General features: G+C 43.5%; 1 long non-coding RNA gene across 2 annotated transcripts; it reads right to left on the reverse strand.

Moving 5' to 3' along the window:
* Positions 1–52,775: 52,775 nt before the first annotated feature.
* LOC120932217 lies at positions 52,776–117,583 on the reverse strand. Of its 2 annotated transcripts, none has more exons than XR_005747939.1 (5): positions 117,479–117,583; positions 69,481–69,568; positions 60,190–60,261; positions 59,920–59,976; positions 52,776–53,235 (listed from the first exon to the last, which is right to left on the reverse strand). It is a non-coding gene; the product is annotated as an uncharacterized LOC120932217 (long non-coding RNA). The 2 variants fall into 2 exon arrangements; XR_005747940.1 differs by lacking the exon at positions 117,479–117,583 and adding an exon at positions 110,083–110,253.
* Between the last annotated feature and the right edge of the window lie 4,313 nt (positions 117,584–121,896).

Below are 121,896 nucleotides of genomic sequence, written 5' to 3' on the forward strand. Positions count from 1 at the left end.
TGAGTTGTAGAAAGGGTTATTTTCCTCCAAAAACGAATCATTGTATATTAATCTAATAGGTTACAGATATATTTCTTCAAAACACCTCAAACATGTAACCTTACACTGTACACAAGATTAACAAGATTAACACTGTACACAAGATTAATGCCTTTGGAGGCCTTAAAATTCATAGTTAGGACTGCAGTTACATAGAGTGCCGTGACGTGGCCTGCAGCTTCCCAGACATTTGCAAATGACTGCAACTAAACCTCTGTTTTAATTACATACAGTTAGACAGATGAATTTGGTTTTGTGCTTCTTTGGTTTGGTATTTTTGAGCCTGACTATTATGGTAAGAATTTTTGTATTTTCCATATGTATATTTAATCGCATTATGCTAATCGCATCTCATTTAAAGTCCCAACCTTCCATTTTTTAAACCCTTTTAGGGATGGAGGCCTGTGGTGGTGCAAACCACATGCCTCATTTAAAGTCCCAACCCCACTTTTTTCTATAACAATGTCACAATATATGCAGCATACAAAGAATCAGGTTGTATAAAACGTCAAATGTTGATTCTTTCTATGTAACATAGATTTTAATGGGTAATGTGACGTTGTGGGAAATTTAGCTAACTGGTAGTAGCAATTTTATTGAGTCATGTAAATTTAAACTGTGGTTCTAAGGCTTGCCAGATCACTTTTATTATACAAAAGTCTTTCACTTTAGGATTTCCCACACAGGGATTTCAATTCTCAGTACATGACAGAATAGAGTTGTAATGCCAGGTGACAGCCTGGTTTGTGCAAACATGCACTTTCTGCTCCCTTTAGCACTGGCCCTTGCCCTGGCCTCTAGACAGGGATACCGTCTCTTGTGGATGGACCTCAGTGGAGAACACCTTTCCCCTGGATAGAGCTCTGAGCTATGCCCAAGTACTTCATTATAAAGGCCTGTACACACAATACGAAAATCGGAAGTAAAGTTATGTCTGATTTTCAGATCGTTACTATGGTGATTTTGACAGCCGCTCTCTGCATGCATCAAAACCCTATTAGCCAGATTCAGGTAGGGGCGCGTATCTTTAAGGTGGCGTAGCGTATCGTGTTTACGCTACGCCGCCTTAAGTCAGAGAGGCAAGTACTGTATTCACAAAGCACTTGCCTCCTAATTTACGGCGGCGTAGCGTAAATGAAGTGATTCGACGCATGCGTGGAAGTATTTACCTTCCAGGGTCGCGCACGTCGCCGCGTCATCGTCGCCGCGACGGCGCGGCCACGTCACCGCGTATGTTTTCTGCGGGGATTTTGATCTGATGGTGTGTACAGCCATCAGATCAAAATCGGGAGCAGAAATGTCCGCTGGAAACGGTCCGGCGGACCGTTTCCAACGGATATCGTCTCGTGTGTACAGGGCCTTAGGGGACAATACTAGCCAGGAGCTGCTCATTTTCATCGTCACATAACACCAAGGCGCGAGTATCTCACATTACATTGTTACATTGGTCTGGAATAATGTAACTTTGTATAACATGCCTGGAATTCTTCATTAGGCCCCTTTAACACATGCTGTCCGATCATGTGTTAAAGGGGCCTAATGAAGGAGTAGGCCTGTAGAAGGAGCTTGTCTCAGAGCGCGTAGCCTGTTGTTTCTAGTCTCACCTTTCTTCCGGTGCTCTCCCTGGTCCCACTTTCTGGTAACGTCATCATCTGCTCCTCCACGCTGAACCTGGCTGTTTCCTGGTGGCCACAGGATGGATTTCTCTCCCTGTCTGCAGATTCGTGGATCTAGATGGACCTGAGACCAGACCACACCGCGCATCATGAGACCCTGATGAGCCTGTTTTGTAATTGTGTATTATAAGTGCATTTCTTTTGAGATTAAACATAGTATCTGACATATTGCACCTATGTTGCGCTTCCCTTTTTTGTTTCCTTGTCTTCCCCTAAAAAAGTTGGCTTTTCTCTGAGGACAGCTGCCGCCCACCATCTTCCCATCTCCTTCCTTTTAAGGATTGGTCATTTTGTACCACTATATGGACTATAAAACTGTGACTGTTTTCTAGACATATACATTGCCCGCTTTTTTAGTGTTCTGTAGTACCAGTGTTTGCGCTAACAGTTTTTTCCAAATTTCTGTCCAATCATGTCCGCCTGTCCGTTTCTCAGGCGGACCTGATTGGATGCTCCATTCGCCTCTATGGATCGATGAATTTCAGCTGTTACATATCCGCTGACATCTGCCGCTATCCGATATACGATTTGGTCCACCAAATCTAGATGTATTGAAACCCTATTTTCCATCCGTCTGGCGGATCGGATGAAAATGGACAGGTGGATCCGTTTTCATCCAATCTCCCATAGAGGACAGGAGGGCTCTAACCAAGCACAGTGAGCTGAGGTGGATCCGTCATCCGCCCGCTCAGCGGATCGATCCCCGCTGAGCATGCGTATTCCGTCAAAATGGACGTGCCCTGTGTGAAAGGTGCCTTACTTTGGTTTCTCATGTTTTATTAAGGGTGTAGTGCACTGTAAATGGTTGCTGGCAGTTGCGAATAGTCCTTTAACTTATGCTGGGTACACACTTTCCTTCCTTTTTTTTTTTTAACCAGCGGGTCAAATGAAAAAAAAAAAAAAAACTGACAGATCGCTGCTTTAACACAAGCAATGTTGATGCAGCGATCTCTCACACTGAGACATTGTATTCTGACAGAGGTGACCACGCCAGAATACACTGATCAGCACCTGCAGATCGCACTCGTTCAGATCGGCGTCTGCAGAACAGACAGTTGTACACATGGACAGAAAGTTTTCTGGTTCCTGCTGATCTTGCCAATTTTAGGCCATTGTGTACCGGGCTTATCCTGGAACTGATCTTTTGCAAACCAAGGGCCCCTCCTCAGCTTCTTTACCTATGTAAGATATATAAAAAATAAGATTTAAAGCAATAGTAAACAAAAATAATCAAAGGCACAGAAAAAGAAAAAAAAAACTGGATAAAAGTAAACTAATTTATATACACACCAACAAATCTGCCTTTTTTCTAGTGATTTTCAGTGAGGAAAATTGAGAGTTTCATGCCTCTGCCAGATTTTGCCAGCCGGAAAGTCTAATTTCATTGCAAAATCAATTTTCGACAAAATTACTGCACTCATTCCTACTGATAACTATAAATGCTGGATGAATAAATAAGGGAATTTATGCATTGAAGTGAAATAGAAAAAAAGAAAGTAAAAATGTAAAATGCAATTTCCTTCCCACATACAATACACAGTATTTTATAAAGTGGAACTAAACTGTATCTAAACACAACAAACTGAATACACTATTTAATTCATTTTTAATATTTAAAGCAAACTTGCCCATCCATCCATGTCTCCATGCTTTATTTTGTGAGAAATGTCTTTGCAAAACACCCCCTAGCATTTCTAGCTGCAGCCTTTAGTAAGGGCAAACGATTCATGTAGCATTTATTTCCTGGAATTAAAGGGGTTGTAAAGGTTTGTTATTTATTTTCTAAATAGGTTCCTTTAAGCTAGTGCATTGTTGGTTCACTTACCTTTTCCTTCAATTTTTCCGTCTAAATGTTTTTTTTCTTTGTCTGAATTTCTCACTTCCTGTTCCTCCTCAGTAAGCTTGCCCCCATCATCCATGGGGGTTAGTCAGCCAGAACAGCTTACTGAGGAGGAACAGGAAGTGAGAAATTCAAAGAAAAAAAATCATTTAGAAGGGAAATCGAAGGAAAAGGAAAAGGTTAGTGAACCAACAATGCACTAGCTTAAAGAAACCTATTTAGAAGATAAAAAACAAACCTTTACAACCCCTTTAATCTGCTCCTAGCTCAGGCATGCAGACAGCAGGGTGTGCTGAGCTGAGAAAGCCCTTCTTCCCCATCCCCACCTCCCACCTTGAAATTAAAAAAAAAAATGTCCACGATGACTCCTGGAATGTAGGCCAGAAACAAGATAGCAACTGAAGAATTGTAAAAAAAAAAGGATAAAACAAGTAAAAGTATTATACCTTTCTATCTATTTACTAACGATGGCAGCATAAGGAATAAATATAGTTAATGTTGACTGAGGAAGTTTAGTTTCACTTTAACCACTTAAGGACCGCCTCCTGTAAATATACGTCAGCAGAAAGGCACGGCTGGGCAGATGTACGTACCGGTACGTCTTGTACATCTACCCAACCGTGGGTCGCGGGCGCGCCCGCGACCTGGCCTGAAAATCCGTGACCGTGGCCGCGGGACTCGCAGACCCGATCGCCGCTGGGGTCCCACGATCGGTCCCCGGAGCTGAAGAACGGGGAGAGCAGCGTGTAAACACGGCTTCCCCGTGCTTCACTGTGGCGAGTGCATCGATCGTGTCATCCCCTTTATAGGGAGACACAATCGATGACGTCACTCCTACAGCCACACCCCCCTACAGTTGTAAACACACACTAGGTGAAACATAACTCCTTCAGCACCCCCTGTGGTTAACTCTCAAACTGCAACTGTCATTTCCACAATAAACAATGCATTTTAAATGCATTTTTTGCTGTGAAAATTACAATGGTCCCAAAAATGTGTCAAAATTGTCCGGAGTGTCCGCCATAATGTCGCAGTCACGAAAAAAATCGCTGATCGCCGCCATTAGTAGTAAAAAAAAAAAATTAATAAAAATGCAATAAAACTATCCCCTATTTTGTAAACGCTATAAATTTTGCGCAAACCAACCGATAAACGCTTATTGCGATTTTTTTTATCAAAAATAGATAGACGAATACGTATCGGCCTAAACTAAGGAAAAAAACTATTTTTTTTATATATTTTTGGGGGATATTTATTATAGCAAAAAGTAAAAAATATTGCATTTTTTTCAAAATTGTCGTTCTATTTTTGTTTATAGCGCAAAAAATAAAAACTGCAGAGGTGATCAAATACCACCAAAAGAAAGCTCTATTTGTGGGAAAAAAAGAACGCCAATTTTGTTTGGGAGCCACGTCGCACGACGGCGCAATTGTCAGTTAAAGCGACGCAGTGCCGAATCGCAAAAAGGGGCCTGGTCCTTTACCTGCATTTTGGTCCGGGGCTTAAGTGGTTAAGTAATCATCAGATCTCAGGTCTGTTGAACATAGTTTAATTTTAGCACTAAAATCTCTTCATCGGCACCTCATTTTTACGTCAGAGGCAAAGTTTTTCTTTGCATTGTTTTCACAAATGCCACCAAATTGATAGCAGCTAATAATTTTAATGACGCACACAGACATTGACTTGATTAGTAGATGTGTTTGTGATATTACAGTGGGAATGATAGAATTGATGATTTCATCTTTGTTTGGCCACCTTATGTTGCAAAGGTCATTATATCATCTATTGTTATATGACTTACAATACTTGTCATCACATCATTTATGTCATCCATTGCAATGTCACCAAGTGGGATGTAATGATGTCACCTTATCAATTATTGAAACTGCAGAATTGTTAGCCTATGCAGTATATGCATGTTAAAGTAGATATACACCGTAACTAAGTGATGCTGTCATAAATAGTTTTCATGTTATTTTTTCTTTTAGAATATACTGTTCACTTATTTTATTATACTCATTGCATTTCAGTGACGCTGATCATCTGCAGTCTCACTGCAACCACTTCTTATCTACATGCATGCGCTCTAGCAGTGACTGCACAACTTTTTTCTGGAGGACCTTCTTCATGAAGGTCATCCACTGGAGAGCTGAGCTGTGGTTTATTTAAAAAAATCAATGTTTTTTTTCCCTGAAACTTCCCTCTTAAATTGAAGGTGCGTGTTATATGCCGATAAATACGGTAGCTGTTTGTGTTCTGGACTGTTTGACAAGAACATGACAAGACAAGACATGAGACAAGAAGAAAAATGGTGGCAGTTCCAGCAAAAAAAAAATCCAAGTTTTTTTTAAATGCAATGATTTAGCACAGTAGTGTGAAACGCGTTTGTGGTTTTGCTGTCTTCTTGTCTCATGGAACTTTGGATTGCGGACCAGGCATGCACCCAGCAATGACAGCAGTACTGGACCTTATATGGGCCAAGATCTGTCCACATGCTTGGACGGGCACCCAATTCAGCCTCTCGGTGAGCAGCTGAGAGCCTGATCCGGCCGATCCAGGCCCCTTCATAGCCCCGCTCTTCAGTGAGCATGGGGGGGGGGGGGCAGAGCAGAGAGCTGGTGACTGTCAGTCACCAGCTCTCTACTCATGCAGCTGTGAGAACCAAGCGATCGGCAGTGTTTGATCACTCGGTTCTCAGTGTAGGAGCTGACGAGGGACAGATGCAGCTGTCCATGTAAAAGACCCCTGAATATCTCTGATTGCCCCATGTTTGCCACGGTGTTACATTTGCTAAACTAGGAAACATTACCATCTTTTGCCATGTTTTCACCTTATGTTGCTGATATTAAAAACTTTTCAATAGAAAAGATGGGGGCAATACAGAAATGTGTATTAATGAGCACCCAGTGCACTGACACAGGTTTATGGGTGTCATTTTATAACATGTCTCTATAAAAGGATTGTTACCCTCAGACATTAATTGCTAGTCTTCCAGCAGAAGAGAAAACTTTGGAAAGTGACACGTTATCACATATTCGTTTTTGATGTATTCATGACTTTCTTTCATTAAATGACTCTTGCGAGATATGGGATCTCTGACGTTTCATCGGAATGCTCTATATTTTCTATCTTAGAACACAGAACAGATTGTCAGAGTTCTCACTCCCCTCCACTGCAATACCAGGTTATAATTGAATTCTTAATAATGACTTAGAATATTGCATTGTGATACAATAGCATAGGAGCAAGGAAACAGAGAGATGTGCAGAGGTATAACAGAGGACAGCTAAACAGAAAATAAGGAACAGAATGGAGAAACGATAAAATACCATTAAAGGAGAAGTTTGGGATATAAAAAACAAAACAAAAAAAAAACATACATACTCACCTCCATGCTGCAGCAATTGTCTGATGTTGCAGCTGCCCTCTGCCAGCTCTAAGTCTGCAAACTGAGCAATCACATGACTACTGATCACTCAGTTCTCAGTCAGCCAAGAGTGGAGAGCAGTAACAGCCACTCATCGCTCTCTGTTTGCCCCCCCCCCCCCCAGCACTCACTGAAGTACCGGGCAAAGCTCTCAGACACGCACAGAGACAGCTGTCAATCAGTCAGCTGGGTGGATCCTGACAATATGGTTGGGATCCTTTTAGAGCCTGGACCGACTCTGTGATGTCAATAAACAGCGGAATTTAGTTTGCTGTCAGCTGACTCTAGGTCACAAGAGTGCAAAAGTAAGTGCACTCTTGTGACCCTGAAGAGAAGTATAACAAAAAAGTCTTTGGCCATACTTTTCTTTTAAGTGTAAAATACTGCATGCACAATCTGACCATATGCACACATTTGTTGTTTTTTGCTCCAAGTTCAGTAAAAGATTTGCCGTTTGTGTCCCCATTAGAGAGATTTACCCCTCTATTTATCCTGGTGACTGTTTTAATGGAAAGTGACAGAAAACACCAAACTTTGAGTGATCACCAGAACAGGAATAAGTGAGAGGGATTTCCTCTCCTGTTAAGACTCTAATGCCGTGTACACGCGATCAGAAATTCCGTGGATTTTTTTCAGTCAAGAACGCGGTGACGCACAACACTACAACGAGCCGAGAAAAATTAAGTTCAATGATTCCTAGCATGTGTCAAATTGATCCGAGCATGCGTGTTTTTTTGCGTGTCGGAATTGCATACAGAAGATCAGAATTTCCGACAAGAACTTTTCCCGTCTGAAAATTTGAGAACCAGCTCTCAAATTTTTGCCGTCGGAAATTCCGACAGAAAAAGTCTGATGGGGCCTACACACGGTCTGAATTTCCGACCAAAACTCACATTCACATTGAACTTTTCTTGTCGAAAATTCAGACCGTGTGTACTCAGCATAAGACAGGAAGTGAATGGAATTCTCTCATTCAATGGGGAACAAATGGCAAATAAAATCTGAAAGGGGCTAATGCCCCATACACACAAGCAGAATTTCTGCCAGCAAAAGTCTGATGTGAGCTTTTCATCTGAAATTCCGGCCGTATGTATGCTCCATCAGACTTTTGCTGTTGAAATTTCCGCCAGCAAAAGTTTGACAATAGGTTCTCAATTTTTCTGATGGAAAAAATTCCTATCGGAAAATCTGTTCATCTGTATGCAATTCCGACGGGAAGAAAGCATGCATGCTCGGAAACAATTTAACGCATGCTCGGAATCATTGAACTTCCTTTTCTCCCCTCGTTGTAGTGTTGTACGTCACCGCGTTTTTAACACTCGAAAGTTCCCAGAACTTTTGTGTGACCGTGTATATGCAAGCCAAGCTTGAGCGGAATTCCGTCAGAAAAACCATCCAACTTTTTCCAACGGAAATTCCGCTTGTGTGTACGGGGCATAAGGCTTTCTCTATCCTGGTTTTCTTTTTTGTTTTTTTTAAGAAATAACTGACTTCTCTTGCACTAGCTGATTTCAGATGTTGCCTTCATAATAGCAAAGCAGGAAGTATGTGCTTCTTTGAACACATTTGACATGTGACGCCACCGAAAGTGGAGTGATCATATTTGTCAGCAAGTACAAATGAGCAAAATGTTATATTAGAAAAGTAATATTTGTGCACCTAAATGATAAGAAACATATTTCAGCATTTGACTCACCACTTTTAGAAAAGCTTATGCAAGGATTCAGTGGAAAAGATAGTAGTAGGCAAGGTTACTGTCATTCAACTTTGTTTACAAGAATGACCTCCTGTTTAGCTGAGTTTTCAGCAGTGATAATGATGATGATGCATGGTTTTCCTTTTCCTACTAAACTAAATCAGCTTCAGAATCAGACAGGCTTAAATGCAAGGCAATCTATATAATTTTGTAGGGACTCAGCCCTAAGCAGGAGTGTCCTTATTCTTAATTTAATATGTCAGCTAGACTGTAGTCAGCCTGAGCATGGATTGTTGTAGTCTACTTTTGTTTTGCCTCTCTGAGGCCGCGTACACACGGTCGGTCCATCCAATGAGAACGATACGAAGGACCATTTTCATCGGTTAACCGATGAAGCAGACTGATGGTCTGATGTGCCTACACACCATCAGTTAATTTTTGGACCGAAGGATAACTGACCGATGGGGCCCACACATGGTCGGTTTGGACCGATGAAACTGAACTTCAGTCCGTTTTCATCTTGGAGAAGGATATAAATATGCAGGGTGATCTTTCAGAGCCTTTCTTACCTCTCAGCTGTTGCCAGGAGAAGAGGCTATGTTTGGAGGTTGGTGCCTCTCAGGTCTGCTTAGATCTAGGATTTTTGGGTCCTTTTTTTTTTTGGATCCTGTGCCTTAACCTCCTTTCTTTAAAGTGGTTGTAAACCTAGTTACACCACTTGTACCTACAGGTAAGCCTATAATAAGGCTTACCTGTAGGTACTGTAAATATCTCCTAAACCTAAACGGTTTAGGAGATATTTACCATATACGCTTGTGCCAACGTCATTGGCGCATGCGCCGTGATGAATCGGCCCGCCATGACTGACGGCTCCCGCATGCTTCCTGAGTTTAGCAACAATTTCATTAAATTGTAGAGGTGCAATTTTGGTGTTGAAACCAAAAATGCAGGATGCACTTGCCCGAAAGCCGAAAAATATATATATTTTTATATATAATTGTATTATGTTAGACTTTTTATTTAATATACATTTTAATGAATATGAAATTCAGTCAATCGGCAAACGGCAATGGCGCTAGACCCCAGTATTAGCACTGGAATATCACATCCCCCAAGAATCAGGGCCCAAACATATCTCTTAGACTCACTTTTGCCTTATCCTTTTATAGCTGCCTTCCAACTTGGGATCAGCAAGTATTCCCCCTTTTACAGCACAGCCAGGTGTGCAGGCCAATACCAAACATTTTTCAGAAATGTAATTTTTTATTTATTTTTGGCTGGCAGTTTACTTCAGTTTATTGTGGACCAGACCAATCTTTTTTGCCCAACAATATTTTTTTAACAACCCCAGTTCATCCTATGCCCATTCGTAGTAAACACTAAACATCTTACATTGGAGGAGTTCAAGTTGTCCTGGACCGTCCTGATTTTTTCTTGAATCCCCCGCCCCCCCCTCCTTTTTTTTTTTTTCTTCCTCAATATTCTATAGAGAACTATCTACCCATTTGAACTTAGGGGTTCCTTTACGGGACAATTGGAGATTGGGGGGAGGGGGGTATTTGCCCCATTAATGTGGCTGTTTTTGATCTGTTTCTGTTTATATTGCTTTTTCTTCTTCTTTAATGTTTTCACCTAATGCAGGTTTAGTTGTTATGCCTATGCGTGTCCCGGGACCGGGGGTCACTCCATATGCATACTACATTTCCCCCCTTAGGTCCAACAGTGCTTAAGCGAGCACTGTATTTGTTTTTTTTCTATATTTATATATATATATTTTTTTTTTTACTATAATCTACTTTGTAGATTACCAATGTTTTATTTTTTAGCTCATGCCTTAACACCACCACCTGATGGCCGATTATATATCTTCTCACTTCTGTCTTACCTAATGACCTTTGTCCTCTATGACACCAATGCTCCGTCCCCTCTCTTTTTGGGTTTGGTGCTCACCTTTCTCTTTTGCTCTTGCTCTTCTTTTTTCCCCCTACACTCTGCCCTCCTCCCTCTTCCCTCTCTCTTTTGCTTCCACATGGACCGAGCGGACCTTGACGTCACAATAGACTTGCTTTAGGGCCCTCCCCTATTTATGGTATAAAGATGCCTCTTGAACATATCACCTTATCTTCCTATAACTGCAGAGGTTTCAATACTCCTGAGAAACGCAACCAGGTCCTTTACCATTTCCACAAGATGAAAACCAAGATTTTATTACTTCAGGAGACTCATTTCCAAAGCTCGGCTATCCCGACCTTTGTTAACCCTTATTATTACCAATGGTATCATAGTTCGAATCCACAGTCTAGATCCAGAGGGGTGTCCATAGCCTTTCACAAATCCTTTCACCCCCAGGTTTTAGATTCTCTTATTGACCCTTTAGGCCGATATTTGTTCCTTAAATTGAAATCTAACTCTTCTGTTTTTACAGTGGCTAATATATATGGACCGAACCTAGACCAGGGGTCTTTCCTGTCGGGGATAATAGAAAAATGTATCTCTTTTGGGGGTCCTTGTTTCATCCTTGGTGGCGACCTTAATGTGGCCCTTTCTCCATCCGTGGACACTTCCTCAGGTAAATCCTCCCTATCTCACACTACGCTTAGACACATAAAATCACTTCTACACTCTGCACAATTGGTGGATGTCTGGAGAGTACAACATCCTTCTGAGAGAGATTACAGCTGCTATTCTGTGTCCCATAATTCCTATAGTCGCATCGATTACTTCTTAATTTCCCAATCGTTACTTGACACTCCACTTAAGACCTCTATAGGCAACATACTATGGTCCGACCATGCCCCCATCTACCTCAGCCTAGCCCACCCCCCAACCTTGAAAAAAACTTTTTCATGGCGTATGAACGACAACCACTTAACTGACTCCGCATGCTTCACAGACATTAAGCTGACGATTCAAAATTGTATTCAAGACCACCGTTCGGATGACACTAACCCTCTCACTAAATGGGAGGCCCTTAAGTGCGTAATTCGGGGGTCCCTAATACAACATGGTTCCCGACTTAAGAGGGCCCGGAATGCAGATATTTCCAAGCTATTATCTGATATACATACACTTGAATCAACACACAAACGCGACATGGATCCGGCCTCGTATGTTGATCTTTCCAACGCTCGTAGGGAGCTTCTCCGTCTCCTTGACACCAATTCCCTAATAGCCAGAGACCGGGGGCGTAATAGACATTATCTCCTTGCCAACAAATGTGACCAACATTTGGCGAAAATCCTTCACCCCCGCCCCATACGTCGTCCCATACAACATATCTGTACTAGTGACCAACAAAAAATTTACAACACAATGGGTATTCTTAAAGCCTTCCAACGTTATTATTCCGATCTCTATAACCTACCCTCACAGACCCCACTTACCCTTAACGGGGACTCTAGTCTATCCGACTTGAAGGCGTATATTTCAGAAACAGCACTACCTCGGATAACTACCGAACAGGCTAAGGCTTTGGATAACCCCCTAACGGTCGAAGAATTCCTTTCCGCTATTAAAGGATTAAAATCTGGCAAATGCCCAGGCCCAGATGGATTTTCTCCTAGGTTCTACAAATCACTAGCCGAGTCCTTAACCCCCTTGATGTCCACTGCATTTAACTCTATTGACGACGATCATCTACCCTCCAGCAATCTCCTAGCTGCTAACATTTCACTGATACCCAAACCTGGCAAGGATCCATCACAATGTAATAGCTACCGACCGATATCACTTCTTAACATAGATGTTAAGCTCTACGCCAAGGTTTTAGCCAACCGCCTCTCCCCCCTATTGCCCTCAATCATCCATAAAGACCAAGTGAGCTATGTCCCCGGTCGTGAGGCCAGGGACAACACAACTAAAACCGTTCACCTGATTTTTTACATTCAACGCCGTAACTTAAAAGCCTGTTTGTTGTCCTTTGATGCGGAAAAGGCCTTTGACCGGGTTAGTTGGCAGTTTTTAAGTTTTTCATTACTACAGCTAGGCTTAGGCCCGGCTTTTATATCCAAGACTATGGGCCTATACTCTCGCCCCTCCGCTTCTGTCTTGGTCAATGGTTCCTCTTCCGCATCCTTCCAGATAGCAAACGATACACGTCAAGGCTGCCCCCTATCGCCTCTACTTTTTGTTCTAGTAATTGAACACTTGGCCAAAGCCATCAGAGAGAATTTATCCATATGGGGGATTCAGACACCATCTGCTGAGCACAAACTTTCCCTATATGCAGATGACCTACTAGTCTATATTCAACAACCACATATATCTCTGCCCTCATTATTACATGAATTTCGTAGATTCGGTAATTTTAGTAATTTTAAATTAAATATGTCCAAGACTACAGCTCTGAACATATCCCTTCCTCATACAACTCTCACTAGATTACAGACAAATTTTTCCTTCCAATGGAGTACTAAAGGCATGCCCTATTTAGGTATAACGATCCCCTCGAATCTATCCCAACTTTATACCCTCAATTATCTTCCTCTTCTGGCCCAGATACAGAAAGAATTAGAAACCTGGAATTATTCCATGATAACTTGGTTTGGTCGTATTAATACATTAAAAATAGATACACTTCCTAAATTACTTTATTTATTCCAAACCTTACCCATTTCTGTCCCCAAAAGTTTTTTCTCCTCCCTACGCTCTTTATCAATCCGTTTTATTTGGCACCACAACAAATCTCGCATCAGTCACACTCTACTTACATACCCCAAGAATCGGGGAGGGGCGGGTTTGCCCGACTTTGAATTATACAATAAGGCTACATTGATATCCAGAGTACTGGAATGGTTCCCTCGTCCCTTCCTTAAGGCATCCACCATGGTGGAACAAGACTTATCCATTTTTGATTTACGAGCTTTACTTTGGGGTTATAAACATGACCTACGATTACTTTCTCATGTTTCTCCATTGACAACAGCTGCCCTGCAACTATGGTACAAGAAGGGACTGCTTTCCTTGCTGTCCAGTGTTCCATCACCGCTCACATCCCTCTTTGACCACCCCGGACTGCCTCAGGGACTGGGTTCATACACAGTGGGCCCATATTCCCGCCCTGCCTGGCCCGTAGCAAGCTCATTTATACATCCCGATTCTGGCTCCCCTATATTTCCTAAGGACCATCATAATTAGCTCACGACCCTACACTTATCCTCCTTTTGTTCTGAACTATTCTCCTCATCCCAGACTCATAGACCCCTAACGGATTTCGAACGACTGAGCTCTCTCTCAGAAACACCAAAACACTTGATCTCCTCCATATACACCATGCTACACGCTCTGATACATGATCAACCTCCCCCATACACAAGGAAGTGGTCCACGGATCTAGGAAAGGAATTCCATACAACAGATTGGCAGAAATCATACTACTTCACGCATAAATCCTCTATCTCCTGTTACTCTCAAGAGAAGAACTTTAAGCTCCTCTCTCGGTGGCACAGGGACCCTCTCTCTTTGCATAAAATGTTTCCATCTATGCCCCCGATATGTTGGAGATGTGGCTCTTTAGATGGCAGCTACCTCCATATTTGGTGGGCATGTCCGGTCGTTCAGCCCCTTTGGTCTCAGGTCTTTGCCATATATAGTAAACTCTATAATCGGCCCCTGGCGCCACCACCAGAAATTGGCTTACTGTCCATGTTGCCGGGTTCTATAGCATCACAGAAAGATAGTCTGCTACGTTTCTTTTTATCGGCCACACGGCAACTTATCCCCCTATTCTGGAAATCTACCTCCACCCCTCCATTATCCCTGTGGGTCTCTTTAGTCAATGATATCATGCGAATGGAGGAGATGCTGGCCCTAGATTCTGTCACCTACGATAAATTCAAGACCTTATGGCTCTTATGGATTGATTACTCTTCCTCTGATTCCTTAAAGACATTGCTGACACCTCCAGTTCAGCCCTAATACTAGTTCCTTATGCTTTTTATGCAACTGTGACGTCATGGCTCGCTCGGTTCTCGGTCCTTCCCTCCCTCCTCACCCACCCATCTTTTTCCTCCTCTTCCTCTCTTCTTCCTCACTTTCTTTCCTTCTCTCTTTTATAATGACCAACAGTAGTACTACTAATTTTTGTTCTCTATGTTCTCCTTGTTTCTCCATGTCTAACATTATTATCCATCCGACATGGGAGACAAGCTCATTAGACTCTTATAGAATATTCATTTTACTAAGTTTGAAATGATATATATTAATATGTTCTATCCTATACTATAGACACCTAATGTTTATATGTATTATATTATACTGAAAATAATAAAAACATATTTAACCCAAGTTATTTATGGGCCTCACCATTAACATGGGCCTTATAAAAAAAATGAAGGACATGCTTATTGATCCACTCACATTCCCATTCATTCTGCTCTAATGTCCAGGTCACGCTATCAGATGATCATGCGCTTCCTTTATTTCAGTGACAATACCCAATACCCTCCCCAAAATCATCCCAACTATGACAAATTATACAAAAATTGCCCACTTCTTATTTTCTTTTTTCATAGAGGTTTTCTGAACTTTATGCCCCTGACCAAAAGTGGATGAGTCCACTTCACTGACCAGCTGGGAATCAAGCAATACATTCTCACCAAAAGGGCCAGATATAGAGCAAAGATCTACAAGCTTTGTGAAAGAGCCATGGCATATTTGTATGCGCTCCACGTGTATGAAGGCAAAGATTTCCAGCACCAGTCCCCTGATTGCCCAACCTACATCGGCACAAGTGGAAATCCCCAGAAGACATGGTCCCATCCAAAAGTCTGTGCATCCAAAATTATAATCTCTACATAGGACATGGGGGGAGTAGATTTCAATGATCAGATGCTACTGTTTTCAATATCTATCCTGATCATTTGCCTGCTGCCTCAACCAACCATGCCACTACCTACCACCTAAACTGACCCTGTCCAGTTTATCGACTCTGCCTGACATCTGAATTATCAACCATATTTGTCAGGTCACCTGTGGCCAGGTGACAGATGCACCCCGTTGGAGACAGGAGTGCACCACAAAGTAGTGAACCTAAAAGCCGACTGCTGCAGATGGACAGGAAACGTGAACCCAGGATTACCCAGGGTGCGGAGTCTAAGGTCCAACAGGTGTTCACCAGAGCCTCTAGTGGTGAGGATGGCCTTCGCTGCAGCTGAACCCAGGTCACGACCCCTGGGGTCCCCCAGGTCACGCTCCGTAGGGAGAGAGGGGAAGCAGCCACTGAGAACACAAGGGATAGTGATGGGTAAGCCGAGGTCGGAGCAACAGGCAGACAAGGGTAACCAGGGGACAGGCCAAAAGGTCAGGGTCACAGGCAAACAAGAGTAGTCAGGGACGAGCCAAAATCGGTACGCAGAAAGGTTAACGTATCACACGGCAGACAGGAACAGCTAACAAACAAAGTTGAACAGCAAAGCAGACCTTCAGTGCAACAGTTAATATAGACTTCCTGGGATGGTCTGGGGTGGGGCCATACAGGAAGGAGAGATGATAAATGGGCAGCCAGAAGAGAGTCAGGCCTCTAATGGACACATGAGGAGAAGGTAAAATGCCAGAAATTATTGCATATCCATGACAATATTTCTGCCTTTCACCTGAACTGACTCTGGCCTGATTATCCGCTATGCTTCTGCCTGCCATCTGAATTTTTTTATCAATCACATTTCTGCCTTCTACCTGCACTAACCTCAGCCTGTTAATCGACCATGCTTTTTGCCTGCCGCTTTGAGTGATCTTTTGCGCTGCTACTGTAGAAGTGGGATTCAAGGTAACACAGGCATCTCACATATGTGAGGGACTTCAGAATAGTGTTGGGAAGAAGCCTCTACCCCTGTGCCCATTCACCCCCTAAGCTTGATGTTCCTGCCTAGACCAATACTTTGCTGTGCTGACCATATCTCTGCCTGCTGCCTGTAGTGACCCAGGACTTTTTATGGACCATGTTCCTGCCTGCTGCCTGGACAAATACTTTGGCTGTGCTGACCATATCGCTGTCTGCACTGACCCAGGACTTGTTATGGACTATGCTTCTGCTTGCTGCTTGGTCCAATACTTTGGCTGTGCTGACCATATCTCTGCCAACTGCCTGTGCTGACTATGTACAGTATTCCTGCCTGCTGCCGGGATGATTATTTTGCTTTCGCTGACCACATCCCTGCCTGCTGCCTGGACCAATGCCTGGACCAATGCTCTCCTTTGTGGACCACTGCACTACTAAAATCACAGGTAATGTTTACCCTTTGCTCAGTAGAATGTATTTTAAGGTGTAATTCTTGGTATGTACATGCTATGTGTTAGAACTGTGAAGGGTCTTTAAAAACATGATGCAAACAGACAAGAGTGCAGCGCTCCGAACAAGGGGATGTCCTGAATGTCAGCATGGAGTCCACAACAGGGTGCTCTGGCTGTGATGTCCTCTCGACAATGAACAAACAGCAGAATCCAGTAAAGAAGCCGGCACTCCAAATCCTTATGAAAATGATTTATTGGTACAAGTTAAAAGAGTACAAGGGGCTAAATTTTTTCGCCCATCCGCCTTGGTCACAGCTCCAAAAAAGTGATAGGCTGTCAGGAAATTAGATGTGTAATCCATGTCCCTAGAACACCTAATGGTGCTCCTTGAATGTTGGGGCTCTGTTGAGGCCAGACTGTGAAAAAGTCTCACACATGTGGTATCGCCAACCTCAGGAGGAGTAGCAGAATGTATTTTGGATGTAATTCTAGCTATGTCCATGCTTTGTGTTAGAAATATCTTATAAATTGACAACTTTGTGTAAATAAAATAAAACATTTTTTATTTTCTTTACGCATTTTCCATAAAACTTGTGGAAAAATATGATATGTCAAAAAAAAAATAAAAGATCATAGCATAAACGTTGGGGTGTTTGCTTTCCAAAATGGGGCAGTTTTGTGGATAATTCCACTGTCTTGGAGCTCTTCTGCCCTCAAAATTGTGATAGGTAGTAAGGAAATTAGATGTGTAATTTGTGTCCCTAGAATGCCAGAGGTGTTACTTGGATGTTGGGCCTCTGTATGTGGCTATGTGTGAGAAATAACTTGTTAATATGACAATATTGTGTAAAAAATTACTTCTTAATTTTCCTAGAATTGTGGGGGGAAAAATGTACAACTTCAAAAAGCTCACCATGCCTCTTACTAATTACCTTGGTATGTCTATTTTCCAAAAAGGGGTCATTTGGAGGGCATTTGTACTGTCTTAACATTTCAGGGCCTCAAGAAATGATAGGCAGTCAGTACATTAGGACTGATACATCTTCAATGATATGTAGCATAGCTTGTAGACTCTATGGCCCGGATTCACAGACATTGGCGCATATTTATGCTGCTGTAGCGTATCTTTTGTACGCTACGCCGATGCAGCGCAGAGAGGCAAGCACCGAATTCACAAAGCACTTGCTCTCAAATCTGCGCTGGGTTTCTAAGACGTAAGCCGGCGTCGGTGGAAGTGGGCGTGAGACATGCAAATGAGGCGTGACCCCATGCAAATGATGGGCCGAGTGCCAGACAGATACATCTAACGAATGGCGCATGCGCCGTCCCGTGGACACATCCCAGTGCGCATGCTCACAATCACGTCGGAACAACTGCCTAAGATACGCCAGATTACTGCCTACGGCGTGAACGTAACCTACGCCCAGCCATATTCACGTCCAACGTAAAATACGACAGCTTATGTTCCCTGGTCCATACCTTTGCATGGGTTGCGCCTCATATATGGGGAATAACTTTACGCCGGACGTACGACTTACGCAATCCACGTATATTATGCGCCGGGCACAAGTACGTTTGTGAATCGGCGTATCTCCCTCATTTGCATATGTGAATAGAAAATCTATGGGTGTACCAAATACGTCCAGCGTAAATATGCGCCCACTCTACGCCGGCGTAGGCAAGTGACTTTGGCCGGATGAAGCCTATTTTCTGGCGTATGTTAGTTTGTGGGCACGGCGCACAGATACGACGGCGCATATTTGCACTTAAGCAGCATATCTCGAGATACGTCAGCGCAAGTGCTTTGTGAATCCGGGCCTAAAACTTTCACACAGACTAAATATAATACACTAATGTGGGTTGCTTTTACTAAATATATGTAGCAGTATACATTTTGGCCTAAATGTATGAAGAAAAATTACCATATTTATCGGCGTATAACACACACAGGCGTATAACACGCATCCTAACTTTAAGGCCCCGTACTCACGACCAAACATGTCTGCTGAAACTGGTCCGCGGACATGTTCGGTCGTGTGTAGGCAGTAACGGACAGGATTCCAGCAAACATTTGTCTGACAGACCGTTTCCCAACGAACAACTGTTTCCTGGTCTTGCTTTAAAACAGTCCGCTGGAATCGTGTCCGCTCGGACATGTTCGGTCGTCTGTACACAAAAGCAGCGTACAAAAATCCCGCGCATGCTCAGTCAAAATGAGGAGACGGGAGCGCTCGTTCAGGTAAAACTCGCGTTTGTTTGGGATATGGCACATTCGTCATTTGAAAGCTTTTATTCTAGCAAGAGAACAATGTCTTAAAACGACGCACTAAACAACAGTTTATTGCCTCGTTTTATTAATTGTTCTCTTGCTAGAATAACCCCGTTCTCTTGCTGATGCAATTTCAACTGAGTTGTCCCATACTGAAATGTGACATTTCTTGCTTGTGATGTAATCATTTAAAAATGTTTTCTAGGCCAGACGTGTGTTTTTGTTGGTGGTCCTCCATTTTTTTAACTTTTATTTTTGTAAAGGAATGTTCATCTTATTATTTTTTTGGGTGTGTTTCTAGTTATGTCACCATTTTGTTCATTTTGTTATTACATGTTATATTTATTTTTTAGGGCATTTTTTTTTTTTTTTAATTTTTGAATATTTAACCATGTTGGCACACCAAATGTCCCCCCCCCCCCAAGGAGTTTGTGTCCTTTGTAAATGACCCATTGTATTTTTTTGTAATGTTTGCTGCCTAATAATCCCCACAGTATAACAAACAATAGACAGGTTTTCAAATGAAAGCAAAAAGACATTTATTTTGGCAAATGTCATCACAAAAAATAAACAGAATGGCAGCACTAGAACAGATATCAAACTATATGCAAACTCGCATTTCCAACATGGTGAAGGATAAACTACCAAACCTCAGGAGGCAAACTAAAAAATCTGAAACAGCAGCACAGAACCAAAGGAACCCAAACTGTGGTAGTCCAAACAATATGTCCTTTGTGTGGAAGGAAATGGAAGGCAGGGAATCACCGTTTCCTCCTCTTTCCAGCCTTCCCTCCAGGCTGCCTTCCAGCGGATCTTACACGGGCTCTTGCAGGTGGGGTCGATGTGGCAGCAGGAGGATGGTGTTCAGCAAGCCGGGCCGGGTCACATAGCCCAGTGTCTGGGGTCAGCAGGTCCTTCTGCATCCACCAAAGGACCTGGTTCATCAGGGCCTTTGCCAGTCTTCTCTGCTCCTCCCCCCTTCATTTAAATCATGTGCCAAAGAGGCACTGAAGGCCTCTGTGGGGTTGAGGGGGGCCCTCATGATGGCGCTTGCCTCCTGGATCATGCGGAGGCTTGCCTCGTCCACAGGCCTCAACTGCCTCCTTCGGCCTGATGGCCTCACCTGGGGGGAGAAGACTGGCTGGTGGTGGTTGTCCTGGGCGGGGGGACCTGCTGCAGGCCACTGGGCCCGGCCTCCTCCTGGCTGCCACTGACCCCGGCCTCCTCCTGGCTGACAGAGACGTGAGGATCTGCCACCTCCTGGCTGATCTCTTCTTCCTGTGTCAAAAAAAGGGACATGTTTTACTATTTTGCCAAATTAAAACACACACATTTTCATGTGTTTCTTTTATTATTTTTGGTTCATTATAACTTGAATAGACTCTCCTTCTGACCCCTGCAGTTGTCATCCCTGACACCTATTTGTCTGGCGACCTTTTTTTTTGGTTTTCCCAGCTTGGCTTTTCTTTTACAATATCAACTCATTAATCCACCAATAATTATTTACGCCAGAAATATAGAGGAAACTACTATACCTCCTCATCGAAGGGTGGCAGATCTGCATCTCTGTCAGCCAGGCCCTCTTCTTCCGACTCTGCAGGGCTGTGGTCATCTTGGGAAGGTCCGCTGGAATGTAGCGTGGAGGGAAGGTTGGAAGCAAGACTAGACATCGATTTCCTGCCCTCCATTTCCTTACGCAAAAAAGACATCTGTTTGTAATACCACAGTTTGGGTTCCTTTGCTTGTCTTGCTGCTGCTCCAGACTTTTTAGATTTATTAGCTTTGTATGCTCTTCCATATGTGCTTCTCAGGTTGGCAAGTTTATCCTTCACCATGTTGGCAGTGCATCCTGGCACCCATGTTTGCATATAGTTTGCTAGCTCCTCTAGTGCTGCCGCTCGTAAATCTTTATTGCAATAGTACGTGTTTTTTGAATCCCACAGGATGGGCGTGTCCTCACATTTTTTCAGTAAGGCCTCTATTGCTTCCTTCGTTTGAAGGAGGTCCATTTCCCGGCCTTATTTTCTGATGTGATTTTGGAGTCTAGATTAGCAAAACATAAACCAAATAAAACTAGATATTAAAAAGGCTCAGCGTTGTGTCTCTAAATTTATGACCTATATATAATTACAAACACAGTCTCTCTTGTTGTAAAAATGATGGCCAGCTCTGCCGCATTGGTTGTACCAAACATTGATTTGCTACATGCAGACCCTTTGGTAACATTGCAGTAACTAATTTTAATATAGAAACATAAACAATGCTTAAAAATGAGAGCATTTATCTAGACACTCTTTCATGTGTAGATCTCCTGCCCCTGAGCATGGATGACATAAAAGACACTTCCTAATGACCTCTGTACAACCAACACTGAACAATACTTTGCCTGATCTGAATACACCATTCAAAAAGATTTAAATGAGGTACAGCATTGTTCACATCTCTATTTTGTGAGGTGTCCAAAAGCATTTGGATACCAAAATAACATTGTGGTACTCAAGAGACAGAATAGCTTAAAAAGGGTGCAACCAACAGACCAAACCCCATCCCATGGCTCTCCATTTTCTAGGCCTCTGCTGATCCCATTTTGAATTTCCTTACCTTCCTGTCTCTCGCTCCTCGTTTCTCACGCTCGCCTAATTACCGCGTAACCTGCGTAATCACGGCGTGCGCCTTTTATACACTCCGCGTATGTATGAAACGCCGCCCTCGTCAGCTTTGCCATGCCCCTAATTAATGTGTTTCGGAAATATGGCGTTAACTGTGTATGTTCTGGAATCGCTCGAATATTCTCTGCGTAACCTACGTAAACACGTTGTTTGCATTCTCTACACTCCGCGTATGTATGAAACGCCGCCCTCGTCTCCGCCCATGGCGGAACATTTCCTCTTTTCCCCGCCCATAATCTCTGTGGGAAGGAAAGATGGCGATGTCACACGAGCGGGCACGATGCTCTCAGGCTGCAAGTGAAGGGACAGAGGCAGGGACGTCCCGATCCAGGCAAAGAAGATACAAAGCCACTAATATGCGGTTCGAGGAAATGGTGGAGTTAGTTTCCATCATGCGGAGGAAGGACTATGATGGTGAATTAGGGCCATACAAGACCCCTAACCGCCGAAAGGCACACATTATGGACAAGGTGGCGAGGAGAATGCAGAGGATGTTTGGGATCACCAGGTCCAAAGAACAGCTCCGAAAACGCTGGTCCGACTTAAAATTGAGGGAGCCACATCAGATGAAGAAGATCCTTAAAATTCTGCGTAAAAGTAAGTTAATTTTTTTGGGGTTGGGGGGGGGGGGTGTCTGCAAGAATGTGTTGACATGTATATTTCGACATCTGCCTCCTTGGCCTGCTTGTACTTTTGAAGACATGTTGAAAGTTTTTGTTTTTTACGTAAATACCTACCTTTTGAAAATAGTGTTCTTAGTAAACCGCGTAACATCACATCGTTTAGCAGAAATGCAAGGTTATTCCAGGAACAACACACCTGGACATGGCTCACTGGCCAAAAACTTGGTTTGCAAACATTGTGTAAAAGCTAGTTTAGAAAAATCTAATTAAGAGAATGTGAAAGGCAAACAGGATTCATTCTAAAAACACTGATAATAAAGCAGATGTTTTCCCATCTGCAATGCAGAGCACCCGTGTCTCCAAAAAAAATGTCAAGTTTTTGGTAGGGTCTCCCAGAAATAAAGTTTAGGGGGGACAACCCATGTGTGTCACTTTGCTAAAAAGGGGCAGGATCAGAGCTTGGCATAGAAGTCTGTCAAAAATGTAGGTTTGGTGAAAGAAAAAACTAAATAAATGAAAGCCTCTTCTAAGCAATGTATGCGATTTCTGCTCTCCAATATCTGTGTGCTGATGAGTATACCTTTTGTTTTGTGTTATTTAGGGGAAAGAAGACGCCAGCATTTGGAGGAGGCAGAGAGGGCCAGACAAGTCCAAAATCTTCCATCTCGCCATGTGGAGGAGGAGGAGGATGTGGAAGGAGAAGAGGATGTGGAGGAGAAGAGGATGTGGAAGGAGAGGAGGATGTGGAAGGAGAAGAGGATGTGGAAGGAGAAGAGGATGTGGAAGGAGAAGAGGATGTGGAAGGAGAGGAGGATGTGGAAGGAGAAGAGGATGTGGAAGGAGAAGAGGATGTGGAAGGAGAAGAGGATGTGGAAGGAGAGGAGGAAGGAAGAAAGGAGGAAGGACGAGAGGAGGAAGAAGTAATTTTGGATTTAGAATTTATAGCAGATGAAGGGCAAGTTGCGGAAGAAGAATTTGGCGAATTGAAAGAAGGTGGATTGATGGATGAAGGAGGAGTTGATGATGATGGGGAAGTGATTGAAGAAGGAGGAGTCGTGGAAGATGATGGGGAAGTGGTGGAAGAAGGAGGAGTCGTGGAAGATGATGGGGAAGTGGTGGAAGAAGGAGGAGTGATCGAAGATGGCGAAGTTGTGGAGGTGGAAAGGAGAAGACCATCAGGTCAGTGTCACCCCAGATTGATTTGGCAAAACATATGTAGATAGGCCTCATCAAATATTTTTGTTTTGATTGCCCATTTTAATTATTTTTTAGGGGATGAAGATGGTGTTGCAAATTTTTCGCGTGCAAGTGCTGCTCTAATTATTCAGCAGGTAATGGAGTGCAGCACTGAAATGCACAATATGCGTGAAAGGATGGTTGTCATGGAACAGAATGTAACAAATGTCCTTTTGGAGTGCAGCACGGAAATGGACAATATGCGGCAAAGAATGATGGTCATCGAAGCAAATTTTAAAAATATTATTGACATGATGGGCCGTGTCAAAGACTGAAACACCCCCCGCCCATCCCCCGCCCCCACAACCATTTTTAAGTTTTGAATAATGAATACGCCAAAATTTGAAGATGCACACACAGTGTGCCAACATGTGCTATCTGCCATCACAGGATATCGATTGTCTGTGCTTTGTGGGTACAACCCCCTCCTCGCTCCTCAAGTAGTTGAGAGGAAGGGTTTGCTCCGCCAAAACACAGACATTGATCACCCATGATGTCAGATAGCACATGTGGCCATTTGTCTGTTTAACCAATGACATTTGGCGAATTCACACTGAATGTGTGCATCTTTAAATTTTGGCGTGTTCCAGTGTGAAAGCACACCATGACTGTCTGCTGTTGTGAATTGTTTACATTTTTGAATGTTTAAGTTCTATTGGTTTGCCATTTTGACCTTTTGACCTAAGAAAAATTTGAGAAAAGCAACAACCCAAAACAAAACAAAAAAGAAAAATTTGGGATATATCTATATATTTCTAATTATATATCTTCAAAAAATAAGACTAAAAATGATGAAGTCTATATTTAGATGAAAAAAAAGGAAAAAGAAAGCTTTATTTTTCAAAAAAAAAAAAAAAAATCACTTTGAAGGAAATAATGAAAAATATTACAAATTTAAAAATATTATATTTTTTACGTCAAAAAACTTGAAAATATGAAAATGTTTTTGAAAACCCCCAAAAAAAGGAAATATTTTTATATTTTGCGAAAAAGCAGCCAAATCAATATTTGATGACCTAGATCTTTTTTTTCTTAATTTTTTGTGGGAAACAATTATATTGTGTATATATATATATATATATATATATATATATATATATATATATATATATATAAAAAAAAAAAATTTCCGTTAAAAAAAATGTCCAAATTTTAACAAATGTATATTGTAACAAAAATTTTGGTCAAAAATAAAATGGTCACAAAAAATTTAAATAAAATAAATAAAAAATATGACTCCAAATTTTAAACACATGTTTGGCGAAAAAAAAGCCTACTTTTTGGTGTGGTCATGAAGCTGAAAATAAAAAGCTTGACCTAAAAATTTAAAATATGAGTGGCTTCTTATTTCTAGACTCAATACCCTGTTTGTAGATGAGTGAATAATGTGCAAATGTGGTTATTTACTAAAAGTGGAGAACTAAATTTCGCACTATAAGTGCAGTAGTTAGTTTGAGAACCAGGAAGACAGATAAAAAGAGAAAAAGCATTAATGACAAACAACTGTATAAAGTCCAATGGTCTAATTATTTATTAGTTCTGTGAATATTTCTTTCTTTTGGGGGCCGAATTAGAAAGAAATATGATCTGGCATAGCAATGGCCCCCCGACCCATGAAGTACTCAACATATTTGTCGCGTACCTCATGAGCTGATTGGGTGGCCAAGCCAGCGCGACCAGTGTCCAGCCCAGGAAGGGGATCTGAGGGTAGTCTTGCCTCAGAAACGCTGTCGGGTAGGTACGTCTGGGAGTGCCTGCGTAAAAAGTTGTGCAAAATGCAGCAGGCAAATACAACGGTGTTCAATTTATATTCCGCCAAGTGTATCGCTGTCCTGAACAGGCGGAACCGGTTGGAGAGGATCCCAAAGGCATTCTCGACTACCCTCCGAGCCCTGGCCAACCGATAATTAAACGCCCTCCTCTCTGAGGTGAGGGTCCTCTGGGGAAAAGGCCGCATGAGGTGAGGACCAAGCCCGAAAGCCTCGTCCGCTAGGAACACAAACGGAAGTCCTTCCACATTATCTTCATCTGGTGGCAGTGCCAGACCACCAGCTTGGAGACGATCATAGAAATCAGTCCGTGCGAACACTCCCCCATCAGACAGCCGGCCGTTCTTCCCCACGTCCACATATAGAAACTCATACTGTGCCGACACCACCGCCATCAACACAATACTATGATAACCCTTGTAGTTATAATAGTAGGACCCCTAGTGGGGTGGGGGCACTATGCGGACGTGTTTCCCATCTATTGCTCCACCGCAGTTCGGGAAATCCCACCGCTGGGCAAATTGGGAAGCCACAGACTGCCATTCCTGTGGTGTGGAGGGTAGCTGTGGGGACAAACAAATAAAGAGATTTAGTACTTTGGCACATAAACATTGAAAACATAATCCTACAAGCATCCTTGTGCTACTTCACAGTATTAAAATTGCATTTCGAAAATGTGCAGGGATAATTTGGGTAATGAAATATATAGGGACACTTAATTAAGAGACTTCACAGCCCTCTGATGGGGACTAAACAAGTTTTAAGGGGGGGGGGGGGGGGGGTTGGAACAGAAAAACCAAAAAGTCCTGTTTTAAAAAATGGCAAGGTGGGTTTGTCCCTAGGATAGCATGCTGGACAGGTTAATATTGGGTAAGGGACAAATATGCAGGTAGGCCAAGAATAAAACATGGACAGCTTATATCAACATGCATAGGGAGAAAAGGGAACGTTAGTTAAACACACAGCATATCTGGGAAATAAAATAAATAGTTAGTTGCCCACATTATTAAAGACAGATTGTGAGGTTAAAATGAGGAAACTTACCTTAATATACTCCTCCTGCAGAACTTTGATGATGGCAGCACACGTGTCCGGTATGATGACCCCAAGCGCCTGCGGAGAGATGCCTGTCGAGAACTTGAGGTCCTGCAGGCTCCTCCCAGTCGCCAGGTACCGCAACGTGGCAATAAGCCTCTGCTCGACCGTGATGGCTTGGCGCATCACAGTGTCCTGCCTCGTGATATAGGGGGACAGAAGATCCAGCAGACGGTTGAATACGGGTTCCGTCATGCGGAGAAAGTTCCTATAGTCATTAGGATTATTCTCCTGGAGTTCCCTAAGCAGAGGCATATGTGAGAACTGGTCACGCTGGCGCAACCAATTCTTGGTCCAGAAACGCCTCCGCCCCCTGTTTCTGGCCAAAGTACTGGAATGATGAACATATCCAGCAGCCATCCCATAAACAGCACCAACTCGCGAAAATTGACACTGCTGCTCCGTCATGGCTTCAAACCGGCCGGCTGTTCAGTCAAGAACACACTCCAACAGAAAGCACTCGCAAATCCAGCACTACCTGCGAAGAACGCGTGACAAACAGATATGAGTGTACAGGACGCAACTGCAAAAGCAGAAACAACCTGCAAGCCTATAGCCGAATGACAACTATGATCCCGCAAGCACACGCACTGAACCCGTGAATACAAGCTGTAAAAGCGTGGAGACCGAAAAGCGTGAATCAGCTCTAACCAAACCTTCACTAACACGAGCAAACCCGTAACTAGCAAAAGAGGAACAGAGGGCGGCGCCATTAACTTTGGTCTTCCCCTTTATAGTGACGTCGTACGTGGTTTACGTGCACGCGTTCCGGTACGACGGGAATTTGGTCCGCTGGTGTGTACAAGCCAGCGGACCAAAAGAAAAATCAGCCTTGTTCGCCGGAAACTGTCCGTCAGACAGTTTACAGCGGACAGATCCGGTCGTGAGTACAAGGCCTAAGAGGGAAGTTTCAGGAAAAAAACTTTCCACAGCCCCCTGCATACAACACGCAGGCACAGTTTACCCTCTATTTTCAGGGTAAAAAGTGAGTGTTATACGCCAAAAAATACAGTATTTATTTGTAAAACTTTGTAATACAAACTATAAAATATATTTTTGCTCTTTTTTTGCTTATATCGCAAAAAATAAACAGCCCAGTGGTGATTAAACACCACCAAAACCTATTTGTGTGATAAAAATTATAAACATTTTGTTTGGGTACAGTGTAGCATGAGTCATTCAAAGTGGGAGAGCACTGAAAGATGAAAATTGGTTTGGGCAGGAAGGAGGTAAAAGTGGCTAGTATTGAAGTGGTTAACTACTAGGATTTTTTTCCCCTGCTGTAGCAAATTGGATCATGCTTTGCTGGTTTTTTTCCTTCCTCTGGATCAACTGTGGGTATAGAATTAGGTATATGGGATTGTATGATATTATTATTATTATTATTATTATTATTATTTTTTTAATGGTTGAACTGAATGGACTTGTGTCTTTTTTCAACCTGACTAACTATGCAACTGTAATGTTACTAGGTGTTAAGAATAGTGACTGAGCAATGTAATTATATGCTTTCTTCAGTTGTTAATTATTTTTCTACACTATTCACCATTATGTAGGAATAATTTATATCCCTTTTAAGAGTTTTTTTTTTTTTAGGTTATTTAAAATTTCCAGAGCATTGAATGAAGACAACCCACTATGGAGGGACCTATGAAAAAAACATGAATGTTCAGAAATATAGCTTATTTTTTAGTGATATCCTATTAAATTATGTCTCTATTGGTCTTTCTCTGTAAGTGGAATATAGTGACCTGTTGCCCAATGCACAATATATTCCATGACACACTTAGAGATGATAAGTGGGTTCTTAAGATACATAATGGAGGCTATATACAATGTATGACACCTACTATTTTTAGAAATGTCAAGTGTGACTATTTGTTTTACAGACATGCCACTGTTTTACTCAGCCTGAACACCAGGAAAATATGTTACTCACTTTATTAGAGCCTATTAACACAAAAAATGATTTTATGAATGTGATTCTTGCAGATAACACACCACGCTGTATATAATAATGCTATAAAACAATGCCCTGTGTATTAAACACAGAAGGCAGCATGACTGGAGCCTGTTTCTTCGGGATGAGGATTTAATAACTGGTTAAGGGTTTAGAAGAATAATTCGTGTGGCATAGGAAAACTGCACCTGGATTTTGGTTGGGAAAAAAAGTGAGGGATTTAAGCCCTGTTGTTACAGAGGACTTGGTGTACTATGCTCCAGTCTACACGTTTTCAGCAAGAGAAAAAGTCCCCACCGTCCTGCCCTTGGTTCAAGAATTTTATGTTCCTATGCTGGGTTTTAGGAAAAAGTTTTGGCCATAATAAATTCCTAAATAGACATGTCATTGTAATTTGCATATTATCATACAGGATTTATATAGCGTCAACAGTTTGCGCTGTGCTTTACAATATAAAGGGAGACAATACAGCAACAATACAATTCAATACAAGAGGGTTAGGAGGGCCCTGCTCCTGTGAGATTAGAATCTAAGAGATATGTTTGTATGGCATGTTTTTCCATATCTTGCTAATATGCTAAAACAGTAGAAGGGGTCTTTTCATATCACTGACTTTTATAGTTCTAAAGCCTCATACACACGCTCGGTATTCTCGGCAAGAACCAGCAAGAAAACTGCTGGCAGAGCTTTCTTGCCGAGGAAACTGAGCGTGTGTACGAGGCTTTCAGGTTTCTCATCTGGAACTTTGCCCAGAATCTCGACGAGAAAAATAGAGATCCTGCTCTCTATTTTCTTGTCGAGATTCTTGTCGGCCTGTTTCCCAACGAGAAACCCGAGCGTCTGTATACTTACCTGTCGCCGTTGAAACCCGCGCATGCTCGAAATGACTTTGACGCATGCGCGGTAGCTTCCACGCATAGGTAGGGGGAAGCAAGATGGCGGCGATGGCATCAAATGTGACGAGCGCATGCTCGTCGTATGCGATGACGTCACCGCGTTCTTGCCTTTCAAAAGAACCGTGGTTCCTTTGAAAGGAGTGTGTGTACACGTGGGCGGCAAGAGATTCTTGTCAAGAATCTCGTCAGGAAAAATAAAGTTTTTTTCCTGACGAGATTCTGGCCCGTGTGTACGAAGAAGAAGACTGCACACAGCAACAAAACAAATGCAACAAGAGTCTGCAGTACTACTCAAGAGCCAATAAGTGTAATGCCTAGTACACACGATCAGCTAATCAGATGACAAAAAAACGCTTTTCGAAATGATCCTACGATAATCTTTTCATTAGTGCACAGCTTTTGAGAGCTGATCACGACATTTCATCCAACAATATCGGAAGGGACAAACATGAAAACTTTTCTTAGATGAAAGAGCAAACGTGTCTGCATAAGGTGTAATCGCCTCAGCCTAGTCAAAGTCACTGTCTGGAGACAAGGACACCTTTATTTTTAATTATATTGTACTGTATATTATATTTATTTACACAAACTTGTCAAATTACTGAAAGGTCCATTTTAAGGGTCCTTTCAAATGAATGGTTCATTCAACTCCAACTGTCAGTTTTTCAGGGGAATCTGATCAGACGCTTAAAGTCAGTCTATGGGCAAGTGATAGTAACTTGAAGTGTGTCCATTTACATCTGATTACCTTTGAATAAAAGGTCCTTTTCTGTTATTTCAGATCTAAACGTGATGATTTGGAGGCAAAAGATCTCACACAATTTTTTCCCCTGATTTTTTAATGCTGGTAAATATTTTCTTCACATTCAGCTGTCAGAGGGGGAACCACATTGACAGCTGATGACTCATCGGTTGTTAAGTACGTGGCAGCCTCCCACTCATTAAAGCGGAGTTCCAGCCTTTTTTGATGTTTATTAAAAGTCAGCAGCTACAAAAAGCATAGCTGCTGGCTTTTAATAAACATACTGTACACTTACCCGCTCCACTGTACAGCGATGCGCCGCACGGAGCTCCGCTTCTCTCCCACCTTCTCCGCCGGTGCCTCCATCCTAACTGTGGGCACCCGGCCGTGACAGCATTTGGCTTCACGGCCGGGCAGTCAATGAGCATGCGCGAACGGCGCTACCTGATTGGACAGGCGATCGCTTGGGACCTGTCACGTGTCCCAGGCGATCGCCTACAGGGAGGGGCCGCCAAAAGGTGATATGACTTATCGCCTTAGCGGTCCCTGGGCGGAAGGAGGAAGTGGGACAGGAAGTCCCACTCCTCCTGAAGCCCCCACTCCCCCCCCCAAAAAAATGACATGGCTTCACTGCCGGGCGCGCACTGCACATGAGTGAGCCGCGATGCGAGCTGTAAATGGCCTGGCACCTGTTTGGGCTCGACTTCCATGCCAGCTACATGGGAATACCCCGGTAAGTACCAACTGGGACTTTGATTGCTTACAGTCCCCAGAATGTCAGATGCCCTGAACCAGCCTAATTTGTGCTTTTATCTTTACATGAGCAACTTAAAGTTGCGAAACGCGTAGAGCTAACAACGTCATGCTCCAACTATATGTTACTACAATACCCCATATTGCATTCTGTGTCTTTATATCCCGATTTTTGTTCTGAACTGCTTTAAGCTTTCCATAAAAGTTTATGTATTTTAACCTTATCTTTGTCTTTTTGTTGACATGAATTTGAATCTATCTATATAAGTATTTAATACTGTATAATTATGATCTTCTACAATAATGTAATATAGTTATGTACGATACATTATATGAAAGTATTAAATGATCATAATCTACTTCAATCATCGTTTACCATTTCAAGCTTTTCCCGCACACATCATTTAAAGTCCCGCTCTCCTTAGCTCTTCCTTTATACAAATAACCGGGATGGAGGTAATTGACTGCGTCATTTCCTCATATAAAGTCCCACTAAACTCTGCGCTTTTAAATTATAGAAAAGCAGTGTTGTATTAGTAAAGGCACGTTCCTCAGCAGCTAGCCAGCAAAACTAACCTGTAACTAAAAGGTTAAATTGATCTATTATGGTATATACATTAAATGGATGAGCCAGCCACTAGCAAAATATCCTGTGACATATTTATTAATGTGCACCTCATATGTAACGCTGTGTTTCTGGTATTATTTTTCTGTATCCACAGAGTGCTGTCTATTGTTCCACATGGATAGGTAACAAATCAACAAGGGCATCTTTGTATACAGCTGTTAAATGGTACATAAGAAATGTCTACTTACTTACAAGAAAGGCAGCTTAAGTAATTGCAGACAGAAAAAAGCAGCAATGTATTGGACAGATTTATAATATAGCTCGAATGAATAGCATAGCAAGTGTTAGGAAACAGGTGATGAGAGACACCATATGGGAGATGATGGAAGTGCAGAGACACTGACATGCCATGCTCAGTACCATCACTGAGGATTCTAACAACGTACACTGTATACAAATCTACTTGCATTCTCCTTATTAAAAATTAAAGATGAGCAGTGGGCAGAACAAAGAAAAGAAAACACATGTTATATCCTCTTACCCGCTTTGGAATTTTCATACCTAGTAATGCTATTGATAGTGTCCATGTTAATATGGAAACCTATAAACAGAAAATATGGCACCTATAAACTTGTAATGTCACTGCTTGCATCACACTGTTCATTTTATTGTTATTATTTTTATTTATTTTTTTCAGATTTAACCATATAATATTACTTATATATGTTTTTTACTGGTAATCAAAAAATCCTCTTTGGGTCAGATCTATACATTTACAAATATGATGACTTGACTGAAATCAAAAGAATAGAAGTGGGGCTTAAGGGACCCCAAAACCCAAAAGACAAAAAGCAAAAGCTGGGGAAAGTAGGACTATTGCGGTACAAGGTGAGTAGGTAAACTCAAAGAGAGCAATTATAATAAAAATTATTAATTTATTAACATAGTATCAAAAATAAAAGACATCAAAACAACATGGACGATAAAGTACAATACAAACAGCGTGACAAGCCGTACGTGTCACCAAAATTTGACGATCCCTTGGGGGAAGATCACAGTGGAAGTAGTGGTCACATGGGGGGTGTCTCAACTAGTTTTGCGACAGTGTCGCTTCATCAGGAGTAAGCATGAAGTGAGTGGGTTTTATTTTAATGGATCTTCAATGATCGTTCATAGTGTCCAGAGCCATAATGTCCCACTCTGCCCTTGTAAACTGCAAAGGGCTGGCTGAGTGAACACTTGTGCAAAGGAGATCAGCTGCAATGATTGGTCAGCTTAACAAGCAAAGCCGCTACTGGTCACAAGACCTGGACCATGTCTTCAGGTTAGAAATTGAAACAGCTACAGATTATTCTTGTAACTAAAATGAAATTTGGTAATAAATTATGTTTTTATTATTTATATGCCAAAATCATTGAAGTTATATTCTTTTTGTACAGAACGCTAGGGTAAAGTAAAGCCTCTTATATACTAGGTCAGCCTTTCTCAACTAGGGTTCCTTCAGAGGTTGCCAGGGGTTCCTTGACCAATGGGCAACTTCTACTTCTCATACGAGTAAACTCTGACACCAATGATCTTTTAAATAAAGTTGGGATTCTTCCCAGTGACCACAAATGGAATTTACTTATCAGTGTTCATCACACTAATGTACCATGAGAGTAAATATAGTAACTTTTGGCAGAGGTTCCATAAGCTTAGAAGGTTCTTTAAGGGTCCCTCTTGGTTGAAAAGGTTGAGATAGGCTCAGGGCCGGTGCAAGGATTTTTGCCAACTCAGGCGAAGGTGCATTTTGACCCCCCCCCCCCGGCACGCATGCACGCGCACACACTCACCATACAGCAGTGGTGATGAGGGGGGTGGCAGCGGTGGTGTTGAGGGGGTGGCAGCGGTGGTGTTGAGGGGGTGGCAGCGGTGGTATTAAGGGAGTGGCAGCGGTGGTGTTTAAGGGGGGTGGCGGCGGTGGTATTAAGGGGGGTGGCAGCGGTGGTGTTGAGGGGGGTGGCAGCGGTGGTGTTGAGGGGGGTGGCAGCGGTGGTGTTGAGGGGGGGTGGCAGCGGTGGTGTTGAGGGGGGGTGGCAGTGGTGGTGTTGAGGAGGGGTGGCAGCGGTGGTGTTGAGGGGGTGGCAGCGGTGATATTAAGGGGGGTGGCAGCGGTGGTGTTGGGGGGTGGCAGCGGTGGTGTTGAGGGGGGTGGCAGCGGTGGTGTTGAGGGGGGGTGGCAGCGGTGGTGTTGAGGGGGGTGGCAGCAGTGGTATTAAGGGGGTGGCAGCGGTGGTGTTGGGGGTGGCAGCGGTGGTGTTGAGGGAGGAGGCAGCGGTGGTGTTGAGGGGGGCAGCAGTGGTATTGAAGAGGGGTGGCAGCAGTGGTGGGTGGATGGGATGATCAGTAAGAGGCAGAGGTGGTGAAGGTTGGAATCGATTGCACTAGCAATTTGTCACTTACTTAGTTCAGGCAATCGATTCCTCCTCAGAACTCTAGGGATGCCTTTTCCTCATGGATTGCCAGGAGAGAGCTCCTCCCCCTTCATGTGATTGGTGTCAGCTGGTCAGCTGACTTTCTTTTTCAGTGACCGCCCTCGCCTCCCTACATTCTCTCTGGATAGGGGGGTCCACATTAGAGCTGCACGATTCTGGCCAAAATGAGAATCAAGATTTTTTTGCTTAGAATGAAGATCACGATTCTCTCACGATTCTCACGGCGTAAAATCTTTTACATCTATACAAAAAAAAATGTTCTAACTTAACTGGCTATTTTTTTTTTTAATTCATTAAAGTAATTTTTTCCCAAAAAATTGCATTTAAAAAGACTGCTGCGCAAATACAGGGCAACATAAAATATTGCAGCAACCGCCATTTTATTCTCTATCTACTAAAAAATGATATAATATTTGGGGGTTCTAAGTAATTTTCTAGCAAAAAAATAATGATTTTAACTTGAAAAGAGCTGTCAGAAAAAGGTTTGGTGTTTAAGTGGTGTGAACTTTGGGGGTTCTTTAGCTCAGCGAGACAAGTGCTTAAACCATAATAGTGAATAAAAAGGGGTTTTTATTTGAAAACCAAACCAAACAAAACAACGCTTTCTTCAGCATAGGGAAAATTCATCAAAACAAAAGTCCTGCTTGTCTTCAGCACAAATGAAAAAGTCTGTTTTACCTTCAGCACAGCAAACAAAACAAAACACAGGCACATACGGTTTGGTAAGTATTCCAGTCCTTCTCAGCAGCATACAACTTCTGCAGACACCTTCACTTCCACACTCCTCCCCCCTCTGTCAGCACTTCCTCTCCTTTTAGCTGACTTCCTGGGAGTTGTTAACCCCCTGTGTGCCTGAAAGCCCGGGGTCAGAAGGGACTAGACTCCGAAAATTGGCGCTATGTAGCGTCCATCCAGGACCCAACCCTGGCGTCCTGTACATATCCCCCCCCTCTGCCTCAACGCGGAGGTTTTGGAGGCACCACTCGCCATCATACAGTGGAGAGGGCATCGGCATTCTGATGCTGTCTCCCGGGTCTGTGCTCTATCATAAAGTTGAACTCCTGCAGAGACAGAAACCACCTTGTTACCCTGGCATTGGTGTGTTTGTTCTGTCTCATCCACGTAAGAGGAGCATGGTCCGATATAAGGCGAAACCTCCTACCTAGGAGAAAATAACGTAGGGAGTCCAAAGCCCACTTGATGGCAAGACATTCGCGTTCCACCACCGCATAGTTTTTCTCAGCTGGCGTCAGTTTCCTACTAAGAAAAACTATTGGGTGCTCCTCTCCGTTGATTTCTTGAGACAGAACTGCTCCTAGCCCTTCACTTGAGGCATCTGTCTGCACTATAAAATCCTTAGAAAAATCTGGCGCCACAAGCACCGGATCCTGGCAGAGTGCTGTCTTAAGCATTTGAAAAGCTTTTTCAGCCTCGGCATTCCATTTGATCATGACCGACTTTCGGCCTTTGGTGAGGTCAGTTAGCGGTGCCGCAATGGTGGCGAAGTTGGGGACAAACCTCCTATAGTACCCAACTAGGCCTAAAAACGCTCTGACCTGTTTCTTTGTTAGGGGGCGGGGCCAGCCCTGTATGGCCTCTACCTTGCTCATTTGGGGCTTCACTAACCCTCTACCTACAATGTATCCTAGGTACTTGGCTTCCTCCACCCCAACCGCACACTTCTCCGGATTGATGGTGAACCCTGCTCTTCTCAAGGAGTCTACCACTGCCTGTACCCGGGGAAGATGGGAATCCCAGTCCTTGCTGAAAATGACTATGTCATCCAGGTAAACGGAGGCATACCGTTGGTGTGGACGTAAAGTTTTGTCCATGGCCCTTTGGAATGTGGCGGGGGCGGAGTGAAGACCAAACGGCATTCTTTTATACTGGAAGTGACCTTCCGGGGTAGAGAAAGCTGTTTTCTCCCTGGCCTCCTTGGTCAGGGGAATCTGCCAGTAACCTTTTGTGAGGTCCAGCGTGGTGATGTACCTGGCAGGACCCAATCTCTCAATCAGCTCATCTACCCGTGGCATGGGGTATGCATCGAACTTGGAGACCTCGTTGAGTTTTCTAAAATCGTTGCAGAAGCGGAGAGTACCATTGGGTTTGGGCACCAACACGATCGGACTGGACCACTTGCTCTGCGACTCTTCGATGACCCCAAGTTCGAGCATCCTTTTAACCTCTCCAGTCACTGACACTCTATGAGCTTCTGGGATACGGTAGGGTTTAAGCCGGATTTTCACCTTGGGCTCGGTCACGATGTCATGCTCAATGACGTTGGTGAGCCCTGGCAACCCTGAAAACATGTCCCTATTTCTTTGCAGAAATTCTTTTACTTGCTGGGTTTGGGGCCTAGTTAGGGTAGCCGCAACTTGCACCAGGTCGATCCCTACATGGTCCCCTGACTGTACCGCCACCACTGCGGACACCGGTTCTCTGTCTCTCCAGAGCTTCAACAAATTTATGCCATAAATCTGGTAGGGTTTTCTTTTTCCTGGTTGGTGTACCTTATAGTTTACTTCACCCACTTTCTCTACTACTTCGAATGGACCTTGCCACTTGGCCAAGAACTTGCTCTCCACTGTGGGTATTAGGACAGCTACCCTGTCTCCTACTTGTAACTGTCTCACTTTAGCCGACCGGTTATATACCCTTCTTTGGGCATCCTGAGCCTTCTGCATGTGCTCTCTCACCATCGGCATCACTTTAGCCACCCTTTCTCGCATTTGAGAAATATGCTCTACCACGGTTTTGTGCGGGGAGGACTCACTTTCCCACGTTTCCTTTACCAGATCAAGCAACCCCCGGGGCCTTCGTCCGTACACTAGCTCAAATGGCGAGAAACCCGTGGATGCCTGTGGTACCTCCCGGATAGCGAACAACAGGGCAGGGAGTAACATGTCCCAATCTTTCCCGTCTTTCTGGACCACTCTTTTTAACATGGACTTTAGAGTTTTGTTAAACCTCTCAACTAGGCCATCGGTCTGCGGGTGATAGACGGACGTCCGCAACTGCTTAATCTGAAACAGCCTGCACAAGTCCGCCATCACCTTTGACATAAAAGGGGTGCCCTGATCCGTTAGTATTTCCTTGGGGAACCCAGTACGTGAGAACATTTGAAATAACTCCCGGGCAATGGCCTTAGAGGACGTTTTTCTCAATGGGACTGCTTCTGGGTATCTAGTGGCGTAGTCTAGGATGACCAATATGTATTGGTACCCCCTTGCCGACTTTACCAGGGGTCCCACAAGATCCATAGCGATCCGCTCAAATGGGACCTCAATAATTGGCAAGGGTACTAGGGGGTTTCTATAGCGGGGCACTGGGGCAGTTATCTGGCAAACAGGACAAGACTCACAATATCTTTTAACCTCAGCCTTCACCCCTGGCCAGTAAAACCGGTCGGTTATCCTGGCCTCCGTTTTCTCCGCCCCCAGGTGTCCTCCCAGTGCGTCGTTGTGGGCTAGATCAAGGAGCATCCGCCTATACGGTTGAGGGACCAGCAACTGCTCTATGGGCTCCCCTCGGCTCTCAGCCACACGATAGACTAGGTCCCCCTTCAACGCAAAATGAGGAAACCTCTGATCTGCACCTGGTATTTGTGAAACCCCATCAATGACAGAAACCTGCTCTCGAGCGTTCACTAAGATAGGATCCTGTAACTGGGCGGTGCCAAACGCACCCCTGGGTACATCCAGGTCTGGATGCACTGCCCTTGGGGACGTTTCCCCCTCACCCTCAACCGGGGAGAGCTCCTCGTCATCCTCCCCCAGAATGACTTGTAATGGGGAGACTTCCCCCCCCCTCAGAGTTCAACTCGGTTTTGAGACCTGACACAGGACCACTATTATTAGAACTAAGATTCTCTGCAACGTCATTATCACCAACAGGTATTTCCACATTAGAGGGGTGTGTTGTGGAGGTTTCAGGCCCGGATCCCCCAGACTCTGTCCCTTCCAAGCTCAGTGTCCCCAGTTCTCCTGGCAGACCCGTCTGTACCTGATCCCATAGTTCCAAAAATAGTGGACAGTCCCGCCCCACTATGATGTCATGTATCAAGCTTTTTACCACCCCAACCTCCTGGGTAACCGAGGTATGGCCATAGGACACAGTTACCGGGACCAAGGGGTACTCCTTGGTGTCCCCATGGATACATACTACCCGTAGAGTCTTAGTTACTGGGCCTATCCTCCCAAGCACCCTGGCATGTACGAGTGTGACCATGCTGCCGTAGTCCAGTAGAGCCCTGGCAGGAAGGTGGTTCACCCACACTTCGCACTCATATCGTCCGGAAGCTAGGTCAAGATGCGTGGCACACGCTCTTTGCACATAAAAAGAGCTTCTTCGGGCAATCTCGCACTCCATAGGCTCCTCCTGAAGCGGGCACTGTGCCCGGGTATGCCCCCAGGACCGACATCGCCAACACTGTAGGTCCCCCATCTTTGGCACAAGAACCGACCTCCGTGGTTCTATGGCAGACGGTGTAAACCTGCGGACGCCAACGTCTGGCAAGGCTTCTCTCCTTGGGGTGGTGGCTGGTCAGGGTGTCCTTGGCGTGGGTTCCCGACGCTTGGCAGGCCCAAGCAGATCCTCCACCACGGTGTACCGTTCGACCAGCTCGACCAGCTGGTCAGCATTTGTAGGGTTTCCATGGCTTACCCATCGCTGTAGGTCATCTTTTAGGGACCGTAGGTACCGGTCCATCACCACTCGTTCCACCATTTGTGGACCTGACAACTTTTCTGGCTGCAGCCATTTTTTAACTAACTGAATTAGTTCATGCATTTGGGACCTGGGTGGTTGGTCAGGTTTGTACCGCCAGCGATGCACCCTTTGAGCCCGGACGGCTGTGGTCACTCCCAGGCGGGCCAGGATCTCGGGTTTTAGACGCTCATAGTCCCTGATGTGCTCAGCTGGGAGGTCAAAATAGGCTTTTTGCGGGTCACCAGTGAGAAAAGGGGAGATAATGCCTGCCCATTGGTCCCGGGGCCACCCCTCTCTCTCTGCTATCCTTTCAAAGGTGGTGAGAAAGGCTTCCACGTCATCGCTGGGCGTTAGTTTTTGCAAAAAATGGCTGGCCCTCACAGACACTGGGTTGCTAGTGGCAACGACCGCTTGCGCTTGTCCCTGAACCAGCTGCTGTATGGCCTCCTGCAAGGCAGCCACCTGTGCTTGAGTGGACTCCTGCTGGGCCGTAAACTGGGCGGATAGCAGCCGTGTATTTTCCTGCTGCGCAGCTATAGCCTGTGCCAGGGCCTGCTGCTGCTGAGCCATTGCTTCCTCATGGCGACGGTTTGACTCTGCTGACGCTTGCTGCTGGGTCACAGTGGCTTGTGCCAAAGCCTTAACGACCTCCTCCATGCCTTTGTCTGCTGTTTGTAACGCCTGGGCTGACTTCACCCAAGACATGCCATAAGTATACTGTCTCTTTAAATGTCAGTTTTAAATGGTTTTTGCGCCTGCAAATGCACTTTGCCCGCATTCGACACCAGTTGTGAACTTTGGGGGTTCTTTAGCTCAGCGAGACAAGTGATTAAACCATAATAGTGAATAAAAAGGGGTTTTTATTTGAAAACCAAACCAAACAAAACAACGCTTTCTTCAGCATAGGGAAAATTCATCAAAACAAAAGTCCTGCTTGTCTTCAGCACAAATGAAAAAGTCTGTTTTACCTTCAGCACAGCAAACAAAACAAAACACAGGCACATACGGTTTGGTAAGTATTCCAGTCCTTCTCAGCAGCATACAACTTCTGCAGACACCTTCACTTCCACACTCCTCCCCCCTCTGTCAGCACTTCCTCTCCTTTTAGCTGACTTCCTGGGAGTTGTTAACCCCCTGTGTGCCTGAAAGCCCGGGGTCAGAAGGGACTAGACTCCGAAAATTGGCGCTATGTAGCGTCCATCCAGGACCCAACCCTGGCGTCCTGTACAGTGGTTAAACGTTCCTAATTTACATACAGAAGTGTATTCCTTTGATGTACAAGTCAATGTGATGTTTAGACTGTACTTTCCACTGATAAAGAATGTTTTCAAAACTTGTCAGGCTGTCCAGACTTGGCAGATTGCCCAGACTTTGACTTTTGGCTGAGAGCAGAGAGGAAATTCTTTGCATACCAAAGTGCAGCGACTGTCCCGGTCAATTTTCCGCCCTGTTCCCTGACGGCGCTGGCGCTGTAAGGCAAGTGCCCATGTTGCCTTGCCTCTGCCCAGATGAAAGGGGACGAATTCCCTTCTGTTTTTCAGATTGGAGGTAGGCAGGGTTAACAGACATCTGTCACTCTATAGAGGTGAATTGAAGGTCCCATTTGGTCGGGCTGGTTGTGTGAAAAGGGCCTAAGACTGCTTTCACACTGATGTGCTGCGGTTTACCCACACCGCGGGTGCAGCGTAGTGCACCTGTGTCTGTCCTGCGGGTTAGCTGAACTTTGCCATAGACTCAGCCTGTGGCAAAAGCCGACGCTGTAGAGGAAGCATCAGTTTATGGGGCTCTGCTCCGCAGTCGCTTTCTTCCTCTACCACTAGCTTCATTCACAACACTGGTGCTGTGGTATGGCGGGTCGCAACCTGCGATCTGGGCTTGCCAACCCACCATTCCAGAGCAGGAGGTCGCAGGCCACATCAGAGGGCTCCGCGGGGCACATGTGGCCCCCAGGCCAGAGGTTGGCCACCCCTGCCTTAAATGGTGGCTCTTCACATATGTGTCTAACAGCAAGCAAGACTCTGCAGGAACAAGTTTCCTGGTATAACTGGTAAACAAAGGCCGGGCCATCATTCCTGCAGCAACATCACAGATCAACATCACCGTCACTGAGCAAATACCAACCGAACCTCCGGGAACATCTGCTCCCCTGATCACCATCTTCAGCATCGCTGGATGAACAGGATCACTGCACCATCACATCACCATCAAATTATCTCCCACCATGCTCATTATCAAGTACGCAGCAGACACCCCTCGCAGCCTAAGGAATTTGGCCTCAACGCTACCAACCTCCACGCAAAGAACACTACAGAAAGAACAACTACTAAGAATCAACCGCCAACCAAACCTAAAAAACAAGAAGCCACCGCCTCAATTACAACACAGAATGCGCCCTGATCAACACAAGATCGGCAGTCAAAGTTGGCTAACACCCGACTGTAATCCCATCCTAGCGGAGTTAGTGCCTGAGAACTATCACATCCTAACCGAGCACAGAACAGGACAAAGAGGAGGAGGCCTAGCAGTGATATTCAAATCCCACCTCCCTCTCACCAAACCAACTCTACAGAACTCACTGCCTTTTATGGAAACACTCACCCTGCAACTTCAAACAACACCCGAGGAAACCGTCCACATACTACTATGCTACAGACCACCCGGACCAAAGACGCATCTCCTCGCACCCTTCACCGAATTCTTCTCGACGTACACCCTGAAAACCAAAAACCTGCTGTTACTCGGGGATTTCAACCTCTGGGCTAACTCGATCCAGGATCCCATCGCTACCGCCTGCATCGACCAACTCGAAGAACTTGGTCTGCAGCAACTGATAAAGACGTCAACACATGTGTCAGGTCACATTTTGGACCTCCTCTTCAAACAAAACATGAATATCAACACTCTGGACAACAGACCTTTACCTTGGACGGACCACCACGCCATCAAATTTATATTAACCATCGACACCATCCTTCAAAAACCCAGGCTCCCAACAACAATACACTGGACAAGATCGCAGAAGAAACTACACTCTGAGCTCTTCAAAACCACACTAGCGACCAAAATAGAAGTACCAAATCTGAACCACTCGACGGATCAAACACTCAATGCCTTAAACAAAGCATTACTGCAAACAGCCGACACAGTCGCTCCAAAACGCAGAGCTCTCAGCCGGGAAAACAACTCGGGCTGGTTTAACGACACTCTCACTCTACTGAAACAGGATCGCAGAAGAGCTGAAGGAGCCTGGAGGAGGAACCCATCAATAGAAACCCACACAAGGTACAAAACCCTCACCAAGATTTACCACAAAGCGATCTTTAAAGCCAAAAACGAACACTTCGCAAACACCATCTCAAAAGCCCTAAACCGTCCACGGGAACTTTTTAAACTAGTCGCTAAGACTATGAACCCCTCCTGCTTGGAGCCCCCTGCAAGTGAGACACAAGAATTCTGTAATGAATTATCTGACTTTTTTATCGACAAAATCTAAAAGATTTGGACTACAGTACAACAGAAAAAAAACATTAACCCCACTCAGACACAGCAAGAAGAAGCAATCAACATAAATAGTCCACGATCGACGAATTTCGAGCTGGTCCCAATTACCATCGATACCACAAAAAACATCATCGGAAGCCTTTGAGACAACACATCACCAAACGACATCATCCCTACAAAACTCTTGAAAGAATGCACGGACATCCTGGCACCCATCATAACGCACATCATAAACCAATCGTTCAGGGAAGGGAGCGTTCCGAGCACCCTCAAGCAAGGCATAATAAAACCCCTCCTAAAGAAACCCAACCTCGATCCCAAAGACCCAAACCATCGCAGACCGGTAACAAGCCTGAACACCATCTCCAAGATCATGGAGAAAGCAGCAGTACAACAGCTTCAGTCCCATCTGGACGACCACAAACTCCTAGATCCCCTACAATCAGGTTTTCGCCCAGGCCACGGCACAGAAACGGCTCTCCTCAAGACATGGGACGATGCTCTCGAAGCAGCAGATGACGGAGAATTCTGTCTCCTAGTGCTGCTGGACCTTAGTGCAGCCTTCGACACGGTAGACCACAACATATTGCTCACGCGACTCAAAGAAGTAGCAGGAGTCTCTGACTCGGCCCTACCGTGGTTCGCATCTTTCCTAGAAAATCGCACTCAGACCGTGAAACTTGGAGGTTTTACATCAGAAACACGGACCATTACATGCGGAGTTCCTCAAGGATCACCCCTCTCACCTGTACTCTTCAACATCTACATCCGCCCGCTCCTCAAAATCATCAGCAAACAGGACCTGCACTACCACTCCTATGCGGATGACATGCAGCTGTACCTTCGAATCACCAACAAAAAAGACCAATTTCATGAACTAGGAAAGTGCCTTACACTGATCAACAATTGGATGACTGAAAGCTCCCTCAAACTCAACGGATCCAAAACAGAGCTACTCACCCTTCACGCAAATAGGAAATCCATTTCCAGGACCACATGGACACCACCCACCATCCTCGGACAAACCATCGCGCCAAGCAATAAAATCAAAAGTCTCTGAGTCATCTTTGACGCAGACATGACGATGGATGCACAAATAGGATCAGTCGTCAGCGGTTCTCATCATCTGCTCTGCATGCTATGTAGACTCATCCCCTTCATCCCGGAAGAGGACACAGCAGTAGTGGTTGGAACAATCATCAACTCACGACTCGACTACGCAAATTCCCTCTACTTAGGACTACCGAAATACCAGATTACACGTCTACAAGTCGTCCAGAACACGGCAGCCAGACTGGTAACTGGTAAAAAGCCGTGGGAACCAATCTCCCCGGCCTTGAGGTCCCTCCACTGGCTGCCCGTACAGGACCGGGTGACATTCAAGACTCTCTGCCTCACCCACAAATGTATACAGGGTAAAGCTCCTCAATACTTATGCGAGAAAATAAAACCCTACGTCACCCAGCGCGTGCTCCGATCAACCAACCAAAACCTTCTCCAAATCCCCAAATCTCGCTACAAATCTAAGGGAGAACGTAGATTCTCGGTCCAAGGACCACGGCTCTGGAATGCTCTACCCACGACTATCCGCTTGGAAGAAAACCATCGGGTTTTTAGGAAAAAACTGAAGACCCACCTCTTCTGAAGACCTGTACAACTCTGGATGCCAGTGCCTTGAGGCGATTAAGTTTGCATTTGTTTGCGCTATATAAGTTTCTCACTCACTCACTCACTCACTCACTCACAAGGACTGAGTCTCAGGAACAGACCCAACAATATAGGGGATGCATGAAATCAACAGCACTGAGATTGAGGAGGCGGACCTTTCATAAATTAAAGGCAATCTGTGAATGGAGGACAAATGGATGCCTGTCCTCCATTCATAGATTGCCGTTCATTCATGTAATCTATTGTACATGTAATGCTACCCCATAGGAGCCGTTGGATAAGATGGGTCCTCTTTTGTTTGCCTTGACCTTCTCAAGAACCTCAGTACCTCTGATACACCAGGTTGAGTTTACAAACATACAATATCACATGGAATCACTGAAAGTAATATGTAGTACCCAACAGTAGTGCTATATCAAATAAAACATGCACAAAACCAGGTAGTAAGGCCAAACAATATATTGTCACTCAATTTGGTAGGTAACTAGGCAAGTATAAAATGGATTAACTGTGGTTCTAATGCAATCATACAAAGTCATTAGCCAGTAGGCACTAGTCATAAGCAAGGCCACCCCAAGTGCAGCAGTGAGTGGTAAAGCGCTGCAACTATATTGTGACAGTGTATGCTAGTCCTACATCGAATGGGTATGCACTTTCCAAAAAGGAAAGGAGGATGATAGCAGAGGGGCAAGAGAGAAAAAGGGGCTTGCACAATAATTATTAAGGAAGGGGCAGGTCCTTGGTTTTGAGTTTTGTTCTTCTTCCGTCTACCATTGGGGTCCTTTAAGAGCGCTTGGTATAATGAATTATAGGGTTGGTATAGCGACAGTCTGGATTTGGAATAAGTGCAGTACAGAGTGCAGAATGGGTGCCGTATGGATTGGGTAAACATGGTGTCCTGCTCTCAGTGGCTCAGTCTCTGATAGCAATAATAATGATGGGCAAATAACCCTCTCACCAGTCCCCAGGATGCTGCAGCAACCTCTCACTATAGAATGGGGGGGCTCAGTTTTTCCCCGAAAGCCTCTGGTGATCAGCAGTGGGAAGCAGAGGGTGAGTGGACACTCCAGTCTCCCTACAGCAGCGATGCAGATGCTGTGATGAGGCGGTGCTGCACTACCCCAGGGTGTCCTCACTCCCAGTCTCAGGCTCAGATTTCTGCTGGTATGGTTTCCTGCTAGCAGATGGATATCCAGACAAAGTTGCTCTGTCTCTAACGTCCTCAGTGCCGAGAGGAAGAACTTCCCTGGGTAGTTTAATAAACATCATCTCTCCAATCCTCCTACTGTGTAGCCATTATATGGTTTCTGGCTCAAACTACAACTCCCAGGATTCTCAGCAGTCTTCATAGAAGTCTGTGGGCTTGCTTGGCTGCATGCCAGCATAACATTATTATCATAGTACAGGGAGAGAGGCAAAAAAAGAGCAATGTCTCCTTCTCCATGTTCTTGTAGCCCAGCAACTATCTATATCCAGCTTCTATGATTGGAGCAGGAGGACAGACAGGGCTAGCATAGTGACTAGTGCTAGTTTTACACAGCACCAGAAGATTAAAGCTTGGGGGTTATGGGGACGGGGCAGGGGCAGAGGACTTCAAATTTCTAGGGCAGCCGGCACCAACACAAAGGGCACTTCACATTAAATGTAAGTACTGTCCCCTTCCCCGAACTTATATACAAGTATAACTATAACTATAAAAGAGCACAACAAAAAAAGTATGAAATAAATAAGTTGGGTTTACCATATTGTGATCCCTTCTATAAATACTGCTCCCCAATATATTTTACAATGTGCAGAATTTAGATAACCGATACATCCTGAATTAAATCTAGCAAATAGCTAGTATTATAGCTATCCATGTCCCACTGACAATAGTTGACGTTTTTGGACAAAAAAAAAATCTTTGCTTGTTTGTGCAATGGAAAACACTCAAATAAACTAAGGTCTATGTAATATAATAATGTGAAACATCTTTGGGATTAACCCTCTGACAGGGAACACAATCTCTGGCAGAACATTAGACTATAGCAGTCAATTCCTTATGGAGCTGTAAAGTTATAAAATAAAATGTTTATCCATAGGGATGCCAAACACTGATTTGGAAAACATAATAACCAAGCTATGATTCAAAGTTTGCTAAAAATAAAAACTGATTAGAAACATAATTTCATTAGTATTTCAAAAAGGCAAACTATATTAAGGTATTTCAAAAGATTACTTTTATGGACCGGCACCAAGGAAAACATAAAATGAGAGCTGGAAGGAAGAGTACTGAGAGTTTAATCAAGAAAGTGGTATGATAAGATTTTAATTGTAGGGTTTGCTTGAATTACAAGAAAAAAAGAGGTCATCTTGTCCGGTAACTCTGTTGCACAGGCAGGTCCTATCCAGTGGCGTCTCCAGCTTTCATATTTAGGGGGGGGACATGGGGGGACAGGGACAAAAGTAGGGGGGCCAACTATAAAATGCAATTATATATGTATATATATATATATATATATATATATATATATATATATATATATATATATCCTGGGGCCCTTTACTACGATCCCACTATGGGCCCTTTCACAGAAAACAAGAGATATATGTCACCAGCACACCAAGAAAATATAAGGGTCCAAAGCAGTGGGAGAACTATCATTGTTGCAAAGGTTGTCTTGCCACCGAGCCCTGGTGTTCTGCCACAGTGGGGATCCCCAGCTGTCATGTCCCTGCTATTTACAGCGCTGGTCTGGCATCTGTCTCCTTGGCAGCGGCGGCAGTCTATTAGGACCTAGTGCTGGTGACATTATGGGTGCATGCAGGGGAAGGCTGGCACTATTGGTTATAGAGAGCCGAGCCCCCAGCTGGTCACCTAGCAGCAGTAATGCTGTATAACCTTCTCTGTTGACATGCTGATCGGGATGTGATCCAGGTGATGCTCCCAGTCAGATCTAATAAACACAGTATTTATTAGCATCAAGAGTACAACCACATAAATATAATCAATCGTATGATCAGCAGCCATGTGGGCTCTATGCCTGTAAAGTGTGGGCTTTGATCAATAAAATCACTGATATTTATGACTAGGATTTGACTAAGAGCATCACCTGGATTGCATCCCGATCAGCATGTCAGAGAAGGGTCCACTGCTGCTAAGCAACCTGCAGGGAGCTCAACCAACCAATAGTCTACAACCAATAGAGATGGGCTCGGGTGTGTTTGAAATCCCACATGCCCGATCACGCCAGGAAGCCGACACTCCACAGTGCTAATCAATGTATGGGCTGCCTAAGAGCTAAGACCAGCCATAAACAGTTTAAATCTCAGCTGGTTCAGCAGAAACTGGCTGAGATTTGAACCATTAATGAGCAGATTCTCTTATAATTATCACTAGTGGTTGCTGTATAGTCACTAGTGATAATCACTGTTTGTCGGGAGAATATAATTGCCGGGCAGGAGGGATATTCCCCTGTCACCACTGTCTGTTGATGAGAGAATCATGCAAGTTTCTTTCCTGCAATCTGTGGATGCAGGAAAGAAATTTGCACCGTATATTATCTGCCTAACTGAAAGTGAAAGTAAATTGTGAATGTTTTGAAAGAACAGGAGGGGGGAGGGAGACAGATGGGGGGGGGGAGAGAAGGGATGGAGATAATGTAGTTCAGTGATTACAGTCATGGCCGCCATCAGGAATTATGGGGCACCTTACACAGCTTCAGGCATGGGCCCTCCTGGAGCAGAGAACCGGGGGGGGGGGTGCTGCCGCCTGAAATTGAGAAGCGGGGGGGCCCTTTACTAAAAAAAAAGAAATAAAGAAAAATATATATAAAAAAGGGGGGCCCTGGGGACCTTTGGGCCCTTTAATAAAAATAAATAAAATATATATATATATTTTAAAAGGGGGGTTGCAATCGGGGGCCCTTTAATAAAAAAAAGAAACCTCTGGGCCCTTTAATAATTTTTATAAAAAATAAATAAAAAAAATGGGGGGTTGCCATCCGGGGCCCTGGGGGCCCCTGGGGACCCCCGGACCTCTAAAAAATAAAAAAATAAATTGTTCATTTTAATAAAAAATAAAATAGAAATATATTAAAAAATATATATTTTTTTTATATATAAAAAAAAAAATGGGTGGTTGCCATCTGGGGCCCCTTACAGGTGTAATGCCTGTACCCCCCCTGATGGCGGCCCTGATTACAGTGTACTGCAGTCTGCAGTGCACACACTTAAACACGGTCCAGGCTAGAATATCTGGTTGTGTGAGCGCTCGCATTATGCAGTGTCGGCGAGCAGAGGGAGGGGGAGGAATCCCCCGCAGAGCTGACTGGGGATGCTCTCCCTCTCGGGGAGCAAAATACAAAAAAAAAATGGGGGGGGGGCACATGGTGGGGCACAGCATGATGTTGGAGGGGTCAGGGCCCCCTCTGGCCCCCCCCTAGGGACGACCTTTGGTCCTATCTGCAAACAGTTCCAGATTTCCAGTGCTAGTTGCTGCAGACACATCTCCAAAAGTAGTTGTCAGGGCTCCCAGAGAATGTTTTGTGGGAACCTTTCGGGTTTAGGTTCCAAAAAGAACAACTCATTAACAGTCCCCGTTTTTAAGTGTTGACCTTTACTATGTATTAATCTCACGCTAAGTACCAGCACAGCAGGGTCTAGGAGCCTCTGCGTAATTTTTTAAGTGTTTAAGCACAATTTAGCAGAGTACAATGATACATTTTTTTGATATGCCTGTACACAAATTAGCATAGGAATTACACGATTATTTGAGTGCAAGAACTGAACTTAGGTTGTCAAAAGAAAAAAAATCTTGGCTGAAAAGCCTGCCTTGGTTGCAGGGAGTAGAAGTGATCCCTGGTTCTAGAATCAAAGACTCAGCAGAAGACCAAACCCCACTCCACTTTAACCAAACATGCAAAAATTCATTTATGTGGTGCGTGAATGTTTATCCACAATACTTAAGCTGTGATTATCTGTTTCACTAATCTTTATTGGAGGGCATTATACAGTCAAGATGCAGTATTTTGTAAAGAACAAACAGCTTGTTGTCAATGTGGATCGAGAGTGTACAAAATCGTAAAAGAAGAGAGTTATTAGGCATAAATAACAGGTTGGGAAACACCAATTTCTCCATCTGCATTAAAAAGAGGGGTTAATAAAAAATGGTCAACATGGTCAGCGTATGTCTGCTCTAGAGCAGTGCCGATCCTGACCTCCCTGGGGCCCTAAGAAAAATGTCACATTAAAGTTGAGAAGCGGGGGGGGGGGGGCGCTGCTGACAGTGACATGTCACATTAAAGAAGTGGGGCGTTGACTTCTTACCTCTTCTTCCATGCAGCCAGCGAGTTGAGAAGCGGGGTGAGGGGCCGAAAATTACTTCTCACCAGACAGGGCCTCTAGTAATTTGGGGGGCCCTCTGCAGCTTTGCGGGCCCCTAAGCGGCTTGCATAGTGAGCCTATAGGGCGGATCGGCCCTGCTCTAGAGAATATGGCTGTGCGCTGGCGGAGGCGGAATAGAGGAATATTTCTTTTTTCTTCTTTTTTTTTTGTTGGTTTGTTTTTGTTCTGTTTTTGTTTTTTGTTGTGCCGGTTTGATAAATAGGAAGGACGATGAAGATTATCTATAACGTCAGTATATCTAGAAAAGGAAAACATTTGGAACTGAAATGCTCTGTAAATTCCTTCTATTGCAGAATCAATTTGAGATATGTTATATATGTGATACGTATGCAATTGAAGTGTGTTTGTTTGTATAAAATCGATTAAAAAACAATAAAATATAGAATAAAAAAAAAAAGGGGTGTAAGCCTACTTGTAGCATCCACTGCTAGACCTTAGATCTGTGTTAAGCAATCTTATTTATTTCAGGTACTTATATCGCACTGTAGCGCCTGTGTACTTTTTGGTACCGTGCTAGTCAAATTTAAGGGTAAGATCAGAGTGTAGTTAGACTCCAGATTGTTAAGTGTAATACAGAGTCTCTGCATCAGCTTGGCTGTGCTGCAGGCTTATTCTGTTGTACTGGGGTGTTCTTCCAGCCCCGGTGCTGCAGGTGGCAGTAGTGGAGTCAAGGTTTAGGTGCCCTTTCCCAGCAGCCAATCAGGAGGGTTTGACCTTCTTCGTCCAGTGTTGTACCCACCTTTTGGGTGGCCACATCACGGCGCCCCGGCGTTATGGCCTAACTGGCCGGGGCGTGCTCGCCACGCAGTGTTCCTGGTTCCGGAGCCATGCTGGCCCGGATCATCTGAACAGCAACGGGGACCCAGTGAGTGACTGGGTTCCCACCTTTGAGGATCCCAAGCTGTACTGCTGTTCGGTGGGGAGTCAGTCTGAGGAGCGCCATTGAGAGGCTGACGGTCCAAAAGGGCCTGGACAAACCACCAGGGATCGAGGAAGCCCGACACTGGGGGATTGATCAACCATCAGTCGGTACCTGGGCGACAAGTTGAAGGAGATCCAGGCGTAACTCATCGAAGGAGGGATATCTCCAAGAATTCAATCCAGAGAGGGCCTGTGGCAGAGGTATCTTTCTGAGGCTCACCGAGGAGGGTCTGTGGCAGAGACTTTTCCTCAAGTTCAAGTTCACCAAGGAGGATCTGTGGCAGAGACTTTATCCTACAATTGTCCGAGTGATACTCCGGCTGCCAGGTCAATGAGAGAGGCCTGTCCGGATAGGCTAAACCCACTCCGGTAGGAGTGGCGCATAGAAGTGTTACGCTTGGGAGCAGAACTGTTTCCTATCCTCACGCCCGAATCTGCTATTCTCCCTTCTTCTTCAACTTTACTTTCCTCACCATAAGTTTACTGTTTTTACCCGGCTGGGTAAATAAAGAGCACCTGTCGTGGACATTCCTTTACTTCTACTATATGCAATACACATCATTCACCCCTAGGAATTCGGAGGAGTCATGAGGTAATGTGCCGCCCAAAAAATCCAGCAGCCCCTCCGGGGGTAGTGCTACAGCACCATCAATTAACACAATGCTTTACATACTGTATGTTATAAATTCACATCAGTCCCTGCCCTCAAGGAGCTTACGACCTAAGGCCCTAACTCACATTCATACATACGCATGCTAGGTCCAATTTAGACAGGAGCCAATTAACTTAACAGCATGTCTTTAGAGTATGGGAGGAAGCCCACACAGGCACAGGGAGAACATGCAAACCCCAGGCAGGTAGCGCAGTAAATGGGATTTAAACTGCTAGCCCTAGTGCTGCTAGGCGGAAGTGCTAACCAATCAGCCACTGTGCTGCCTACAGCTCTTTTACACGTGCAACTAGGGCAGTAAAGCCAGATGATTGAGCCTCAGTTTTACCACCCCCTGATCACCAACCTGAACACAGACACACAGCTACTCAGGCTGCCGCAGCAAAAATAAACAGCATGTCCCAAGTTAATAGGGCCATACCACAACCATTCCGGACTGCATGCAATACACATCATTGCGGCATGATGCGTCATTTACAGGGTTAAATCAGATGATTAGAGATCAACATATTAGAGGTCTGAATTTGATAAATCTAAGTGGAAAAGACAAAAAAAAATTGGGAAAGTAAGGGTAGAAAGAGATTAGGAAGAGTAATAGATTGGGAAATTGGGGAAAGAACCATTTTGTGAACCACCCCATAGGACCATAGTGTATTCAGAAATAGAAAATTGGATTTGGGGGTGTGGTTAGAGTCTTGGGGGCAGATCCTCAAAGAAATTTCAAATTTTGCGCGTCGTATCTTTGTTTTGGTATCCACAAAACAAGATACAACGGCATCTGTGTTAGATCCGACAGGCGTACGTCTTCGTACGCCATCAGATCTTAGATGCAATTTTTCGGCGTCCGCTAGGTGGCGTTCCTGTCCTAATCCATGTAGAGTATGCAAATTAGCTATTTTCGGCAATCCACAAACGTATGACCGGCCGTCGCATTTTTTTACGTCGTTTCCGTTCGGCTTTTTCCGGCGTAAAGTTAAAGCTGCTATATGGTGGCGTACTCAATGTTAAGTATGGCCGTCGTTCCCACGTCTAATTTTGAAAATTTTATGTAGTTTGCGTAAGTCGTCCGTGAATGGGGCTGGACGCCATTTATGTTCACGTTGAAAACAATGACGTCCTTTACGGACGGCGCATGCGCAGTTCGTTTGGCGCGGGGACGCGCTTCATTTAAATGAAACACGCCCCCTACCCGCCCAATTTGAATTACGCCGCGAGAGATACACTACGCCGCCGTAACTTACGGCGCAAATTCTTTGAGGATTCAAACCAAAGCCAAGTAAGTTACAGCGGCGTAGCGTATCTTACATCTGCGCCGGGCGCAGTGTATGTATGTGGATCTGCCCCTTGGTCTTGTTTTTCCAAATTCATTTGGCTAATAGCAGATTTATCCATGGTACTGTATTCAGGTTTTTAACATTTGCTCACTGACTTACCCAAGATAGCTGCTATTTTCTTGCTAACCAAGTACCAAGTCAATGCATGTTTAACTTGGAAAATTGTTGGTTGACTAGACAACAGGTCTTATCTAAAGTTTGTTTGGCACTGGCAGCCTTAAAATGGTCAGACTGTGATTTGTTTTACCCAACAGTAGAGTAAATGTACCTTAATAACTAGTATTACATGGTGACAGAAAACAAATGCAAAGATCAATTTTATCATTTCCAAAGTAGTACCAGTGACTTGGCATCAAGTGCAGAGGAGGAAGCAACAACCGCAAGCTCCAGTGGCAAGTACTAATCCTTATTTAGGAGTACCTCTCTCTTTCATTGCACCAAGCAAATATTTCTCACACTTTCATGTGCTACATCGCATCAATATGTGTCCGGACGAAGTCACAAAAAGGATAACATTAGGTCTTGGTTCCTATATTGTTTTCAACCTCAGAGTAGTTTAAATTCACAGCTGAGCAATGTTATAAGTATATATAGCGACTATCAAAGGTCTACAAAGTGAAAAAAAAAAAATATTTTCAGGTATCTTTAATGTAGTTATACAATTAACATCTTCAATATAAAAGTACCAATGCTAAATAACAGTACATAAAAAATTACACTGTTTACAGTTAAAATGGTCCCAATTAGTTCATATGGACAGATTTTAGTTTTTAAGGTAATGACAAACATCAAGACATCTAATAATCAAACACCCAGCAGAAGCCTTTTGGTCATCATCAGAAGAATAGAAATAATATGATAGGTACATACATTTAACATATACATACATTACATGTGCCCATGTCTACAAGAGGCACACACACACACATACTGTACACTAAGTTACAGCAAGGAACAAACAGACTGAGTGATAACAGGCTGGAAAGCCTCATTGCTGATTTTCTCACACGCACTCCCTCATATCAGATCTGCGTTTGACCTTCACTTGTTCTCGTCTTTGGAGAATTTTCATCTGTAGCAGCAGAATCCTACAGGAACAGAACACACAGAACAACGATGAAGGTGTCACATCAGATGCTATAACATTACAGTTTAGGATGATACCAATTCCTTTACAATCACAGTACCATTTAGATCTATGTGTGTGTGTAATGCACAGGAATCATCTTATACTATCATCTTTAACTTATGTTATCATATTTCAAAATAATATATACGGTAAATATATATATAATCTATCTATCTATCTATCTATATATATATATATATATATATATATATATATATACACAGTCATGGCTGAAATTGTTGGCACCCCAGAATTTTTTCGAAAAAATCAAGTATTTCTCACAGAAAATTATTGCAGTAACACACGTTTTGCTATACACATGTTTATTCCCTTTGTGTGTATTGGAACAAAACAAAAAAAGGGAGGAAAAAAAGCAAATTGGGCATAAGATCACACAAAACTCCAAAAATGGTCTGGTTTGAAATTCTTGGCACTCTTAACTTAATATTTGGTTGCACACCCTTTGGAAAAAAATAACTGAAATCAGTCGCTTCCTACAGTATAACCATCAATAAGCTTCTTACACCTCTCACCGGGAATTTTGGACCACTCTTCCTTTTCAAACTGCTCCAGGTCTCTCTTATTTTCCCAACAGCAATTTTAAGATCTCTCCACAGGTGTTCAATGGGATTTAGATCTGGACTCATTGCTGGCCACTTTAGAACTCTCCAGGGCTTTGTTGCCATCAATTTCTGGGTGCTTTTTGACGTATGTTTGGGGTCATTGTCCTGTTGGAAGACCCAAGATCTCGGACACAAACCCAGCTTTCTGACACTGGGCTCTACAGTGCCACCCAAAATCCTTTGGTAATCCTCAGATTTCATGATGACTGGCACACATTCAAGGCACCCAGTGCCAGAGGCAGCAAAACAAACCCAAAACATCATTGAACCGCCACCATATTTCACTGTAGGTACTGTGTTCTTTTCTTTGTAAGCCTCATTCTGTTTTCAGTAGAATGATGTGCTTTACCATAAAGCTCTATCTTGATCTCATTTGTCCACAAGACATTTTTCCAGAAGGATTTTGGCTTACTCAAGTACATTTTGGCAAACTGTAGTCTTGCTTTTTATGTCTCTGTGTCAGCAGTGGGGTCCTCCTGGGTCTCCTGCCATATCGCGTTTCATTTCATTTAAATGTCGACGGAAAGTTGGCGCTGACACTGATGCTCCCTGAGCCTGCAGGACAGCTTTAATTTCTTTGGAACTTATCCACCATACGGACTATCCTACATTGCAACCTTTCATCAATTTTTCTCTTCCGTCCACGCCCAGAGAGATTAGCTACAGTGCCATGGGTTGCAAACTTCTTGATAATGTTGCGCACTGTGGACAAAGGCAAATCTAGATCCCTGGAGATGGACTTGAAACCTTGAGATTGTTGATATTTTTCCACAATTTTGGTTCTCAAGTCCTCAGACAGTTCTCTTCTCCTCTTTCTGTTGTCCATGCTTAGTGTGGCACACACAGACACACAATGCAAAGACTTTGGGCCCTTTCAAACCGTATGTCCGCTTTTTCATCCATCTGTGTATGGATGAAAAAGGGACATACATTGGTCCTTATGAGATTGCGGGTGTCAGCGGATAAACATCCGCTGACACCCAATCTCGCCCGGTTCCAAATTCCTCCAATTCTGCAGACGGAGGAAACCCCTATTTTTCCATCTGTCTGCGGATCGGATTGGGTGAACATGGACAGATGGTCCGTGTTCATCTGATCCCCCCACAGATGAGAGCGGAGAAAAGACAGGGCGGTCCCTGTATATTGTGCGGGGACCGCCCTGTCATCCGCCGGCTCAGCGGGGATCAACCGAGCGATCCCCGCTGAGCAAGCCGAGGTTCACAGGGCGGATCCTCACTTATCCGCCCTGTGTGAAAGGGCCCTAAGTGAACTTCTCTCCTTTTTATCTGCTTTCAGGTGTGATTTTTATATTGCTCACACCTGTTACTTGCCCGAGGTGAGTTTAAAGGAGCATCACATGCTTGAAACAATCTTATTTATCCACAATTTTGACCAGACCATTTTTGGAGTTTTGTTTGACATTATGTCCAATTTGCTTTTTTTCCTCCATTTTTTGTTTTGTTCCAATACACACAAAGGGAATAAACATGTGTATAGCAAAACATGTGTTACTGCAACAATTTTGGCCACGACTGTGTGTGTGTATATATATATATATATATATATATATATATATATATATATATATATATATATATATATATATATATATATAGTAGAGAGGCGAGCCCATACTTGCAAACAGTCCTGATTTTCCTGGCATAATCCTGATTTTTGGACCCTCGTCCCGGTCAGAGTCTGTCCGATGAAAATCCTGGGATTTTGTTTTTGTTTCGGGAAGCGGAACTTTTTTTGGCAAAGACCGCAGCGGGCTACAAAAAGATGACGGTGACGTAAGCCCGTCGCTCCTCCCTACACATTTCGATACAGATGACGTGGACCATGACAAAATGCGTAGGGAGGAGCGACGTGCTGATGTCACAGCGTTTGCGCAAGTCCTGGAAGGACGGGCTGCCATATCGAGTAGGCCGGCTTTTCTTTTTATGTGTATTTTAACATTCTTTGATGTAAATGCCACCAATTTTTTTACTAATTAAACGCCTAAGATTTTACACTATTGAAGCCTTATCTTTTCTTGGGGTTCCTACAGTATGTGATCAGGCCCTTCTTGGGCGGCGGAGGCTTGACAGCGTGATTCCCTTGGATGATCAAAGGCGCTGGCTGGGTATATAGCCACAAGCGGGAAGGACCTCCCGTAACAGGAGGTCATAATGAGCAGGTAAGCAGCCATTCTCATGAGGTGGAGGCTTTTCTCTGACATTCACATACCATTCTGGTGAAAGTTTAAAGCACTGAGGGATTCATATGATGTATGGTTTGCTTTGCTGCAACCCTGCCATCCTAGGCCAAATAAAGTTAACGAGTTTATGTACAGCACCCAATCATGAGTGAAACTTAAAAAAAACACACATTTATGCCAGCATATGATTGGGTATTCAAGGTGAACCATGCTTTACATAATTCACTAGCATTCATTTTACAAAATGAACATACATTTTGTAAAGGGAGCAGCCACTACTATAAATCAACCCCTATGCATGTTTCTTATCTATTGCACCCTCAAATGTATTGTCCAGTATGTTGTACACAGCTGAATCCTTCTCCTGCAAGTTGAGAGGAATATATCATTCATGGCCTTATGTATCAATGTGTTCTTGCAAAGAATTTTCCCACAGCTAAACGGTGACACATGTCCAGCCAAAACTATTTATCTTTAGTTTTGAACACAATTTGGGAGGTTTAAAACTTATGTTAACACTGTACTGCTATCAGTGTCCCCACTTGCGCTTGCCTGCTGCCTATCTGACAGTTGTCAGGTGTGAGGAAAAATCTCCCTGCATTCTGTCTATTTGTTGAGTGTAATACAAGACAGGAAGCAAAGAGAGATCTCCTCAAGAGGGCCAAAGATGGCAAGCAAGTTTTACATTTACAGTAACTGCTTGCCGACTGCCTAATGCCGATATACGTCGGCAGAATGGCACGGCTGCGCAAAGCAACGTACCTGTACATTGCTTTGAAATTGCCGCCCTGCCGGCAGGCCGCGGTCTTGTCACAGAGCTGCAGAACAAGGGAGATGCCTATGTAAACAAGGCATTTCCCTGTTCTGCCTAGTGACAGGATAGTGATCTACTGCTACCTGTCGTGTCACTTGTAGCCCAGCCCCCCCACAGTTACAAATCACTCCCTAGGACACACTTAACCCCTTCATCGCCAGTGTCATTTACACAGTAATCAGTGCATTTTTATAGTACTGATCGCTGTATAAACGACAATGGGCCCAAATTAGTATCAAAAGTTTTCGACGTGTCTGTCATAATGTCGCAGTCATGATAAAAATCACAGATCGCCGCCATTACTAATGAAAAAAAATAATAATAATAATAATAATAAATGCCATAAATCTATCCCCTATTTTGTAGAAACTATAACTCTTGAGCAAGTCAATCAATATACGTTTATTGTGATTTTTTTTACCAAAAATATGTAGAAGAATACATATCAGCCTAAACTGAGAAATCATTTTTTTTTATATATATTTTTTGGGGATATTTATTATAGCAAGAAGTAAAAAAATATTGCTGGAAGCTGATTGGTTTCTATGCCGAACTGCACCAGATGTTGCACGCTCTAGTTTTAGTAAATCAACCCCAGTGTGTTTCTATCATCAGTAGTGTTGCTCACGAATATTCGTATTGCGAATATTCGGCTCGAATATGGCATATTCGAGTATTCGCGATATATTTCGAATTTCGCGGTGAATATTCGCAATTCCGAATATTCGCATTTTTTCAATTTTATTTTTAAAACAGATCACATCCTATCGACGTCTAAAAGCATTGCTGGTATGATTAGAGACCCTGGGCCGAGTAGCTAAGCTGAGGCGATCCTTTTATATTGCCGAATATAAAAAAAAAAATTGCGAATTTTCGCTAATGCAAATGCGAAAATGATTGCGAATTTTCGATAACTGTGGTAGGAGAACTCTGATTGTCTCTGATGCAAAAGGGGGGGGGGCTTTGTGTATGTTTCTGTTATGAATATTTGTATGTTTGATAATATTTTTTTTTGTAAGAAGGAAAAAATTGCGCATTCCTTAAAAAAAGGGGAGAATACAGCAGCAACTCAAAAATGTTATACAACATAAATTAATACAAGACAGAAAATGGAGTCGCTCTACAAGAATAAAAAATATGTCTAGTGACAAGACATGTGGGCAAATTATAAAATAAGCAAGCGCAAATAACTTGTGAAATACACAGTGAAACAAATATATAAAGAAATATAGTCCCAATAATAGAAAAATAATCTTTCATAAAAATGTCTTTGATATGTGAAGTGAAAAAAAGTCCAAAGCATGCAGCATGAACGTGTTCAATCTTCAAGGTGTTTGATTGACAAACGGCTGTGACAGATGGATAGAGTAAAGAATCACCACCAATGCAAAACACTTTTTATTTTCTATTGTAAAATATCAAGAATATTCTGAGCCAATCAGAGTGCTCCTTCCGCATTTGCCGAATATTCGCAATTATTTTGTATTGTAAAATATCAAGAATATTCTGAGCCAATCAGAGTGCTCCTTCCGCATTTGCCGAATATTCGCAATTATTTTGTATTGTAAAATATCACGAATATTCTGAGCCAATCAGAGTGCTCCTAGCGCTGTTGTCGAAATTTCGCCATCAATATCGCATTCGCATTTTGCGAAATTTCGATAAAATATCACGAATATTCTGAGCCAATCAGAGTGCTCCTAGCGCTGTTGTCGAAATTTCGCCATCAATATCGCATTCGCATTTTGCGAAATTTCGATAAAATATCACAAATATTCTGAACCAATCAGAGTGCTCCTAGCGCTGTTGTCGAAATTTCGCCATCAATATCGCATTCGCATTTTGCGAAATTTCGATAAAATATCACGAATATTCTGAGCCAATCAGAGTGCTCCTAGCGCTGTTGTCGAAATTTCGCCATCAATATCGCATTCGCATTTTGCGAAATTTCGATAAAATATCACGCATATTCTGAGCCAATCAGAGCGCTCCTACCGCAGTTATCGAAAATTCGCAATTATTTTCGCATTCGCAATAGCGAAAATTCGCAATCATTTCATTAAAATATCACGAATATTCGAATTTAGCGAATATATCTCGAATATTCGACTATATATTTGAGATATATCGCGAAATCGAATATGGCGTATTCTGCTCAACACTAATCATCAGACAACCCTTACCTGCATAGGAAGTTTTTTGATAAACTAACCCTTTAAAAAGGATCTTTTGATGGTATAACAAATGTGCATCGATTGCATTTGACTAGCTATAAATGAAAATATAAATTCACTTAGGTTTACTGAAGGTAACAACTTTAGTAGATCACCCTACATCAGGGGTGCCCAACCTTTTGAAGAGCGAGGGCCATTTAAGCAACTTGGTAACCAGTCGAGGGCCACAATGAGCGTAGGCCCTCCGATCCACCCAGATGAAAGGGGAAAAATTCCCTTCTGTTTTTCAGATTGGAGGTAGGCAGGCATAGACAGTCACTCTATAGAGGTGAATTGAGGATCCCATTTGGTTGGGCTGACCGTGTGAAAAGGGCCTAAAATTGCTTTCACATTGATGTGCTGCAGTTTACCCACACCGCAGGTGCAGCGTAGTGCACCTGTGTCTATCCTGTGGGTTAGCTGAACTTTGCCATAGACTCCACCTGTGGCAAAAGCCGACGCTGTAGAGGAAGCAAGGCTTTATGGGGCTCTGCTCCGCAGCCGCTTTCTTCCTCTACCACCGTCCACCAGCTTTATTCACAACACTGATGCTGTGGTATGGCGGGTCGCAACCTGCGATCTGGGCTTGACAACCCACCATTTCGGAGCAGGAGGTCCCGGGCCACATCAAAGGGCTCCACGGGCCACTGGTTGGCCACCCCTACCCTACATCAATACTTTATCATTACAGTAAAAAAAAAAGGGAAAATTTCTCTCCTTGGTAGAATGCACCATTAGCTTCTTTTCAAGTATGTGCTATTTTAGATAGTAATGTAGCAATATATCATTTTACCTGCACATTGCTTTCCTCTCTGGTACTCGGCAGAGATTTCTGAGGTGTATGGAAAGCCTATAAAGAAAAGAAAATAAAACGTGTTTGCATACAATTTTAGTAAAGCAAAGAGCAATGTATAAAGTACAGTAACCTATCACAAACCAAATATGTTTGATTTGTCAAACTACAGTAGATAAAAATCTGGCAAGGTGGTATGGTTACTGAACTGTGCACATGGCTACTAATTTCTGCACTTCTTTGATAAATGGCTTATGATGATATCATCACCTTTTTTGCCTGCTGTATCTCTTCTGTGGATTTTGAACGTCCTTTGACGCCCTGCTTATGCGGAGATGAAGCCTGGGGAGAGAATTATACACAATTAGGACTCCATCAAGGAACATGCCGATAGCGGTACATTTGTAAAATTCACTGCTAATAGTGTTCATGATTTCTTACACATAGGTCCCGTATGATGCAAATACTAAGTATTCTAGTGCGCTTGCTGAATACACTTCACAGCCTGGGTGATGTTTATGCCAAATGATCTAAGGTCCCTTCCAGCAGTCAGTCAGCATTCACCCAGAAAGGAAAACCTGCCAAGTCTCCCTGGATGTCTGTATTTCATGTCTTTGGACTTGGAGTCCTCGATGTTTCCAGTAACGTCCTACATAATAATGGAGTCTTGCTGTTACAACGTTCTTTCCCATTAAAATGACATTTTCTATCTAGCTTTCCCAATTTCAAACTGGCAGATACATTACTCTTTTTAATCTATTCTGAGACATTACTGATAAATTAATCTGTGTTTGTTTACAAATAGAGTAAATTCCCAGCGCAAGAGTTTATTATAATGACAAAAATAAATGATTTAAATATTATTAGTTGGCTGGGTAAAAGAGTGGTTAAAGCATTGGTGTAAGTACTTCAAGCTGCCAATGATGCTGAGCAGGGCCAGGACAAGGGGTGGGCAGGAGGGGAAGGAGGGGCGGCTGCCCTGGGCGCAGTTGTATACTACAGGAATGGGGACGCTGCCATTGTGACTATATGTCTGACAGGAGTAGTGACAGCGGCATCACTAGTCCTGTCAGCCAAGTGCTGGGAGCAGCGAGGAGAGCAGTAGAGAGCCAGGAGGCTGTGCTATTTATCTCCTCTCTTCCACAGGGGTCTCACATCACGCACAGCCTCAGTTCTTGCGATGACTCCACTCCACTCAATAAAAATCCTCCCATTGAGCCGATAACTGCTGGAGGTAGGATCCTCTAAGCTTGCATATAATAGGGGGGGGGGGCGCAGTTTGGTATCTTTGTCTTGGGTGCAGGATGACCTTGTCCTGGCACTGACGCTGAGCATGGACTTCCACACCCAAGCAATAAATATGGTGGGCTAAATGTTTTATTGTGCTTATGGATGCTTAACTTTTTATTACTGTTTATTTGCTTTTTTTACTGTTTGTTCTGTGCATCCCTGAACGGGTAAACATGGCCCTCCATGGGCGTACACTTTAGTATTCCACATGTGAACGATTCTTTAGTACTAATTTAGCAGGAATTTTAGAAGTTACAATGGGCCAGATTCACAGACATTTGCCCTGGCGCAGCGTATCAGAGATACGCTACGCCGCCGTATCTTACCTGGCGGAATTTTGAATCCAGGAAGATTTCGCGCCATAAGTTACGGCGGCGTAATGTATTTCTCGGCGCGTATTTCAAATTGGGCGGGTAGGGGGCGTGATTCATTTAAATGAAGCGCGTCCCAGCGCCGATTGAAATGCGCATGCTCCATTTCGAAATTTCCCGTCGTGCTTTGCGCGAAATGACATCGCACCAACGTCATTTTTTGAATGTAGACGTGAGTTACGTCCTTTCCTATTCACGGACGACTTACGCAAAAAAAAAAAAAAAAATTCTAAATTCGACGTGGGAACAACGGCCATACTTTAACATGGCAAGTCTAACTATACGCCACGAAATAGCAGCTGTAACTATACGCCGGGAAAAGCCGACTAGCGACGACGTAAGAGAATGCGACGGCCACGCATACCTTCGTGGATCGCCGGAAAAAGCTAATTAGCATACCCAACGCGGAAAACGACGCGAACTCCACCCAGCGGGCGCCGAAGTATTGCACCTACAATCCGAAGGCGTACGAAGCCGTACGCCTGTCGGATCGAAGCCAAAAGCCGTTGTATCTTGGTTTGAGGATTCAAATTAAAGATACGACGCGGCAAATTTGAAAGTACGCCGGTGTATCAGTAGATACGCCGGCGTACTTCTTCTGTGAATCTGGCCCATTGTGTTTATGTGCAATATGAATGACTTTAGTGTATTTTTAGTGAAAATAGCGATATGATGAACATTTGCGCAATAATTGCAGGGGCCCAAAAAATCTGTAGCACTTTTTTTTTATTCTACAGGTCATGTGCTTTTGAAAAATTTCTAGTTTGAGGGGTCTTTTCAAACTCTGAAATCTGTAAGTGAAAAATTAAAACCTCCTTATTTTCAGAGACATTTTTGGGTACAATCGATTTTCACCATTTTGCAAAAAGGCGCAATTTTAAATTTACAAATATTTGTTAGTTATTAAATCCATACAGGTTAAGCTTCTATATTTAGTAGGGATTTAGCAGGAATTTTGTAAACTTAGCTGTGTTTTTATCTGCTAATAATGGTTTTAGTGTATTTTTTGCCAATATATTGGTTCGATAAACATTTGCGCAAATACCATGGGGTCTATCTAAAAAATCAGTAGCACCTTCTTTTTATTCTGGAGGTCATATGCTTTCAGAAAATATATGTTTTTGGGGGGTCTTTCACAAATTCTGAAAGCTGTAAGGGAAAAATTAAAACCTTCCTTAATTTCAGAGCGATTTGGACATTTACACTTTTGCGTCTGTTCAATTTTCACCATTTCGCAAAAAGGCGCAATATAAAAGTTAGACATATTTGTTATTTATTAACTCAATACAGGTTAGGCTTTTATATTTAGTAGGGATTTAGTGGGAATTTTGTAAAATTTGCTGTATTTACTAATAATGTATTTTTTGCAAATATATTGGTTTGATAAACATTTGCGCAAATACCGCTGGGTCTAAAAAAAATCAGTAGCACCTTCTTTTTATTCTACTGATCACGTGCTTTCAGAAAATATATGTTTGGGGGGTCTTTCACAAATTCTAAAAATCTATAAAATCTATAAATGAAAAATAAAAAAGCAAAGGAAAAATTGCAAAAATGGTCTGGCCACCTGAGTGTACAAAATGGAGCACAGGGCCTGGCAGAGAACGGGTTAAACAAATCATGTAAGAAATTCTTAAGTTTCCTTGAGGAGGCTGAAAACATGACTTTCTTCCTTGTAAGGTCATGTTTGTGTCACTGCTGTTCTATGAAACCATACAATAGTTTCAAGATAATAGAGTTTGTACAAATATGGTCAAAAGTTGATGTACAGGGCTTGTCGATTTATGTTGTGTTCTTGTCAGTGTAATTCAAATTTCGTATTATTTCAGGATATTTTTTAAAGAAATTATGGTACATGTTATAGATTTCCATGTTGCTAACTTTGGCTCTTTATACATGATATAAATGTAAATGAGGAAGCCTGACATACATTAATCAGCAACCGAAATTAAAATAGAAATACCAAAAAAATCATCATTAAAATGTCAGCCAGGACAGGAAGACAGAGTACAGATGTATGGCTTTATGACTAGGAAATTCCTTGGCATGTAAGTAGCAGTTTAAGTAAATAATGAATGTCATTATATGAACATGCAAAGATACAAGGACATTTAAATAAATCAGGTAAAAGCATCTTGATTTAACTCGATAAGTTGGCTGCTACTCAAAAAAAGAGAAAAAAAAAAAAAGAAATGAAAAAAAAAAAAAATGATTAAAATGCTCATGCTTTGCTTATGTGGCGTTGGAAAATTCTGTTTATTATCTTCTTTTTTTTTCTGTGAACAATGCCGTGTTATTGTTGGACTGTCCCCAACTGTGAAGTGTCCCTGATTTAGTCCCTGCTTTTAATATGGCACCTCCAGCCCAGGAAAGTGAGGAGCCCAGGAGGAGTTTTTGCCTTGCTTGCTTGTGTGTCAGTAATTAAACAGGTCCGGGACGAGAATTAAGAAACAAAATGCATTGGTTTTTATCGCTCTCACTCTCTTATATTGGTCACTGGAAGTTCAACATGGCACCTCATGGCAAAGAACTCTCTGAGGATCTGTTAAAGAGAATTGTTGCTCTACATAAAGATGGCCTAGGCTATAAGAAGATTGCCAAGACCCTGAAACTGAGCTACAGCATGGTGGCCAAGACAATAGCGGTTTAACAGGTCTCGCCATTGTCGACCAAAGAAGTTGAGTGCACGTGCTCAGAGTCATATCCAGAGGTTGTCTTTGGGATATAGACGTTTGAGTGCTGCCAGCATTGCTGCAGAGATTGGAGGGGTGGGGGTTAGCCTGTCAGCGCTCAGCCGCACACTGCATCAAAGTGGTCAGCATGGCTGTTGTCCCTCTCATAAAGATGATGCACAAGAAAGCCCGCAAACAGTTTGCTGAAGACAAGCAGACTAAGGACATGGAGTACTGGAACCATGTCCTGTGGTCTGATGAAACCAAAATAAACGTTTTTGGTTCAGATGGTGTCAAGCGTGTGTGGTGGAAACCAGGTGAGGAGTACAAAGGCAAGTGTGTCTTGCCTACAGTCAAGCATTGTGAAGAGAGTGTCATGGTCTGGGGCTGCATGACTGCTTCCGGCACTGGGGAGCTGCAGTTAATTGAGGGAACCATGAATGCCAACATGTACTTAGATATACTGAAGCAAAACATAATCCCCTCCCTTCTGAGGCTGGGCCGCAGGCAGGGGTGGATCCAGGGGGGAGAAATTAGTGGTAGTTGCAGAACTTGCAACACCTAAAAGTCTGAGCGGGCGGCAGTTGCGGAACTTGTGGCGCCTGAGAATCTGAACGGGCGGTAGTTGCAGAACTTGCAGCGCCTGAGAGTCTGAGCGGGCGGCTCTGCGGCGAGTGAGAGTCAGAGAGTGGGCGGTCAGCTGGTCGGCTCTGTGGGTGAGCGGGCGGGTTGCCAATCAAAAAGCCGGTGGCCGGGGGAGCAGAGAGATGACATCATCTCTCACCGCCCCGCACCCGCCCTTCATATCTGCAGTAACTTCCGCCCTCTCTGCTGCCTGACTCTGAGAAGCAAAACACCACCTTAGCAAGTGACAATCCACAAGGTGCGGCAGGTGAGGTGGCAAGTGACAATCTGCATCTGGTGGCAGGCAAGTGACATTCCGCAACATGTGGCAAGTGACAATCCGCAACTTGTGGCAGCTGACGTGGCAAGTAACAATCTTCAATGCGTGGCAGGTGACAATCCGCAACGTGTGGCATGTGATGTGGCAAGTGACAATCTTCAACGTGTGGCAGGTGACAATCCGAAATGTGTGACAGGCGACGTGGCAAGTGACAATCCACAACATGTGGCAGGTGACGTGGCAAGTGACAATCTGCATCTGGTAGCAGGCAAGTGACATTCCGCAACATGTGGCAAGTGACAATCTTCAACATGTGGCAAGTGACATGGCAAGTAACAATCCGCAACGTGTGACAAGTGACAATCCGCAACATGTGGCAGGTGATGTGGCAAGTGACAATCCGCAACGTGTGGCAAGTGACAATCCGTAACGTGTGACAAGTGACAATCCGCAACATGTGACAAGTGACAATCCGCAACATGTGACAAGTGACAATCCGCAACATGTGGCAGGTGATGTGGCAAGTGACAATCCGCAATGTGTGGCAAGTGACAATCCGCAACGTGTGACAAGTGACAATCCGCAACATGTGGCAGGTGATGTGGCAAGTGACAATCCGCAACGTGTGGCAAGTGACAATCCGTAACGTGTGGCAGGCGACGTGGCAAGTGACAATCCGCAACGTGTGGCAGATGACGTGGCAAGTGACAAGCTGCATCTGGTGGCAGGTGACACACTCGGGCATCCACTGATTCTGCATTATTGTGAGTTGAACCATTTCATTATATATTACAATGTAATAATATAAATAATGTGCTTCAACAACCATGGTGCCGTGATGATTGAAGCGCTAATACCAGTCATTTCCCTAATAAATTAAAAAAATATATTTTCTGACAGTGCCCCTCCCGAGACTAGACTCAGGATCCACCCCTGGCCGCAGGGCAGTATTCCAACATGATAATGACCCAAAACACACCTTCAAGACGACCACTGCCTTGCTAAAGAAGCTGAGGGTAAAGTTGATGGCCTGACCAAGCATGTCTCAGCATCTGTGGGGCATTCTCAAACGGAAGGTGGAGGAGGTCAAGGTCTCTAACATCCACCAGCTCCATGATGTCATGATGGAGGAGTGGAAGAGGACTCCAGTGGCAACCTGTAAAGCTCTGGTGAACTCCATGCCCAAGAGGGTTGAGGCAGTGCTGGAAAATAATGGTGGCCGCACAAAATATTGACACTTTGGGCACAATTTTAACATTTTCATTTAGGGGTGTACTCACTTTTGTTGCCAGTGGATATTAATGGCTGTGTGTTGAGTAATTTTAAGGAAGCAGCAAATTTACACTGTTATACTAGCTGTACACTCAATGCTTTACATTGTAGCAAAGTGTAATTTCTTCAGTGTTGTCACATGAAAAGCTATAATAAAATATCTACAAAAATGTGAGGCCAGTATGCTGACACCTGAACTTTTCATTACATACTACTGACTTCTGAACCCTGCCTTCATCCTTACTGACCTCTGCCCTCATTACCTCTCATCTCCTGCCTTCTGTGTTACTACTGATGTCTGCACGCCGCCCTACTTTCTTATCTACGCCCTCTGCACTATATAATGTACTACTGACCTCTGCATTCTGCATTAAAGTGGTTCTAAAGGCAGAAGGTGTTTTACCTTACTGTATTATATGCAGTAAGGTAAAAAATAACTTCCGCATGCAGCACCCCCCACAGCCCCCCTAAATACACACCTGTGCCTGGTCTCGATCCAGCAATGTGCACAAGAGCCAAGACTCTCTCAGGTCTCTCGCTCATCATTGGCTCAAATGCAACAGCGGAAGCGGTTGGCTCCCGCTGCTGTCAATGACACAGACTATGCTCAGGAAGGACAGATTAGGGAAAGAGGAAAGAAAATCAGAAGGGGTGACAGGATAAACTCTGCTGCCAGGCAGAAAAAGGAGGGTTAGGCTTACAAGGATAACATCTTATAATATTGTCCTGATATTCTCTAGTTTCTCCCTCACAGAAGCAGCCTGTGAACTTCAGCAATGTAAAGCTTCTGTCAGCCTTCCTCCCTGGCTGAACCAAGACATACAATCAAGGCTGAAAATGCACACATTTTAATTACAGAAAGTGACATATCGTTTTTGAGACCAAGGAGAGGGGGAGAGTTTGAGAAGAAGAAAGTGACTGCTCTGGGCATCAACAAAATGTCGACCTCCAGCAAGAAGAGGCAGGTGCAATGCTGTAGGCAATTTACAGCACACACTCATTTTAGTGGTATAATTAGTATGGTGGAATGTATGTTCTTTTGTTAAGGAACACTAAATTCTTATCAAACTGTTATGGGTCAAGTTCCTCTTTGAGTCAAAACTTTTTAGAGAAAATAAGGCTTAATTTAAATACTGCGATTAGCACACACTGCAAATACCATCTGCAAGAATCTGCAAATTCTCGTGGCTGGAACGACAGGTTTATGTGAAGAGCTGTGGACACTGAGTCCATACAATTCCATAATAGACTGATGTTGGGATGAATAAAATCTCTGTCAAGTTTTTATTGCTGTTTATGCCCCAGCTGTTTAGGTGCACACTTTCTATGTATCCTAATGACTACTGTGACCAGGACAAAAAGTGACTTGAAATCCAAAACTTTACAGTTGTCACCAGATCAGGGTGTAGACGTCAACATCAACGTCAACATTTTCCACATACAGCAGCAGAGTGTTTCCAACATTAATAAACAAGCGGCAACACTGACAGCAGTATGGGGGACTTGCATGGATGTACAGGGGCTGCCAACACCTGGCTGGAAGGCAGGAAGGCAGATCCAGGAAGCACAAGTAGTGGAGAGGTTTCCCAAGGAGCTCTGGTGACGGTCCCTATGCTGTCCCTCCTCCTCTGGAACCTTTCCTTACGCTAGGCACTTTCCCCCTAACAGACGGGCTCCACCCAAAAAGGGAAGCTCCGCTTGTTTGCCTCCTCGCCTCCGCTGCCACATTTGGCACCTTTCGGGAGGAGGGGGAAGCAGGTACCTGGTTTTGACAGGTACCTGATCCCACTCCCAGCTGACTTTGCCACGGTGAGCTCAGCTGGAAGTTTAGCCCCCCTCCACCTTCCCCCACCGCAAGGCCATTCACAAAGCGCAGGACGCTTCGCTGTGAAACTGCAAGGATTTACTGCTGGTTTCCCTTAGCCGAGATGGCAGCAGCAGCACCCGAGAGCAAAGACACTGCTGGATTTGTGGAAAGGTAAGTGTCCTAATATTAAAAGTAAGCAGCTACAGTATTTGTAGCTGCTGACTTTTATTTTTTTCTAAAAGAGTCTGGAGCTCCTCTTTAACCGAGCCACATGCAGAATGTGAGCCAACTGCCATGAGCTAGGGCTTTTTGTAAGCTCTACCCTCATTAAAGATGACTGAAGAGGTTACATGGGTGGCAGTATCCAATCTGACAGCAGTCCACCCGATGACACATGCGGAGGCCTGAGAGGAATCAGTATTCCTCCTTTCCTCCACTCTCCCTGCAAAGTGGATGAACAGTGCCCCCTGTGTAGGGAGGTCAACCTGCACCTGCTCACAAGGGGGCTATGGGAAATCTTCCAATGTGTCTTAAAGGTGAAATCACCTTTGAGGAGATTAGCCATCACTTCATGATGTATTAGCAGGTGGAGGGAAATCTACCCAAAGACACACACAGAAAAGAAAAAAGGTTTAGACTAAACTCAGTATATACTTAAAGAATAAGATATAATTGAAGCACCCCTTGTTCCAAACCTTGTCATTGTCATGTTTGCTGGAGAGTTTCATCTGAATTTGAATGTAGAGCCAAATAAAATAGAGGCATGTTATATGAAAAATAAATTGATATTCTAAATGCCACACAAATGAATTGCGTGAAAGTAAAATTGTCCATTAAATAAGGTTTGCAATGGTAATACAGTAGCATATGTGGGAGACAAAACCACTGCATAATGTATGTCACCTGAGTGCCATGTTTAGTTAATACAAGATGGGGTCAGAAGCGCTCTTTATATGAATGCACCCTTCCCCCTCACCTACTCTTTTTATAGAGCTGACAGATGTACATAAAACACACAGAATCTACAGTCATTAAATATTTAAAGCAAATTACCATTAGAATCAGCTGGAATTGAGTTCCTTCATTAAAAACGTATTAGTCTTACAATTATGTAAAAGCCAGTGATCCTACTAACGGATTATAATTTCTAAATAAAGTCATTCTAACATTCTGCCAATGTATAATAAATGTGAAGAGGACGGTTAGTTCCTGTGTGTCAGAAATAATAGCGGAGGCTTGTCTCACCTTTGGGTCCATTTCCAAGCTGGCAGTCTCACAACGGAGCCAATTATGTGACCGCGGTGACTTTAGATGTCCAGACAAGGACCTTTTGCTTTTCATAAAAAGAAAGAAGGCAAAGCTTATTTCAATTACACTGTTCAGAAAAGCAAATTAGATGTAATCTATTGCTAATTAAACATTTGTCAATTATAGTCTAGGTCGTTTTCACAACATCTTCTAAATAGTGAAAAGTTTTAGAGAACTCCGTGCATTTGCAAACACATACATTTACTAAAATGCCTAGTTAAGCATTGTCATTAGTAGCAGTTGATAGATGGAACAAATGGTTTATGTTGGTGTATAACAGTGGTCTTCAAACTGCGGTACGAGGGCCGGATATGGCCCTTTGCTTGCCTTTATCCGGCCCTTGGGACACTATTCTTCCCACTGAGACGAGACACTATTATGCCAACTGACATCAACAATGGGGCACAGTTTCTCCTACTGACTTCAACAATGAGAAATTATTCCTCCTAATAATACCAATGATGGGGCACTATTCCTTTTCCTAATGCCAAATGTGGCAATGTTAAATCACTGATTCCAGGAATATCTCCACTCCGTCTGGCCACAATCCACCCCCCCTAAAGTCTTCTGACAAAAATATGGCCCTTTGTTTAGAAAGTTTGGAGACCCCTATGTAGTCACATACAGCATTGTGTCATTATTCAAGATTAGTAGATTTTTTTGCCTTGTAAGGCCCCATACACACGATAGAATTTATCCGCGAATACGGTCCAGCGGACCGTTTCCGCGGATAAATCCTCTCGTGGATTTCGGCGGATTTTCATGCGATGGTGTGTACACACCATCGCATTGAAATCCGCGCCAAAATCCTCTGGCGATGACGTGTCGCGCCGTCGCCGCGATTATGACGCGGCTACGTGCGCGACGCTGTCATATAAGGAATTCCACGCATGCGTCAAATCATTACGACGCATGCGGGGAAACCCTTCGGACGGATGGATTCGGTGAGTCTGTACAGACCAGCGGATCCATCCGTTGGGATGGATTCCAGCAGATGGATTTGTTGTGCATGTCAGCGAATATCCGATCTGCTGGAATCCATCCCAGGGGAGATATATCCGCGGATAAAGATCCGCTGGCGTGTACACACCATAGGATCTATCCGCTGAAACCCATTTGCTGGGATTTATCTGCGGATGGATTCTATGGTGTGTATGGGGCCTAAGAGTGCAAATAGCATGCTTATAGAAGAAGAGAGCAGAGTGACAAAGAGACGAGTTGGTCAATCTTCTGCATATTCCTTTTAAACAGGAGGGGTATGGGGGTGACACTCTGCTGCCAGACAAGTCTATTATATGTGGAAGAGCTGTGTAAATCTCAGGAGTTAATGGACAGATATACAAATACTTTGGCAGGTAAAATAGCTTCCCGATATGTATTTTATCTGGGTATTTAGTGTCTTGTCTGATGTTCAGCTTTAACTGCTTCAGCCCCGGGAAAAGATTTTACCCCCTTCCTGACCAGAGCACTTTTTACAATTTGGTAGTGCGTTGCTTTAACTGACAATTGCGCGGTCATGCAATGCTGCATCCTTTTTTCCCACAAATAGAGATTTCTTTTGGTGGTATTTGATCACCTCTGCGCTTTTTATTTTTTGCGCTATAAACAAAAAAAGTATGACAATTTTGAAAAAACAAACAAGACATTGCGGCGGACAGATCAGACACTTTTGACACATTTTTGAGATCATTGACATTTATACATTTTCGAGTGTTGTAAAAATGCACTGATTACTTTGTAAATGTCACTGGTAGGGAAGGGGTTAAAACTAGGGGGCAATCAAGGGGTTAACTGTGTTCCCTGGTTAGTGTTTCTAACTGTATGGGGAAAGGAATGACTGGGGCAGGAGACATATCGCTGTTCCTAGTTAGTAGGAACAAACAATGTGTCTCCTTTTCCCTGACAGAACAGGGATTTGTGTGTTTACACACACAAATCCCCATGCTGGCGCTCATGACCGCCATCGCGGCTAGCCATGGGCAATTGCCTGGCAACCACGTGCATCGCCCCCCCCCCCCCCCCCCCCGGCGGCTCTTAAAAGGTACAACATAACCATATGGAGTTTTGCCCAGCAGAACCATTCTGCCATCATAACTCAGCGCGAGCCGGTCGGCAAGTGGTTAACGGATTAGTTCACCTTTACCAAAAAAAACTACCTATGCAGACAAAGGGTGACTGTAAATAAAAAAAACTGTGCAGCTTTGACTAAAGTTGAATAAAGTTGTTGCTATAGGTGTCGACTATTGACATACTTCATGAAGCTTGACCTGAAAACTCTCAGGATGTTGCTAGCATGTTGCTAAGAGATACCTTGCTGTTACTGTTCACCTTTACCATCACAGAAGTGAGCTCTTTCGATGATTAAAACTAGAGGTCGACCGATATGGGTTTTTCTATGGCCGATGCCGATATTTAGAAATCAGGGCGGCCGATATAATTTTTGCGGCTGGTATTTTGGGCCTATTTTTTTATTTTTTGCTAGGCGTGGGTGGTGCTGCATTGTGACGAGGGATGGGTGGTGCTAGGCGTGGGTGGTGGTGCGTTGTGGAGAGGGATGGGTGGTGCTAGGCATGGGTGGTGGTGCGTTGTGGAGAGGGATGGGTGGTGCTGCGTTGTGGAGAGGGATGGGTGGTGCTAGGCGTGGAGAGGGTTGGAGAGGGTTGGGTGGTGCTGCATTGTGGAGAGGGATGGTTGGTGGTGCGTTGTGGAGAGGAATGGGTGGTGGTGCCTTGTGGAGAGGGATGGGTGGTGCTGCGTTGTGGAGAGAGATGAGTGGTGCTGCGTTGTGGAGAGGGATGGGTGGTGCTAGGCATGGGTGGTGCTGCGTTGTGGAAAGGGATGGGTGGTGCTAGGCATGGAGATGAATGGGTGGTGCTAGGCGTGGGTGGTGCTGCGTTGTGGTAACAAAGATAATTGATTTGCAGTGCATTGTGAAAATGAAGGAGGATGAGAGTTACATTGTGAAGAGGATCTCCACAATGTATACACCCTTATCCATTTTCACTTTAAAAAGACATTAAATAAATTCTGCAGGGGGGCACAGTAGCACACAATTTTGGCAACTTACCCTCCATACATGCTGGTATCATAATCTATCTGCATGCACCTGATAGGCTAGGTGCATGCTGATGAGCTGACCAGCCAATCATTGATTACAACTTAGTGTAATACAAGCAGCCAGCAGGCTCCGCCTCAGCAGGGAAGGAAGACAGAGCTATTGCTGGCTACGATCTCCTGCTGGGGGGAGTTGCTAAGGCAGTTGTAATAAGCCAATGATTGTTTCTCCCTAATACAGCACGCCAAGGGAGGGGGCGGGGCGGGCGGTGCGATGCCAGTGAAATCTCTCCGTCCCTTCTGTAGTGGCCGATGCCGATTTCACAAAAACAGCCAAATACCGGCCGATATATCGGTCAGCCTCTAATTAAAACCCCCTCACCCCCATCATATTTGTGGACAGTGAGCTGTGGGGACCTATGGAGTTTCATAAGAGTCTCCTCTACTTGCAAGCTCCCTCTTGAAACTACAACTGTACATGCAGATGTGCCACAAACACAGGCAGTGCAAAGGGGACCAAGAGCCACTGTCAATCACTACTGTGGAGGAGGTATAAAGCTGTGGCTTTTGCTTGGGGTCCCTCTTGCACAGCCGGTGTGTGGCACTCTGAGTGGCAGCGTGTACACTTGTAGTTCAAAGACGGAACACACATAGAAATGACTCCTGTGGGACTTCATAGGTCACAATGGCACAGGGGGCACAAATATAATGGGAAAGAAAGCCCTGTAGCTGAGCAGGAACGAATCAGTGGCGGGGGGCACATGACAGGGTGTTAAGGTTAGCCAGACAAACATAGGGTTAAGGCAGTTATTAGCATTTGCATAGTAGCTTGCCTATTGGTAGTTTAGGAGGCTGGTGGTGGGTGGGGGAGCTAGGGCATATTAGCCATGCTATGGTGGTGGGGCCCCTTAAAGTTTCTGTTAGATAGCCAGGGAAGAACATCCCTCCCTCCTGCCCGTAATCTTTGGTTAGGTTGGTGTGTTTATGTATAGCATTTTTGGGGTCCTTGGCGGTGGTATAATTTTGGTTCATTTGGGCGAGTGGTGGGGAACCATCTCAGGTATGGTATCCTCGAGTGGGACCGATTCACTGGGTAGTGAACGGAGAGCGTTAAGGACCCTGGGTGGCTGATGTCAGCTGGGTTTTAGGCCCTGAGTCTATAAACAGCGACTAGGGTGGCAACTCAGCTAACTGGTGCCTCTGACACAAGTAAAGGGTATGGTTAGATTGGTACCGTCAAGGACCTCAAAGCATTAGGTCTGTTTTGTGGTTATTTAAATGTTATTTGTTAATTTAATATTTTGGTTGTTAAAAGACCGGGCTCGGCCATTTTACCCAAAATCAAGTGTGGTGTGGTCTCTCATGCAAGAAAAGGGGCAGTGGTAAGTCGTAAGTGGTAAGGTGTACGTGGCATGGTTAGCTCTTGGCTACCCTAGTCATGTGGCAGCGAGGCTGGGGGACAGTTTCAAAATGTAAGTTGTGTTATTAGTATCTGAATTATTAAACAAAATTACTTTAATGTCACTTTAATAGCCAACTCATATTCTTCCCTTCCCCTTTTATCTTAATATGGCCCTGCTGCCCCTTACTGGAGCCAAGTGAAATAACCAGCACTTGCGGGAAGTAGTAAGCATACAGTATCTCTTTCCTCCCATGAGGTCACCCAGTCACCAATCATTAGGCCAAAATACATCCAGGTTGGGGTAAGGGAAAGGTCCTTAGCTTCAGGAATCAGACATAATTTGCTTTTGACTTTACTTCAGTGGGTAAGAGGGGGAAAAAAGTATGATTCAGTAGCAAATGTGATGAAATTAAATCAAATCAGCCTGTTATTTTTGGCCTAAATGGGCAAAGCATAGCTTTTAAGCATTTAAACACAACTGCAGTGTTTGCGGGTTAGCAGCAGATGGTGACTTATTTACTTTTTGACTCAAATAGCTCTTTATATTCCCAGCATCCCTGACATGATTCAAGACTTCAAATCAGATACATGCTAAGAGCACCTGACTGGTTACTGAAATGAAGACAGGCCATGAAGTACCAGTCACACCAACTCATAAATCAATGTCAGCAGTTTGTATCTCTGGGCAACTTTCATCAAAGAGCTTGACTCTATGTTTTATTTCAGATGTTATTGTTATTTAGCATTGCTTTAATAAATTATCAATGGTTTTCTAACTTTTACGATGTACTCTGTGCAGCAGAAGTGCTGAAATCAAAGCAGAATTTGTCAATATGTGGTATTTCAGGTACTATATACCTGTATTACACATTGCTTCACATGCTCAAACTGTCTTTTTTATAATGTGCTCCCAGTTATCAACAGCACTTCAACAATTTTCACCAACAAGTTTTTAAATGCCCTCAATTGATGCGTTGAAATGAAAGACAATTTTGCAGGTGTGCTCTGTTATATGCTAATCTCATCATTATGGCTTATATTCAACTCAAGCTGATAAAATCAGAGTTAAATAGAAAGCCATAGAAGCCATTGGTTTTCACCAGCTAATTACTCGGCAACGATTACAGGGATGTACAATATATATATATATATATATATATATATATATATATATATATATATATATATATATATATATATATATGTAGCTGCCTGCTCCTGTTGAACAGGCACATGCTTGCCCCCATAGCAAGCGGATTGCTATGTGAGGACTCAGCAGGAGCCAGGAGTGCCGATGGAGGACACGAGAAGAGGAGGAATGGGGCTGCTCTATGTAAAACCAATGCACAGTGCAGGTAAGTATATAACATTTAGTCAAAAGACTAAAATGGGACTAAATCTAAAATGCCATTTTAGTCAAAAGACTAAGATTAAAACTAAATTGAAATTTGAATTCAAAATTAACACTGGTCTGTAGTGCATGTTCATACCTCAATACCATAAATAATAACATTCAATTTTTCACTCCAGCAGTATATAATGAGTTTGGAAATTGTAGAGAAATGTTAATGTAATGGGAGGGCCCGTGGAACCCAGAATCCCTTAGAAAGTATGGGATACCCTTGTTTCAGCTCTCCATGCACCTCTTATGGCTAAATCACCCTATGTCCATTAGGGGCATAGGGTGGGTGACTGAGAAAATATATCCTGGACTACTTAAAATGGGACAGTAATATTTACCCACAATATCTCCCAGGATATATGTAAAGACTATTCTTGATTTGTTTGATTCTGAACTCAACATTATTTGAAAGAGGCTGATGTGTTCAACTCCAGCCACCTGTCTGTCTGTTGTCTGTTATAATGTAAATAAGTCTAGGATAACTACCTACTTTCTTTGTGGCTTGTGCTAATTGACCCTATAATTGTGTGAAGGAGTTCTGTGTTGATTGGTGATAATGTTGATTGTGTCTTCTGAGCTACAAGACGGCAAGTATAGCCTAAAGGTCATGTCTCTGAGTCATCTTGGCTGCTTAAAGGGATTAGTTAATTAGCTCATGTTAATTAGGTCTGGTCACAGGTGTATTTTCAGAGTAATATGAGCAGGATATGTATGAACCTCCTATTTTACTGTATATAGGCCTGTAGTCTTTCAATAGAGATTGTGATTCCTGCTTGAACCTCAACACAGAGCTTTGTCTCGTATAAGGGGGAGAATCATTCGTATGGATTTCTTGTTCAGCTGATTGGGGTGTTTGGTATCTGCCTTGGTGTTCGGGAATGGAATATCCTAAATGACTTTAACCCCTTTCATACACGGGTGTCATTACAGTTAACTAATGCATTACAATTTAATTACACTCATTCGATTTTAGACGACTAAAATTAGTTTTAGTTGACTAAAATGTACTCAAGATTTAGTAGACTAAAAATTGATTAAAACTAAAACAATTGCAGAAGACTAAAATGGGACTAAAACTAAAATGCCATTTTAGTCCTAAGACTAAAACTAAATCAAAATTTGCCACCAAAATTAACATTGGTGGTCGCTTCCATAATGTGCATCGATGTACTAGCGTTTCCTCTCCGGAGACGTAGCAAGCTTTGTCAGGACTAGACAACCCTTGATGCCTTGTGCTAGTTCTATAGAGCACAGGCATACATTGGGTCTCTGAAATAAAACTTGCAATACTATACACTCTGCTGAACTTATGTAGTCCCTAAAATTGCTAGTCTAATCTATCAGAGTATGCCAGGCCTAATGATATATGTTAGCTACGAAGACAGACACATTTGCTTAGTAAACAATGTCACATTTATTTCCTTTAAAAATAGGAATATCATATACTAACAACAGATATCTATAAAGCCTATAACAATAATAATAATGCAAGATACTTATCCCCTCCTCTAGGTAAACCTTGCTGGCTGAGCTCAGATGGAAAAGAGATCTGGGCCATATGGAGTTTAAGCCCAAGAGAGTCTGGGCCTCATAGTTTAGGCCCAAGCCATCAGGCTCATGCACAGGCTTGCAGCGAAAAAAGACAGAGCTCTCCCAAACAGTCCTTTTTACGAAACTCAGTCAGACTCATTCAAACTCCCCACATTGCCAACCCATTTTCTTTTGGACCAATCAGTGTTCACATGACAATAGATTATATTACTGACTGTCCTGCCATACCTGGCCTCTGGGGGCAGTATTGCCCATGTCATCTCCAATAGCTTGCTGTCCTTTAATCATTGTCATTGAAGCTTGTATCACCCCAGGTGGGGTGAAGCCAAGCCCTCTTGCTATGCAGATTCTGTCTGGGGCCAAATTACTCTGTACCTTTTAAAACCATGGGACTGCAAGTGTCAGCATGGCTAATCTTGGTTGTAAAAGCCAATGTGTAGAAACTTCAGAAATATAACATTAGACCATGTTTCCCTCCAACAGTCTCAGGCCTCGTACACAAGAGGGGACATGTCCGATGAAAACGTTCCACGGACCGTTTTCATCGGACATGTCCGCTCAGAGATTTCTGTCTGATGGTTGTACACACCATCAAACAGAAATCCGTGTGGACAGGATACGCTGTGACGTGGCCTCGCCGTCGCCGTGATGATGACGCGGCGACATGCGCGACCCTGGAAGGTCAATGCTTCCACGCATGCGTCAAATCACTTTGACGCATGCAAGGGCTTTCGGCCAAGCGGACATGTCCGGTGAGTCGTACAGACAACCGAACATGTCCGACGGACAGGCTTCCAGCGGACATGTTTCTTAGCATGCTAAGAAACATTTGTCCGCTGGAAACCTGTCCGATCCGCCGGAAATTGTCCGGTCGGCCGTACACACGACCGAACATGTCCGCGGAAACTGGTCCGCCGGACCAGTTTCAGCGGACATGTTCGGTCGTGTGTACGAGGCCTCATAGTATGTACAGTTGGCTGAAGATTGAGGTATGCTGTTTGTCTGTATGTTGGCTTGTATTTTAGAGCAGGACCACACATCCTGGGGTGATAACACTGCTCCTGCATAGGTACACATTTACAATCAGTGCATCCAAAAGCAGATTTGATAACATGGCTTAATATATTGCTGAACTAAGTTCTTCTTTAAGTACATGGAATATTTATGTGCAAGTGTCTTGTGAGCATTTCCTGTGACCCTGCTGGCACATTTAGATGTTTCATATATACCATGGGGAATATCCTGGACATCAAAGAGTAAGCACTGTCATTTGTTCCTTATTATAGATGTTAGTGACAAAATATTGCATTACTATGACAGATGAAGGACTTTGGTGATGGCACTCCTAGCTAACCTACTGCTCCTCTGATTAGTGCTGCTTTCAAGTACCATGAATTACAGGTGTGTTATAAATAATCTATCTATTATTTTATAATTATTAATGATGGCAGGAATACTGTCTACCCAAAACGTTCTCCTTTTCTAACCTCTAATCCAAATCACAGGCGCGCTTTCAGCTCTTCCATTATTCATTACATCAAACTGTGGATGCTTACTTGTCTTACATGTCTGTGTTTTTTTCAGCCAAGACAAGGCTGTGGGCATGAATTTCAGATATCTTCACAGCATCATGTGGGAAATATCTTGCTCAGCATTGATCAACATCTTAGCTTTAACCTTGTCCGCCTTTTCAGTCTCACATTTCACTGGGAAAATCAAAGGGTTCTTATTTGGGAAAAGGTTCAGATTCACCGCTACCATGGGTTTAGGGCTAAACATATGTGTTTGAGGTTTGTGGTCCTGTCTAATTAATGTGAGAATTCGGTGGGCTGAATTTTTTGTAACCTGAATGCATATCATTTGAACTTGGGTTACCTGGCTTTAAAAGGGCCAATAAAAGGGATCTGTTTTGTACCAGCTTCCTATAGAAAGGTGAATTGGCCTGTCCCCTGACAACCATTACTGGTCTCACTTTCATTAGAATGAAGCAGTTTTTGATTACCAACAACCCCTGCTATTTATGCTACATGATAAATGCTTTGGCACTATTAATAATAATAATAATAATAATAATAATAATAATAATAATATTATTATTATACAGCCTTGTTTGTGCAGCGCTTTACAACATTGGGGAAGACAGTACACTTACAATACAATTCAATACAGGAGGAATCAGAGGGCCCTGTTATACAAAAGGTAATAACTGTGGGGCATGAGCTGATGAAGAAAATGTAAATACAGTTGCTAGGTGAGAGCAAGATAGGCTTCTCTGGGGTTGAATAAAGGGAGTGTTGATTGTACCTGTTGTCTGTTGACGTATGATGTTAAGTGGGGGAGATACCTGTATAGTGGAGAGTTCATCACAAATTGGATCAATCTTATGTTTGAAGTGATTGGCGATCTCCTAGGCAGTGAATTCATGGGTTTTGGCAGTGGGGGATGAAGTAGAGAGTTAACAGTAAAGAAGAGTTGATGGGGAATGGATGAGAAGGTGTTAATGAGAGTGATAAAATAGGTCTGCTTGGCAGTGAGGAGGCACGAATTGTAGATTTGGAGGGCAGATTTGTATTGGTTGAAGCCTTTGAGAGACTGTGTGTTCCAATACTTCGACACTGTAAACATTCCACGTTTTCCACAACTGCACTTCAGCTGCCCATTTTCAGCTACCAATAATCTGATATCTGCTGCAGGATAAATCCTGGACAGGGCATTGACGTTTACAGCATTTACCAGTGCTGCAGCACTAAAAAATAAAATAAAAATTGTGGCTAGTGTCTATTAGATTCGCCATACACGTTACAATCTGATCATATAATCTCTCTACAATCAACTTTAACTTAGGTGCTTCCACCTCTCTCTGTACCTGTGGCTAAGGTCGCCACCTTTCCAATGCTCCCTCAACATTTTTAGACCTTCCAGATGTCTTTTATAAAAAATCTGCTCCCCTGCCTACTCCTACTGCAGGCCCCTTTCTGGTGCTGTCCACCTCTAGTTCCATAACCTCTTTGCTGCCTAAACCACCAGTCCCTTTGTTTACTGTACATCTCAAAGCTACAACTCTGCTGCCATCTGGAAAGGTAGAGGATCCAACATCTGCAACCTCTGCACCACCTGAGGTGCTTTGTGTAACTTGTCTGCGGAGACCCCAGAAGCTGCTTTGGACCCTGCCATGGTTCCCACATTAGTAGCTTTGGTGCCTACCCCAGGATCCTCTTCAGCACAGCCTGTAATGCCCATTGTACAAATTAAAGCCTCAACTCCTATTCTCTTACTTTTGCTAACAGCCCTCACCCCCACTTCTGTGTCCTCCCTGCCAGCCACCTCACCAGGCCCTTCATCTTGGCTAATGGTGTCTGCTCCAGCCCAAACACCTGACTTAGCTCTTTCCATTCTTGCTTCTTTGGTGACAGATGTTTGCAAGAACTTGCATCTGACAGCTTCCAAGTACAAAGTAGCTACAGATCGTCTGCCCTGTGTGAGTCCCAGATCTCTACTTGGCGACAAAGTCTGGCTCTCTGCTAAGAATATTAGTCTAAAAGTACCCTCTTTGAAAATTACTCCTCAAGCCACTGGTCCTGAGGAAAGATGTTGGACTTCTTTTACAGATGTTTATGCGCCCTATTTGGTTAAACCCTTTCATCAGACGTTTCCTCTTAAGGCTGTCTCTAAACGGATGGGGAGGACTCGTAAGGGGGGGGGGGTACTGTTATGGTCTAGCCCAACAGATTTCTGTTGTGAAATTCCTACCGCCTTGCTGCAGATCTGTGACTTAATTTCACATGTGGTGTTTGGCTTCTCTGTTCACCTTTGGGCATCGCCTGCTCCACTGTGGGTTTATATCCCTTCCCTTCTATTACTTCTTGGGCCACCTCCTTGTTTACTTCCCTATATATACACATGGTCAGTGCAATGCTCCTTCCCTGAGCAACTTCACAATTCTCTGAGCTCCTGTTCGCTTGTCTCTTGTGTATCCTGTATCAGACTACCCGTGTACCAACCCTGGTTTGTTTAACGTCTATGTTTGTTTGCTACTCAGCCTGACCTCGGCTTGTCTTCTGGATTTCCAGTTGTCTCCTGCTGCTTTTATTCTGCACACGTATTTGGGTCTCCGTATCCTCAGCTGAGCATACCATGAGGCCGCGACCTGGTTCCAGCTTGTCTATGGGGAAGAAGCAGGCTGGGACTCTGTGCCCTGGGGAATTGCCGATCTACAAAGGGCTAAATATTACACACTCTTGACATGCATGACATTATGGACAGGACTCTCAAGGCAGAGCAGCAGGAGGAAGAGGAGGACTTCCTTTCCTCTTAAGGCACGCTTTATGCAGACTCCATTCTTCCTACACCACAGAACACACAAGAGGAGAGGGAGGAGGAGGAGGATTCTGGTAGCTTTGGAGGCATTGAAGCAGAGCAAGACATACGTAAATCCTTAACAGATGGTTTTCCATCCCCAGAACCCTTTGGAGTAGTACGTGGCTGGGAGGAGGCACTTCCAGATATTTTAATTCTCAGTGACCCAAAAAAGTCTGCTATTCAAGCCTCTGCAAACTTGCGGTGCATGGGCTCCCTCATTCTTCAAAGCCTGCAAAAAGACCTGTGAATACATGGCATCAAAGAGAAGTTTCACTAATGGTTGGCAACTCTCCTTGACCACGGTTACAAGGGGAAAGTCTCTGCACTCATCCCGTCCCCACAGAGGGGGCAGAAGATGAAATCTCTTGAGGACACCTTAAAGAGCAGTTAATGTAACGCCTTTCCCGCCTGGTGGAAAACAATGTTTTGAGGCTTCTGTTGGTCAAAAGAGGTGCAGTGCAGAAGGGGATCGCCTCAGTGATGCCTTTCAAAATTTTTTTAGTCCTCGGCACTCCCGGGGTTCTTAGCTTCCACGTCCCATTGGCAGCGTCTTCATCATATGGTGGGAGATTATCTCGGGGCGAAAACAGATATGGAGAGCTTTCCAGTTGATGATCCACTGGATTACTGGGTCATGAGAATAGACCACTAGCCAGAACTTCCCCAGTATGCAATAGAGCTGCTGCGCTGTCCTGCGTCCAGCATGCTTTTGAAACAGGCACTCAGTGCTGCAGGAGGTTTTGTGACAGATAAGAGAGCATGTCTGTCCACAGACTCCGTGGGCCGGCTGACATTTATCAAAATTAACCAGTCCTGGATTAGCAGCAGCTATCAAGCCCCTGATGCCAATGATTAGGTTCTGGATCTCAAATCTCTGAAAGACTGTCTAGGCTGCCTAGCTTTGTGGGTGATGGTTTTATCTGGAAGAAACCGTCACCCAAAGACCAATTTTTCCGCACCAGTTTAATAGGTGCACATCAATGCAATTTATGACAGCAAAGCCAATTTTTGCTTTCATCAAGAGTACCTGTATAAGGTTACGGTGTGAAGGCACCACAACACCCAAAAAACAATTTTTCCACGCCTGTTTTACTGGTGCATATCATTTAAAATTTTAACATCAAGGCCAATGCTTGTTTTTATTAAGAGTACCCCCTATAGGGTAATGGTGTAGAGGCACCACCAACATCCAAAGCCCTATTTTTCCACACCTGTTACTACTAAAAAGTCTGCAAAAAAGACACCAGAATGTATACAAAAATCTCTAATCTTGTTCCTAGTGCACTAAATTGTGGCCCAACCATACAGATTGGCTCCCCAAGCCGTTGTTTATAAAAATAAAGAAAACTTGAATGGAAAATTAGATTTTTTTGGCTTTATACATGTAATTATTGCTTCAGCAGGCTCTAAGGGAACCCCCAGACAATATATTTAAAGATATCCTTTTTTTTTGTTATTTCTCATTTTGATGGTTTCACTTGATCACCGGGCAAATTTTGACACCCCTCTCCTTCATGTAAAAATCAAAAAAATTTTGCTAGAAAATTAATCAGAACCCCCAAACATTATATTTTTTTTAGCAGACATCCTAGGGAATAAAATGGCAGTCATTGCAACTTTTTTTCTCGCACAGTATTTGCGCAAACATTTTTCAAACACCTTTTTTTGGGAAAATTTGAATTAAAAAATAACAAAACAGTAAAGTCAGCACAATTTTTTTGTATAATGTGAAAAATGATGTTACGCTGAGTAAATATATACCTAACATATCACGCTTTAAAATTGCGCACACTCATGGAATGGCGCCAAACTTTGGTACTACAAAATCTCCATAGGCGACGCTTTAAATTTTTTTACAGGTTACTATTTTCGAGTTACAGAGGAGGTCTAGTACTAGAATTGTTGCACACGCTCTAACGCACCTGACAATATCTCATATGTGGGGTTTGAACGGCGTTTACATATGTGGGCGGGACTTGCATGCGTGTTCGCTTCTGCGCGCAAGCTACCGGGGATAGGGGCGTTTAGAAAAAATATTTCATTTTATTTTTATTTTACTTAATTTTTTTATTTTTACACTTTTATTTTTATTTATTTTTATCACTTTTATTCCTATTACAAGGAATGTAAACATCCCTTGTAATAGGAATCAGTGTGACAGTTCCTCTTTATGGAGAGATGTGAGCTCAATAAGACCCCACATCTCTCCTCCAGGCTTACAAGCATGAAATCTGTGAAAAAACATTCACCGATCTCACACCGACAGCCTCGATTGCGGCTTTGTTTACTTCCGGGTACCGGGCGTGACGTCATAACGTCGCGCCCGGGCCTCCGACGGTCATAGAGATGACTGGTGACCATCTGGTCACCAATCACCTCTAAGCTTCCCCAGCCAGTGCCGGCCGATTCGCTCTACGGGCCCCCGATGGCACGGGAGAGCCTGGAGAAGCACCGGATGGCGGCAGGAGGGAGGGGACGTCCCGCTGCCTATAAGAACGATCAAGCATCGGAGGTGCTGCTTTGATCTTTCTTATTGTGCACAGAATCGCCGGCTGAAGACGGTGATATCTGAATGATGCCTGTAGCTGCAGGCATCATTCAGATATCAACCGCAAAAACAGAGGACGATTTTGTCGTACTGCGGTGGGCAAGTGGTTAAGCATTAGTAAATCACTGCTCATTTAAAAATTATGTTTTTTGCTAACTTTTTTTCATTCATACATGTCCCCCAGGGCAGTATCTTGTACCCCATAACCATTGTATGCCCAATTACTTGCACATAAGCCTTCAAAATGGGCATTTTTGCAGTTCGGGTCCTATAGATGCAATGGGGTTCGGTATCCGGATCCGATCTTTTCGATTGTGACGAACCCAGGACTATGTCCGCAGTCAATGCTTCCTTTGTCCAGAACCAGCACTATCCAAGACTCTTTAACCCACCCAGTCACCAGACAACACCAGTCTTGGAGTACATCAGTACATCAGGAATAGCTTCTTTATTTGAGATCTCACACAAATATATACACAAGGATGACAATACAAACTGTAACCAGAAACCTAATTAACATGAGCTAATTATCTAATCCTTTAGACAGCCTAGGTGACTCAGAGGCATGACCTTTTAGTTCCTAGCCTTGCTGTCTCCTAGCTCCCTAACTACAATACACATTATCAGGGGCGTCATTAGGGGTGGGCTGAGGAGGCTGGAGCCCCGAATGGGTAGCCGAAATGCCCGAGTCTCGGGCATGCCAAAGTTAATTAGCAGCCTCGGGCGCCACCGAGCAGGGACGATTATTTTTCAAAGTGTGCCTGAAGACGCAGCAGGTCCCGCCTTCTGGAACCTGCAGTGCCTATGATGGCGTTCCCACTGGTTCAATCCGGGACCGCGGGACGTGTGACGTCCATCATAGGCGCTGCAAGCTCAGAAGGTGGGAATTACAATGCCGCCCGGCACGCCATGATGTCATATCCCCGTTCCCGCTCGGGTCAGCAGCTCTCCTCCTTGGCTCCTGAGGGCTGCATGCATCTGTATGACAGGGTCGCCTCAGGCACATTGGCACCCCACATTCCAGCTCCATGCTCCGTTCAGCGGCTCGCCTTTCCTCCTCAGCTCCTGAGTCCTCTGGCTGCATCTCTACCATGGCTGAGGTAGGTCACTCAGTGATAGTGTATGTAGGTCAGTGATTGTGTATGTAGTCAGGTCAGGTCAGTGTAGTCAGGTCAGGTCAGTGTAGTCAGGTCAGGTCAGTGTATGCAGGACAGGTCAGTGTAGTCAGGTCAGTGTAGTCAGGTCAGGTCAGTATAGTCAGGTCAGGTCAGTGTAGGTCAGGTCAGTGTAGTCAGGTCAGGTCAGTGTAGTCAGGTCAGGTCAGTGTATGCAGGACAGGTAAGTGTAGTCAGGTCAGGTCAGTGTAGTCAGGTCAGTGTAGTCAGGTCAGTGTATGCAGGTCAGTGTAGTCAGGTCAGTGTAGTCAGGACAGGTAAGTGTAGTCAGGTCAGTGAGTTAGGTCAGGTCAGTGTAGTCAGGTCAGTGTAGTCGGGACAGGTCAGTGTAGTCAGGTCAGGTCAGTGTAGTCAGGACAGGTCAGTGTAGTCAGGACAGGTCAGTGTAGTTAGGTCAGGTCAGTGTAGTCAGGTCAGGTCAGTGTAGCCGGGTCAGGTCAGTGTAGTCAGGTCAGGTCAGTGTAGTCAGGTCAGGTCAGTGTAAACTGAGGAAAAAAAGTTTTTTTTATATATATTTGGGGGATATTTATTATAGCAAAAAGGAAAAAATATTGTTTTTTTTTTCAAAATTGGCGCTCTGTTTTTGTTTATAGCACAAAAAATAAAAACCGCAGAGGTGATCAAATACCACCAAAAGAAAGCTCTATTTGTGGGAAAAAAAAGAACGCCAATTTTGTTTGGGGGCCACATCGCACGACCGCGCAATTGTCAGTTAAAGCGACGCAGTGCCGAATCGCAAAAACTGTCTGGGTCCTTTACCTGCATTTTGGTCCAGGTCTAAAGTGGTTAAAACTGTTTTTGCAGTGATACATGTCCCCTGGGGCAGTACCAGTGTCCCCATACACTTTTTATGGCAATAACTTGCATATAAGCCTTTAAAATTAGCACTTTTGATTTTTCATGTTCATGTCCTATAGACTTTAACGGTGTTCGCACATATTTTTTGCCTGTTCGCATGTTCTGCTGCGAACCAAACCAGGGGGTGTTCGGCCCATCCCTATTCAAGATAAAAGCTGCCTTGTCTCTCCCTCTTATATTGTGGCCTAACCAAGCTGCTTGCATGCTACTCAGTGACTGTACAATATTTGCTACTATTGTCTCACAAAAAATGCACTCTAATTTCTATATCACAAATAAAATCTGCCTTTCCTCTACCTTTTTATATTGCAACTTTACCAAGTTGGTTATTTACTGTCCTGTCACTGCACAATATGTGTAGGCTACTGTCTCTCAGACAATACACTAATATTTATGTTAAGATAAAATCTGCTTTGTCTCTCACCCTTATATTGCAGCCTAACCAGTCTGCTTAAATACTGTCCAACCATTAAACAACGTATGTGGCTATTATCCTAGGGTAATACGCTCTAATTTTTATTGCAAGACAAAACCTAATTTGTTTTTATGAATCTGCCTATTTACAGTAGCTAGTGTACTGTACATTACTGTGCAGAATTCTCTATTTTGAATATTTAGGGAATAATTGTATTTACGGTGATAGGTTCAGGGAATGTGGGATTATGGTTTTGCTACTTTCACTGGTCAATTCAGGCCAATTTCTGCTGAAAAAAAAAATCAGATGTTACAGCCAAAACTACCCAATAAAGTCCTTTTTTTCTACTCTAAATTAGTCAGATTGGGTTGCTAATGATATATGGGAGCCAAGTTAAATGAAAAAAATAATTACACATTCAAAACATGTGATGCCTGGATATGGGGTTGCCAGTGCTCTCTGTGAAAATCGATCTGTTTTGTTACATCACATACAGGTAAAACTTGAAAGGCATCTCTCAAGCATGCTGATGACACAAGTAGAAACAGTACAAATTCATTTATTGTACATAAAAAATATACATTTAAAAACAGGTCAGATAGGCAACATAACATATATAAGATATGTGGTAAGCAGATCTATGTTATGTTGCCTATCTGACCTCTCACAGTTTATTCTTGTTCTGTTTTTTATGTATTCTGCTAGTCATGTATAATGTTATTTGTTGTACAGATTACCTCCTGAAGAAGCGGTCTCCTGCGAAACCGGTAGAGGTCTCCTTTGACTTCACCTCACAACATTAGATACCATACGGATTTTCGTTTATGTTCCACTGCTGTAACTAGTGTGAGATTGACTGTCATAAGTTTTGTTTTTAAATGTATATTTTTTATGTACAATAAATGAATTTTTACTGTATCTACTTGTGTCATCAGTACCAAGAAAGTCCATATATACAAATCTTTTGCTGGGTGATAGTTAAAATTTTTGGTCTATGGTACTAGCAGCCGAGACCATTCTATCTTCCGGTGTCCTTCTTTCTACTTAACCCTGGATGATGGTATGTTATATGATCATTTAAATAATTTGATCTGAGGCTATTCCTTGTGGCAGCTTCTTGTTCCTGTACCCTTTTTTGACTATAGCTTGCCTGTTAACTGTGAAAATTAGCAGAATTTAGTATCTCACCCGGTCCTATATACTTTAATAGGATGCACAGCAAAGTTTGGGTTTCGTGGATTTCCAACACGATTTGACAACCACCCCCCCCCCCCGCTATGCCCCCCCTTGAACCTGGGCAGATTCGCTCATTGCTTGAATTTCAGGCCATAAAAATAAAGAATTGGTTGATGTGAACAGCACCTAAGCACATTATCTGCTGACAGTACACAAGGTCCAATATGGCATTGATTAGATAGATGAATTAGATGAACTCTAGCAAAGCTCAACACACAGAGAAAAATAGGTTGTACATTTTAACCTGTACATTTTTTCAAGTGTATGTAGGGGCAAAATAAAAAAATAACACTTTAACCACTTAAGGACCCGCTGTACATATACAGTACATCGATACTTTAAAGATGGATATCTCAGTAACGGCAGCAGCTGCTGTCACAACCGAGATATCCATCTTTTCTTTGAGCGGTCCTGTAAACAATAATGGTGGTCTCTGTGGCGGATTCGCCGCAAGATCACCTTTATTGGCGGTGGGAGAGGGGGCCCCCCTCCCGCCACTCTACCGCGCCCTCGGCCGCTTATCGGAGCCGTCGGCAGCGGCTGGGCGATTAGGTCCTGTCCCCTGCTCGGCTGGGATACGAGTGAGGGCAAGATGGCCCCGAACCGTCCCCATAGCTTAGCAGGGCGGAAGCAACGTCAACGTCACTTCCGCCCATGCTTCTTAAACAATATTTCCTTGTTGTCATTTTTAAAAAAAAAAATAAAAAATTGGGGGGGGAATTTTAGTCTAAATATGGGATCTGAGGTCTTTTTGACCCCAGATCTCATATTTAAGAGGACCTGTCGTGCTTTTTTCTATTACAAGGGATGTTTACATTGCTTGTATTAGGAATAAAAGTGACCCATTTTATTTATTTTTTGTGTAAAAATTAACAAAATAAATAAGAAAACAAAAACATTTTTTTTTTAAAGCGCCCTGTCCCGACGAGCTCGCGCGCAGAAGCAAGCGCATACGTGAGTAGCGCCCGCATATGAAAACGATGTTCAAACCACACAAGTGAGGTATCACCGCGATCTTTAGAGCGAGAGCAATAATTCTAGGTCTAGACCTCCTCTGTAACTCAAAAGATGCAACCTATAGAATTTTTTAAACGTCGCCTATGGAGATTTTTAAGGTTAAAAGTTTGACGCCATTCCACAAGCGGGCGCAAATTTGAAGCCTGACATGTTGGGTATCATTTTACTCGGAGTTACATTATCTTTCACAATATAAAAAAAATTTTGCTAACTTTACTGTTGTATTATTTTTTTATTAAAAAAAGTGAATTTTTTCCAAAAAAGGGGCGCTTGTAAGACCGCTGCGCAAATACGGTGTGACAAAAAGTATTGCAATGACCGGGGGGTTTAAGTAATTTTCTAGCAAAAAAAACAATTTTAATCTTGTAAACACCAAATCTGAAAAAAAGCCAAGGTCCTTAAGTGGTTAATACATTCCTGGAAAACATACACATTTCCTTATTGTGACATGGGGGATCATTAACTCAGTGGTAGATGCCTTTTCCAGTAAGTTCTCATCAGTCAGGAACTATATATAAGGGCCTGGCAGCCCACTTTTATTAAAAGCAAACTGAAAAATCTTTACCACATAAGGTTTCCCACACAGTAAATACAAATGGAAAATGCTAGCCCCCTGCCTCTTAATGTGTTACTAAACCCAGGAGCCTGGATTTACTATATCTGGTTTCCCACAGAACATGGAAATGCAATAATTTTTGTAAATATAACCTGCTAAATACCCTTTCTCATCAGCAGTTAGAGCAGTCTTTTGACCTCTATCAGTGTCTGGTTAAAGCTTGTAGGAGAAGTTTTCATTCCCCCCAGATTGTCCTATGAGGCTGTTCTATTACCCTTTGTCTGGACAGTGCTGAGTGGCCCAGTGCTGATTACATGCACTCTCCTAAGAAAACAAAACCTGTCTAGCAATACCCACCAAACTGAGCATGTGCAGCTTGCCCCCAAGGCTCGTTTCTATCAGGAGATGGATTGGGGACAGTGGGAGAAAGGGGTGGTCAGAAAAGACAGGATCAAACAGCATTTTTACACAATGCAGAAGACCATCCCCTTAGGTTCCACAGTGAGTATAACAAGCATGCTTTACTGCATATACTGACTGATTTTACTGTTGTGTTTAGTAACACTTTAAGTTCTCATTCAGCTTTAATTGCAGTACTTCTGATCTTGATGCTGTCACCCAGACTATAGGTCCTTCAATGCAGACGGCTTCACTCTAACGCCCACAGCTCTTCTGGCCATTGATCCTGCTAAGAATTCAGAGCTATCCTGTGTCCCCTACACACTTCCTATGTTAACTCAAGAAGCTTAATTAGCCCTCTAGTTCTTATCTTAGGACTACAGAATAATTAGCCCCTATGTTAAAAAAACTAGGGGGGAGTGAGAGTGGTAATGTTTGAGAAGTTTAGCAAAAGACAACTTGAAAGGTCTGATACCTCTGTTTGTTAAACTGATATTAAAGTGGATGTAAACCTGATTCATGAAATTTGACCTAGGCACATATATCTGCAGTGTTTTCTTATCTCTCTCCAAAGAGCTAAGTCCCATGGCTTTCTGCTGCTCCATTCTTCTGTTAACAGCATGATAACTTCTGACAAGTTCTTCAACAACCGAGATAAAACTAGCCTAAAATTTGTGCTTTAACCACTTAAGCTCCGGACCAATATGCTGCTAAATGCCCAAAGGCGTTTTTACAATTCGGCACTGCGTCGCTTTAACAGACAATTGCGCGCTCGTGCGATGTGGCTCCCAAACAAAATTGACGTCCTTTTTTCCCCACAAATAGAGCTTTTTTTTTGTGATATTTGATCACCTCTGCGGTTTTTATTTTTTGCGCTATAAACAAAAATAGAGCGACAATTTTGAAAAAAATGCAACATTTTTTACTTTTTGCTGTAATAAATATCCCCCAAAAACATATATAAACATTTTTTTTCCTCAGTTTAGGCCGATACGTATTCTTCTACCTATTTTTGGTAAAAAAATCACAATAAGCGTTTATCGATTGGTTTGCGCAAAATTTATAGCGTTTACAAAATAGGGGATATTTTTATTGCATTTTTATTAATTTTTTTTTTTTTACTACTAATGGCGGCGATCAGCGATTTTTTTCGTGACTGTGACATTATGGCGGACACTTCGGACAATTTTGACACATTTTTGGGACCATTGTCATTTTCACAGCAAAAAATGCATTTAAATTGCATTCTTTATTGTGAAAATGACAGTTGCAGTTTGGGAGTTAACCACAGGGGGCGCTGAACGTGTTAGGCTTCACCTAGTGTGTGTTTACAACAGTAGGGGGATGTGGCTGTAGGTCTGACGTCATCGATTGTGTCTCCCCTATAAAGGGGATGACACGATCGATGCGCCGCCACAGTGAAGCATGGGGAAGCCATGGTGTGAATTGCTTTCTTGAGGTCATGCCACAGCATCTCAATTGGGTTGAGGTCAGGACTCTGACTGGGCCACTCCAGAAGGCGTATTTTCTTCTGTTTAAGCCATTCTGTTGTTGATTTACTTCTATGCTTTGGGTCAATGTCCTGTTGCAACATCCATCTTCTTTTGAGCTTCAGCTGGTGGATAGATGGCCTCAAGTTCTCCTGCAAAATGTCTTGATAAACTTGGGAATTAATTTTTCCTTTCGATGATAGCAATCTGTCTAGGCCCTGATGCAGCAAAGCAGCCCCAAACCATGATGCCCCCACCACCATACTTCACAGTTGGGATGAGGTTTTGATGTTGGTGTGCTGTGCCTCTTTTTCTCCACACATAGTGTTGTGTGTTTCTTCCAAACAACTCAACTTTGGTTTCATCTGTCCACAGAATATTTTGCCAGTACTGTTGTGGAACATCCAGGTGCTCTTGTGCAAACTGTAAACGTGCAACAATGTTTTTTTTGGACAGCAGTGGCTTCCTCTGTGGTATCCTCCCATGAAATCCATTCTTGCTTAGTGTTTTACGTATCGTAGATTCGCTAACAGGGATGTTGGCAAATGCCAGAGACTTTTGTAAGTCTTTAGCTGACACTCTAGGATTCTTCTTCACCTCATTGAGCAGTCTGCGCTGTGCTCTTGCAGTCATCTTTACAGGACGGCCACTCCTAGGGAGAGTAGCAGCAGTGCTGAGCTTTCTCCATTTATAGACAATTTGTCTTACCGTGGACTGATGAACAGCAAGGCTTTTGGAGATACTTTTATAACCCTTTTCAGCTTCATGCAAGTCAACAATTCTTAATCGTAGCTCTTTTGTGCGAGGCATTATTCACATCAGACAATGCTTCTTGTGAAAAGCAAACCCAGAACTGATGTGTGTTTTTTATAGGGCAGGGCAGCTGTAGCCGACACCCCCAGTTGGCTGACACCTCACTCCAATTAGCTCTTGGAGATGTCATTAGCCTAGGGGTTCACATACTTTTTCCACCTGCACTGTGAATGTTTACATGGTGTGTTCAATAGAGGAAGATCAGATCACATTTTATGACCAATTTGTCCAGCGCACTTTTTGCGATTCGGCACTGCTTCTCTTTAACTGACATTTGCGCGGTCATGCGACGTGGCTCCCAAACAAAATTGACAATAATAAATATCTCCCAAAAATAATATAAAAAAAAATTTTTTTCCTTAGTTTAGGCCGATACGTATTCTTCGACATATTTTGAATTAAAAAAATCGCAATAAGCGTTTATTTATTGGTTTGCGCAAAAGTTATAGCGTCTACAAAATAGGGGTTAGTTTTATGCCATTTTTATAAAAAAATATTTACTAGTAATGGCAGCGATCAGCGATTTTTATTGTGACTGTGACATTATGGCGGACACATTGGACACTTTTGATGCCATTTTGGGACCATTGTCATTTATTACAGTGATCAGTGCTATAAAAATGCACTGATTACTGTAAAAATTATACTGGCAGTCAAGGGGTTAACCAGTAGGGGGCACTGAAGGGGTTAAGTGTGTCCTAGGGAGTGCTTCTAACTGTGGGGGGGTGGGCTATGTGTCACACTAAACTGATTACCGCTCCTGATTACAGAGAGCTGTGATCAGTGTCCTGTCACTAGGAAGAATGGGGAAATGCTTGTTCACATCAGCATTTCCCCATTCTTCCTCTCCGTGAGACGATCGTGGGTATCCCCATGGACATCGAGTCCACGGGACCCGTGGTCGGACTCACGGAGCTCGCAGCGGGCGCCCACAATGCTGCATCTTAAAGGGAACGTACAGGTACGTCCATCTGCCCTACGCGTATCGTCAGTGAACACGTGACTTCATTCATCCCATGATGAAGTCACATGTTCATTGACGCTACGCGTAGGGACGTAGGGGCACCGGAAGTGACGCAGGCCAGCTCGGCGCTCGTGGTGGATTAATATGCTCTGTTTACGTTTGTAATGTGAGTACCCTAATGATGTTTTATATGTAATAAACGCAAACTTCGTTCAAAACATACTACACTATTCTGCGATTCCTTTTACCTTCCCCCTGCTATTATACATGCACGGCATCTGGAAATCTAATATACCGCGGACGTGATAACCGCTCCTCACACCCAGGGACCATACCCACACCCTCCAAGGGACCACCCAGGCAGGCTGGACCACGCTTGATTCCTTCAGGTTTTATGTGCATGCTGTAACCTCACAGTAGTAAGGTAAGGGGTCATCCATTTATTCCAGCAGAAGGCACTGAAGAGCCATCACTTTGCACTCATCACTTTATGTGTAAACACAGCTTCCCTGTTTTTCACAGTGGCAGCTTCATTGATCGTGTGTTCCCTAATATAGGGAAACACGATCAATGACATCACACGTCCAGCCCCGCCCCCCCTACAGTTAGAAAAACACATGAGATCACACATAACCCCTACAGCACCCCCTAGTGGTTAACTCATAAAATGCACTGTCATTTTCACAGAAAACAATGCATTTTTATAGCATTTTTTGCTGTGAAAATGACAATGCTCCCAAAAATGTGTCAAAATTGTCCGATGTGTCCGCCATAATGTCGTAGTCACGGAAAAAATCGCTGATCGCCGCCACTAGTAGTAAAAAAATAAAAATTAATAAAAATGCAATAAAACTGTTTCCTATTTTGAAAACGCTATAAATTTTGCGCAAACCAATCGATAAACGCTTAATGCATTTTTTTTTTACCAAAAATAGGTAGAAGAATACGTATCGGCCTAAACTGAGGAAAAAAATAGTTATTTTTTTTATCTTTTTGGGGGATATTTATTATAGCAAAAAGTAAAAAATATTGAATTTTTTTCAAAAAATTGTCGCTCTATTTTTGTTTATAGCGCAAAAAATAAAAACCGTAGAGGTGATCAAATACCACCAAAAGAAAGCTCTATTTGTGGGAAAAAAGGACCCCAATTTTGTTTGGGAGCCACATCGCACGACCGCGCAATTGTCAGTTAAAGCAATGCAGTGCCAAATCGCAAAAACTGGCCAAGTCCTTTACCTGCATAAAGGTCCGGGTCTTAAGTGGTTAAAGAGAGACCTGTTATATTATGTCCTACTCTATCCTTCTCGCTAGAGATATGGGATAGGCTCTCCAGATCTCAGAAATTCAGGTCTCCATACTCTCCATTAGCACCGCTATTGAAAAATGGAGCATTAATCCCGGGCCTCACTCCCCTTGCATTTGAATGGTGGACAAATAAGGGTCTGATGCGAATAGCTGATATTTGAGACCATAAGGGTATGCTATCTGAATGGTTTTGATTGACAATATCAAATGCCACCAGTAGAACGTAACAGATATACTAAGATCTCTCACTTTGTACAAACTCTAGCTTGTAAGGGGGATCTAGCAACGCTGACACGGAACATTTATGTAGTCAATATGATCAAATCAAAGGACACATATCTGCCATATACACGATATTGACAAGTGCGTAGATGAAGCCAAACTATATGATCCAATGGGGACAGGATTTACAGGAAACCCTCGACCTAGAGGAATGGAATGCGATTTCTGAAATGGCATCTCGATCGCTCATCAATACCTCGATAAAAGAGGCAAACTATAAGGTTTTATCAAGATGGTATATGGTATCGGCCAGGCTGGCAGCCTTCGTGCCGTGAGCTACCCCGATGTGGTTCAGGGGATGTGGTCAGGTCGGGTCCACTTACCACATATGGTGGACGTGCCCCAAAGTTAGGAGGTTTTGTATTAGGGTATACAATTTTATACATTCCCTCACCCAGATAAACCTGATAAAATCAGCAAAACAAGCACTTCTGGGGGGCGGGGTAGTGGATGCCTCCAAATCTCGAAGGCGGCTTCTCACGTTTATATTCATTTCCGCCAAAATAACCATAGCCAGGAATTGGAGGTCTGCTGCCCTGCCATTCTCACAGCTTAAAGGCAAATTATCTTTGCTTATGTTCAACGAAAGGTTGACAGCATTGGCGCAAGATAAAATGAAGTTATTTCATAAAGTATGGGACCCGTGGATTCAATACCTTACAAATGATCCCAGGACGCTCGAGATCTAGAGTTATTCTCGCATTATGGGTCCCTGTGTACTAAGCCATAGCTCCTTCCCCCCGCCCTTCTTTCCCTGTTTCCTTTCTTCCCTTCTATTTCCTTACTCCTATTATTCTTTCTGTTTTTCTTTCTATTGAGTTTAGAATTAAACCTTTTAGTTTAGGTTAATATGTGTTTATTTATAAGAGATCATTGTCAGTTCGCACTCTCTGGTGAGATGCTCGCACGATCGGAGGAGTTGGGCTTCCCCCGATAGCTGGATGGGGAGCAGGCACTTCCGGGTGGGTGGATCACCCGAGATGGCCTGGGAATGAAGAAGGACTTGTCCTGGACATGGTCGACCTGGGCAGGGTTTATTGTCCTGTTAATGCGATTCAGTCCACATTTAAAGATCATTCTGGACATGGTAGTGTTGTAATATATTGGCCGATTTATGTGGGATATTATATTATTTATCAATTATCTACTGGCCACTATATATGATATTACTACAGGTAGATGTTTAGATTCGACCCTCAAGTGCCTTGTAGGCATGTGCATTTTGTTTCGTTCCGAATCGAAATTCGGACGAATTTTTCATTATTCGGACATTCGGATGCATACGAATTCCCGAATTGCAATATTAATGAATTTACCGAATCCGAACGAACGTTTTCGATTCCGAATCGAAAACCCGCGGACGAAATTCGATCGGAATTCGATTTTTTTTTTTTTTTTTTTTTGGAATTCCGATCGAATTTCGTCCGCGGGTTTTCGATTTGGAATTCGAAAAAATTTTTTTTTTTTTTTTTTTTTTTTTTTGGAATTCAGATCGAATTTCGTCCGCGGGTTTTCGATTTGGAATTCGAAATTTTTTTTTTTTTTTTTTTTTGGAATTCCGATCGAATTTCGTCCGCGGGTTTTCGATTTGGAATTCGAATTTTTTTTTTTTTTTTCGAATTCCGATCGAATTTCGAAATTATATTCGAAGAGAGAATTTTCGAATTCGACCGGATTTTTCGAAATTCGGTCGAAAACGAACGAGTTCCGAAAACGAATTTAACACATGTAACGAACCTAACTTAACGAAATTAATTAAATAACGAATTAAAACGAAACGAAATTTTCCCTTTTGCACATGCCTACCATCGCATTGAAATCCGCGCTGAAATCCTCTGCCGATGACGTGTCGCGCCGTCGCCGCTATTATGACGCGGCGACGGGTGCGACGCTGTCATATAAGGAATTCCACGCATGCGTCGGACGCCGTCGGATCTTAGATGCAATTTTTCGGCGGCCGCTAGGTGGCGTTTCCTTTGAAATCCGCGTTGAGTATGCAAATTAGCAATTTCCGACGATCCACGAACGTACGACTGGCCGTCGCATTTTTTTACGTCGTTTCCGTTCGGCTTTTTCCGGCGTATAGTTAAAGCTGCTATATGGTGGCGTACTCAATGTTAAGTATGGCCGTCGTTCCTGCCTCGCATTTTGAATTTTTGACGTCGTTTGCGTAAGTCATCTGTGAATGGGGCTGGACGCCATTTACGTTCACGCCACACTGATCCTCCTCAATCAGGAAGCGGGTCTTGAGACCTGTCACCTGATTGGCTGAAAGGACAGGCGACCCTATTGGAGGCCTAGGAGGAGGAGGGAAGAGGCGCATGGTGGAAGCTGTTGTGATGCAGAAGAAGAGGACTGTAGGAGCCCGCAGGTGCCCGCATACCCACCCGCCCGCATGGGGTAAGTGCTGGGGGGTGCCAAACTCCACCCCCCCCCAAAAAAAACACCAGCCGCCTCTGCCTTACAGATAGCTAAAAAGATCTCTGGTGGCAGTGGTCATATATCTGAGAGGCAGAAATTCTCATTGTTCAAGGAACGCTTGGCAACCTCTGGAAGAACCCTAGTTGGTCAAGTATTTCAGTACTTCCTAGGCTGAGAACCTCTAATGTCAAACTGCTAGACTGCTTGGTTGCTGGGATTGTGGAGCTTCTATTTAACTTGTGATTGCCTAAGAAACCCACACAAGGATCAGATATTGGTCACATCTGTTGTGGGTTTTTCATCCAGGTAAATTGTAGAGAATGGGTTCATGCTTTTAATTGGTACCCTGAATTCTCTTATCACCACGTTGTATCCTAGACTTCCCATACGGGACAAGTTTCTGTTGATTAGGTGTGCCATTCACTGTTAACACCAATGAAGTGGAGGCACCAATATAAAAGGACACTGCACAAGTGAAACTAATGTAGAGGGCACTAGACTGACCACCATTATAAAGGGTGCACTACACCACTGACCACCAAATTATTGGGGCATTTCTCTATTGATCACCAACATAAAGGGACACTTTTCCACTGACTTCTACTGTATGGGGGACTAAACTGACCACTATGCTCAGTGCATGCCCTAGACCAGGCATGTCCAAAGTCCGGCCCGTGGGCCAATTGCGGCCCACGTTACGGTTTAATGTGGCCCCCTTGGTAATTTGGATATACATATCTTCTGTGGCCCCCAGGGCCACAAAAGAAATATACTGTATTTATCAGTGCTGCCTCGGAGGGGACAGGGAGGGGGCGGGACGAGCGCCATCAGATTACATACAGGAGAATCTCCTGTTTACTTGGCGGTGTCTGTAATTGGAAGTCCTGTCTCCTGGGCTGCCATTGGATGACTGTTCTGTCTATAATAGGAGGCGGGACTTTGTATTACAGAGGCCTCCATGTAAACAGGAGATTCTCCTATATAATCTGTCGGCGGTCGTCCCGCCACCCTGCCTATCCCCCTCCGAGACTGCAGATGGGCATCAATCAGGCTGCACCGATGTTAATGGTGAGGCTGCACTGATGTCAATGGTGAGGCTGCACTCCTGGCAATAGTGAGGCTGCAGTCTGGCACTGATTAGGCTGCATTGATGGGCACTGACACTTTATTTTTCACAGTTATTTAAAATGTAATTTTTCCTGAAACTTCCCTCTTAAAGTGAAGGTGTGTGTTATATACCGATAAATACGGTATATCCAAATAACACACCCAAGCTCATCTCTTCACCACACACAGCCACAAAGGCAAGAGAATTCTTGTTGGGCAGTGTATTAATGCTTGAACGAACACACTTAGACCAAATGTTAATGGTTCAAAGAATGTCAGGCTAAATGGTCGGCCCTCACGCATGTTCACTTTATCAAATCTGGCCCTCTTTGAAAAAAGTTTGGACACACCTGCCCTAGACACACTATCAGACATGCACCCCATTATAGTATGTTTTAAATTACATAATCCTGAATGCTATGCTTTTTAAAGTTGTTGTACTGTACATTACATCTTCTTGACCAAAGTGTTCATTGTCTAAATATAGTTGGTGGTTGCTAAGTAGTCATATGGTCAGAAGGATGGCAGCATACAGCATGTATGGGGCAGAAAACTCAAATAAATTTAAGCATGCCCATATAGACTATGGGGCAGATCCACATACATCTGCGCCGGGCGCAGCGTATCTAAGGCCCCATACACACGAGAGGATTTATCCGCAGATACGGTCCAGCGGACCGTATCCGCGGATAAATCCTCTCGAGGATTTCAGAGGATTTCTATGCGATGGCGTGTACACACCATCGCATAGGCATGTGCATTTCGTTTCGTTCCGAATCGAAATTCGGACGAATTTTTCATTATTCGGACATTCGGATGCATACGAATTCCCGAATTGCAATATTAATGAATTTACCGAATCCGAACGAACGTTTTCGATTCCGAATCGAAAACCCGCGGACGAAATTCGATCGGAATTCGATTTTTTTTTTTTTTATTTTTTTTGGAATTCCGATCGAATTTCGTCCGCGGGTTTTCGATTTGGAATTCGAAATTTTTTTTTTTTTTTTTTTTGGAATTCCGATCGAATTTCGTCCACGGGTTTTCGATTTGGAATTCGAATTTTTTTTTTTTTTTTCGAATTCCGATCGAATTTCGAAATTATATTCGAAGAGAGAATTTTCGAATTCGACCGGATTTTTCGAAATTCGGTCGAAAACGAACGAGTTCCGAAAACGAATTTAACACATGTAACGAACCTAACTTAACGAAATTAATTAAATAACGAATTAAAACGAAACGAAACGAAACAAAATTTTCCCTTTTGCACATGCCTAGTGCCTTGGCATAAGAAATATATGATTCCCAAATCCTGTTTTAATAACTGTACAATGAAAAGTCGAGATTGTTATATTTTTGTATTAGAAAACTTTAATAAAAATCAATGAAACATAAAAACACTAGCCAGTGTTCTGTTTGTGTGGACCCTCAGCTGACTTAGAGCAGGTGGATAAACTGTCTAAGGCTCCTTAGGGTGTCTGTACTCACAAGGCTCCTGAAGCACCACCGGCAGCCTCCTCTCCGTGATACCAGACCAGATGCACTGTAGACTCTCCCTCTATGGTAGGAACAGAGTCAGCCAGACAGACTTCAGAGCCTCAGATTTCCCACCTAAAACCACATGGCAGTAAATTGCACCTCCCCCCCAGCCCGGTGCAATCCATAGACCATGTGCTCCTAGAATATAAATACAGGCACCCAGCTTACCTAGAGGCACTTCCCCTTGCAATTGCACAGTTGCCAACATCGTCCAAAAAATGATAGGGATGCTTTTTTGTATGTAGGCGGAGTCTTATTATAATTCGGGGGAGGGGCATTCATTTGCTGGCGCAATGAGGGAAGGAAAATGTGGCATGTGAAAATGGGCGTGGTTTAAATGACATATTGGGCGTTGCTTAAAGGGGCGCAGCTCAAAGGGGTGTGGTTAGAGTCTAAGATGAATGAGGAATGGAGGGAGAAAGAAAGGGATAAAGAGAGATGGAGAGAGAGAGAGAGAGAGAAAGAAAGAAAGAAAGAAAGAAAGAAAGAAAGAAAGAAAGAAAGAAAGAAAGAAAGAAAGAAAGAAAGAAAGAAAGAAAGAAAGAAAAAGAGATAATGAGGGAAAAAGAGAAAAGGAAGCAAAGAAAGAGGGGTGGAGGGACAACAGACCCAGATCCTACACCACAATAGAAATACTGTATGTGTATTCCAGAAAGTTTAACAATCAGCAGATAAAGATACTCAAAACACCTGGTGTTAGCGCTTCAATCATCACAGCACCATGGTTGATATGATTATGGTCAGGGGCGGACTGACCATTGAGTCACTCGGGCACTGCCCAAGGGCCCCATGCCACTAGGGGGCCCCATCAGGGTTGCCAGGCTCAGTAAAACCAGGGACAGCATGTAAAAATCTGTGTTTTTTTTACATCTGTCCCTGATATATCCGAAACTGACATGCTTTTGATGTGAAAATCCAGAGATTTTAGCTGCCCCGCCTCTGCACTGCCTCCTGGCGTGGTGGCCATCTGTAAGCCTGGGGGCCCCATAATCTTCTATTGCCCAGGGGCCCCATGAGTTGTCAGTCCACCCCTGGTTATGGTGTATGTTGTTATATACTCCTGACCCCAGCACCCTAAACCATATGTTGTACATTTCATAGTCCTGACCAAAGTGTTCATTGCATGCGCAAAGTGATGTCATCCCGTGCCAGCCATTGAAGATGGCCAAGAACCGGGATACAGTAGAAGATGCCAGCCCCAGTGAGGGACCGTTGGAAAAGTGAGCATTGATCCATTTAGTTCCACTTTAAGCCACTCCCACTGTGAGGTGCAACCTGGCTATGCCCACCATTCGCCACGTCGCACTATGTGCGCCACAGAACTTATTTTATCTGTGCATCCCCACAGTGCCCAGATCTCTCGTGATCATAGTCTTTCTAATATTATGTCATGCTTATGGGTATTTTAATGTTACATATTGTTTGTATTGTTTGTATATATTTATTGAAATGAGTCTGGACACAGGAAGGAGGAGGCCCAAAAATAATTTTGGGCACAGGCCTGCTGCATTCATAAAATGCCCCTGTGTGGCATCAACACAGGTATTCAGACAACTTCTGGGGTCAACTGTCAGAAAACAGTAGCTACAGCCAGGGCAGGACTTAGGGTGGTGGGGGCCCCTGGGCTTGAGTGTTGAAGGGGCCCCCTGGAGCAGAGAATTGGGTGGTGGGGGTCGAAGATATTGAGCGAGGGGGGGGGGATCATAGTTGTTGAGCGGGGGGGGCGCATTAAAGTTGTTGAGCGGGGGGCGGGGGGGGCGAATTGAAGTTGTTGAGCGGGGGGGGGCGCATTACATTTGTTGAGCGGGGGGGAGTGCCTCTCACCTGTGCCGACAGCCGGGGCCACAGACTGTCATTAGCCCGGCTGTCGGCTTTCTTCCCTTCAGCAGCCACAGTCCTCCACACACCACTCCGGTTCCTCCTGCTTCCGTGCTGCCTCCTCTTGCAGTGCGGGAAAATTAACACTTTCGCGGGACTGCGGGAAGAAGCTGTCTGTGCGGGAAAGTCCCGCAGAATCCGTGCGTGTTGGGAGGTATGCGCAGGGAATTTTGGGGCCCCTTACTAGGGTTGCCACCTGTCCAGGAATCATCCGGACAGTTCGGGTTTGGGATCTTGTGTCCGGGTTTCACTCTGCCTGAAACCCGGACACATTATTTAGACTGGGCTGTGGCTCCCCAAGTAACTGAGGTAGTCACACAAAAATTTGTCGCCATTCGGGAGATGCGGGCCGCTGTCTGGGGGCAGGTTTGGCATCACTGAGGGGGAGCCATGATGTCAGCAAGAGCAGTTTGGCCACACCCACTGTTTGCCGCAGCGCGCTGCATTACCACTCTCCTTGAGGCACCCAAAGGTGCCCCAGGTCTTTTATAATCCTATTGTGTATACTACGAAAAAAATGTGCCCTGTGCCGCTAAAGTGTTCGGGTTTGGCTTGAAGAAAAGGTGGCAAGTCTACCCCTTACACAGCTTAAGGCATGGGCCCCCTGGAGCAGAGAACCGGGTGGGGGGGGGGGTGCTGCCGCCTGAAATTGAGAATCGGGGGGGCTGCCGCAAATTGAGAAGCGGGGGGGGGCCTTTACAAAAAAAAGAAGAAATAAAGAAAAATATATATACAGTACAGACCAAAAGTTTGGACACACCTTCTCATTCAAAGAGTTTTCTTTATTTTCATGACTATGAAGAATGTAGATTCACACTGAAGGCATGAAAACTATGAATTAAATGAATTAACACATGTTGAATTATACATAACAAAAAAGTGTGAAACAACTGAAAATATATTTCATATTCTAGGTTCTTCAAAGTAGCCACCTTTTGCAGCAGACACATCTCTAGAACTGTTAGGAGGAGACTGTGTGAATCAGGCCTTCATGGTAGAATATCTGCTAGGAAACCACTGCTAAAGAAAGGCAACAAGCAGAAGAGACTTGTTTGGGCTAAAGAACACAAGGAATGGACATTAGACCAGTGGAAATCTGTGCTTTGGTCTGATGAGTCCAAACTTGAGATCTTTGGTTCCAACTCCCGTGTCTTTGTGCGACGCAGAAAAGGTGAACGGATGGACTCTACATGCCTGGTTCCCACCGTGAAGCATGGAGGAGGAGGTGTGATGGTGTGGGGGTGCTTTGCTGGTGACACTGTTGGGGATTTATTCAAAATTGAAGGCATACTGAACCAGCATGGCTACCACAGCATCTTGTAGCGGCATGCTATTCCATCCGGTTTGCGTTTAGTTGGACCATCATTTATTTTTCAACAGGACAATGACCCCAAACACACCTCCAGGCTGTGTAAGAAGGAGAGTGATGGGGTGCTGCGCCAGGTGACTACCCCTTTGAAGCTCATCAAGAGAATGCCAAGAGTGTGCCAAGCAGTAATCAAAGCAAAAGGTGGCTACTTTGAAGAACCTAGAATATGAAATATATTTTCAGTTGTTTCACACTTTTTTGTTATGTATAATTCCACATGTGTTCATTCATAGTTTTGATGCCTTCAGTGTGAATCTACAATTTTCATAGTCATGAAAATAAAGAAAACTCTTTGAATGAGAAGGTGTGTCCAAACTTTTGGTCTGTACTGTATATATATATATATATATATATATATATATATATATATATATATATATATATATATATATATATATATATATATATATATATATATATATATATATATATATATATATATATATAAAGGGGGTAACCATCTGGGGCCCTTTAATAAAAAGAAAAAAGAAACCTCTGGGCCCTTTAATAAAAAAATTAAAAAATAAATAAACATTTATAAAAAAAAATACATAAAAAAAAAGAGAGGTTGCCATCTGGGGCCCTGGGGCCTCTGGGCCCCTCTGGGCCTTTTAATAAAAAAAAAAAAAAACATTTATAAAAATAAATAAAAAAGGGGGGGTTGCCACATGGGGCCCTGGGGACCTCTGTAAACAATTATATATATATATATATATATATATATATATATATATATATATATATAAAAAGGGGGGGTTGCCCTGGAGACCTCTGGGCCCTTTAACCACTTCCCGACCTCCTCATGTACATTTACGTCAGCAGAATGGCACGGACAGGCACATCAACGTACCTGTACGTGCCTGCCTAGACGTGGGTGGGGGGTCCGATCGGGACCCCCCCCCCCCCGGTACATGCGGAGGTCGGGTCCGCTCGGGACGACGGTGCGGCTATTTGTTTTTAGCCGCTCCATCGCGATCGCTCCCAGGAGCTGAAGAACGGGGAGAGCCGTGTGTAAACACGGCTTCCCCGTGCTTCACTGTGGCGGCGCATCGATCGAGTGATCCCTTTTATAGGGGAGACTCGATCGATGATGTCAATCCTACAGCCACACCCCCCTACACTAGTAAACACATACAGAGTGATCCCTAAATGTTACAGCGCCCCCTGTGTTTAACTCCCAAACTGCAACTGTCATTTTCACAATAAACAATGCAATTTAAATGCATTTTTTGCTGTGAAAATGACAATGGTCCCAAAAATGTGTCAAAATTGTCCGAAGTGTCCGCCATAATGTCGCAGTCATGAAAAAAAAAAATCGCTGATCGCCGCCATTACTAGTAAAAAAAATAAAAAAAATAAAAATGCAAAAAAACTATCCCCTATTTTGTAAACGCTATAAATTTTGCGCAAACCAACCGATAAACGATTATTGCGATTTTTTTTACCAAAAATAGGTAGAAGAATACGTATCGGCCTAAACTGAGGAAAAAAAAAATTGTATATATGTTTTTGGGGGATATTTATTACAGCAAAAAGTAAAAAATATTGCATTTTTTTCAAAATTGTCGCTCTATTTTTGTTTATAGCGCAAAAAATAAAAACCGCAGAGGTGATCAAATACCACAAAAAGAAAGCTCTTTTTTTGGGGAAAAAAGGACGCCAATTTTGTTTGAGAGCCACGTCGCACGACCGCGCAATTGTCTGTTAAAGCGACGCAGTCCCGAACTGTAAAAACCCCTTGGGTCTTTAGCCAGCATATTGGTCCGGGGATTTTTTAAAAGGGGGCCCCCTATTGGGCGGGGCCCATGGGCTTGAGCCCAGTCAAGCCCAATGGTAAGTCCGGCCCTGGCTACAGCAGATTTGTCCATCCACACTGCATAGCAATGAAGGAGGAATCTGCTAGATTGTTTTGCATTGATTTTTCCCATAAACTTTAGATTCTATGAAAAAAATGTACATATGCAGTATGAAGTAACCTGTTGGCTTGCTTATATTAATAGGTATACTTAAGGTATACTTAATGCATCGTCGCTGGTATGCGCTGTGAAAAAGCAATGCGATGTTATCCTGTTATAATGCATTGCTCTGTATACTTTTTTATTTTTGTTTTGTAACTTTACTGAAATGTCACAAAATGATATTTAAGTCATCTTTATGCACCACAATGTGCCTTACAAATGCAGCCTGTTCTCCTTTTTCATGCACATACCGTCATAGTACATTGGTGTGAACTGAGCTAATAGACCATAAGGCTAATCGCATTGTCTATTCGTTGGGACTATTCGTTGGGACAATGAAAAGAATACAAGGCTTTCTCTTAAAGCCTTGCTATTGACTAGAAATGGCGCCAAGAGCACTAGTCCCTGTCTCAATCCTGTCCTTTGCTGTAACACTATCACAAACCCTCCGCCATATTGTGCCCCACTCCATGCTATGGGCCTCCTCATGGCATTCCCAGCCATTAACATTTACATTGTCAAAAGAAGGTGCTGCACTTTATTGTTGGAATTCTGGAAATGGCATAACAATGCTCACATCGCATCAACATAAATTCTGGAGTCACTTGACATCACACATTTATTGGACAGGCCGCAGTAGTCAATTGTGAAAGCATATACAGCACCTTGGCAACCACCTTCCTCTGACAGTGTCCACCCCGGAGTCATTAGTACTCGCAGGACTGTGCTCTCTGTAGTCGCCTCCTCCGAAGGTGCACTTGGGAAGCAGCCTCACACAGGGAACTCTTGGCCTGGCCTGATAGGCCTTTTACAATCTGCCCTAGCCCCAACCTCCATATGGGACAGAAAGATTCTACAGCCACTTCTTCCTGAGTGCAGGCCTACTTATCCCAGCCTGCTGCCCTATCCAGGGCCTACGTGTGCTGGCTACAGCCACATAGGTATGGGGTGTTTAGCTCCCATGACCCAAGTGCACTAAGACTCCTTCCAACCTTGCTTATATATGCGCACTGACCCACTCATGACATTACTACAGGAGGGCTCTAGCTAAAAGGGAAGCTATCACTTGCTTTTAAAGTGGATGTAAACCCACTTTCATCCTTTCTAAACTACTGACATAGTGCTGATCTATAAGGATGTACATGCCTCCTGCATGTATCCTTACCTGTTAAATGTTTCCCCTCTGACTGTTATAAGAACGGAAAAACTACAGTTTCTGTGGGTGGAACTGTTGTCTGATCTCGGTGGGTGGAGTCGTGATGTCAGTAGACTCCCCTGCCCTCCTCTACACTCCCCTTGTCAACATGCATTTTTTCCTGTGTATTCTTTACACTAAATTCTGCTATGATCAAAATCCAGAAAAGTAACCACATGACTTCAGAAAAGGAGTGGGGGTGGGAATTAAAAAATAATGCCTGCCTCCAGGCTAGTGCATGAGATATGTAAATAACCTGTCACTCACAGCAAGGGGGCGGAACAGACTAAGGTTTTTCTATGTAAGTCCGTTTTATTTCACTGAACAATAAAAGTGGTTTGCTCAGAGCTGGATTAACTCTGTGAGGCAGGACTGGGCACAGATCATAGGAAATCTTATACTGTACATTGTGACATCAACATTTTTTAAAAATGTTGGGTTTACATCCACTTTAACTTTCCTTTATACAGGATATAATGGGAACAGAGCCATCTAGTGGCCAGCCAGCTAACTGCACCTGCCTACAGATAGACTCGTGACCAAGTCATAGATCTCCGTAATGCAGGTTCAGATATTAGGATATTAGCTAGGTTGCTATTGGATACTGACCACTAGAGAGGGAGCCAGACAACTACCCCCTTGCTACTGGAGGACCTGTCACCTTATCAGGTACAACACCAACAACTGGTTGCTCTGTGTCTTGAACTTGTGCTTGGTTATTTTTGTATACCTACAATCTTCCTGCTTGACATGCTAAGTTAACCCTTCTGTAGTAGCTCAGCTTGATATCCCTTTGTGCTTTACAGACCCCAGTTCTTCAGACCAGGCTTAGAACAGTTAATGAAACTTTACTGGGGAGACTTCGGCATTACAGTCCAATATGAGCAAGTCCAATTCTTAACCCTAACTACAGTTGTATGGCGACCCCAGCCATACCTCCATGAGGTGATAGTCCATGCTGGTATTCTGCATGGCTTGGATATCCTCCAGAAACCCCAGAACCATCAGTGGACTGCAAGGCGAAACAGTCCTAGTACCACAATCTGAGAGCAGGAACATAACCAACCAAGCTGGAACTCAGGGGGCCGGATTCAGAGAGATCGGCGTATCTTTGGAGCGGCGTAGCGCATCTGATATGCGCTACGCCGACGTAACATAGAGAGGCTCGTACTGTATTCACAAAGCACTTGCTCCCTTTCTTGCACGGGCGTAACGTAATATGTCGGGCGTAAGCACGCCTAATTCAAAGTAGCAAGGCAGTGGGCGTGTTGTATTAAAATTAACCGTGACCCCATGTAAATGCATGGCCGTACAAACGGCGCATGCTCAGAATCACGTTGCATATACTCCCTAAGATACGACGGCTCAATGCGTACGACGTGAACGTAACTTACGCCCATCCCCATTCACGTACGACTTACGTAAACAACGTAAATTATGACGGCTGTTCCGACGTTTCCGACGTCCATACCTTAACATGACTTGCCCCTGCTTTATGAGGGGTAAACTTACGCTGGACGTACGCCTAACGTAAACGGCGTAGATTACTGCGATGGGCGTAAGTACGTACGTGAATCGGCGTATCTTGCTCATTTACATATTCGATGCGTAAATCAATGGAAGCGCCCCTAGCGGCCAGCTTAAATATGCACCCAAGATACAACGGCGTAAAGACTTACGTTGGTCGTATTAAGCAAAAATTCAGGCGTATCTTGTTTCCTGAATACGGCTCATACTGTAGATACGACGGCGCATCCTAGAACTTACGCGGCGTATCAACAGATACGTCGGCGTAAGTTGTCTCTGAATCCGGGCCAGCCTTTTTATACCACAGGTGGGTTGGCTGGGACCAAAAAGCCTGGGAACTGAGCACACATAACTTAACCCTCACCCCCCAGCCTAGGCAAGCCGCTAACTCACCAAACCAGTATAACCACAACTTACTTACAGAGGTCATTTGTTTTTACACAGCAAATGGCCCAGAATTGTTTTTTTCCAGAGTTTACCTTTAACCACTTGGGATCCGCCTGCCGTCAATTGACGGCTACAGTGCGGATCCCAATTTCCAAACTGCTGTCAATTGACGGCCGCCCCTTTGGGCGTTCCCCGCGCGCGCTCCAGAGCGCGCTGCGGGGAAAATCTGTGTTGGCCGTGTCCCTCGGACACAGCCAATTACAGATCGCCGCGAACGGCCAATCAGAGTGGCCGTTCGCGAGGCGATCTGTGCGGCCAATGAGAGAGGATATCATATGTAAACATATGAGATCATCTCTCATTGCCGTTTTACACAGAGACAGCGGTGCTGTCTCTGGAGAGGAGACCGATCTGTGTCTCTTGTACATAGAGACACAGATCGGTCACCCCCCCAGTCACCCCCCCTCCACCTACAGTTAGAACACTAAGCAGGGATACATTTAACCCCTTCCTCACCCCCTAGTGTTAACCCCTTCAATGCCAGTCACATTTATACTGTAATTAGTGCATATTTATAGCACTGATCGCAGTATAAATGTGAATGGCGCCAAAAATGTGTCCGATGTGTCCGCCATAACGTCGCAGTCCCATTAAAAATCGCAGATCGCCGCCATTTCTAGTAGAAAAAAATAATTAAAAAAAAAAAATTCTGTCCCCTATTTTGTAAGCGCTATAACTTTTGCGCAAACCAGTCGCTTATTGCGATTTTTTTTTTTTTTTTTTTACCAAAAATATGTAGAAGAATACGTATCGGCCTAAACTGAGAAAAAAAAATGTTTTTTTTTTTTTAAATTGGGATATTTATTATAGCAAGAAGTAAAAAATATTGTATTTTTTTCAAAATTGTCTCACTTCTTTGTTTATAGCGCAAAAAATAAAAACCGCACAGGCGATCAAATACCACCAAAAGAAAGCTCTACTTGTGGGGAAAAAAGGACGTCAATTTTGTTTGGGAGCCACGTTGCACGACCGCGCAATTGTTAGTTAAAGCGATGCAGTGCCGAAAGCTGAAATTTCACCTGGGCAGGAGGGGGGTATATGTGCCCAGTAAGCAAGTGGTTAAATGAAGTAACCTTTCTGATAAAATACTCACCTTTACATCATATTTTGCTGCTCATATCTTACCGCTCCATAGCTGTTTTTCAGTAATGTATAATAATATATCCCACTTCAATCAGCTTGAGGCTGAACATATTTAAAGCTCCTAAAGCTTTATATCAAGCAATCATGTGCAAAGGAAACCTTTTTGATTCCTCTTTCTATGCAGTAGCTGCACTATGATCAATCACATAAAAATAAATCCCAAGCAATGGATCAGTAAATTAATCAAGGCTATCCATATTGGAGATAATTGATTAAGAGTTGCAGGTGTAATCTATTAAAGATAATTTAATTAACAGTGACTTTATCACACAATTGTTTCACTTATTATCATGTTTAAAGGAGGACTCTCACTGGATGACATTACAATTTCTTTTAGGAAATGTTGTTTTCTTTTTTTCTTTTTTTATCTTAATGTTGTTGATTTCTTGCAGCCTCCTTGCAGCCAATTTCTGCCGACATGCATGTTCTGTCAATGCAAGCTTCCTAATTTTGAGAATGGCAGAACATGACTGCTCAAGGAACATCAGCACAGCTACTTGAATTACAAGCGTCAGGGCATTAATTCAGGAGAGCAATAGTGAGACATGGTCAGAATGTTGTTCACACCCAGGGCTGCTGTTAGAAATCACGGGGCCCCGTACAGCCTACCTGACAGGGCCCCCCAAAATATATCAAAACAATATTTTCACAAACAAAATACACTAAAATCATTATTAGCTGACACAAACATAACAGAGAACCTGTATATTGGAAAAATACTGCGCAGGTCTAAGTGAACGTGGAATAGTATGACACTATAATCAAAAAAATATATAAAATAAAATAAAAAATAAAAATTAAAATGAATAAAAATAAAAAACGCTGCTGCAGTTCATATGTCAGATAAACATAAAAATACAAATAAAAAAATATAGAGTTGCACTGCAAAATGAAAAATCGACATAAACAGTCAATTATGCCGTGTATCGTGCACACAGATCACCAGTGCAATCTAATAAAAAATGCAAGTGAAAAATTGTGCCAAGTCCATATAAAAGGATGTATCACAGAGAAGTTCAAAAGTGACAGAAAGTTCTCCGAATGGGTGACAAAGATGTCCAAATAAAAATCCTGTGAATCTGTATAGCAGATGACAGTATCCTCCACCGCTTAAGTTCTAGCTGCTTACCAGAGCGAGAGATTAATCAAGCATGTAAACACATGAGCCAATTCCAGGAATCCAGGATATGCTGTCACTCTATCTCTATTTCACATCAGACCAATCTCTCCATCACTGCGATCTCCCGGCTCTGACGTCACTCCTAGTAATCCCCGCTCACATGGACCTGAGGAGGCGGGCGCTGCGCGTCACATAGGGTTGCCAACTCATCCCTTTAAAACAGAACACATATTAATTACACAGGTTCTGTGGCTGATTAAGGAGGTAACTAAACTCACTTGGTGCCTTACCTGCATTAAATTAGCCTCAGAACCTGTGTAATTAATATGTGTTCTGTTTTAAAGGGATGAGTTGGCAACCCTAGCGTCACATGACCTGAGGACGTGGGCACAGAGAACCTGTCTGAATTGGCCCTTTTTTAAAATAGTTTTTAAAAATCTTTAAACTTTTTTTTTTATATAATTTTTTAAAGAAAGTTCAAATATATTAAAATGTATTTTATTTTATAATTTGTTATTTTATACGAGACAGGTAAGTCAGCAGTGCCGCGGGGGGGGGGGCAGCACAGTGACAGGGGGCACAGAGGGGGGATCAAAAGAAGGCAGAACAGGGAGGGGGATCGGTGCAGGGGAAGTAATTCTGTAATTGCCCCTCCATCACAATGATTCCCTTCCCTTGCTGTCAGGGCCCCCCTGTTTGCCTGGGCCCCCTACAGAAGGGCTGGTGTTCCCCCCCTATCAGCGGCCCTGTTCACACCTAATGCCGAAGCGGCTCTCAGCAACACACAATATATATATATATATATATATATACCTCATTAAATGTGACTAGCACAGACCAAAGTGGGGTTCTCATTCACCCTGTGCCCTGTGACCCTGGGGCAGCGGTCCATTAGTTCGGTTTTGAAGCATGTTTAGAAAATGTGGACCAAAGGAAAACAGACCGATAGCCTATACACACGGTCGGTTTGGTCCGATGAAAATGAACTTCGGTTCATTCTCATCGGACCAAACCGACCATGTGTACGGGGCCTAACACAGGAGGAGACCCCAGACGGGTTGACTCCGAAGTTAGTCCATAGTTCCATTCCTCCAATGCTGGTATCCATACAGTACCCCAAATAATTTGCTCCAAACAGAGCATTACTCACCTAGCCAAACTCTGCCTCTCTCAGAGAACATGCCTTCCAATACAACAATCCCAGGCCATCATAGTCAAAGCCTTCTGTGGGGCTGTCATCCGCTGACCATGGGCACTCTTGGGCTACATACCCCTGGTGGGCTCTGTAGCTCTCGTCCATCCGCATCTCTGCCCGGATCAGCCTGCTTAACTCGGCTGTCCACTCCTGCTTCGGTTGTTCCCCCAATGATGGCATTCGTACGTCATACTGCGGGCAGTACCTTACATGGATGGAGGGGATAACCTTTCCCTGGTGTTGCTGCTCGAGAGCTAGCACTTCCTTCCAGAGTTGGCAACGGATCAAATCAGACCATCCCAGCAGGGCCTCCTCTGATACTGGTCCTCTGTGCTGTATCTGCATCTCTTGTAACCTCCTTCTGAATTCCTCTTCCATGGCGACTGGTATCTGTACCTCTCCTCTCTCTTCAGTTGGTGCTGCTGTGACTTCTGCTGCTGCAGCACCTCTTTGATGTAGCCAAGTTGCATCCACAGTGGCTATAACTAGGTCTATGATTTCCAGTGGAGGGTTAGGACCATACTGTGCCAGTCTTCGCTTAACAGCCCGATAAAAACTTGCCTCCTCGGGTGTCCTGTCTGTTACGCTGGGCCTATCAGCTCTATCCATTTCGCAAGTTCTGCAATAATGTCCCTTTTTTTACGGTTGTTGGCCGGTCTGCCCCGGTTCTCCAGTAAGTCCTTGAGGGAAGAGAGCTTCAGCCATTCATACCGTGTCTTCATTGTCCTGTGTCCTCTTGTAGCTGTTCTTCTGGCAATGGAATCATCCCACTGCTAGCCAACAATTGTAACGGTCAGGGCTTAACGCCGTTTACGATATTCCATTCCACAACCCACCACAGCTTATCGACACTCCACAATCCAGCAGACGAACACGGCCCATATGGATTCCCCAGAAATGAGACACACAGCTCTGTTCTCTGGTTTAAACGAATAGATCCTTTAATGGGAAACTCAGGCTTTTATACAGTTAGAAACCCCAAGTAACAATGACTGAACTCCACCCACAACATTATACAATGAGCCCAATACACATATTTTAGTCAGACTTTCTGGCCCCAGGTCTGACACAATCCACATAAGCTAATTAGCTACGGCTGACAAGTCAGACATCATGACTCCGGCTTCTCTCACCTGCTATACAATACACATTCCTTTAGTAGACATAAGTCAGACATCTGACCTTTAGACTGTGCTAACTCACAACACACATCTATCATCAATAGAAATTCACACAATACAGTGTCAATTCGCATAACACATTGAAAGATCTTTAGGAGCCATCCTAAGGTTAATTTACATCACAGTAGCAGACTTAATTACCACAGCAAGCTTTTTTAGTACACATCAGCCAACACACAATATATATATATATATACACAATATCTATGCCTCATTAAATGTGACTTGCACAGACCATAGTGGGGTTCTCATTCACCCTGTGCCCCATCTCATGTAGTCCAAGATATCATTTCTCAGTCATCCTATGCCCCTAGTGAACATAGGATGACTTTAGACACAAGAGTCATCGGTGAAGCTGAAACAGGAGTACCCCACACCCTGCAAGAGCCTCTGGGTCCCACGGGCCCTCCTGTTACACACGTGAATAGCAATTAGAGGTTTAAATCAGGTGTGAGGAGGCGACACTGTTTCCCATGATCTTTGACTTCTCCCATGTTGTTCAGGTAGATCTCTACAGCCCTGTACACACGCTCGGTTTTCTCAGCGGTAAGAAGTCCGCCGAGAAAACCGAGGGGAAAGCCGAGAACCCGTCAGGAAAACTGCCATGGAGCTTTGGGGGGGGGGGGTCCTGGCCGTTTGTATGCTCCATAGGCACTGCCTTGCGGTGTTTCCCATAGGTAGGTAGTAGATCTGGTGGGGAAAAAAACACTGGGAATCCCAACGGGAAAATAGAGAGCAGGTTCTCTATTTTCCCGCCAGGATTCCTGGCTCTTTTCCTGATGGGAAAACTGCGAGGAAGCATACACACGTCTGGTTTTCCCGGCCAAATGCTCTCCTGCCAGTTTTCCTGGCGGGAAAACCGGCCGTGTGTACGAGGCTTACCTCTTTAAGATTGCCTACCCCTGATTTAGTAGTTCTTTACTTTACTTTCTAGTTCTTTACTTTTGAATTTCCTGACATAAACTGAAACCTTATGTATTTTTATTATTGACAGATTTCTAAAATAACTCCATAAAATAATCCAAAGCAGTATATGAAAAAAGAGCCATTTCTGTGAAAACAAATACTGTTGATATAATCTCCTTACCATTAATGCATAAGGTAACTGGCATATAAGTGCATTTATGAGAGCATGCAACTGTGGTTGTATTTTAAAGAACTCTAATGATTAGTAAATAATAGAATACTAATGCATAAGCGCATGTACATATACCTTTCTTTGTCTCTACAATCATCCATCAATGTATTTTAGAAGAAAATGCTAGCTTTATTTAATAGCTTCCCTCCAGTGGAACTGAAGCCTTATTCTGATATCCCAGCCTTCCCCTTAATATACACAGACACCTAATGTGAGCAGAGCGCTGCTCTGCTGTGAGCGCGCCTGGTAGGGTTTATTAGACACAGTCACTAATCCCTTGCATTCCTGAAGTGACAGTGCTTGTCCTGCGCAAGCTCAAAGTGCCAGAGACAAGCGCCATCAAACAAAGCTTATGGTCAGACAATGGTTGGAAGAGAGGAAGCACACTGTCCAACCCTGCAACTAGCATATGCATAAGCAAGCAGTTCACTAGTCGACCTCATTAGCACACACACCCTGCACCCCTGTAGAAAGGTGGGATAGAATTCTACATGCACTTTATCCACTGGGGAATAGGAGCGAATAAAAAAGTAAGTGAGACTCTGGAAAAACTGAAATTGTCCCACACTGCAAGGGCTTACACCTCATTTATTTTAGTGAGAGTAAAAACACTTTTACTTACTCAATCCTCTGCTCCCCTGGCAGACAGCTCTCCCCTTTGCTCTGGTGGTGGGCAGTCCCTTGGCGTCATTCTGGCCAATGTAGGGCTACGAACCTTGCATTGGTCTTGATGACGTCAAGGCCTTAAGACCGCTAGAGCATAGGGCAGAAGACACCGCACAGGCTAGCAGGACAAAGGAGCGGGTATGCCTAGTATACACGGTCAGACTTTTGCCCATGCAAAAGTCCGCCGTGAATCCGTCGGACAGGTTCTCCATCTAAGGTCCGTCGGACTTCCAACAAAAAAAGTCAGACTTTTTTTCTCGGAAAGTCCAGCCGCGTGTACGAGGCATTAGTGAATCTTCTTTCCTATTCTCTCTAGAGCTAAACCGCCAATTAACACTGCAATGTGGGAGCAGACCCACCGCAAGAGAGAATGTTCACGTTATCTGGAGTTGGGCTTTAACCATTACAAATAGATTTTGTCAGATAGGTCATATTAAAATATGCAACATTAACTTGTTATTACTTTTTTTGTGTATTTTGCCCCATGCTTCGTGGTTGCTGTTTTGTTTCTTTGGAATCCACCCATTCTACAAAAAAAACCTGAAGAAGACTGCAAAAGTTGAAATGTGTTGTGGTTCATCTCTTCAATCATGATCTCCGATTGTTGGTGATTCATATGATTTTTTATATGATCTTCATGTATATATTCTACGTATTGGTTTTAATAACTTCCCTCTGCTTTTAACAACATTTGTACAATAAACTTTTTTGTATTTTAATTATAATTTTGGTTTTACGGTGCCTTTAAAATCCCATACATAGCAGTGTGCATTGGCAGTGATTGCTGCATACTTCAGATGCAGCTGATCACAGTTCAGGGTAAAGAGCCAATCATGGTGGTTCTTTACCACAAGTGTGTTCAATCACAGCTGATCACAATGTAAACAGGCAACCCCACCTCATGCTGACAGCGCATTGGGAGAGGAGAGCCGAAAAATCCAAAAATAATTCCACACAGGGGACATCGGCACTGGCTATCAGGGCACTGATCATCCGTGTCTTGATGACCAGCGCAGCCCCAAAAGTGCCCACCAGTGGTGCCAGTCTGTGCCCACTAGTGGTGCCAATCTGTGCCCAACCAGTGCTGCCACTCAGTGCCCATCTGTGAAGCCTGTCAGTGCCAAGCCAATCAGTGGTGCATATCAATGCAGCCTCATCAGTGCCACCTACATCAGTGCCCATCAGTGCTGCTTTATCAGTGCAGCCTCATCAGTGCACATCAGTGAAGGAGAAAAATTACTTATTTTTTAAAAAGTTTCAGTCTTTTTTTGTTTAGCAAAAATTTTTAAAACCCATGGGTGTTAAATACCACCAAAAGCTTTATTTATCTCAAAAAAATTATAAAAAATGTGTTTTGTACAGTGTTGCATAACAGCGCAATTGTCATTCAAAGTGTGACAGCACCGAAAGCTGAAAATTGGCCTGGACAAGGAAGGGGGTGAAAGTGACTAGTAAGGTAAGTGGTTAACAATTGTACACAAGTGCAGGAATTTAAACAAGAGATGGGCATGGCCACTCCAGCCTCCTCAACAGTTGTAGGTGATTGGCACAGACACAGCACGTGAGTGCATACACCGTCGGTGTAGTCCCAGTCCCCTCTCCTTTTTTACAGTATTGCACTACGAGGTTTGTCCTCTCTCTTTTCTTTTATATGTTTCTGGAGCGATCCCGGAGTATCTGGCTGGCTTGATTCATTGAAGGTCTGTTTTTTCTATCTGAAGCAGTGAGAGGGAAACGCTGGCTGATTGCTTGTAGGTCTTCTTGCGGGACTTTTTTCCCATTAACCCATTGTGGATTCACTGACACTTTTTTTATGATAGATGTTTTAAGTGTGTCTTATTGAAATATCACTGTTTAATAGCACATGCTGTACTTGTACCTACATTAGTTGGTATTAGCGCGATCACAGACACAGCACGCCTCCTTTCTGAAACCCAATGAGCTTTACGCAGGGAAAGCACACCCAGAGCACATTATTCTAATTGTCTGCTTTAGATGATCAAACCATTTGTTAATCGGCCTGCAAGCTCGAGAAAAAAATATATAGAGATGCAGATATCTCTGCCATTAAACAAACTATAGAACAATTTATGTTCAGAATGGAATTTAACCACTTCCCTACCCGCCCATAGTCATATGACGTCCACAGGAGGGATCTCCCATCCTGGGCGGGCGTCATATGATGCCCTGGGCTTCCAGCCGTCTAGGGGGCGCATGCACACTACGTCTCTCGCGATTACCCACAACAGAGCCAAGGACGTGGATCTGTGTGTCTAAACACACAGATCCACGTCCTGTCAGGTGAGAGGAGACCGATGGTGTGTTTCCAGTACAGAGGAACACCGATCGGTCTCCTTCCCTTGTGAGTCCCCCCACAGTTAGAATCACTCCCTAGCAAACACATTTAACCCCTTGATCGCCCCCAAATGTCATTTGGGTACAGTGATGCATGACCGCGCAATTGTCATTCAAAGTATGACAGCACTGAAAACTAAACATTGGCCTGGACAGGAAGGGGGTGAAAATTTGCTGTATTGAAGTGGTTAATCATAAAACAATTCTTTTTTTTTTTAAAGTATAACATACAGTTAAAAAAATTAAAAAAACGTTATCTATAAAATAAATCATAGCATGGGTTTCAGTAAATATAAAAATCGCAGGCATAAAACACACAATTTCTGTAATACTCTATAACTGACATTGCGGATACAGAAAAGAATACAATCCCATTCTAAAACCAGAACTAGATGGAAGCTTACAGAATACTAATTGATGCATTCTTCTTATTCTTCCAGCAAAAGCAAGTAACAGCAGGGGAGTCAGCGGTTGCACTAATAGAGGGGCTGCTTAGTATAAATTGAGATGACATGCTTGCTTGTTAATTTACTGGGATGGAAAGTCTTTCACAGACCCAGCCAGAGCTGTGCAGAAAAATCATCACAAGTAATACATATCTCATTCCGGTCACAAAGATGTTAGACTGTATCCATCTAAATGAATGCAGCGCGCCTTGTCTACATGCATTAGCTATGGTTTTCTCTATGGAATGTCTTTGAGTCTTCAATTTGGTGACAATAAATGAAAAGCAATCCACAAGTCAGCAAACACCCAAACAAAGAAGTCTATCCTCTGTCTATATATGACTTGTATTGTTCATGCTATAGCAGTTTCCTTTAGCATTTACACTGGGTGGGTTGTGGTGACAGGTGGCTGGATCATCCTTACCTGTCAGTGAGCTCTTCCTAAGGTTTCCAGCTGGCTCTCTTCTGCATTCTTCTTGCAGATTTCTATGCATACAGCTGGCAGACAGCACAGGCAGGTTCTTCGCTGTCACATGGCCTTTTCAAGCCAACCAACACAATGGGCTTTACTACAGTTAACACCTGCAGTGCCACATGGCATTTTACACATCACGCAAGTGCACAATGCACTTTTATACAGTCATTTCCAATGACCTTCTACTGTTGAAAATGTGATTCGTGGAGTAAAGAGTTACAGTCTACTGTAATCATATCATGGCACAATTACTTTTTATATTTAGAAGAATTATGTATTCATTTATTGTGATCAGGACTGGAAAAAAAAGCAGGTTAGTCTAGAATCTTTTCTTTGAGTTGATGCCATTTTTTATTTGTTTTGCATTTTGGAGATGGTGTTGGTTTCGTGCCCCATAACTCTAAAGTGAACTGTAAAGGTTAATACAGGCTGCCATTGCTGACCACAAGTAATTAAATCACGATAATGTGGAGTAAGGACAGGTTTACACTTGTGTAGAGAAGAAAAATGCAATTCTGTGCAAGAACACACAGAATACAATGAAGACAAAAGTATGTAAATCTGGAGTTGGCCATTCATTATACAATTTTCTTATTCATTTTCCATTAGATTTACCTTCAACCATAGCTCCCAACTGTCCCTGATTTCGAGGGACTGTCCCTGATTTGGAGAAAAGTCCCTGATTTGGAGAAAAGTCCCTCTGCCCCTCATTCCTCCTCATTTGTCCCTCATTTTGGTCTGATCTACATATATGTATATAAAATGCACTTTTTATCAAAAAGTGTTTTCCAGTGCTAAACCTTTCATCCAATTTCTAAATTGCTGCATTTGTCATTTCCAAAAGCCAATATAAAGGAATAGTAGTGGTAAAAAAAGTACTTGTGTGTTTTTTTTTTGTACAATTTTCCTTTAAGGGGGCGTGGCAAGGGGTGTGTCCTATGCCTGCATACTTTTGTTGATAGGTGTCCCTCATTCCCATCTCAAAAAGTTGGGAGGTATGCTTCAATTATGTAGTACAAGGGCCTGCCCAATTGCATGCAAATTGAAAGTGTTTAGATTTGACCTCATAATATATGGTTTTGGTAAATCGAAAGGACATTTGTACAAGAGGATTATATAATGTATGGCCAGCCTTAGTGCCTTTGCAGTTTTTGGCTGTGTTTAAAATTGTCTGGCACAGATCAGCCCACTGTTGAAGCCTCCCATACAATGAACAGCTACTTTTAATGCCTGGGATAAGATTGTTCCCAGAAATTGGGTACCATGATATCTGTGCCCTCCCAGATAGCAAGGATAACTTGCCACAAATTTGTGGCAGTGTTGAATTGTATATCTTGTTAACTTGCTGCACATTTTCACTGGCAAGTTGTACACTTGCAGAGCACTTGAAGCACAAGTTCTAGTTGACTTTTCCAATTTGTAGCAAATTTTCATGGAAAGTCTCTATAAAGAGCAAAGTTGCAACGGTGAGTCTACAGCTAGAGCTCTGCAAGTCACAGTGACCCCTGTGGTGGGATGACTATTGCACGACATAACTGAACCAGAACTTGCAGCAGACTTGCAGAATGTTTGCAAAGAAAGTTGATCTAGAGTCATGCAATGTGGACTTGCTGCAACTGTGCAACAAACTTGTGAAGCCTGGCAAGTCTAGCGATAGCTTAGCAAGTCATTTTCAAACTTGCCTCTCAGTTGCTTGCTACCTGGGCTGATTTGGTGGAACTAATATATATGGAACGTGCAGTAGAAAAAAAGATTGCTCAAACATACAGTAGTTTGATAGTCAATACTACATTTCATGGTAAACACAGTCTTACTGATTTGTGAGCTAATGTTCCATAAAAATGCAGCATTAAATATTAATTTCATTATTAACAGTTTCTAAAACCATGTTTCTGACAGGACATCAGTTGACTGCTGTGGCAACCCTCCTACCTACCTGTCCACCATAATGCCATTGGGCAAAACCTGGACTGACATGTGTAAGAGGTGTAGTTTCTTCCTACCAGGGCACGTTGTCCTTTCTATATAGAATCTAGAAGAAAAACTGTACCAGGATTTGAGTTTACATAGAGCAGTCATAAAGAAGGTATGGTGTGGGAAAACTCTCCTTTTAAGGGGGGAAATAGACCATGGGGTGTAAGCAGGCATGTACTGGTTATCGGGACTATTGGGAGTTTCCCGGTGGGCCAATGGCTCAGTGGGCCGGTTTCAGTAACAGTGGACCTCAGCCTCCCTCCGGTCCTCTGTCCCCCTCCCCTCCTCTCCCATGCTAGTTATGCAGCGTGACTCAACAACGACATGATGCTCAGGAGGGCGGCCACACACAGCTGTAACATAACCTTCCTCTGCACTCGTTCTCCTGCTCTTTCCTTCCCTGCTCTCCATCTAGATTCTCTGTGGCAGCAGACAGGATGGAGAGCGGGGAAGGAAAGAGCAGGAGAAGGAGTGATGAGGAAGGTTATGTTACAGGTGAGCGCTGGGGGGGGACAGAGGAGCATATGGGGGGCATGGGGGGAATAGAGGAGTATCATGGGGGGAATAGAGGAGTATCATGGGGGGGACCAGAGGAGCAGGGGGGGCAGAGGATCAAAGGGGGGCCAGAAGAAGCATGGGGGAGGGGACAGACAGCTGACTCAACAGCTATGGCCTGGGAGTTTCTCACTTTTCTTCCCAATCTTGTCATTGGGGGGAATAGAGGAGTATGAGGAGCACATGGGGGACCAGAGCAGCATGGGGGGACCAGAGGAACATACATAAGTACAAAAGTGGCATTACTTCAGAAAAAGTCTAATGCCGCATACACACGACCGTTTTTCATGACGTGAAAAATGCAATTTTTTTAAATGATCATTAAAAACGATCGTGTGTGGGCTCCAGAGCATTTTTCTTGACGTGAAAAATGGGCATTAAAAATTTAGAACATGCTCTAATTTTTCTCGTCGTTTTTCATGTTGACGTTTTTCACATCGTGAAAAACGGTTGTGTGTAGGCTTTAACGACGTGAAAAAAACGTTTCCCAGCAGCCTATCACGGACGTCTTCTCACCCTCAGACTCAGTTTCCCAGCAGACACTGTGTTCAGTGTTCCGCCAATCACTGACGTCTTTTCATCCTCGGACAAGAGAACGTCCGTGATAGGCGAAACACTGAACACAGTGTCTGCTGGGAAACGCCTATCACGGAAGGGACCAGGGGGAAGCCGCGACTTTTAAACAATGGATGCTCGCAGCCCTTCAGGCACACTGACTCGAGTATAAGCCGAGGGGTGTATTTTCAGCCATAAAAAAAGGGCTGAAAACTTGGCTTATACTCGAGTATATACGGTATATAAAAAGACTCAATAAAGCTTTCCTATAATAGAGATCACAGTGCTACTTTTTTTCTACTTAACCCTAATTGTATTATACATTTAAATTACCTTTAATTCTGACTTGCTGATTAATGTAGACGGTTTTGAATATGAACACGTTATTGATAGCAATCTACAGCCCTTTATTTCTCTCCTAGTAATATATGTCATAACATAGCACCGAAGGCTTATTCGCAGCATTACCTGCAGATATCAGACAATCATGTCTATCGACTGAATCCTCTTACACGAGTCCTTGTTAGAAGTGGATGAGTCATTCGTCATCACAGCACCAGCAATGTGATTGTTTCAGAAACTTCATGACTCCAGTGTTATTTGCTGTGATACAATGTAAGAATGTGAGCGTTGCACTGCAAATATGAAACTTAATTTCAATTTGTATATTTTGGCTGTAGCATTTTCCAATAATAGTTAACATCCAAAGTGTAAAAAAAAAAAAAAAGTGCACTTTTATTTGTGAAGACATCTAGAAGAAATGTATGGTTATAACATTTAATGAACAGGTAGAGCACAAACAGAAGTTTGCTCAAACATAAGCTAAATTTGTGCAGATAGACATCTCTTTAACATAGTTTGAGAACTGTGCAGAATTAAATTGGAACTATGAGAAAAATATAAAATTTGACATACTGTAGATGTTCCAGCTGTGTACCCAGGGCCATCTTTAAGGCAGGGCAAAAGGGAAAGCTGCCCTGGGCCCTGTCATTGTTGTGGTGCCCAAAGCAGCTGCCTCATACTTGCCAACTATCCCAGTTTAAATTCCTTTGTCCCTTAAAGTTTTAGTCCTGTGATGTGTCCTGATATCTAAAAATTTTTGCCCAGGGTCCAATGATCAACATTAAAGATGGCCCTGTGTGTACCACCTGGAGATAAGGGGCCAGATTCACGTAGCTCAGCGGATCTATAGATCCGCTCGATCTACGTGAATTAAGATCCGCTCCCGCAAGTTTAGGAGGCAAGTGGCTAATTCACAAACCACTTACCTCCAAACTTGCGAC

The sequence above is a fragment of the Rana temporaria genome, chromosome 3, assembly GCF_905171775.1.
Source record: "Rana temporaria chromosome 3, aRanTem1.1, whole genome shotgun sequence".
NCBI classification, from domain to species: domain Eukaryota; kingdom Metazoa; phylum Chordata; class Amphibia; order Anura; family Ranidae; genus Rana; species Rana temporaria.